We start from the raw sequence: 124251 nt of genomic DNA on the forward strand, positions 1-124251 counted from the left end.
TCATCTGAATTCACCCTTTTCTATCAGACAGACTTTTTACAACCTTGGTCACTTTCTAGTAATCATCTCATGACTTCTATTTTGTCCAACAAAGATAAAGACTCAGGGATCCAAAGAGATTCTGCACAGGAAAGCTTCAACATGCCAGGAAAAAAAACTTATGGTATTACCATTTCAACTTTGAATCAACAGAACAAAATTCCAGGCCAGCAGACAGTCAGAATAGGAAGCAGTAAGAGAGGAAGCACCATAAGTCATTCAGTGTCCTGCATGAAGCAGGTCCCAACTCAATTTCTGGCTTTTCCTGGTAATGTCCTTCCTCTTAAAAAAAACAAAACCAAAACCCTTCTTTTAGTCAACCTAGACTAACTCTCCTGACTTGGTTCTATTCATACATGTTAGGATTATAATTCCCAGATCGTGCAGGCTTCAGACTGCATTGCAAAACATTAGAGATGTGCAGATTACTAGAACATTCCAGAATGTTAGAACATTCCAGAAAAGTCTAGATCATTCTTTATCTGTCAACCATTCCTGGTAAACCAGATAGGAAATGTGACAAGATGAGCTAAATCTATTTTACTGTATCTGGTCAAAATATTGGGTACCATGACCATTCCCCACCACCACCCAGTCTCAACTGTCCCTACCTATCCTTCATCCTTCCACAGACACACCCCAGCACAACTGATGAAGTTTCTTGGATGAGAAATGAAACATTTTATTTTTCTTCCTCAAGGATAAAAACACCCCAGTTGCCTTTCGAAAAAGCACTTTTGAGACTACTTGATAGTAAGGTTAAATGATAGTATGGTTACATTAACAAGATCTTGCAAAACTTGAAGGTACAAACTTCCCACTGCCACTTTTAACCATCTGATTAATTAGGGCGGATCCTTCTTACATTTCTTTCTCTGACTGTTGAGCGACTCCTCCATCTCTTGTTTGATAATTCCCTTGGCAGGGAATCTCCTTCCTTCCTCCCTCAAGGTCATGCATACATTTCATTACAGTATCCCTCTGGAATATGCTTGCAGTTATTGTACTCTTTCCCTGTTCATGTCCGTGTTTATATTTATATCTGTTATCTAATACATGTTGGACAAATTAAATAAATAAATACATTCTGGGAGAGTGGTTTTCAGAAGTAAATCCTCCTAACTAGAAGCAGGTTGAGGTGCTTCCCACATGATGCTATAAAGGAAACAAACTTATTTCAGAACTGGCGCACCCAGAAAAGTTGTGAACCGCTTCCAGTTTGAAGGATTTACCTTTGCAAATTCCCGAAGAGCAAAGTGTGGGAGGAAACTCAGCCCAGTGCAGAGAGAAATGGGATTCTGAAGTTTTCCAGAATGTTCTGTTCCCAAGTCAATGAATTTGGATGCATCACTACGTAGGACCTTGTACTAGAAAACTCGCCAGCCACATTTTAGCTTTGCCGTATTGCGTGGACTCAGTTCAGCTAATTAATATGGGATTCTATATATCATACACACCAACATTGAGTTAATTGAGTAGACTGAAGCTAAGTTAACTATAAGTAACCATGCCGTCTAGCGCCACTATTATCTCAAGAAGTCTGGTGGATGCTAGATTGGGAAAGGCTGAGGAAGATGTACAAAGCGGTTTCTTATAAGCCAAAAGAGAGCCAATCAGTGAAAAATCAGTTTCCCTTCACATCCATCCTGCTTGCATAACCAGTTGTTTTGCCTCTTAATCCTCCTTGGAAGGGAGGGGGTCCTCTCCTTGACATCTCCCCCTGCCCTCCCAGCCTGTTCTCATCAGATATCCTCCCTTCTGAACTGCCCAATGTACACAACAGCCTTCAGTTTAGCAATATTTAGCTATATTTTCTCCATATGGCCAGGTCGCAGAGGAAAATAAATTACTTTCACTGCATCAAAACCCTCAGGAATGTATTCTTGACTTTCTCTTTCTCCAACTCCTCTCCCCCTTTCCATCTTTTTTGCTCCTGCTCCTCATCCCTAAGCATCTGAAGTCATTTCTTCTGGCCCAAGCCTTCATCTCCTTTACTTCAACTAATACCTTCCATCCAGTAGTGAAATCCAATTTTTTTTACTACCAGTTCTGTGGGCATGGCTTGGTGGGCATTGTGTGGCTTGGTGGGCATGGCAGGGGAAGCATACTGCAAAATCTCCATTCCCTCCCCACTTTTGGGGCCAGCCAGAGGTGGTTTTTGCCGGTTCTCTGAACTACTCAAAATTTCTGCTACTGGTTCCCCGGAACCTGTCAGAACCTGCTGGATTTCACCCCTGCTTCCATCCGCTCTATAACCCAGGACTTGTGTGCTTTTCATTGAGCTGCCCCATGAAGAGTCCTTTTAATTGAGAATTTCTTGAGCAACAATATTAACGCAATCTGCCATGCCCTTCTTCCCAAAGATCCTCCCAAACTGTCCCAAGCTAGCCTGCAACCCTGTGATCTCCCCATGGTTTCAGATCCATGGAGTGACCTTGCTTATGTTTAGCTTTTGGGGGATCGATCAAAGTTGGCTAGATGCTGCTGCTTCCAGTATTGCTATATGAACCTTCCATCATTTGATCCCCCTTAAGATCAAAAATATCCTGGCATTCTGGATAATTTGTATGTACGCTATTGACTTGCCAACCAAACCACATGACAAGTCGCAAAATTCTGTCTGGCAGTCTGGCAGATACAGGACTGTTGCATGGAGCAACAGGAAGTGAAGGAAGGGAGAAATTAAGATGGTATATTAAGGTACTGTACTTCGGGGGTTTTTGTGATTTCACGAAACTTGTATATCTCTTGTCTTATTTATCATTTGAAGCAAAGAAATTACTCTTTGATCCTGATCTGAGGTTGTAATTAAGTTGATTGGCAGGAGAAAGTTAGCAATTGGGAAGATGCCTGCTTCAAACCTCAATTGTAATTTTTCGTATACAAAATCCAATCTTCTTTTCAAAAAAAAAACAAGCAAAATTAAATGTCTAATTCTTAGTTAGCCTTAGAGATAAGAGGTAGGCGGTTCCTGAGAATCCAAGCCAGCACAAAACATCTTTTTGTTCGAGGCAAACACCCTCATAATCCCACCGTCCTTACATTGGATGCTTAGGTCACAGCTGTCTGAACACTGGTCGTATTTCCATTGCCTCCTTCCTAAACAGTTGCAAAAAGCTCTGGAAGCAAGAAAAAAAACTCTTTTCCTTTAGGTTTGGATTCCCGTGATATCTCTGTAACATTCCTCCTTTGAGGGTACTTGCATTCCCCCCCTTTTTTTAAATTATTCTGTTATCAAAACAAAATTATTTTGTTATCCCATTCTGAAAAGATGGGCAGGAGGGCAATTACTGCAGACATCAGCAGGGCAGGGGAAGCTCCAAACAGGCACTTTAGAGGAGAGCCAGATGGGATCCCAGCATGTCCAGGATAAGCTCCAGTCTTGTCCTCTACAGGCTCCAGCTATAGGATCAAGCCAGCTGGATCACTGGAGAATGGTAGGGAGGGATAGTTGCCAGAAAGGAAGCTGAACCAGCTAAGAGTCAGCCATAGAACGCATGACAACACAGAAGGGAAAAGTCAGCTGTTGTGTGCATCCAAGTATCTAACCTAAAGACCAGGAACATTTTTAAACCACAGGCTCCCTCTAGCACAATATTCCTCCATCAAATATTTTCCAAAGGTAGCAGAAGCCCCCTTCTTCTACCTACAGCCAGAAGTCCCATTGGTTGCATTGATCAGAGGAGATGGGAGGTCTAAGACAACTCGCTGGATGACAAAGGGCTGGGGAAGTTTACTTGGGTAGTGCTGCCATCCTGGCAGATCTTTCCTCTATAGCTCCTCCACATCAGAAGTAACAATAACGATAATGACAATAACAGATCTCCTGACTGGAAGCAGAAGCTGGCTGTGGCAGGCACAAGTTCAAAGGCAGTTTTGCAGCAGATGTTAATATAGTGTATTCAGTGTGTATGGGTATGAAAATGACAATGTATTTGCATCAACTTTGACTTGACAGTAGTTTTAGTTTGTTCTATACTTGTGCTTACTTTTGAAGAAGGGGCAAGCTATCTGAAGCAGAGGTGGAAAGGTTAATTTGTTTCTTTGGTTAACAAAGCTATGTGGAAGATAGAGTTATCACCCCCTCATATATAGAGAGCGGGAAATGGAGATATTTTGTGGTATTTTTCCTACCTTATAGTCTCTGAATTTTCATTATGCCCACAAAGAAAGGTTTTTGTAAAGGAGAAATATTACAACTTGGGAAGGCCAAATTATTCTAAATGGAACGTAGTCATCCTAGAGCTAGAGCAATTTGTCTGGTTGTAGTTAAAATCCAAGTTGGTTATTAAAATCAAAGAGGATTGTGCATTAATAGTAATGAAAAATTAAATAATAAGAGTGAAATCAATATGATATTTACAATGAAACCTGAGACAGAGAATTAATAATAGATATGATCCAGATCAAAATACATAGCAAAAACTGCACTGCTCTGTTGTTTAAGAGAAATGTCTCCAGTTATAAAATGTAAATGTGTAGTTTAGTGTACAGTACAATGGCCATTTTTAACCAATTGATAATGAAGAACTGATTACAAGGAAGGAGGCTTTTGCCATAATAGAAAAACATAATAAGAAAATTTGAATTTCTTCACTATGAAAACTATTTCTGTGCTCCTGAAGAAGGTGGAAATGAAATGAAATGAAAGAAGAGTAGAGCAGAGTAGAGTAGAGTAGAGTAGAGTAGAGTAGAGTAGAGTAGAGTAGAGTAGAGTAGAACAGAACAGAACAGAACAGAACAGAACAGAACAGAACAGAACAGATTTATTGGCCAAGTGTGATTAGATACATAAGGAATTTGTCTCTGGTGCAGAAGTTCTCAATGTACACACAAAGCAACATGGTAATTATAATCATAATAATGATACCAATAAGAAAGGGTAATAGAGAAGATGAACAGAACCGAACTGAACTGAACCGAACAGAACCAAACAGTTTTATTGGCCAAGCATGTTTAAACTCACAAGAAATTTGTGTAGCAGTATAATTTTTTTTAAATTTGAATTTATATCTCACCCTTCTCCGAACACTCAGGGCGGCTTACAATGTGTTAAGCAATAGTCTTCATTCATTTGTATATTATATACAAAGTCAACTTTATTGCCCCCAACAATCTGGGTCCTCATTTTACCTACCTTATAAAGGATGGAAGGCTGAGTCAACCTTGGGCCTGGTGGGACTTGAACTTGCAGTAATTGCAAGCAGCTGTGTTAATAATAGACAGACTTAGTCCGTTGAGCCACCAGAGGCCCAATAATAATATACTGTATAATAATACTACATTGTATGAGTGAATATACTTAGACATAAGACAGTACTGTGAGAATTAGGTGTTCAACTGAATGATGGCACAAGGGAAAAAAACTGTCTCTGTGTCTAGTCTAGTTGTTTTGGCATATAATGCCCTATAGTGGCATCCTGAGGGGAGGAGTTGAAACAGTTTATGTCCAGGATGTGAGGAGTCTGTAGTTATTTTCTCAGCTCTCCTTCTGACCGGTGCAATATATAGGTCTTCTATGGAAGGCAGATTGGTAGCAATTGTTCTTTCTGCAGTCCTAACTATCCATTGGAATCTGTACCTGTCCAGTTTAGTTGCTGTACCAAATGAGACAGTTATAGAAGTACAAATGACAGATACATAATTCCTCAGTAGAACAGTATCAACAGCTCCTGGGACAGAATTTAACTTTAACTTTGAACTTAAGTTGATGCAGAAAGAACAATCTTTGTTGTGTCTTTTTAATGATGGTTCTAATGTTAGGTATCCATTTCAAATCCTGGGAGATTCTAGAACCCCAAAAACTTGAAAGATTCTACTACTGATACTGTGCTGTCAAATATAATAAGACATGGTAGAATAGGAGGGCTCCTCCTAAAATCCACTCTCATCTCTATACAGTTTTAAGCATGTTCAGCTCCAGATTGTTCTGGTTGCACCAGAGGGCCAGTTGCTCAACCTCTCATCTATATGTGTCTTGGAACTTTATAAGAACTTACTGCAAGCACATAAGCAGTCCCCTGCTGGATTGAACCCTTGGGCTATCTAGTTCAGCAGGCTGTCACCAGAGTAGCAACCAATGGAACAAGGAAGTCCATCATCAGAGGCACTCCCATGCCATAAAACCTAAGAACCATTGATCCCCATGACTTCCATTAACTGGCCCAACTTTTTTTTTGAAGCCAGGCAAACTGATAAGTAGTACCACACCTTGTGGTTATGTTTTGCTATTTTATAAAATGTAGTCTGGTTTGGTTCTACAACCCAACAAGACAGACACAGACTTCAGAGGATAATTAGAACTGCAGAAAAAACAATTGCTACCAACCTGCCTTCCATCGAGGACCTGTACACTGCACGAGTCAAAAAGAGGGCTATGAAAATATTTACATACCCTTCACATCCTGGACATAAACTGTTTCAACTCCTACCCTCAAAACGAAGCTATAGAGCACTGCACACCAGAACAACTAGACACAAGAACACTTTTTTCCCCCAACGCCATCACTTTGCTAAACAAATAATTCCCTCAACACTGTCAAACTAGTTACTAAGTCTGCACTATTATTAATCTTGTCATCATTCCTATTACACATCTCCTTCCACTTATGACTATATGACTGTGATCTTGTTGCTGGTATCCTTAAGATTTATATTGACTGTTTCCCTATGACTATCATTAAGTGTTGTACCTTATGATTCTTGATGAAGGTATATTTTCTTTTATGTACGCTGAGAGCATATGCACCAAGACAAATTCCTTGTGTGTCCAATCACATTTGGCCAATAAAGAATTCTATTCTATTCTATTCTATTCTATTCTATTCTATTCTATTCTATTCTATTCTATTCTATTCTATTCTATTCTATTCTAGTGTTTCAATACTGTTTTGAAGAGTTGCAGGATGTATAACTGGGCGCACAGAGTATGTATATAGGTAGCTCTCGATTTATAACCATAATGGAGTGGAATTACAACTCTTTTTTTTATTTATTTGAATTTATATCCCACCCTTCTCCGAAGACTCAGGGCGGCTTACACTGTGTTAAGCAATAGTCTTCATCCATTTGTATATTATATACAAAGTCAACTTTTATTGCCCCCAACAATCTGGGTCCTCAATCTGGGTCCACAACTCTGTGTTGTGATGGCCCAGATTGCACCTGTGGATATTTTTGAGGTTACACAGATCAACATTAATAAAAATATAGATTGATACAATTAATGTGCCTCAGTTTTTACCTGAGGAAAAGTGATCATTCCAGCCCATTCTCATTTCTTAGAGCAGCTGCTTCAGAGGTGGGTTTCAGCAGGTTCTGACCAGTTCTGGAGAACTGGTAGTGGAAATTTTGAGTAGTTCGGAGAGTCAGTAGTAAAAATTCTGATTGGCCCCACCCCCATCTATTCTCTGCCTCCCAAGTCCCAGCTGATTGGGAGGAAATGGGGATTTTGCAGTATCTTTCCCCTGGAATGGGGTGGGAATGGAGATTTTATAGTATCCTCCCCCTGCCATGCCCACCAAGCCACGCCCACCAAGCCATGCCATACCCATCAAGCCACACCCACAGAATCGGTAGTAAAATAATTTGAAACCCACCACTGAGCTGCTCCCGATCTTTTGGGCATCAAGGACCAGTTTCATGGACAGAGGTTTTTCCATGGACCAGAGGATGCATACTGACTGCATCCCACGGATGGGGCTTTGCTTGTTTGTGTGGGCCGATTTCTGGCATGCCACAGTGTGGTGCCAGTCCACAGACCGGGGTTTGAGGACCCCTGCCTCAGAGGTTGGTGGCAGGGGAAATGATTACAGCCTCTTTCAAATTGCTTTTGAGGGATTTGGGAGTCAAAACACCAGTATGGAAGTGCCCCCAGTGTCTTGCATCTAAACTCTTTGCACAATGTCCTTAAATAACTTTGCAATACCAAAAATGTAAAGTTATTCCATCTGCAGCAGCAGATGGAAGAATAGACTTCCGATTAAGACCATGAGGGGGGTTTCTTTTCAGAGAGAAGTGTACTATAGGAAATTATTTTGCAGTTCATCACTAAAACTATGCACGCGTACCATCACTTTCACACACAGAAAGAGTTGCATTAATTCTCCCAGTGCAGACTCCATAGAAATAAAATAAAAACAATTACTCGGTAATAGGAAGTGGAAGGAGTTTCGTGAGAAACATATGAAATACGTGCCGTTGTAAAAGTGAAATCCACGTAATATTCCTTTTGGACAGGGAATAGGCTGCAACTGAGAGAAACACTGCATTTTCCAAAATCATGTCCTTCGAATGCTCCAGAAATAAAGAGCTATCTGCGGAAGAATTGCACTTTCCCAGAGAGATCTTGTGAACCTGGTGCCATAAACAGAATGTGATTTTATAGCACAAAAGCCCTGATGAGGCAAGACATTTTCTCCCCTCCTTGTGCCTCTACACTTCAGGCTTCTATTGTTTCACTATTTAGCTCTGCTCCAAAAGAGCCTGACTTTGTTGAGGGGGACTTCACACAGAGAAAGATGCATCCATTAGTTTTGTTTTCTCTCAGGAATTTTCTTTGACGTTTCCACTGAGCTGCGTATGCCCATTTCTTCTTGCCTGCAATCTAGAACAATTTGAACAGTTTTGCTAGCAATTCCCCTTAGAATCAGTGGTGGGATTCAAATAATTTAACAACCGGTTCTCTGCCCTAATGATTTCTTCCAACAACCAGTTCACCAAACTACTCAGAAAGTTAACAACAAGTTCTCCCAAAGTGGTACAAACTGGCTGAATCCCACCACTGGTTAGAATGTGTTTGTGTGCAATCTTTTCATTACAATGGGCACTCTGTGTAGAATATCCATCCATCCATCCATCTATCCATCCTCTGAAATTCATGCATCACCAAATACTTAGAGATATACACCAATATATATACCAATATAATTGGTATATTATTTTAAGAAGATGTTTTTAAAACAGGTAGTCCTTGACTTACTACCACAATTGAGCCCAATGTTTCTGTTGCTAAGCAAGACAGTTGTTAAGTGAGTTTTGTCCCATTTTCTTGCCACAGTTAAGTGAATCACTGCGGTTGTTAAGTTGGTAACATGGTTCTTAAGTGAGTGACTTCCCCATTGACTTTGCTTGTCAGAAGGTCGCAAAAGGGGACCGCATGGCCCCAGGACACAGCAACGGTCATAAATATGAGCCCCTTGCCAAGGGTTTGATCATGTGACCATGGAGATGCTGCAACAGTTGTTAAGTCTGAAAAATGGTCATAAGTCACTTTTTTCAGTGCTGTTGTAACTTTGAACGGTCATTAAATGAACTGTCGTAAGTGGAGGACGACCTGTAATTTCTCTCATCCCTGCCTTGTCGTGTTTTCTTGAAAGCTGATAGTTGAAAGTTGAAAGTTGCTCCCTGAATGTAGCTTAGTAAAATTCATTTATTTATCTATATTTCATATTTCTAAACGGCCTCAAATGATCTACACCAGCACCAAGTCACACAATCAGAAATGGGGGAGGGGGGGAAGCTTCATTTTCTTTGCTTGACATTCACTCACACATATTCCTGCATGATCAGCCCAAGCAGCTCCTCCTTACCCCCACCCCTCACTGTTTCAACACCCTCAGTTTCAGAAAATGAGTCACCATTCAGATATCACAGCCTTCTCCAACTCAGAGTCCCTCGGCTGCATTGAGATGTCTAGCCTAGCAATTATCTGGAGGGTACTACTAGACCATCTCTCCAAAATATTTCTCACTACCACCACCCCTCTCTCTCTGTTGCTCCCAGCTGAATTTTGTGTTCAAAACTCCTGGCCCTAACTCCCCAATTTGACACATGCCTGACATGGGCAAGCAACCGTTCTTATTCCCTGGTGTCCATGCAGCTGCTTAGAAGAATGTAAAAGGAGAAGGCAAAAATCCACAGCTCACTTGAGAGGTTGCTTCTCAACACAATCCCTTCCATGATGATTGGTATATTAACCTAATATTATACAGAGTGTAGAGATTTTAGACAAAGGGAGGAAAAAAATCGGTATCATCATACAAACATCTCAACAGGTGAATCCTTCGTCTAAGGAGATGCTATTAATGAGGTTAAGTGTATAAGTGCAAAAAAAAAAGCTTTATTTTTTGAACTGGGTGATTCTTGAGGTTATAATGAAAGCTTTCCTTCACGGCAGTTTACGATGAAGATTACAAATGTTCAAATATGCATGATGTAAATGTATTCATAAAATGAATGAAATGAAATGTATGCAGATGGACCATCAAGAACCCAAAAAATTGAAAGGAAGGGGGGGAAAGGAAAGGATCTCCTCAAATAGCCTTGTGCAAAGTATCAAATGTTCTTTTTTAAGAAGGTTTAAGACCACTGGTGGTTACATTATTTTTATGGTTACTATATTTTCATTTTCTCCCTCCCTTATGTGATGGTTGCTTTGCAGCTGTTATTAAAATGGTTAGGCTATTGTTTTAATTGAGGCTTTTAGCCATCTTGGGCAAACTGAGTGCAAGGAAAGATCAGATCATCAGAAAGGGTGAGAGAATGCTCTTCCGTGCCTCAGTTTAGACCCTAGCACAAGCTTTTCTTAAAATGGCTCTCAGAGTCTTCACTTTCCCTCTAGCTTTAAGCTTTGTCTTTACTCCAGGAAGTAAGTTGTGGAGAGGAGATGAGGCGTATTAGGCAGGGAGCCATAAACTTTGCATTATTATGACCACCCCCAGAATAATAAAGGGGATTGTAGACATACCCATGAATAAAACCAAAGATTTGGTTGGGAAAGAAATAAATATATCCAGTAGTCTGATGGGGGGGTCGAGCAATATGAAAAATAAGTAAATGCATTTTAAAATGAAATTTTAACCTGTATAGCACATGGAGACCAAAAGCAAAAAAATAAGGGTCAGCTATCCCAAAGGTGCTTTTTCAAGAGGCTACTGGACTTTTTGGTTTTTCTTTGAAGACGTTTTGCTTCTCATCCAAGATGCTTCTTCAGCTCATGTTGGCTATCTTTAAGCTTTGCCTAGGCAAGCCTGATCATGTTTAAATGATCTCTCCTGCCCTCTCCCTCCCTCCCTCCCTCTCTCTCTCTCTCTCTCACACACACCACCTCCTTCACATCCTGCAAATAGAAAATCCAGGACAGTTGGGAGATATGGCTATGACAGGAACCCCCATGGCATGGTGTTCTTCAAGGCGCCATGCATGTATCTGGATCCATCAAGCCCCCACCAGAACTGCCAATACAAAGCCGGTCCTATCACTGGACAAAGTGAAGCCACAGGGTGGAAAAAAATTGGTTTCCTGTAGTAACTGTCATCACATTATCATCATACCCAATGGATTGGTGTGACGATAATGTGGCCAATGGGAAAGAATAAATAAGGGAGAAAATGAATAGTACAACATTTCAGCTGATGCTTGCAGTTGAATAAATGTTGAGCAGGTTAGACTCAGCAAATGTTTAAAAAACCTCCCTCATCATTGCAAATGCTGAAAACCACCCTGGCCGACAACTCAATGTATTTATTCACTTTAATAATGTTTTAATTTATTTTAAATAACCATATTTTTAAAAAAATATATATATAAACATTTATATTATATTTTCCCTTAAAAAGAGAACTGTCCAGTAAACCCAGGATGAACAGAAAAACCTCACCTGGTTGTGATGGGTAACTGGTCTTGCACAACAATGAGTTTTTAGTCACCAAAACATGGTCACATCACCCCTCCTCAAAAGGTAAAGAAACCATCCCTAGTGAGTGAATAAAGCAAGGTTAGATGTATTATGAGCTGAGTGCAGAAACTACAGAAGAATTTTGGGATGTAAAAGGAAAGTAAGTTTTAGATTTATTGTGGCAGTTTTACTCTTGGGGGAAAATGCTTTGGGATTTATCACTGCCTGCAATGTCAGGAGAACCTGATCAGCAGCTCCATTTTCAATAGCCAGAAGCCCTGAACTGGATCAGTTCCCCTCACAGTTCCTAGGGTCCCCTTAGGAAAGCTTATCATACAGTGAGATCTCCAGCACAAGGGAATTATTATTTTTTTCCAGCTCAGGAAATGCAATTAAACCTAGCAAAATTGGCCAACTGTATTGTTTTCACATGGTTTGCACTCTCTAAAGAGGAACCAATGGCAGAAAACCAATTTTTGGCAAAGAAAATGTAGGCATCCAGGAGTTACAGCTTCTATCATGATCAAATTCTACCTGAACTTCTGGCTTGTTTGCTATGGTCTAGGACCGTGATGGCATACCTATGGCACGCGTGCCAGAGGTGGCACGCAGCACCCTTTCTGATGGCACACGAGCTGTTGCCCCAGTTCAGCTGTGCTGTGCATGCGCGCATGTCTCCCATTGGCCAGCTGGTCTTCAGGTCTCTGCCATGCATGTGCAGGGGTTGGGGCATGTGGGGGGGGTGCACGTGCATGCGTGGGAGGTGGAGTTTCTGGGGGGCACACACACACATGTGTAGGTGGGTGGGGCGCATACGCAGGGCCCACACATTGCATTTGGAGGGTTTGGGCACGCTTTTGTGCATTCTTGCCCACGTGCACGCGCTTTGGGCACTCGGTCCAGAAAAGGTTAGCCATCACTGGCCTAGGAGATCAGGGCAAAAATAGTCAGGTGCTTCGAGACAAACTATAAGTGAATTTGATGCACTGTGAGTTTTGCTGGATTGTTGGAGTGTCAGTTTTTGAACAAAGCCTTATTCACACATAGTTTTTGATTTATTTATACTGTATATTACTTTGACTTGTACACAGCTACATTTCCCCCCCCAAAAAAGTAGTGGAGTAGACCATAAGTGCTTCTAAAGGAAGAATTTTTGTATATCCTCATTTTAAACAGAAAACCTTTCCTGGGCATGCATCTGTCCATGATTTTAAAAGAAATATCTAGGGGGGAAAGAGCACTGTTTAATTTTTAATCTGTCTCAGAATACCAAATCTTAGCAAGTGCTGGAATGAGACTTGAACCCAGTTCCATTCTATGTTTGCCTTCTTTTGTTTGTAGGCTGTAGCCACCCCAAGATCACAAAAAGACAGCAAGCCGTCATGGAGTCTACTAACTTCCCTCTGTTTTGGTTCTGGTCACTGTGGGCCTTAGGATCTGGCCCAGGCCGGGTACATAGCCAAGCAGCCACCCAGCCACATTCAATCAAGATAGAAGGAGACATCACTCTCGGAGGCCTGTTCCCTGTGCATTCCCGTGGCCCAGCTGGAGTACCTTGTGGGGAGGTGAAGAAGGAAAAGGGGATCCATCGGATGGAAGCCATGCTTTACGCTCTGGATCAGATCAACAGTGACCCTGATCTGCTTCCCAACATAACTTTGGGGGCCCGTATCCTGGATACCTGCTCTCGTGACACCTATGCCTTGGAACAATCATTGACTTTTGTCCAGGCACTGATTCAGAAGGACACTTCCGATGTGCGCTGCTCCAATGGGGAGCCACCCATCATTGCCAAACCAGAGCGTGTGGTGGCTGTCATTGGGGCCTCCGCCAGCTCTGTCTCTATTATGGTGGCCAACGTCCTTCGCCTCTTTGCTGTAAGTAGAAGACAGGACTTTTGCATGACATCACTTGGGGGAAGGAGGTTGAACAGCAAAGAGGTGATAGCAGCTATACCTTCCTAGGGAACATGTGGATTCCTGTCTCAGGAGATGGTGTTTAAGATGGCGCCCCTCCTTAAAGGGTGCATTTGCAAAGTCAGTGCCTATTTGGGAGGATACTGCAGGACACTCATTTGTGGTTCTACAGGGGAAAAAATGAAGTGTAAAATTCAAAGCACAGAAAAAATATCTGTAGGAAAAATAAATATTTTCATCAACAAAAGCGGAAAGAGCTGGGTAAGCCGAGCCTGGAGAACAGAAAACACATGGAGGATATGATAGCATCATCAAGTACTAGAAAGGACCACATAGAATAGTATTTCTCCATTGTGGAAACATCCAGATGGGTTGGATGCAGAGGTGGGTGTCAGCAAGTTCTGACCAGTTCTGGAGAACCGGTAGCAGAAATTTTGAGTAGTTCGGAGAACCAGTAGTAAAAATTCTGACTGGCCCCGCCCCCATCTATTCTCTGTCTCCCAAGTTCCATCTGATTGGGAGGAAATGGGGATTTTGCAGTAACCTTCCCCTGGATTGGGGAGGGAATGGAGATTTTACAGTATCCTTCCCCTGGAGTGGGGTGGGATTGGAGATTTTACAATATCCTTCCCATGCCATGCCCACCAAGCCATATCCCCAGAACCGGTAGTAAAAAAATTTGAAACCCACCAATGGTTGGATGTTGTGACTTCCAAAATTCCCCAGTCAGCATAACCACTTCTGAAAATTCTGGATCTACACAAGACAGATTCCATTGGAATTATAGAGGCAAAAAAACCCCGCCTCCCTAAGAACAGCTCAGCAGTAAAGACAGCTACCCAAAGACCTGCTGGTTTCCCTTTGAGTTCAAACAGAAGCTATGAGTTCTGTTTGATGAGTTCATACAGAAGCTAAATAGCCATCTATATCTGGGATGTTTTAATTTGGATTCCTGCAGGGAGCAAAGAGTTAACCCAGTCAATTCAAAGAATTCTTCCAAACTCAGAAGGGCAACAACTTTATAACTAACAAGAAGTTTATTAAAATGATTTTAATAGCTAGCAATTGCTAACTATTAGCAATATTTGACGCCAACTTTTTTAAATGATTGGATAGCGTCTACTATTCATTTACATTCTAATTTGGTATGATGCATTTAAAAAAGCGTCCTGAGCATAAGAGAAAGTCTTAGGAACCCAGCAACGGCCCAATAATTCATAGCATCCTAAACTACAGTGTGGTTTCATTTGAGCCCCATTGTTTGCAGCAAGGAAGCTCTGCACATACACAAAAGCTTCCAAAGGAGATAAAACCTTGAGGAACCTTCATGTGCAAGACTTTTCCCCACTGGGGAGCATCACATTGTATCCATAGAGACCTGATCTCTACTGAAGTTATGGAAGGGTAGGAGCTGCTCAAGCCAGCATATTGCTGAATAGAGCTACTGTTAAAGATTGTGCTCAAACCAGTTGGGCAGGAAGAACGTCATCTTTTCTTGTGCTCTTGTGCACTTTTTAAATGCATCCTGCTGACACTGAGGCTAACTCTGATGTCCCCACCAAATGAGGTAAGGGAATGTTTACCAGAGAAGGGGACATTTTTATTTATTTATTTATTTTATTTTATTTTATTTTGTCACAACAGTATATATAAGCATAAGCATGAAACAACTATACAACATATAAGTGTATATATAATAAAAGGAAACAATAGGACAGGAACGGTAGGCACTTTTGTGCACTTATGCACACCCCTTATAGTCCTTTTAGGAATAGGATGAGGTCAATGGTAGACAGTTTTTGGTTAAAGCTTTTGGGAGTTTGAGAAGAGACCACAGAGTCAGGTAGTGAGTTCCAAGCGTTAACAACTCTGTTACAAAAGTACATCCTGTACAGTACATCCTGGAATTATTTCTTTCTGGAGATATGTTGCATGCTATGACTATAGGCTAGCAAAGCTTTTTTTTAAAAAAAAATCTAATATTTTAAAAACGATAGTATTTTTCAATATTTTTCAGCCTTTAACATTTTGCGATTTCACTTTTGAATCCACTGCTTCCTTTTCCTATTGTGAAACTATATGTATGTGTTTTTCTTTCTTTCTTTTTTTTCTGTTAATGTAGAAAAATGTTTTGTCCAGTTTTGTTTTGTCTGTGTGATCATTATTTTTTTTGAAGTTTGTATTTTAACTTTTTGAAATAAAATAAAATCTAAGCAACAGAGGGGGAAAAAGAAAGAAAAAGAAAATAAGACATTGTGAAAATGGATCTAAGATTTTTATACAGGACAAATTTTGTCACACAGTTATGGTAATTATTACTTTGTGTTTGTAGCTATTAATGGGAGCCATACTATATGCCATAAATCAGTCGACAAAGAAGCTTAAGCCCATATCAGTCATTACTCCCCATCTCTTAAGAGCATTTTTGCTTTGTAACAAAAAAGCTACCATTTAGCCTTAATGTTGTGTCAGTACTGGGAGGATTCGATAAAACACAATGGATTAAAATAAAAATAGGGAGGAGGACAAGATGTGAGCTCGGTGAGCCTTTGATGGTGCAGTACAGAAATATTTTTACAAATGAAATAGGACTACATGGATAAGGAAGGGCTGGAGAGGAAGATCTCTGGCATAACTCAAGGATGGAGGCTAAGGATAACACACACCACTTCTAACCCATGATTTTCTTCCACTTCTACAGATTCCCCAGATAAGCTACGCGTCCACAGCACCAGAGCTCAGTGACAATAACCGCTACGATTATTTCTCCCGCGTGGTGCCTCCTGACTCTTACCAAGCTCAAGCTATGGTAGACATTGTTAAAGCACTAGGCTGGAATTATGTCTCCACCTTGGCCTCTGAGGGCAACTATGGCGAGAGTGGGGTCGATGCCTTTGTGCAGATCTCCCGGGAAGCCGGTAAGAGGTGCTGTACAATGTCTGAAGCTGATGGATGGGGATCAGTAAAGCTGGAAAAAACAGCCCATGATCTTCTCAGACACATGAAAGCTGCTTGCGGTTGTTCCATATGCAGGGAAAGGCACTCTGCATGGGATCGGAGATTGGCTCTTATTTTTGCAGCCTGCAAAGGCTATGGAAAAAAAAAAGTCCCACACCTGAATCCTAGGCCAGGTCCTCACTGAAACAAATGAGCCTTTGATTCTGGAGTCGCTCTGCTCTGGATTGCTGCCAATGGAGGAGGCGAGGGTATAGAGGGACATGGCATGAGATTATGGCAGCTCAACAGAGCAAATCTCATGCAACATAAACCTTTTCTTCTATATCTATTGTTCAATAGCTGGGTCACCCTCATCACATTTTAACCTAAAGTAAAACGGAGCTGGGGATTTGGGGTGCAGTATGTCTTCTGCTATCTTAGCCTCAAGGTCATTACATGACTCAAAAATATGGTTATCAGACGAGTTATGGAAATATGGGCAGTTGAGTTTGGTTACCATGGGCTGAGATTTTGTATTTGTGTGAACCTGACAAGTCTGTAAGATTTTGCTTTTTTCAACTTGTGACTGATCTCTACTGACTGATATCAGTAACAACCCACTTCTGTATTGTTACCAAAATATCTACAAGGACATACAATATTAGTCATAAAGAGTCAAGGTTAATTCAAAAAAGATTCTATCTTTACCTCTTACATACACAAGTCACTAATTTCTGTGAATTCCTCCTTTTCCCAAATTATTTTTAGGAATAAACTAGTGGTTTTCACACTTTCTGTTGGCAGCAAGTACTTTGTAGGCTTATTTGGTTTCCAGGATCCTTTCCCTCCCTCCCCCACAGTGAGCATATAGAAGATTTCAAAGATAAAAGCAAATACAGTAGGACCTTGGTACTCAACTGCTTTGAAACTCATCAAATTTGGTACTCAACATGTTTTGACGTGAATATTTTGCCCTGGTACTCATTGTTTGTTTGGTACTCAACTCACAAGGGAGAATCTGTCAGTGTTGGCTTCCTTGTGACTTGCTACATTATTCCTTATGGGAAAAATTTGTTTGGTACTCATAATTTTTGATACTCACCACGCTTCCCAGAACCAATTAACGATGAGTACCAAAGTACCACTGTACAGCCTTCATGCGTCAGGTCTGTAATTTCCAAATTCCTAGCCAGCAAGGCTGTGCTGCAAGAGTACTCAGGAAATAGTAGTATAGTAGTCATTCATGGGTAGCTTTCTCTTTGGTAATATATGCACTCTGAAATTCATGAGGTATGTACTCATATATCTTTCAGCTGCCTATTGAAGATATATCTTTTCACCCAGGCATTCCCTATATGAATGTTGTCCCAAAGATGAGGGGTGTTGAAAAGAGCTTTATAGTAAGCAACCAAAACTGGAACTGAGGAAGAATTTCCTGACTGTGAGAGCTAAGCAATGGAGCAGCTCGCCTCCTGGAGCTGTTAATGCTCCCTCATTGAACATTTTCAAGAAAAGACAGGACAGCCATTTCTCCAAAATAGCATGAGATTCATCTGCCCTGCCTGGCTGCAAGTGTCTTTCAGTGATGGCAGGTTGGAGAGAGTATTAATCCTCTTCCAATCAACACCTTCCTCACTTTAAATCCCTCCCTCTCCTCCCAGAACCGTCGCTGTATCTCTGAATTAAGACAAGCATGGGGGATATGTCAGACCCCAATTGGAATACTGTGTCCAGTTCTAGAGACCTCACTTTAAAAAATATATTGATAAGATTGAGCAAGTTCAGAAATAGGCAATCAAAATGGTGCATTGGAGAAATGGCATATGTACAACCTGGAAGACAGAAGGAAATTGGAGGACATGACTGAAAACTTTAAATATATTAAAGATGTGAATAAGGTTCTAGAAGGCAGTATTTTCAATATGAAGCAAAAATCAAGAACACAGAACACTGTAGAATAGAATAAGAGAGTTGGAAGAGACCTTGGAGGTTTTCAAGTCCAACCCCCTGCTTAGGCAGGAAACTTATACCATTCCAGACAAATAGTTGTCTAATCTCTTCTTAAAAACTTCTGGTGTTGGAGCATTTACAACTTCTGGAGGCAAGTCGTTCCACTGATTAATTGTTCTGTCAGGAAATTTCTCCTTAGTTCTAAGTTGCTTCTCTCCTTGATTAGGTTCCACTCATTGCTTCTTGTCCTGCCCTCAAGTGCTTTGGAGAATAGATTGACCCCTTCTTCTTTGTGGCAGCCCCTGAGATAATGGAACACTGCTATCATGTCACCCCTAGTCCTTCTTTTCATTAAACTACTTACCCAGTTCCAGCAACCATTCTTTATATGTTTTAGCCATGATAGGGCATAACCACAAACTGACAGGAGGGAAGTTCAAAAGTAATATTACAAAGCATTACTTCACAGAAAGAGTAGTAGAACTTTTGAACCAACTTCCAGCAGAGGTAGTAGGTCAATTATCGGTTGCTGAATTTAAACATGCTTGGGATAAACACATGTCCAAATAATAAATAATAATAATTAAAAAGAAAACAAAAATAATAAGAAAAATAATCAAAGGGCAGATTCAATGGACCACTAGGCCTTTTTCTGTAGTCAGTTTTCTCTGTTTCTATATATGGCGCATCTAATGTAGTTTTGACCAGGGGTCTCTAACCGTGACAACTTTAAGACTTGTGGACTCCTGTTCTCAGAATTCCTCAGCCAGCAAAGCTCACTTTAAAGTGAGGAATTCTGAGAGCTGAAGTCCACAAGTCTTAAAGTTGCCACAGTTGGAGACCCCTGGTTTAGATCACGAGAAGTTCTGAAAAGCTTCTAGTGAATATGAAGCTTTCTTGAACTCATTTTAGGAACCAGAATAACTTTGGGCTGTGCGCAGGAATATGAAACAACAGCAAAGTATCAGGCCAGAAGGACTGAGAGGTAGTTCAGAATAATCTTCTTTGGGACTAAAGTACAGAATAGGAACACAAGAAAGTCATCTGATTCCAGATCAGATGACTTGCCAATGTAGACCAGGTTTCTTTGTTACTCAAAGCAACAGTCAGCCTTCGGGATGTCAGGCACCATGAGACTTCACCATGACCTGCAACCAACTTCTCTTTAAATAAAAGATGTTGCACCTTCTGTGTATAAGGCAGATGCTCAACCACTAAGCCAAGTTTTCCCAATCGTTTCCTAAAGCTTTTTCTACCTGGCAGGTGGAGTGTGCATTGCCCAGTCCATCAAGATCCCACGAGAACCCAAGCCAGGAGAGTTTAACAAAATGATCAAGAGACTGATGGAGACCCCCAATGCCCGCGGCATCATCATTTTTGCCAATGAGGACGACATCAAGTAAATGCACCGTCTGCTTTTTTCCCCTTTCTTTTGTACATTTGTGTTCTGCCTTCCTCCATAGAGTTCCTCTGTTTCATCCTGACAACACCTAGTACAGTGGGTTAATCTGGTCCAAAATTATCAAGGGAACAGGATGGCTAAATCTGAGGGGGTTTTTCAGCTTAGTATGATATGCAAATGGAAACTATTCAGGGAATGATTACATTAAATTACATTGAAAGTATGGCGTGTTTTTAGCTTGCCTAGTTCAACTGATGTGCAAGTATGTGGTTTGTTTCTGGTTCCTAGTTAGATCTGGTTGGTCCAATCTCTTATCAATCCAGAGGGTTACACAATAGGAGCAGTAAAAAGGAATAAACTCGAACCAAGAATTGACTAAACTGTGATTAATTCATTCATGAGTTTTACGCTAGATCAAAAAATTATGATCAAAACATATCATGCAGGGAGTAGGCAATTTCAAATCCACATTTGGCCTGCCAGCTCCTATTTTCTAGCTCCCAGATCACAGCAGATCATCCTGCTGAAATCTGTCAACAAAATCACTCATTTGCAGTTGCATAATTTTCAGCAACTTTTCATAAAATATTAGATGTCTTTAACCTCTAATGTTAAAGGAATAACCTTTAATGTATTCCCACAACCCTCTACACACCACCATCTCCCAATGTCTTTCCATCGTTAGAGATCTCGTTTCCCCAGTAAATGTATATGCTTATGTAAATTGTAAATGTATATGTATGTAAATGTATATGTAAATTGCTGCCCACCTCCCAAGTTAGGAAAAAAAGGTGTCTATTCCTGGCTCAGTACAGCATGTAATAGTATTTAGTCCTAGCCTAGCATTAATTACATGGTGGCTTATAGCTGCAGTTCTGAATTCACTAGTTACATTTTCCCTGTGGTTGAGGTGCAGCAGTCTCCACTCCGTCTTGAGTTGGCAGAAAACTATTTCAGTGTGAAATTTGTGGTCTCCACTGAAAACCCCCTACTCTGCCTTTAGTGTTTTGGTTCCCAGTCACTGTTAGTCCCTTGACTTTTCTATGTAATGTGAGACAGAGCTAACAGATCATACAGATCTTGAGGCCTTCCTGACACCAGCTGAATAAGGAGCAAAACGCTGGTATGGCCAAAGTAGATTCAAGTTTATCTCACGCAAGAGCTGGGGATAAGATGTCCATGCAACACTGGGTCATTGGGACTCAGCAAAAATAGGTGATTGACAAGGCATGTTTTATCATGCTTAAGGGGTTACTTGTGAACACCTCTCGTTTTTCCATTGCATCTCTGCAGACGAGTGCTGGAAGCTGCCCGCTTCGCCAATCTGACAGGGCAGTTCCTCTGGGTAGGTTCGGACAGCTGGGGCTCCAAGATCTCCCCCATTCTGATGCAAGAGGAAGTGGCTGAAGGAGCAGTGACCATCTTACCCAAAAGAGCCTCGATTGAAGGTAACAAAAGCTTAAACGGAGCAGAGGATAGCAACAGCGTTTGGTTTGGGAGAGCGGAGAGAAACACAAACTGGCTGAGGTCACATGACACAGCTGGTCCACTCCGCCATAACTCCAAGATTCACTTTTCTTCCTGAGACTTAGTAGAAAATAATCAGCATTGCCCTGGGAAAACTGTTGGCAGATATCCCCCAGAATGAATGTCACTTCTGCATTTGTTATTTTTCCTGAAAAGACAGGGTTGTTTTTTCTACCTACCTTCATCTTTTTTTGTCTGTTTCATTAACTCCACACTATTGAATGGATAAAGAGTAAAATAATGGTGGGGGAGCAGTGGTGAAATCTGAACCGGTTTGCTACTGGTTCGTTGGCTGTGCATGCGCACTGCGCGCCAAGCATGCACTGTTTGCACATGCACAGTGCGCACCAAATGCATCAGAAGGAGGCTTGGGAAGGTAAGTAGAACAGCGAGGTGGGAATCAGTTGTGCTGGACAATTTAGCTTCGCTAGAAAGCAGAATTTTCTGCTTTCTAGCAAAGCTAAACCGTGTGGCACAGCTGATCATCAGAAATACCAATTCAGAGGAACTGGTAGCTTTTTTTTTTACTATCAGTTCGCCTGAACCGGTAGTTTTTATTACTGCCACTTCTCACGAACCAGAACGAACCGGTAGCATTTCACCCCGGGGGAGAAGGAACTTCTATTAACATTCATTTTGCAGGGCATCTATATTGACCACTAAAGCAGGGGTCTCCAACCTTGAGAACTTTAAGCCTGGCGGACTTCAACTCTCAGAATTCCCCAGCCAGCAAAGAATTCTGGGAGTTGAAGTCTTTCAGGCTTAAAGTTGCCACGGTTGAAGACCCCTGCTCTATACTTCCGCCATACGTCATTACCCAAACTTAACAATACACCGTCCAGCATTGTCGCCTTTTCCTATCCGTGGCTGTGAGTTGCGTCCCCGCCCAATCCAGTCGATAGGCGCTGCCGCGGAACTTTGTGACGACTCAGATGACAACGGCAAAAAACGACAGCAGTCCACGTAGATCGTTAACCCCTCGTCAGCAAGTGGCCAAATTAGATGCCTCTGAGAGGTTTGAATGGCATTCATCTCCTCTGCCGCACCCCCCTCCCCCGATACAGATGGTATCAGACCTGGTTTGCAAAACCCGGATTTCCTCTGAATAATCTGCTTTCCACACTTTTTGTGGGTGACCATTTGATTGATTGCCACCTAGATTGGACAACCCAAATTTCCTGGTGTTCCCCTCTCACGCCACTGGGGGTTACATTATGACAACATACCCGAGTGAGACCATGACGTCAAAGGGAATACCTCTCTATTGGGATGCTTGGGTATTCTGTGACAGCAATACCCGATTACCGTTTCCCTGGCTTCGGCTTTATTTTATTTTATTTTTATTTATTTATTTGGATTTGTCAAAACAAAAATGAGAACAAGAATAAAAATACAATGATAAACACCCCCCAGCTATTGACCACTCAAGTTATGATGTAAGCTCCACGGAAGTCAATTTGGGACTGAAATTGAACATTTGTAGCTGAAGCAACTGAATCAGGGGGAGCATTCCAGACTTTGACAACTCTATTACAGGAATCGTATTTTTTTTACAGTCCAGTTTAGAACGATTTACATTGAAAGCGTTTAAAGCGGTTGTTAGTGTGCGTCTTATTTCGTTGTTCGGGCCGCTTATTTCCCTCTGAGTCGGAAGCTTGTGTGTGTCTGTATTTTAAAAGACCCCTGATTGTCATTGTCCCCGCCCTTTGTTCTAGCTTCCAAAGCGGGGTCTCCAGCCTTGGCAACTTTAAGCCTGGCGGACTTCAACTCCCAGATTTCCCCAGCCAGCTTTGCTGGCTGGGGAAATCTGGGAGTTGAAGTCCGCCAGGCTTAAAGTTGCCAAGGTTGGGGACCCCTGTTCTATAACTCCCAGCTGGTTCAGTTTAACAAGGACACCTATGTCCCAGTTGCATATGCCAAGCCAACAAAATAAATATTTGGAAAATGTATCCTTAAGTAATCATGTTGCCTATTCCCTTCATTTCCTATTGAGCACAACTGCTTATGAATTCATTTTAAAAAGGCATTTCATTCTTAAGCACTCTTCTCTAAGAGCCTGGGTTGTGAATGCGGGAGGGTGTTAAAACGCATTATTGGCAACTAATCCATTTTAAGGTGACAGAGAAGCCATGATTCAATAGACATAAAGCAACTCCTCAGAGCTGGGAAGACCAATGAGTAAGAAGAGGCACGTCTCTCTTCCGTTCTGCCCCAGACAGATACTTGTGCTTAGGGATTTCAATCTGCTAATGACTGACACTCAAAAGACTTTGTTAATGTCTCTAAAATAAAAGGATAAATTATAGTGAAAAAATGTAACTGAGAATAGCGCTCTCTCAAGGGAATGAATTCTGAAAGATAACGTTTGTCTGGCGGGAGTGAGTAATGTTGTATTCTACTGAAGTTTCTACTTAATAGATTAAAAACCACCATCTGTATAGCCAAGTACTCGATGCTGACACGCATTTACACACATCTGGCATGAGAATGAACCGGCACAGCCTACTCCTTTGCTCTTAAAAGTGATCCACCCTGAAAAGCCAAGAAGGAAAACTTTTTCCACATGGAGATAACTGCTAAAATTGAGGAATTAAATGGCTGATCATGATTCAACTGTCTCAAAAAAAAGTTGATGGTTCTTTGGGGGGAAAAAAAAGCCTGCAAAGTCATGACCTCGTTCTCTTTCCAGGTTTTGACCAATACTTCACTACCCGTTCCTTGGAGAACAATCGGCGCAACATCTGGTTTGCTGAATTCTGGGAGGAAGACTTCAGATGTAAACTAACTCGCCCAGGGTTCCAATATGATGAAGGGAACCGCAAATGTACTGGTAGGGCTACTCCTGATGTGTGGAGCTAGGGAGGGAGGGAGGAGTAAAGCAAGGAGAGTTAATACAGAGAATAACTGCTCCAATGAATGACTCCGCAATTGCATCCCAATCCCTGTTTTTGAGGTGATTGTGGTAGAAAATATCATAGAGCTTCAAGGCCTAGACTGTTGTTCACCTCCACAGGGAATAGAGATTAGACTTCAAGTGTCTCTCTCTCTCTCCCCACTCCCCACCAATGACAGAAAGAAAGCAAGGAGTCCTGATTTCTTCTTCGGTGCCTGAAGAAATCGGGCATTTCCTGGAAAATGTCCAATTCAGTCTCCTTTTCTATGCTTTTTTTCGCATGGAGATGGGCTGAAGAAGGTATTCAGCAGTCATTATGCGAACATCCAGCTTAGCTTTGGTCAACAGGAATGGGACAGTGAGTTAAAATTCAGGATTGCCCTGCCTTGATTTTCCTTAGTACAGGTAGTCCTCGACTTATGACAACAATTGAGCCCAAAATTTTTGTTGCTAAGCAAAATAGTTGTTCTGTGAGTTTTGCCCCACTTTTTGATCTTGCTTGCTACAGTTGTTAAGAGAAACACAGCAGGTATATCAGTTAGTAACACAGGTATTAAGTGAATTGGGCTTCCTCATTGAATTTTCTTGTCAGAAAGTCACAAAAAGGGATCACATGACCTTGGGACACTGCAACCGTCATAAGTAGGAGTCAGTTGCCAAGCGTCCAAATTTCGATCACATGACCATGAGGATGCTGCAATGGTCATAGGTGTGAAAATCAGTCAATGTCACTTTTTTCAGTGCAGTTGTAACTTTGAACAGTCACTAAATGAATTGTTGTTATTCGAGGACTACCTGTATAAAAGAAGAGAAAGAGAGAGAATCTCTGTCACTTTTTCAAGATTCAGGTCAACCCTTTGAAATAGAACAGGTCAGGAAAATAAACATCACCAGAACTACTGGAACTCTGTTATTACAATATAAGATATGATAATAGAACATTGAAAGCCTAACAGATTTTTCTTTCTTCCCTTTTATACCAAAGAGAATCAGGATAAGGCAATCTTGAGTTTTTTCCTCACCCCACTCGTATCTATCTGACTCAAACAGATGTTGAAATAAGAACTGTTGAACCCCTTTTTAAGCCGATCTCCATAAACTTCCATACTGGTTGTGCTTCAGTGTTTTAGCCTCGTACTTTTCAATTTGTTTTATCTCTTTAACATGGGAGGATATTGACAGTGGTGCCCTAAAATCAGCCATCTAGCCTAATTTCTTATTCTGGGCTGGGTCTACATTCATTTGCATAATATAAAGAATAGAAAACTTGACTATCATGATAAGTTATGTTCTACTTCAGAATGGAGAAATGCACAGAATGTTTTGCTTGTAGTGAAATGAAATAGCATTAAACTCCCCCCCTCCTTCTAAGTAGCATTGTTAATACATCTGAGAACAGGAGATGCAATATAATTTATGAAAGGAAATTACTATGTTGCCCAGATATGAATCATTATTTGGGTAGCTATTTTTCTGGGAAAACAAAAATCGGCATGTTCGAGATAAGGTATAGAATGGCTCTGATGAGGCAGGTAACCGAATTATCACAGCCAGCAAAAAAAAAAAAACTTCTTAAAGGCCTGGGAAATTAAAAAAAGAATCTTGCATCTCAAGAAGAAAAAAAGCAGAGCAAGAGATAGCTGACTCTCTTGCTCTGGGAAAGAAATAACAATAGCACTTAGACTTATATATTGCTTCATAGTGCTTTATATCCCTCTCTAAATGGCTTACAGAGTCAGCATATTGCCCCCAACAATCTGGGTCCTCATTTTACCAACCTTGGAAGGATGGAAGGCTGAGTCAACTTCGGCCTGTCAGAATCAAACTCCAGACTGTGAGCAGAGTTGGCCTGCAACACTGCATTCTAACCACTGCGCCACCACGGCTGAATTCTGGAAGGAATCAAAAGGAAAGCTTTCACAGCACCAGAGAGTATTTTAATATGAGTGGGTATTGACTTATTTTTCCCCCCATTCTTCAGGAGATGAACGAATTGGGCGAGAATCTACTTACGAGCAGGAGGGGAAGGTGCAGTTTGTGATTGACGCTGTCTATGCCATGGCCCATGCATTGCACAACATGCATATGGAGCTCTGTTCAGGCCAAATCGGAGTGTGTGACAAGATGGATCCCATTGACGGGCGGACTCTGCTGCACTACATTCTGGGGGTCAACTTCAATGGTGAGATTGACAGAGAACCCCCCTTTCAACCAAGACGCTGGATTTATTTATTTATTTATTTATTTATTAAATTTTTATACCGCCCTTCTCCCGAAGGACTCAGGGCGGTGTACAGCCAAAGATAAAACACAATACATATACAATTAAAACCAACAATTAAAACCTAGCAAATTACAAAAGGCTGATAATTAAAAGTTTAAATTTAAAATTATAAAAGAATTTTAAAAACCCAATAAAAACCCCAGTTTAAGATTAAAACTATTAAAACCATTATGCCAGTCCCGCTTGAATAAATAAATATGTTTTTAGCTCACGACGAAAGAACTCACGACGAAAGAAAGGTTGTATTGCTATGTGTCATGTGTGGCATTCTACATTTGAGCACATGGAGAACTGAGCAAAGTTTGAGAGCAAGGAAGGGCTGTGATCATGAATTGCCAGGCAAGTACAAGTTGGCAGGAAGGAGCAAGAAAACTTTCCCCAGATTCTACAGCTTGAGGTTATAAACAAGGAGAAGCTGCATGTTAAGAGGCAAAACACCGGCTCCAGGTCAGCATTTTTGTCATGCGCATTTTGCAGGCATGTCATATTCAATGTCCTATCTTTGCCAATATAGGACATGTCCATCTTCTAGAGAAACAGAGAGAGAGAAAAAACTCATCTGTGGTTTTCTCTATCCATCAGTGCTTGCAGCAGGAAACAGTCTTAAAAAAAGTTTCACAGGCTTAGACCCTAAGCCTCTTGTGTCTCACATCACAATAGCAAACCCAGGTTTTCACAACAGCAAACCAAACACCTCTGAGACCCTCCAAGTTGATGGCCTATCACATATGACCTTGGAGGCTGCCTACAACTCTTCTTCCCACTAGCCTCTCTTGGCCAATGTCCCTCAGCACAAAGTTGCCTCCTCCTCTTTTAGAGCATCTTAAAAGACGTCCGTAACCTTTAACCTTTAACTCTGTAACCTTTTCCTTCCTGCAGGCAGTGCTGGGACACCAGTAATGTTCAACGAAAATGGAGATGCTCCTGGGCGCTATGATATTTTCCAGTATCAGCTGACAAATACTACGGCCCCAGGATACAAGGCCATTGGCCAGTGGACAGAATACCTTCGACTGAATGTGAGTGACGTAGCATAGAATCAATCAATCATCATCATCTTTAAATGCAAAGGCTCCCTATGAATCCCCAAGGTTGCTGGTAGAACTATCCCAAAGGCGCTTTTTTCAAGAGTCAACTGGACTTTCTTTGAAGAAGAGCTGAAGAAGCTTCTTGGATGACAAGCAAAACATCTTCAAAGAATAACTAGAAAGTCCAGTAGACTCTTGAAAAAAGCACCTTTGGAGCAAACTTGACCTGGATGACTGAGAATCTCCATAGACATTTAACTGGAAGAACTATATTTTCAGAGCCTTACAAAAGGCTAACAGGGATGAAGTTAACCTCATCTCAGCGGTGGATGATATTCCAGAAGTAGGAGCCACAGCAGAAAACCAGGCACATGGTTTGGGTCCCATCAGATGAAGCTCTGTAGCAGATGGAACCGTAACATGACCTTCGTGATGGATCTGAATGGTGAATGGGACATATTATGTTGAATGGGACATTGTTGTACATTATTTTAAGGTACCAAATTGTGATAGCAAATTGGGAAAAATGCCAAAGAAACAAAAACATATTTTATTTCTATTAAAAGAGCCCATTTCAATATGTTTTCTCTATTAGAAGCTTCTCCAAGGATAGATCAACATATCACCCAAATGTCACCCTAATTCAAAAGAAATCATCTCAGCCTTTAATTCCAGTGTTCAATTCAACCTGTACCTCCACTTCTCTGAATTTATTCTTTTCAGACCACAAAATTAGACCATTTTCATTGTACTCTTTTATGTCCTTTCCCTTGCCTTAGGTTTTCAAATGCACAGCATATTTATTCTTCTTTCATTTCATTTATTAATCCATGCTTTTCCCTTCTTAATCTTCTTGTATTCCAGCTGGCAATTTTCCATGTGACATCTATGTCACCAAATGGCTCTGTAAATATTCTCTTCGCTGCCGATCATGGCTTTGGTCATTCAAAGCTTTCACATAACACTATTCAGTAAGCTAGAGAAGTTCTAGACAGGTTGTCTACCCTCGTGGTTCCACATGCTGTGTTCCTGGTAATGGTGAGGATGGTACTAGTGAGTTTTGACCAGTTTTGTCACTAGACAGTCAAACCCCTGTTTACCCCAATCATGTTCATGGTAAGTTAATCAAGAGACTGCCTTACAAGTACATTGCTGTCATATCCCATCAACTAAGAAAAACCTGCAGAGTATTGAAACACAGGTGTGATTCCCTGAGATAAATGGCAGTCACTGTTCTTTGGTTTCTCTGATTCTCTCACAGATTGAGGACATGCAGTGGTCAGGTGGACAGAAGGAGATCCCCACCTCAGTATGCAGCCTCCCCTGTAACCCAGGAGAGAGGAAGAAGATGGTGAAAGGTGTTCCTTGCTGCTGGCACTGTGAACTATGTGATGGCTACCAGTACCAACTGGATGAGTTCAACTGTGAAATGTGTCCCTTTGATATGCGGCCCAATCTCAATCGTACAGCCTGCCGCCCAACACCCATTGTCAAGCTGGAGTGGAGCTCCTCTTGGGCCATTCTGCCCATCTTCCTGGCCATTCTGGGTATCCTTGGCACTGTCTTCATCGTTATCACTTTCATCCGTTTCAACGACACCCCCATTGTCCGAGCCTCCGGTCGTGAGCTGAGCTATGTCCTGCTCACTGGGATTTTCCTCATCTATACCATCACTTTTCTGATGATTGCTGAACCAGGTGTTACCATCTGTGCCTTCCGGCGCCTCTTTCTTGGCTTGGGCATGGCCATCAGCTATTCAGCATTGCTGACCAAAACCAACCGCATCTATCGCATCTTTGAACAAGGCAAGAAGTCAGTGACTCCACCCAAATTCATCAGCCCCACCTCCCAACTGGTAATCACCTTCAGCCTCACATCTGTGCAAGTTGTGGCTGTGGTCATCTGGCTGGGGGTACAGCCACCCCATAGCATCATTGACTATGAAGAACAACATACACCCAACCCAGAATTCGCCCGGGGTGTCCTCAAATGTGACATGTCAGACCTCTCTATCATCTCCTGCCTCAGCTACAGTATTGTTTTGATGGTTACCTGCACCGTCTATGCCATCAAGGCCCGCGGCGTGCCCGAGACCTTCAATGAGGCTAAACCCATTGGCTTCACCATGTACACAACCTGCATCGTCTGGCTGGCCTTTGTGCCCATCTTCTTTGGCACAGCTCAGTCAGCGGAGAAGGTGGGAGTAATCAGGACAAGGAGTGGGATGGTACAAGAGACAACGGGATATAAGTACAAGTAGTCCTCGGCTTACAGCCATTTGTTTAGCCATCTAAACAAGTTACAACAGCACTGAAAAAGTGACTTATAACTAGTCCTCATCCCTACAATGGTTGGGTCACACATTGCCACAGTAAACTCAGTTTGAGACCAGAATGAGACCTAAGTAAGGCAGTCGTTACCGTACATGAGTTGTGCTCAGTTTTATGACCTTTTTCCAAAAGTTGTTAAGTGAATTGTGTGGGCATTAAGTGAATCCAGTTTCCCCCGTAGACTTTGCTTGTTGGAAGCTGGCTGGGAAGGCTCACAAATGGCAATCACAACCAGTGGTGTGATTTTTTTACTACCGGTTCTATGGGTGTGGCTTGATGGGCATGGCATGGCTTGTAGGCATGGCAGGGGAAGGATACTGTAAAATCTCCATTCCCTCCCCACTCCAGGGGAAGGTTACTGCAAAATCCCCATTTCCTCCCGATCAGCTGGGACTCAGGAGGCAGAGAATAGATGGGGGCGGGGCCAGTCAGAGGTGGTATTTACCAATTCTCTGAACTACTCAAAATTTCTGCTACCGGTTCTCCAGAACTGGTCAGAACCTGCTGAAACCCACCTCTGATTGCAACCACTATAAATACATGCTACTTGCCAAGCACTGAATTTTGATCATATGACTGTGAGGATGCTGCAACAGTTGTATGTTTGGGGACTGGCTGTAAGTTACTTTTTTTCACTGGAACTTGGAATGGTTGCTAAACAAATAATTGTAAGTCGAAGGCTACTCATTAAGCTATGATGTCACTGTAACAGGCTAAGGACGAAGTCAGACCTGTTCTGTTTTTTCATTCTGTCTGTTTAGGGAATGTTAAGGAGCTGAATTAGGTGCTTGCAGGAGCTTATGGCACCCTTTTCAAATCATTAAACCCATTCCCCAAAGGGGAAAAATCATCCAGGTTTTGAGGGGTGTTTGCAGTTCACAGGAATGCTGGATGTGCCTTGAACTTCTGCAAGGCTTAAGAAATCTGTTTTGCTTCTTAGCTTTTTCTCAGATTGCAAGAAGAGAGTCATGGGGTTGTAAAAAAGCTATATTAAACCAGCCATGTTCTAACTACAAGACATTTTACACATTATAAAAATAAGCCTAGGGGATTCCTCATCTGTTTTATGTTTTAGTGACGTTTACATGTTCACTTTCTTCTGGAAACTCAAGACAACAAAATAGAGATTCCCTAATTTTTATCCTCTCAAAAATAACTAGATAAGGTTGATTGATTGAAAAAAAGAAAGAAAGAAACAATTGGCCCCAAAATCTCCCAATGAACTCGAGCAGGGATTTATTTCCAGGATGCAATTTTAACTTCCCACACTCATCCACCCTGCCTGTCCCCTCCCAGGAGTCTCCACGTGGCCCGTTTTGGATGCCAGGTAAGGGCAGGGCACGCACGAAAGCTCTGGATGGGCAAAAAAACGGGCCTACCAGAAATCCAGAAACGGGCCTGTTTCTGGCCTCCAGTGGGCCTCCAGTGCCAGAGGGAGGCTGTTTTCACCCTCCTGGAAGCTCCAGAAAAGCCTCTCGAGCCTGGGGAGGGCAAAAACATCCCCCCCACTGTGGTGCAGGAGGCCAAGCAGGCCACACCCCCATGGCCACGCCCACCCAGCAACTGGGCAGCAAGCCAGTTGCTGAAATTTTTCAATTCCACCCCTGATTTCAATCAAACACCCAGATAGAATTTGCTTCCCTCCACCCCTAAAATCTCAACCCTCACTGACCTTGGGATTATGGCTTCTATTTGTTCGTTTATATCTTACCTTTCTTATTTTTACGAAGAACTCAACATGGTGAACATATGAACAATGAACACTTTCATCCTCCCGTGTTCCCCACAATAACAACCTTATATGGTGGGTTGGACTGAAAGAGAGTGACTGGCCCAAAGTCACCCAGCTGCTTTTCATGCCTAGCTGAGCAGGGTGGGGATTCTTTATAGAATGGTCTGATTTATAGCTGCTGCAATTACATAGGTTTTGAGTAGTTTACACTGTGAGAGGAGAGCCGTGTTAATTTTTGACAGCAAAAAATCAGAATAACTGGTAGTAGATGCTGCTAGATTCCTCCTGGTTTTTCAACAGCTTACATTGAGCAAGAGCAAAAACAAAAGTATTCAATGTTTATGCATCCACGATAAGACTAAAACAACATGAATCAAATTATGAAAGCATAAAATAAAATGGAATAAAATCATCCTATCACTTGCTGTAAAAGTCCAACATATCTAGAAAATTTCAGATGGAGGAAGCCAGGCATTAAAAGTAGAACTCAAATTTGAAAGAGCCATGAGCTGTATGCCTTTTCTTGGTGTTCTGTGCTTTTTGTTTGTCTGTTTGTGTTTTTTTGGGTAATGTGACATACCTTTTTATATATGAGATTAAGATCACATGATATCATTGCATGACCTCCTAACTGAACATCAAGGAAAAGATTAAAAGCATGATAGCATGAGAAAGTCATGCCCTGGCTCAGGGATGAAATTCACTTCCCTTCGCTACCAGTTCACAAATGTGAGTGTGTGCGCCTCCGCCGTGCATGCGCAGACCCTTCTGTGCAAGCGCGGAGGGTAAAAAACGGGATGTGATGTCTGGATGGGTAGGCGGAGCCTCCCGCCATTGGTGCTATCAGTTCCCCCGAGCTGGATAGAACCGGTTGAATTTCACTCCTGCTCTGGCTCTGTTACAGGATCTGCTAACAGTTATATTTGCATTAAATTTAGTTTTACCCTCTTTTTTTATGGCTTGGCAAATCCTAATGATTTGGGTAGTTTATTTGCTCAGTGTTCCACAAACTTCAAAATTGGGTTAACACAATTACCAGGTGAAGCATTTTCTACCAATCCAACCTATAACAGCCTAAAAAATCATACTTCGCAAACCACTGTGACTGGTTCACCACATGACTAAATTAAAGCCACGGTATCAGGACTGAAAACTGTAGATGACTTCTAGATGGCAAATGAATGGTTAGAGCTTATTAATAATGCTTCATGCTGCCATTTGATAGTCTTCCGTTATTCTTTCCACCCAGATATTGGATCCCTGCAAAACTAAATGAAACATTATTGCTTAATAGAATGTGTGATTTCAGTGATTGTGTCTTATAAGACGTTATATTATCCAGAACAAAAAAGAGATAGAACAGCTCAATTTTCTCTTGTAACATTTATTTCTGTTATAAAAGAAAATATTTTATATTCTCTTTTAAATATATTTGTTTATGCATCACATTAAGCTGTAATGTGGTTTGGCCAACGTGACTTAGTGTGTGGTGAAAATCCTGCCACTGTCTTTATAAATCATGATTTAGCATGCTGTTTTAAATCATAATATTACTTACATAGTACTACTTGATTCACTGATGAAACAAATTATGGCTCATACTGGATGGAGTGCTTAATAAGGAGACTTAGACTCCAATCCATTCAACCAAGAGGCTGAAGAACATCTAGATGTTATCATAAACATCCATCACATTACATAGCAAATCACGAAGACATCCCACGCATTCCATGACAACATCATGCAAATGCCATGAATTATGTCATTGCCATCAGTCAAAAAACTCTCAGCTAACACTCATTCCATAATTCATCTCATTCTGCATGCAACTGATTTAAATTATGAAATTCATGCCATTTGCTCAATGGCACCCTTCCCAAATATCATGAATGCTACAATTGCTTGTAACATGCTACTTCTCTTTGTGTTTGTTCCTGTACAAATGGATCTCTGGGAGGGAGGAATTTTGAACTGGATTGTGGTTTAGGGCTGAAGGAAGGGAAAGATTTCTGTTTCCCTGTTGATCTGTGGCTTTGTCTGCTCACCCAACTGCTTTTCTTCTTACAAATGGGTGTGCTGGTGCTACAGCTTCTAAGTGGGCAATTTTTAAAGGGAGAATGGCCTTCCAGGAAAGAAGTAAACCTCCCTTCCTTTTGGGGCTGAAAATTATGTGTGGCAATATGCTGATGTTGTAAACCACTCAGAGAGTGCTTTACAGCAGGGGGTCTCCAACCTTGGCAACTTTAAGACTTGTGGACTTCAACTCCCAGAATTCCTCAGCCAGCAAAGCTGCTGTAAAGCACTGTGGAGTGGTAGATAAATCTAAGTGCTATTGCTATTCAACTCCTATTCATTTATTTTTTTAAAATGCCAAAGATTTGTTACATCCCTATGCAGAGTAAAGATTCCTTTCCCCTGAAGTCTTCCCAGGGGTTTATTTATTTATTATCCCACCTTTTATTTATTATCCCACCTTTATTATTTTTATAAATAACACAAGGTAGCAAAGATATAAGACTCCTTCCTCCTCTCATTTTCCCCACAACAACAATCCTATGAACGAAGAATCATAGGGCTGAGGTTGGTTGGGCTGAGAGAAAGCAACTGACCCAGTCACCCAGCTGGCTTTCATGCTTATGAAAGATCTAGAACTCACGATCTCCTAGTTTCCAAGCCAGCACCTGAAATTCTAGACCAAACTGCAAACCACGAGACCAAACACTAGATCATTTTTATAGCTATCCTGAGCTCTTCCCAAAAAAGGCTGGACACAGGAGTTTAAACAGGCACTCCAACCAAGGATTCCTTGCTCTCATTTAAATGTCATCATTCTTCTCAATTAATTCATCATGGAATGCTCAAAAGCTGTCTGTGTCTTTGCTACCTTACATCCATTAATAAAGGAAAGAGTACTTTTGTACTTAGAGCACCTGTGAGGTGCATCTTTGCACGATTAGCTCCTCCGGCCTGCTTCCTCCTTTCCAATAAATGCAGGAGCCACAATTTGAGGGATGACAGTTCTTGCTCATTCATAGTTTTAAAAGAAACTTTTGTGTGTTTGGGGGGGTGTAAAAGTAATATATGTCTTCTATTCCGTTCAGGAGGTAGCGGAAGGCAGCATCCATTAGCAACTTAGGCTTGAGGAATACTGAACTAAGTAGAAACTCCCTAGAAGGTGACACCAGGCAGACTGGGAAGTTGGTCCTATAAACCAGAAGTGGAGGAACAGATCTCTCCAGGTGTTATTGACACAGAACTCCCAGCATTCTTCACCATTGCTCTTGGAAGAGACAGAAATTCAGTTCAGAAAAACAATGGAAGGTCATTGGATGCTTACTTCTGATAAGCAAATCCATGAAAACCAAAAGACTTCAGTGTGTTGAGTGGGTATAGGAGTTTTAGAATTGCTATAGAAATAAGTGAGCATTTGTATGTCAGGTAAGTGATCAAATGACAAGGATTACAATAATTTTACTAAGGGTACTTACAAGCCTCTCATTTCTGAGCCAATGACAGCCCCTTTGGACAACTGTAAGACCACATAGGGTAGCTCTTCTTGGACTGCATCGTTTTAGATCTCTAGTTTTAACATTTAAAGTTGAACAATTTCATGTCACTTCTGACTCTTCATCACCCAATAAACCTAAAATGATGTCGGCCAGAATAGTTTATAGTTTGACGCCATGCCCATCTAGGAAGCTGATTTAGAGCTCTCGTTAGTTATTGGGAAATTATGTCAGAGAAAGGTAATGGGAAACTCTGTGTTTCATGCCAAGAAAACTCTGTAAGGCACTAGAAGTCAAATTTGACTCAGGAGTGACTTGACTTGAACTTACATGATCCTGGTGATTGCATGCCACAGTCCGGATCTTCTGGACTAAAATGCAGTCCTGTGTGTTTCTCCCTCCCAGATGTACATTCAGACAACAACCCTCACCATCTCCATGAGCCTGAGCGCCTTTGTTTCTCTCGGGATGCTCTATGTACCCAAAGTCTACGTCATCATCTTCCACCCAGAACAGAACGTGCAGAAACGCAAGCGCAGCTTCAAGGCAGCGGCCACAGCTGTCAATGCCTCCACGAGGCTCTCACAGAAAGGCGCTCAGAATGGTGAAAGCAAAGATGAGAAACCGGACAGTAAGTAACCCAAAAGTAGGTATCACTCTTATTTGCTCTTTGGTGACCCCACCTGACGTGCCTCCAGTTGACCTCTACTTGCCCTGTAAGTACCATTCCTTTCTTTCCTTCTGCTTCACCTATCAAGTATCATGCCTCCCCTTTCTCCCACCACCACAGTGCCTTGGAGAAATGAAATCTTAACAATTTGCATTCTAACCAATTACCTTGGTGAAACGAAATCTCAGTATTAGTGAGAGATACTCCTACAGGGTCCTTCAGCAAAGTACACAAAAGCTGCTGCTCATCAGTGGAAGATATTTTTTAAATGTTTTTTCCATTCCTTAGTTTAGCAATGTAAAAGGTACAATGTGGAGACCGCTTTTGGTCCCTCGGTATCTCTTCTAAACCCCCTCAGCAAATCTGGTCAAGAATGCTGACTCATTTTCTACATCTTAATGGTGTTTCAAATGGGTGCCTTAAGCGTCATTGGATGTTCAAAATAAAAGGTGGAAGAAAAAAATAGAAGAATGTATTCTCAGGGAAGGTGACAATTATCTAGCAAATACCAAAGAAAAGATAGATTTGCTCAGCCCATTTTGGCTTCATCAGGCAAAAGTCTACCCAGATCAGGTTTGATAGAAAGGTAGGACATTTGCTTGGGGCCACCCACCAGTTGTGTTTGTTAGTGATAGATGAGAGATTAGATAGATAGATAGATAGATAGATAGATAGATAGATAGATAGATAGATAGATAGATAGATAGATAGATAGATAGAAAGAATTTTAGTTACAGTTATGAAAACTAATAGAAACAAAACTCAGAAGAAAATTAAAAAGAGAGAGTAAAAATGCAAAGAAAGAAAAAAGTAAAAAGGAATCAGTGAAATAAAGAAAAAAATTCTCCAAGTTATGTTCATTCTATGATATTATGAAATAGATATTAATAAATACATACATACATACATAATACATACATACATACATAATGAGCAAGAAGACAAAGGCATCACAAATAGCTAAGACCAAGAACCATCACGGCCATGGTGTTTGAATGTTGACCACACAGTCAAAAGTCCCAGCTATAAAAATCAGATTTCCCAATCTGGTATCCTTCAAGTTGCTTGTAAATAATGGGAACTGAAGTCCAGTACCTTGAAAAGACATAAGCTTGAAGAAAGAGATTGTAAATTATTCCAAAGCCCCCAAGTGAACAGAAATATGTTGATGATAGGCACAAAAGTGAACAGAATTCATAATTCTATACAATTATGTTGGTTTCAGAGCTTCCAACTCCTCCCTCCCTCCTATACACATATACACAATCATGTTCAGAAATAGTAAAAAAAACAAAACAGGAATCATCCAAATGAGAAACTGTTTGTGGGGTTATACATCTAATTTTGATGATCACATGTGACCCAAAATACAGATAACAGATCGATGGGAGAGAAAGTGAGTGGAGCAGCACAGGGCTGTCCCTAGTTCACACAAAGCTGCGCAATCTTGGTTGTAGCAGGAGTCACACCCTTGCCAGGGCCATTGTGTACAAGCCTTGGTAGTTTGGCTGAATCTTTACTTCAGATAAGAATCGCCCCTCCCCCAAATTCCTTCCTCTCAAAGGAGGAGATGGCCCCCTCTGACTCTTCTTTTTGTATCCCCCCCACAGGTTTCCCTAAGGTGATGTACATCAGCTACACAGAACTGACCATGGTGCCCACATGACCGAAAGGGAGAAAGGGCTTAACTTGGGGGTGGGGTGGGAAAGTGAGGAGGGTTGGAAAGAGCAGGTGAGCTGGATGGGGAAAGCTTTTGGGGAATGGAGTTCATGTTAAGGGATTCATGGGTGGGCATGTTAGGAAATAAACCTGTATTTTTACACTACTTGTCTTTTATATATATATATATATTTAAAAATCCAGTTTCAATCTGCAGAATCTGAAAGCTCAGATGCATTCAAGACCCCAAAACCAGGATCTATGATGATAATCTTGCAGAACATTGGTCACTTAATAAACCATTTGTTACTAGGATAAACTATCGCTCTGTCAAATTACAGAAGTTTATTTCAGCAGTGGCTTCAGAGCAATTTATCCTGAAGGCCCAAATGCTGGAAGAAAAAACTCGCCCTCTTTTCCTGCTTTCTTATTGCAAAGATGAAAATAGGACTACAGATAGTGGCCTATTACACCTGCTAATAGTTATTTTAAGATTTATTTATAAGAGGAAAACAAAATATAGTTGGATCAAATCATTTAATCCTACCGTTTGATACCTGTGTCCAAGAAGATGTGGATTTGATTCTGTGCTATGACATTCTGTGAATGAATGAATGAATGAATGAATGAATCAATCAATCAATCAATCAATCAATCAATCAATCTGCAATCACAAAACAACAAACCAAAAGAAATGCTATAAAAGCACTGTTTTTTTGCTTCTTGGTTATTTTATTATATTTTAAATTTCACCTTTCTGATAAGAACCTTGACATAAAACATATTGTCCTTCCTCTCTGTGGGTGTTTAGGTTCATAACATTCTTTTATGGTAACGTAAGTTAACACAATGTGACTGAAATGATGGCTGAATAAAATTTCTCCAGACATTTCACAAAACATGATCATTTTAGTCTTGTTGTAGTCTGGAATAAACACTGGCCCCATCTTGGCTGATTTTGAAAAGTTAAGAAAAGTTGAAATAGTATGCTATACACCGTCTATATATACATGCTCTTTTTTTTGTACACTCACACACATAATGGTACATAAGAGAGAGAGAGGGAGGGAGGGTAGGTGGGAGAGAAGCGGGAGAGAGAGAGAGAATACAGTATGTACCAGTATATACCACACTTGGAATAATGTGTCTAGTTTTGATCACCACAATACGAAAAAGATGTTCAGTCTCTAGAAATAGTGCAGAGAAGAGCAACAAAAATGATTAGGGGATTGGAGGCTAAACCATACATTGGAATGTCTAGTCTAACAAAAAGAAGGACTAGGGCTGATACGATAGAAGTCTTCCAATAATTGAGGGACTGTCATAGAGAAGAGGGGGTCAACCTATTCTCCAAAACACCTGAAGACAGAACAAGAAGATATGGATGAAAGCTTAACAAGAGAAATCCAACCTAGAATTAAGAAGAAATTTCCTATCAGTGAAAACAATTAATCAGTGGAATGGCTTGCCTCTAGAAGTTGTGGGTGCTCCATCACTAGAGGTTTTTAAGGAGATTGGACTGGTACTTGACCAGAATTGTATAGGTCTCCTGATTGACAGGGGCTTGGACTAGAAGACCTCCACGGTCACTTCCAATACTGTTACTCTGAATAAAAATGGGAACCCATAAAGAATTACCAGGGTGGTGGTTAAGCTGAAAAACTTCTTGCAAGGTGATCACGGCAAGCCCCTTCCCAACCTATTGCAAATAATTTTACATGGGGTACCAAGGAAAACCCAGGAGTTGAGTTCTATCTAGATGTAGGACAGGATAACTGAGATTAAACAGTGGAATAAACAGTGACCTTCTAGGTAAATGTATTTTAAAACCATAATGCAGACTTGAAACTCTTCAGTGCGGATGGCATTTTTGTATATGCCAACAGCATCACAAAGAAAAGATTTGGACTTGCCACATCATTCCTTAGTTACTTTTCCTTTTACTCGTTAGCCTCTTCTGAGGTACTGCCCAAAGACCACTTCTAACTTGATTGCTGATGCTCTCTCCACAGCTAAGTCTCACATCACTCAGCTAAGATTTGCAGGTGCAGAATCTCATGAGCACAGGCAAAGGTGTAGCCCATATTCCTGCAGATCAAGGCATGGCTTCTCCTTTGATGAGATCTGCAGAGTCTCAAAGGTCAACAGACCAAATATTGAAGGAATCCTGGAGAAACCTCCCGTGGATTGGAAGAATCACTAAGGTGTGGAATTTCCAGTAGTTCCTGGATCAATATGGCCTCTGTCACCTTGTGAATATCCAAGAGACTTATAAAAAAAATGCATTCCAACTCTTGCAATTAATTGTGAGGGGGGAAATAAAAATTTAGGACTGAAAACCAGTTCAATCATTTGTTTTATTTATTGTTCTAATCACCCCCGTTTTATCTGATTAATGATTCAGTTCTAGTTCTAAAAGTTGCACATTATCAAAATCTCATTAGAGCACCTCTGAAGTATTTATAATTCAGCATCCATTACTATTTTATCATTCGAAAGGAAGGTCATGAGGAATATTTTCTTTGTAGTCAGAGGGATGGAGAAAAACAAGAAAACAAATGGCACTCTTGTCAACTCGAATCTCCACAAATAAAATGATTACTTACTGGATTGGATTTATATCCCATCTGTTCCAGGAGTTTAAGGTGATATACACAGTTCTCCCTCCTCCAATTTTCCCCCCACAATAACAACGTGAGGTAAGTTGACAAGAAAAAGCATAAAATTCTATTTATGTCACTAGTAAGATTGAGCCTCTAGTCTAACATTGTCTGTGAGAGGCAAATGGCTGAAGGACATTTTTCCTCAAAGAACTTAAGATGATGTAAACCAAAAATGTCTTGGGGAGGAGCACGGAAGATGTCTCTGCCAGAAGTAGATCCAGGTGTTCTCCCCTGAAAGTCAATAGGAACCATCAATCTCAATTGCAAATGGACAGGGTGCAAAATGATAACACAGGGTTTATTCCCATGTTACAACTTCACCATGATCTTTGTCCAGGGTTCCCCATCACCCTCATATGATCCTCATGCCCTGGCCAAGCCATACATCACCCAGAAATTCCAGGCAGTCTCCACAATGTAAATGGTAGTCACTTGCCGGTTTAGTTCTTGAGCAGATCAATTGCCTTAACTTGATGGCTTAAAAGATTCACCAAAACATGTGTCTGGTGAGCAAGCAGATGCTTCTGTGTATGAAAACAATCTGCAAATGCAAGATTGCAGATGCATTTGGGTTTTGGATTCTAAATCCCATCCATCTCATGTGAATAATAGTCAAGAGAGCCAACTCTGTGGCTTTTTAGGCAGACATGAAGCTATAGTGCCATAATCCATGGAAGTTTCTTCTGGCCGTCTTGGGTGATATCCTTCTTGGGCATTAAAAAAAAAAAAATTTAATGGTGAGAAACTAGAACACACAGGTGTTCTTTCCGATGAATGCAAACTTGATTTTTAAGTACTCCCACTCCACACACATTGTAAAATTAATTACATTTCTGTTCTATCTCAGGGACTGGGGAACATATAAAAGGCATAAGGATTCCTCAAGCGCCTTCCAATGTCCTTTTAACGCTAAAATTAGTTCTAAAATACGCAAGCACGTTCTAAAATAAAAGGCTTTGGCCATGATGAGGAAGCATAAAACAATGAGTGGAAGAACAATCTGTAGCAACCCTGAGGACATGAAGGCTGCTCTGGAGAATGTCCTTTTGTTATGACAGAAAAGACTCAAAGGTTAGTAGCCTGGGCATGTTCTAGAAGGCTGTTAACAGGAGCTGAAAGAACCACAAAACGGAGACTCGGTGCTGGCCTTCAGGAAACAATGAAACAGCAAGAACCATGGATCGAAAAGAGACAGAAGATGGAGGGGACAGAAAAGCTGCAGAAAGTTAGTTAAAATAGGCAACTCAATGTCTGATCTGGTATCAGTTAACAGTGGTGTTCCTCAGGGCAGTGTCCTAGGACCTACACTTTTCCTGATTTAGATAAATGAGTTATATGATCAGCTTAAAAGTGCCTGTGTTCTCTTTGCTTGATTGAGGTAAAATTCTTTAATGCTACTGAAAATTCACTTGCTTTGCAAAATGACATCAGCCACGTTTTTGAATGGTCATCCATTTGGCAACTTCAAATTTCGGTTAAGAAAAGTTGTTTTACACACTGGAAAACCAAACTGGAATATAAAGTGTAAGTTAGATGGTATTGATCTAGGTTCTAGGACAGTGATGGCTAACTTTTTCTGGACCGAGTGCCCAAAGCATGTGCCTGCGTGCGCCCAAACCCCCAAAATGCAATGTATGTGCAGGGCCCGCACATGTGGTGCCCCCCCACATGTGCACACGGCCCCTGCACGCACTTCCCCACACATGGCCCCCACATGTGCCCTGCCCCCTGTATGCGCAGGAGAGACTTGAAGACCAGCTGGTTGGTGGGAGGGGTGTGCGCATGCGCGGCGGAGCTGAAATGGGACGACTGCTCGCGTGCCATCAGAGAGGGCGCTGCATGCCACCTCTGTCAGGCGTGCCATAGCTTCGCCATCACAGTTCTAGGAGATGACCCTCATTTTGTTAAGGACTTGGGTGTACTCATCTCTAACGATTCATGTTCTAAAGTTCACTGTAACAGCACTGCTAAAAGAGCAAGAGTTTTTTTCACCTGGAAATACTGTATGGCTTACTAGAGCTTAAAAATGAAAAGAAATTAAAATGTGACAGGGACACTAGTGCACGTATGCCAGATATTTTTGGACACACCTCCAATTACACTCAGTTCTCTTTTACTACTCTTATCAATCACCCCATTCCTAAGAGGTCTGTAAGGGGCGTGCATAAGAGCACAAACGTACCTACCGTTCCTGTCCTATTGTTTTCCTTCATTATATCCAGTTAATATAGTTATTACATACTCATACTCATATATATGCTTATATATTGTATAATTATTTCATGCTTATGCTTATATATACTGTGTGACAAAAATAAATAAATAAATAAAAATCAATCATTCCCATGGTCCTTCCCTTAGTCATCCAAGTGAGGATCCTGAAGGTTTTTATGGCATACTTGAATATTTCATCATGTGATCCAAGCAGAAACTGCTCGCTTAGACTTTCTGAAACTCCTAGTGCAGCTAATAATTGTTGTGAGGCTAACAACCCCCCAAACATCATTTTTTAACTTTAAAAAAGGAAAGGTGAAAATAAAAGCTTAACTGCAGTCAGGTAGAAGACTAGCTGCTCTCAGGTGTAACTGGATGAACATTCGAGTCTGCTAAATCATTATTTATTTATTTATTTATTTTATTATTTTGATTTATATACCGCCCTTCTCCTGAAGGACTCAGGGCAGTTTACAGCCGAATAAAAAACAAAAATACAAAAATTAAAACATTATTAAAAAACTGATTCAATTTGGCTAGAAATGATTAAAACTCTAATAAAACTCTAATAAAAGCCCCCATTAAAACTATTAGGCCAGCCCTGCGCGATGAAACAGAAATGTCTTGAGCTTGCGATGAAAGGTCCAGAGGTCAGGGAGTCTACGTATCCCTAGAGGTAGCTCGTTCCAGAGGGCAGGAGCCCCCACAGAGAAGGCCCTCTCCCTGGGGGTCGCCAGTCGACATTGTCTGACCGACGGCACCCTGAGGAGACCCTCCCTATGGGAGCGCACTGGTTGATGGGAGGCAATCGGTGGCAGCAGGCGGTCCCGTAAATAACCCGGTCCTATGCCATGGAGCGCTTTAAAGGTAGTAACCAGCACCTTGAATTGCACCCGGGAGACCACCGGCAACCAGTGCAGCTTGAGCAGGAGAGGTGTTACATGGGAGCCTCGAGTTGCTCCCTCTATTACCCGCACAGCCGCATTCTGGACCAGTTGGAACCTCCGGGTGCTCTTCAAGGGGAGCCCCATGTAGAGAGCATTGCAGTAGTCCAGGCAGGAAGTGACGAGGGCATGAGTGACCGTGCATAAGGAATCCCAGTCTAGGAAAGGATGCAACTGGCGTATCAGGCGAACCTGATAAAAAGCTCCCCTGTTGACAGCCGTCATATGCTCTTCTAAAGACAGCCATACATCCAGGAGGACGCCTAGATTGCGGACCCTTTCCATGGGGGCCAATGACTCGCCCCCTACAGTCAGCGATGGAGTCAGTTGACTGTACCGGGAAGCCGGCATCCACAGCCACTCAATCTTGGAAGGGTTGCGTCAAAGCCTGTTTTTCCCCATCCAAACCCACACTGCCTCCAGACACTGGGACATCACTTCAACGGCTTCGTTGGAGTGGTTAGGGGTGGAAATGTACAGCTGTGTATCATCAGCGTACAGATGACATCGCACCCCAAAACCACGGATGATCTCACCTAGCGGCTTCAAATAGATGTTGAACAGGAGAGGCGAGAGAACCGACCCCTGTGGCACCCCACACATGAGGCGCCTCGCGGTCGAACTCTGCCCCCCTGCCAACACTGTCTGCGAACGGTCAGAGAGGTAGGAGGAGAACCACCGAAAAACGGTGCCCCCCACTCCCAACCCCTCCAGCCGTCGCAGCAGGATACCATGGTCGATGGTATCAAAAGCCGCAGAGAGATCTAATAGGACCAGGGCAGAGGAACAACCCCTGTCCCGGGTCCTCCAGAGATCATCTACCAACGCGACCAATGCCGTCTCCGTGCTGTACCCAGGCTGAAAGCTGGACTGGAACGGGTCCAGATAGACAGTTTCATCCAGGTACTGGTGGAGCTGTTGCTCCATCACACTCTCAACAACCTTTGCCACAAAACGAAGGTTGGAGACAGGACGATAATTCTCTAAGGCAGCTGGATCCAGGGAGGGCTTCTTGAGGAGGGGCCTCACCACCGCCTCTTTTAAGGCGGTGGGGAAGATACCCTCCATCAAAGACGCATTGACAATTCCCTGAAGCCAGCCTCGTGTAACCTCCCGGGCAGCCAGTACTAACCAGGAGGGACACGGGTCCAATAAACATGTGGTTGCGTTAAGCCTCCCTAATATCCTGTCCATGTCCTCAGGAGCCACCACGTCAAACTCTTCCCAGATAACATCATCAAGACCTACCTTCGTCGTCCCGCCCGAATCTACCCAATCCGCGTCCAGACCATCCTGGATCTGAGCGATTTTATCATGCAGATATTGTCCAAAATCCTCAGCCCGTCCTTGCAAGGAGTCCTCCTATGCTCCCTGCAGGAGGCAGAGGTCACCCTAAACAGGGCGGCTGGGCAATTATCTGCCGATGCAATAAGAGCGGAAAAATACTCCCGTTTTGCCGTTCTTATCGTGACTAGGTAAGTCTGAATATGAGACCTTACTAGTGTTCGGTCCGATTCAGAACGGCTGGCCCTCCAATCACTCTCTAGGCGTCTTTTCCAGCGCTTCATCTCTCTCAGCTCCTCAGAATACCAAGGAGCCAGTCGAGATTGGCCCCGGGTCAGAGGCCGCAAAGGCACGACGCGATCCAAAGCCCCAGCTGCCGCCCTTTCCCAGGCGGCGACTAGTTCTTCTTCTTATTTACTTTATCTGCATCCTGTCTTTCAGTTCAACCGCCAATCATGTTGGAAGTATAATTGGGAAACAGGCATAATTTGGAAGAGGAGAAAATCTGTCACCTGACTGATTAACAATGAGGGAAATATTGGTAGCCATTAGTCTCGTGCCCAGTGCCAGACTTCAAATGCAGCATTTGTGATGGGAATCTACTTAAAAATAACAGATGTGAAACCTCCAATGTGACTCAAATAAATCTAGGACAGAGGTGGAGAACTATGGCCCCTTTATGACTTGTGGACTTCAACTCCCAAAATTCTTGAGCCAGTCATGCATGACTGGCTCAGGAATTCTGGGAGTTGAAGTCCACAGGTCATAAAACCTCTGATCCAGAAGTCACCTACAACAAACATTTTTCTAGAGTACCAAAGGAAAAGCAAGCATCTGTCTTCCCTCCTTGTACTCAAGACTGCAGTTAACTCGAGGAACAAGAATCTAAAAGCTCTGCTTAATATTACATTCTTGGGAAAAGGACCATTACGACTACCAAACATTCTTTCAACTGAAGCACCTACATGTAGGTATTTTAGGACCACCAAATTTTATTTAAGGGGACGCGGTGGCTCAGGGGCTAGGACGTTGAGTTTGTCAATCGAAAGGTCGGCAGCTCAGAGGTTCGAATCCCTAGTGCTGCCGTGTAACGGGCTGAGCTCCCCTTACTTGTCCCAGCTTCTGCCAACCTAGCAGTTTCGAAAGCACCTAAAAATGCAAGTAGAAAAAATAGGGACCACCTTGGTGAGAAGGTAATATCATTCCGTTCGCCTTTGGCGTTGAGTCATGCCGGCCACATGACCACGGAGACGTCTTCGGACAGTGCTGGCTCTTCGGCTTTGAAACGAAGATGAGCACCACCCCCTAGAGTCGGCAACGACTAGCATGTATGTGCGAGGGGAACCTTTACCTAACCTTAAACTTTATCCATTTCCACTTGCTTTTTCTGACACAAGGAGCAGGTAACTTGCCTGTTTTGTGAAGCTGGGCAGTCTGCCTTCGCTTCCTGCTTCGATAACTGTCAGCGCTTTTATCAAGGAAGAAATGTAACCCTCAGCTAAGTTTGAAAAGATGAGAAGACTTCATTGGATGACAAAAGTCAGTCAGCCTTCTAATCAGAAGAAAGGTGGTTACTTATGCAACTCTACTGCCTATTGAGTGATTCTTGAGGTAACTTACAGTAAGGTAAAGATTCCCCTCGCGCATATGTGCTAGTCATTCCCGACTCTAGGGGGCGGTGCTCATCTCCCTTTCAAAGCCGAAGAGCCAGCACTGTCTGAAGACATCTCCGTGGTCATGTGGCTGGCATACTAAACGCCAAAGGCACACAGAATGCTGTTACCTTCCCACCAAAGGTTGTCCCTATTTTTCTACTTGCATTTTTTATGTGCTTTCGAACTGCTAGGTTGGCAGAAGCTGGGATAAGTAACCGGAGCTCACCCCATGACACGGCACTAGGGATTCGGACCGCTAAACTGCCGACCTTTCAATCGACAAGCTCAGCGTCCTAGCCACTAAGCCACTGTGTCCCTTAACTTACAGTACACAATCCAAAATTAACCATAGAATTACCATAAAAACAGTTGCCATCTAACTGAAGACTTTCCTCTGACTCAAGTCTCTTAAGGGAGCTGTCTTCTCATTTTCCAAATGCCAAGCAAGTGGGAGGGAAACCTAATCTTAAGGGGCGCACTGTTCCAACCACATCATTCCCTGGGTTCCCATCCCCCAATCACTTGAGATAGATACCCTTTCCTGTTCGTTCAGCCTTCCAATGACAGAGCAGGAAAAGAAACAAAGTAAAACCCAGCTCTGCAGCAGCAGCAGCACTCACAGAGCCCAAGAGGATGAATTTTATGAAGTGTGGTACAATACTGCCACCACATGGCAAGAGGCTGAACTTTGCTTCCAACAGGTTGCTCTGGTAGAAAGACCAAGTGTTTAACCTACAGCAGGGGTCGGCAAACTTAAAACACTCAGAGCCACAAAGGTCCTAAAAGGAAGCCTACCATTCAATTCTGAAGCCAACCAGAAGTCCAGTTCCCCCACCAGAGTCTCCTCCTAGCGTGGCGTCCTTTTTCCTCTACCTGTCCTAACCGAAAGTCCAATCAATTGTGGAGCCGACCAGCAACAAGGGGCTGCAGCAGAGGGCTGAAAGAGCCACATACGGCTCCAGAGCTGCGGGTTGCTGACTCCTGAACAACAGTTATCTGAATGAAGCAATAACCTAGTGTTATTATTTAAAAAAAGATAGTATGAATATTTACATTTGTCAAATTAGGTATTCATATTTACACAACTATAAAGCTTTCCTATTTTATGTTTGAGCATTTATATTTATCAAATGTCGTCAACTTCAGAATTTCGGGGAATATTGGCAATTCCAGACAACTGTTTTTAATGTGCTGAAATCTGAGTATTTATTAGAAATCTAGCAATGAGAATTGAAGTTATAGCTTACACTGGTCTACAAGGAGAAAGCCTCGGAAATGAAAGTAGCTCGATTTTACCAGAACTGAGTCACTAAATAAAGGAAAATTAAGTCATTAACAGGCTCGTTTCCAAGATGCACCTTCAGGTCAAAATTGCATCAAAATAATTTAACAGATTAACAGAGTTGGAAGGAAAGTTATAGGTCATCTAGTGCAACCCCCACTCTAGCAGGAGACCCTACACCTTTGGCAGTCCAATCTTTTCTTGAAAGCTTCCAGTGATGAAGCTCCCACAACTTCTGAAGGCAAGCTGTTCCATTGGTTGACTGTTCTCTGATTGTCAGAAAGTTCCTCCTCATTTCTAGGTTGAATCTCTTAATTCAAAATTATGAGGGGGATGTGCGATTATGCTCTATACCTTTTCTGCAAGATGTGATAAAGCAATGAGAATGGTGCCACACCAATCATTATAAATTTATTTTTTTATTGGTACTAATGACATTACTTTCCATTCATTTATTGGTTTCTCATGTAACATTTTCATGCTTTTTGCATGCAAAACTGACAAACTCTAACATCAGATTAAACAACAAGTTTCCATCTTTATTCGGTATCTAAACTGTACTTTTTGGGTTTTCTCTTGTGAACTGCAGTAGGATCCTCCCTGGGGAGATCCCAGCAGTAATTTGTATATCATAAGGGATCAGATATGCATAAAAACCTCATTTGGGTTAGTTTACATTCCCCTAGCTTGTAATGTGCTCCACATAAACATGGGTAAAAAAAATATTTATTATCAGTAACTGTCTGAAAAGAGACAGGAATTACAAGATAATGAAACAAACCTTGTCTTACAATTAAGTTCATCAGATAAATGAGAGCTAGAAACCTCCAATAAAACCACCAATTTTATTTATCAAGATGTTTTAAAAGTTCAACAATGTGGAGATGCAAAGTACTGGACATAGACCAGGAGTCTCCAATCTTAGTAACTTTAAGGTTTCTGAACTTCAACTCCCAGAGTTCCTTAGCCAGCAAAGCTGTCTGAGGAACTCTGGGAGTTGAAGTCCACAAGCCTTAAAGTTACTAGGGTTGGAGACCCCTGACATAGACTATGGATGAGTAACACTCAACCAGCCATAAAACTGTGTAAGAGTAGCAGGAAAGCAGGAGGACTCAAAAAGGAGAACTGGAAGCTCAATTCACAGCAAGCAAGAGTAAAAGGGGAGGGAAGTAGAGGCTGAAGTGGCCCAAAATACAACATACAAACAAACAAACATAAACATATATTTGCACACAAAAAACCTTGTCCCAGTTAAATTCAATTTCCTTCTTTTTCCAAAAGTATCAAGAGGCCTAAACTATAGATGTTGGCCTTGATCCTCATCACATTACACAGACACAGGCAGGAGGAGCTTTTCAGGTTGGGAAAGGAGTATTGAAGTCCATAGCGCTCAGGTACATCAGCCAATTTTGTAGTGAAGGTTTTTCCTGTGGGGGCTGCAAGAAAGAAGAGATTCAGAAGTTAGGGTGAAGGCTTAAAGAACATAGGAAATCCTAAACCTGAAGTTTTATATCTGGGCACGTGAATGAATATGTTTTCTTTCCTGCAGGGTTGACGATTAACATGTTGTTACTGCCTGAATAGAAAATATGAAGCCCTTCTTGAGCTCTTATATAGCCATATCTCACAGCTCTGTGTTCCGGGGCCTCCTTCTAAAAGTGTGAAGGCAAGGTTTAGAAACAAAACCAGAAAATAGAAATGGAATTGCCTGAAGTAGGAGTGGGAAATTGGTGCTCCTTCAGATGTTGGGAAATACAATGACGAACAGACACAGAGTGCGGCCAAAGGTTGCTATGGTTTTTTTAAGTTCAGCAAGACCGAGAGTGTTATGGGTTCTTCATCCCTGCCACAGTGAATTATCCCTGTCTTTAAAAATCTCAGCATCTTAATGACAATAATAGCTACTATTTCAATCCCCTCCTGGGCTTCTGGGCTTGATTTGTTTCTTTAGAATGACTGGCAAACTAAGAGGCAATTCCTGGCAGATAGATGGGGAAGAAATGGAGGTAGTGACAGATTTTATTTTCCTGGGCTCCAAGATCACCGCAGATGGGGACTGCAGCCAAGAAATTAAAAGACGCTTGCTCCTGGGGAGGAAAGCTATGGCAAATCTAGATAGCATACTAAAAAGCAGAGACATCGCCCTGCCAACAAAAGTGCCTATAGTTAAGGCTATGGTTTTCCCAGTTGCAATGTATGGCTGTGAAAGTTGGGCCATAAGAAAGGCTGAGCATCAAAGAATTGAGGCCTTTGAACTATGGTGCTGGAGAAGACTCCTGTGAGTCCCTTGGACTGCAAGGCAATCAAACCAATCAGTCCTAGAGGAGATCAACCCTGACTGCTCTTTAGAAGGCCAGATCCTGAAGATGAAACTGAAATACTTTGGCTACCTAATGAGAAGGAAGGACTCACTGGAGAAGTTTGAGGGCAAAAGAAGAAAGGGGCGACAGAGAATGAGGTGGATGGATGAAGTCTCTGAAGCAGTAGGCGTGAGCTTGGATGGACTCCAGAGGATGGTGGAGGATAGGAGGGCCTGGAGGAACGTTGTCCATGGGGTCGCGGTGGGTCGGACAGGACTTTGCAACTAACAACAAAAGCAGGGATAGCTGTGTACCAACCTTGTAGGAAGTCACATCAACTGTGCCTTGTTGAGTCTTTATTGAGAAAAGCCGAATCTGCCCACTGGCTGGATATCCCGATTCCACGTAGAGGCTGCAAGTTGATGAAGGCTTCAAGTAACTGAGCAGTCTTTTCTCCGGCTGCCAATCAATTGCAAAACTGGGAAGAGAGAAGAGCGAAAAGGTTAAAATATCAGAGAGAATGAGGAACAGGGTCTCTGCTTCGCATAGCATGCCTCATGAGAATGACATGACAGCAGACATACATGACTGCAATTCTCAAAGTATGGGGAGTCCTCGGCTTACAAACATAACTGAGCCCAAAATTTTTGTTGCTAAGCAAGACAATTAAGTGACGACCTTTCTTGCCAGAGTGGTTAAGTGACTCACCGCAGTTGTTAAGTTAGCAACACCATTGCAAAGTGAATCTGACTTCCCCCATTGACTTTGCTTGCCAGAAGGTCAAAAAAGGAGATCACATGATCCTGTTGTGATCCACCAGCAGCCTGCGGAGCTGGCAGCGGAGTCAGACAGCAATGAGGCTGAGGAAGAACATGGGCCAGTCCTGGAGGCTTGGGAAGACCCGGATGAGGGCTCTGCATCGGAGGCAGAGGTGGGGCCAGGGCCATCAGGGAGTGATATGCAGACTCCGGAGCCTCCAGAGGCTGACAGTAGTGAGGCAGAGGAACAGGAGGACCCTGTTCCTAGAGCATGCATGAGAAGAGCTGCCAGAAGGCAAGAGCAGCTCAAGCAAAGAGGACAACTCGGGAGTAGGGCCAAGAGATGATTGGCCCCCTCCCATAAGACCTAAAAGAGAAGCAAACGGGATGTGAGCTTTTGCAGGAAACAATTAGTTCATCTAACTGATTCAAGATTTGACAATTCTGTTTGTGACTCTGTGCCAAGCTTGGCCTTGCCCTGCGTCTGGAAACTAGCTCTCCGGCAGCGTTCCACATGAGATAGGTGGGTGTTGATAATCTTTCTCTGAAAGACTGTTTATCAAGCCTTGCAGACTGTAAATGAAAGTAATTGACAGTCATATAAATAAAACAGGTTTTGCAGGACTAAGGTTGTGCTTTATACTTTCTAAGGAAGCCTAAGTCAGAACAGTAGCATAGAACAAAGTTCAGGCTCAAATCTGCCTTGTCCTCTTTTTCGAGCTCCTCTTTTTCTTATTCTTTGTGATTCTCCGGGCCCCTGTGGCAGCTATTGTGCAGCCTCATGTTTTCAGATGAGTTTAAAAGATTTGGGAGAGCCAGTCTGGTCCAGCTGTTAAGGTACTGGGTTAGAAACCAGGAGAGTATGATTCTAGCCCTGCCTTGGGTGGGCACAGAGCCAGCTAGGTGGCTTGGGTCAGTCCCAACATGAGTTTCTTGGTTCATAAAGATGATTTTGGAGTCCAGCACTTGGTAATGTGCCGACCTCCTATTTAAAAAACAAAACAAAACACAGAAGGCATTTTTAAGCCTAGTGAAAATCAAGAGGGGATCCATGAGAACTCTGGCACCAGTTCTCTTTTACAGGAAGGTATACTGGGGGAAATAAAGTACTGTATTTTTTGGAGTATAAGATGTACCTTTTCCCTCCAAAAAAGAGGGTGAAAATCTGGGTGCGTCTTATATTCCGAATGTAGCCCCACCCAGCTTCTCAAACGGAGGTTTCAGAGGCTGAAAGAAGCTTCAGAAAAGAAGCTCCCAAACAGAGCTTCAGAGGCTTTTTTTCTAAAGTTTTGTTTTGGAGGCTTTCAGAGGCAGAAAAAAGTTTTTTCTGAAACAGAGTTTCAGAGGGAAAAAAAAAAGCCAAAAAAAAGCAAGGCACAGAGCTCACAACCAAGGAACCTGTTGCTAAAATTCACCTCTGGGAACAGCTGATTGGGGGTATTCTGGGAGGCCAATCCACCTGCCAATCAGCTTTTTTCTTATTTTCCTCCCCAAAAACTAAGGTGCATCTTATACTCCGAAAAATACGTGGCTTCAGCCACTTTCTCTTTTCCTTCCTCCCTCTTCCTATTGCAAGAATCAGGATTCTGGAGAAATTCAGTCTCCATTTCCTCAGAATCAACCATATTTTTCGGACTATAAGACGCACCGGAGTATAAGAAGCACCAAGATTCCAAAGAGGAAAACAAGAAAAAAATAGTTTTTGGCCTCCGCATGTCTGTTTTTTGCCCTCCCCTACCCCCAGGAGCATTCTGAAGGCCTCCCAAACTCTCTATGTGTCCCGTTATTGGCCTCCCAAACCCCCACGCATCACACTTTTGCCCTCCCCAGTCCCCAGGAGCACTCTGCAGGCCTCCCAAACCCTCTATGTGTCCGTTATTGGCCTCCCAAACTCTCTATGTGTCCCGTTATTGGCCTCCCAAACCCTCTGCGCATTTTTCAGGAAACCAAAAATGGTTGTATTCGGTTTATAAGATGCACCAACATTTCCACCCTCTTTGGGGGGTGGCTGCATCTTATACTTCGAAAAGTACACTAAGCCCTTTTTAGGCAAGCTGTAGAATGGATGAAAAGTTCTGTATCCTTGATTTGAAACCAGTCACGTTCTTCCGTATTTCGTTTTTAGGCACAGCGAAGATATTAACCTGTCACTTGAACTGTGTGTGTGTGTTTTATGAGAGGTAGAGTCAGTGAGTTTCTCTGGGGCCATTTTGGGGGGGGGGGGCCAAGAGCAGGATATCCACTTTTAGGTATTGCAGAGCATTTGCCAAAGCCAATTTGATAAGGTATTGGCCTAGAAATCAGGAGACTGTGAGTTCTAATCCTGCCATAGGCATGAAACCCAGCTGGGTGACTTGACCCAGTCACATACTCTCAGTCCAATTTACCTCACAAGGTTGTTGTGGGGAAAATGGGAGGTAGGAGTATTATATATGTTCAATGCCTTATTTATTAAAAAATAATAATAAAGACGGGGTAAAAATCTAATAAATAAATAAATAATAAACCACATTTCTGGAAGGAGGCAGAGATTCTCTCTCAACCTTGTACCCGGCACTTTGTAAGTAGGGAACCCCTGGGGATGAAGCTAAAACCCGCTACAAGCCAAGCTGGGAATGAAGCTGGAATTTATTTTATTTATTTTTTATTTTAGAAAATTTATATTGCTGCTTATTCGCCTATGGCGACTCAAGGCAGCTTACATGGATTAAAAAAACATCATATAAAAAGAAAAGGAAAAGAATATAATAATAAATAATAATAGCCCCACCCACACCCACGCGACAACACATATTTATACAAGTCATTTAATGGGCTCCATCCTACTCTGGGCTCCCCAGGCCCACTGGCAGAACCAGGTCTTCAGCGCCTTCCAGAAGAGTGTTATAGTGGGGGCCATTCTAATCTCTGGGCGAATGGTTCCAGAAAGAGGGAGTCACCACGGAGAAGGCCCTACTTCTGGGTCCCACCAGGTATATCTTCCTCGGGTATGAGACCCGCAACATTCCTTGCCTTCCCGCTCTAGTAGATCGGGTAGATGTGACTAGCAAGTGATGGTCCCTCAGATAACCTGGTCCCAAGCCATGAAGGGCTTTAAAAGTGACAACCACCACCTTGAATTGCCCGGAAACAAATTGGCAACCAGTGCAATTCCCGCAGGAGAGGTGAAACATGGACACACTGAAGTCTGCACAAAACCATGTGGGACGCTGAATTTTGCACCAACTGAAGCTTCCAAATGCTCTTCAGGGGGAGCCCCATGGTAGAATTCATTACAAGCCAGGTAAATTTCCAAGGGCTGAGGTATCTCTTACCCCTTTCCCAACATGCAATGCTCAAACTCTTCCCCAGATCACCTTAGGCCTTATGGAGCAACACAGCAACACAAATGAAGGTGCTCACCAGTTCTGCAGGAACTCGATCTCAGCCAAAAGCTGTGCTTGTTGGGAATAGCTGTGCTGCAACTCCAAGAGGACTCCTTTGATGGTGCTGCAAGTTCCCAGGGGAAGTTCACCAGGGAGAAGGAAAGAAGGGCTGCCACTCTATACGGAGAAGAGAGAAATATCAGGCTGGTGTTCTCAGCATCCTAAATCCAGTGGAACTCACTTCCTGCTTTTCTTACCTCCAAAGTGACATTGCCATCCTCCCCCCAGTGTAAATGCAGCTTCAGACCATGAGGAGCAGAAATCTCAGGCTGGGGCTGAGACGTCAGCTCCACCTCCATGTCATTCTCTGAGACGCAGATCACCTTCACCCCTTGCAAACTCTCCAAAAGGCATCGGAAATCAGAGACTCTGGGTATAATAAATAATAAAAATAATGAAAACATAAAAGTCCACAATAAGCAAAGGAGAAAAAGAAAAATACTCACAGCTAATTCTCAAGATTATTCACGGTGGAGGGCTTCGGTCACGGGTGTCAAACTCAAGGCCTATGGGCCAGGTCTGCCCCACAGGGTGCTTAAATTTGGCCCATAGGGCCAGCCTAGAAATAGCAAAGGACTGGCTTGCACCCAAAATGGAGTGCGGGGGGGCTTCCGGGTGGCGCCGCTGCGCTAAATGGCGGACAATCTTAGTCCGCCCGTTCTTTGTGATTCTGTGAGAGCTGTTTAGACAGCGTTAATCTGCTGTCAACAGCTCATAAATCTCTGCCCTCGGGCAAGGAGGGGGAGATGAGCATTTGAACTGAAGTAGAGCCCCCAAGAAAAGCCCCAGAATGATTTCTGGTGGTTTGATGGGAACGCTCCTTCTATAGTTCAAAAAAAGCTCCAGAATCCAGAACGCCTCTGCAAAAGCAGAGCAAAACGCAGCGTCCATCTCCGTGACTGAAGAGGATTACTGATAAATTGTCAACACGGAAAGAATTGAAAGCAGGAGGGCTGGCATTTGTTTGTAAGATGATTTTAACTCCCTGACAGAGAAGTTATTTGAAGAGTGGAGATGAAGAAAGATGGCGTTTTGTGTTTTGAAAGTGAAAGCTAAGGAAATGCTGATTACAATTGCTGGCGTGGAACCTCTAAGAAGAAAATAACAAGATTTTTTTTTTCTAAATGGAATTCTTTTTTTAAAAAATCTATTCTTTTTTTTATTATCTTTTTCTTACAGTGTTTAAGAAGAAAAATTTATTGGGTGTTTTTTTTTTATTCCCCCCCCCCTTTTTTTTCTTCTTCTTGATATTATTTAGTTTAAAAATGGGTTTTAAGCAAAGAGATTTAACCACTTCTAAAATATTGGAAATATCTTCACTTCAGGTACGGAAATTGAGAGAGGATATTAAAGAAAGTCTAAGGAATTTTTTACAGGAGCTTATGGAGGCTCATCTTTCAGAAATAGATCAAAAATTTAATGAAATGGAGAAAGAAATACTGGATTTTAAAGATTTGGTGGAAGAGCAGAGTAAGGAGATGAAAAAATTAAAGGAATCAATTACTCCATTATTGTTATCTAGTACACAGACAGAAGAAAGACTGAATGAATTTAACCAAATTAATTTAGATTTGCAAAGGAAAATAGATGAAGTTCAAATTAATTTGAATTTAGAAAATAAAATAGATGATATTCAGGTTAAGGCTGATAAGGCAGAGGAAGAAAGGGTTATATTACAATATAAATTAATGGAATATGCTATAAGGGTAAGGGGCTTAAGAGAATCTAAAGAGGAAAATTTGAAAGAGATTTTTATTCAGGCCTTTGCTCAGATAGAGGGAATGGAACCAGAAGATTTTGAAGTTAATATTGAAGAATTTATCGTGTTAATTCCTGGTGGGCAAGGCAGAAGTGTTTACCGAGAGATGTGGTTATTTATTTTACAAATAAGAGGATTAGGTATGGAATTTTGAGCATTTTATAAAAATAAATTTCAAATATTAGGACAAGATATAATAATGATGAAGGAAATTCCTCCTAAAATGTTAAGAAAGAGAAAAGAATTTGCCTTTCTGGTGGATGAGCTTAAGAAACATCAGATATATTTTAGATGGGAGGTTCCAGTAGGTTTAACACTGAATTATAAAGGAAGAAAGTATTTTCTCAACACAATTTGTAAAGCACGAGATTTTTATACTAATGTATTAAAGATTGGGAATTCTTTGTTAACAGATGTTAAGTTGAATGGTGAATAGATGGTGAAAATGTGTAAGATAGAAGAAGGAGGAGAATGTTTAACTTTATTATATATGATTATGGTTAATTTTGTAAATGATTTATTGTGTATATAATTGTGTAATTTTAGGGGTACTATATGATATATTAAAGGTATAAAGGAATAGGAAGATGGAATATTGTTTAATTTTGGAGGATAGATAGTAAAATTTAGGAATTTGGATTAAATATTATATTTAAGAGATGGATGTAATGTTAATTAGAATGTAATTGTTATAATAGATATATTTTGGATAAGTTATAGGTGTAATTTTAATAACGTTATTTGATATAAGTAAGGTAAAGTGAAGATTTTAATTACTACAATTGATACTTTGGATATTTGTAATAATATTTGTTGTATATATAAATGTTAAAGATGTGAAAAGATGGAGTATTGCTTACCCTGAAGGTTGGACAGAAAAATTAAAGAAACTAAGTTGGAAATATGAACTATTTTGAGAGACTGCTAAGGAAGAAAGACATTTTAGAAGAACCCTTGGTGAATATTGGAAGATGGAACGTTGTTTTGATATTGATTGATGAAGGTTGGATATTAAAACTATGTACTTTATTCAAGAATAAACACTAACTCAATCGGAAACTTCTGAGAACTCTAGGAGTGGAATGGTCTGATATATAATGGAGCGGAAGAAAAGTATCTTCTTTGTCTTTGGAAGGGGAGTGGAGGTTTTAAGGAATGACTATCGATTATGATTTGTGCTAGATTTTAATTTTTGTTGTTAGTTTTATACCCTGTACTCGGTTCTCGGAAGTCCTGGGGGTGGGGAGGAAGGGAAGGGAGGGAGGGGCAGAAAATGGATTGATAGTTAATGTACAAAGATGATTGAAGATGTATAATTAATGTAAGATCGGACCTGCCTGGCTACTACTTTAGAATGAAGGAAAGAAGGAGTAGAAGAGAAGGAGGAAAGGGAAGAGGAGGAGGAGGAAAGGAAGGAAGAGGGGAAGAGGGAGAAGAAAGGAGTAGGGAGGAAAGAGGAGAGGATGTAGATAAGAGAGGGGGAGGATGGTTATGGAAAGTAGAAGAAGGTAGAGAAGGAGAGTAAAAGGAAAAGGAAGGGGGTGGTGACCGGGCAGACCCGATTAATTGTATATGATGGTACATTAAATATGTTATTGGATATGTTATTGGATAAGAATGTCAAAATAAAACTTTTTTGAAAAAAAAAAAAATGGAGTGCGGGGTGGGGGGAGCAGGTGTGCACCCCACGCAGCCCCTTTTTTGGCCTGGATGGTGTCCTGCAGCTGTCAGGGTTCCAAGGAACACCCCCAACGAAATAAAGCTCTGAGGCTTGAGGTTCCTCAAAGTTCCAATTTATTAGAGATGTCCTGTTGGCACAGCTGGGAAAACCCGAAACTGAAAGCTTCCAGGTTTTCCACACCCAGTTGACAGTTCACAGCCCTGCCCCACACCCACAAGTTCATCACACTGTCCAATCAACTCGTCACACTCAATTGGATACAGTCTTCAGGCAGTCTACATCAGATGCAGGCAAAAGTCCTTGAATACGGAATGTTGTTATGACTAACTTTCTACAGCTCCAACAACAACCCCCTCCCAACTTCCCCAGCGAAAATATGTGGCAGTTAAGAAGCAAAAAAGAAAATTGCCTTCCAAAATTGACAGCAGCACTTTGCTGGACGAAAACAGGGCATGGGGGGATGTGCCCACCTGTTTTGGCTGGCAAAGTGCTACAGGAGGTGTCTGTCATGTTCTCCCACCTCCCCCCAGCCCACAGAGAACTACAGTGCTGATTCGGCCCTCAAAGAAATCCAGTTTGACACCTCTGGCTTAGGTGGATTGCCATCCCCCCCCACACACACACACTTTTAAACAAACAGAAATTTTAATCCAAGTTTTGCAATCTGTTACACCATTTTGTTCAACTGAGCAGTTACAAATAACTGCAAAAATAAAGCTCATAGCGAGTGGCAAAATGTAAAATTTGTTACTACTGGATCTGTGGGCGTGGCTTAGGGGGGTAATGTGACTGGGTGGGCGTGGCCAACTATTCTTTTTTAAACTTTTAAAAGCATTTTTTCTACAACCTCTTCGGCTGCAGAGGTTGTAAAAAAATGCTTTTAAAAGGTTCTGGCAACCCCAGCTGAGTTGCCTGATCGTCAGAACCTATTAAAAGCATTTTTTACAATCTCTTGCCGAAGAGGCAATCCGGTCCGAAGCGGGAGCATTTCAGCCCTGCTCATAGCCCTATTTAGTAACTTCTCTGGCTTCTGGAATAAAAGTAGATAACATCCCCACAATTTCAAGCCCTTAGAGCTTCTATCTGCATTCAGACTGTAAGCAGTAGGTTTTCCAAAATAGCTGTAAAGGCTATGAACAATGAAATAATGCATATATTTCCCTTTCTGCCAGGATTTCCATTTTTTCCCCCATTGCCTCACAATTCCCAAAAATCCCTCTTACACCTGCAATTACCGATGGCCTATTTGGTATTTTGTTCATGTGTAAGTGCACTAACGTGCCTATCATCCCTGTCACATTTTTAAAAAAATTATTTTGATTGTTCAAATTTGTGATTTTTGTTTGACAAATAAATATTAAACACTCTCATTTCTCTCCTCACCTCTGCATTTTCTCTTGCCAGATCTTGACTTGGGTCTCTTGTTCCCCAACCTCTCCCTGCAAGCATTCCAATTCCTTCTGCTGCTTCTGCAACCTGTCCTGCAATTCAGCAACCTGTTGCTCTAGTTGTTGGTGTCTCTCTCTCAAGAGCTCCTGTGGGGCGGGGTGGGGTACCAGCAACAGGAAGGAAAAAACAAGCCAATGAGTTCCACTGGCTGCTCTGAAAGAACTGAGATGCAATTAATTGATTTGAAGAATCCTACCTGTTCTTTCAGGTGCCTCTTCTGGGCATCCCTTGCTTTTTCCTCTACCTCTTCTTTCTATCAAGGAAATGCAAAATTAGAATTACGTTAAGTAGATCCCACAGAAGAGAATGTCTACTGCTCAGGGTTGGACTACGAAGTCCTTGATGCTCTCCAAGCATGGTCGTTTGCTTGCAGAGATTTCATTACCTAACTAGGTAACACTGTCAGTGCTACAACTGAGAATGTTTCCTAGTTGAATAACGAAGATGTCAGCACTGATGTTGTTACCTAGTTGGGTAATGAAGTGTCTGTAAGCAAACAACCAATCAGAGACCACCAAGGACCCCATGGAATGAGTAGAATAATAGATCGGCTGGGACAAGATAACCTTTGTTGTCATTTTTTACCATGGGCACACTGGCACATATTAAAAATGAAATTCTGTTGTCTGCTCTCAAAAGTGTACACATACATAACACACATATAGACATGCTACATGTCTATACATGTGTACACACATACACCTACACCCTTACATATAAATATTGACCACTATCCATCCTGAATACATAGCGGAAAGAGGAAGCTTGAGAGTTCACAAGACTGATACTGTATGGAACGAAACTGTGACTGAATCTGGATGTTCTGCTTCAGATATCATTATACCCCAGGCCACTACTGGGCCTTGAACCATTCGGAATTGGGCCGCAGAAGTGGCGGGCGAGGGCGCATGAGCATCTCCACAGGCAAGTGCATGCATGCACACATTTTCATGTGAGCATGTGCGTGCTTACCCGCTGCTTGTGCAAATAAATGGAGCTGCACCACGCGCAGACACTTGCCCACCGCTCACTTGGAACCATCCTCTCTCCCTCCCCCCCCCCACCGGTCCACAAAGCCGGAAAGGACGGGGAACTCTGCATTATGCTGATTGTACTGCAGATATAGAAAGATCCATCATTCATCCCATCCTACTGAACTTGCCTATAACCTAACGTGCTCACACAATTTTATTTCTGCTTCTGGCAGGAAAGACAGATGACTTATTCACCTTCTTTCCCTGACTATTCAAACCTCGTCTCTAACTGCATAAAATATAAGCTAGTATTTTTTTGTGAAAGCTAGCCTATTGATAATAAGCAAAACGTTTCCATTGCAGGTTGGGACTCTGCAACCCAGTCCAAGATAGGCTTCTCCAGAAGGATGCTCCATGGAATTCAGTTGGGTGTCGGCTCAAGTTAATGGACCTAACAGGCTGCAATGGAAATAAATTGTCACGTTCAGCTCTGCTCTGGGTTGTAAAGATTGCTGTTTTAAATTAACATAGTTCTTTGAAACTTAAATGTAAGTATTCACTGAAACCAGTGTTTCTCAGTCCTCAGCATCCTGGCTGGGAACTTCTGGGAATTGAAGTTCACACATCTTAAAGTGGCTGAAATTGAAAAACACGGATCTAAACTTAACAGCAGGTTATATACTGTATATTTTAATAAAGCTATGCAAAACTTAAATATTCTCGATATCTTGGGTGCTGGCAAATATTTGACCACCACTCTGAACCTCAACTATCCCCCCTCCCCAATATCACTCCCAAGTCAGAAAAGAACCTTTGCCCGGTAGCGCTGCAGAGCCTCCTCCAAAAGCTGAGCCCGGCCCTGTACCTCCTCCTGTTTGGCCAGTATCTGAGGCACGGTCCCCTTGATAGCCTCCACCTGTTGCTGGTAATCTGCTTTGAGCACCTTCCATTGCTTTTTGGCTTCTTCCATCTCTTTCCCTGCAAGAGACCACAATCTGTTTTTGAGCCTGAAATAGCTCAGGAGGATCCAGATGTCAGCTGGGGTTTTCAAACTACCCATAACCAAGAAAATACATTGGTGTAAAATAACATTCTTAATAAGATGGGGCTATTGAGGCCTGTCATGGGAGTTCCATATTATTTCTAGTAACCGAAGCAGTACATTTCTCAGTTTGCTGTGTGGGATGCTACTGCTCTCTTGACTGCTTGGGACATCACAAAAGGATTTGACTGGCCAGCAAAGAAACAAAGTGTTGAACAAGACAGGCCTGTGGTCTGATCCAGAATGGATCATCTCATGGACATGCTTCCAGGAAGGATGGATGTTCATTTGGTCAGGGTTAAATCAGCATGTACAATATGCGAACCCATAGCAGTTGAATAAAAGTGCACACAACTTGCTCAAAACCTTGCCTAGTCCTCCTAAATTGCCTCTGAAAATAGTTCTCAGATGTTACATGGCACTGAAGACAGTCAGAGGTTACTGCAAGAGAAAGCCCCACGGAAAACAGACCTTGTCGTTGGTCCTAGACAGGAATTCCAGAAGATGGAACAAGGATTGAATAATCCATTCTGTAGAATGGCTTTATTTTTAAAATATTATTGTTAAAATAGAAACACTTTTACCCAGACCGCATTTGCATCACACTACTGCATGCAATCTGCGGAGCCCTGATACTCACGAACAGCAGAGTCAGAGGCATCCTGGATGCGAGGGGCAGAGTCAAGAAAATCCAGAAGGAATTTAAGAACTTGTAGTTGGGTGTACATCAACTTCTGAGTCTTCCTAGTATTCTGGAAAACATGTTCCAAAAGCGGGAATGGAACTAGCTCTTAAGAAATCCAGAACTGAAGACAACAACTTAAAAGAAAATGAGGCCGTCACTCACCACTGCATGCTCAGCCAAGACCTGGGCTGGTAATCCCAATTTCGTTTCACTTGTGGTTTGATCCTCATATGTTAAAATATCATTGATCTGAGATAGAAGCCTGAAGAGGACATAAACAACCATGATATAAAGAAAATAGTCACTTCCAAATTTTTAAATCTCTTAAAAACACTTTTACATGACTTATCTGCTATGGCAGTGGTAGTCAACCTGGTCCCTACTGCCCACTAGTGGGCGTTCCTGCTTTCATGGTGGGTGGTAGGGGTTTTGTCCGATACTGAAGCACTTTCCTTTTTTTTTAATTTAATTGACTTTAAAAAAAAATCATAGCATTATTTAAAAACTTTTTCATTAGGTTTTCATAAAATTCCCCGTGACAATTTACATTTCTGAAAATATACTATTTGTATCGCCCGCGCATAAGTTTAGTTCACGTTATGTAAGTGAAACTAAATGGTGCTATAGTGCGACCGCAAACAAAAGAGCCTCGTTCCAGAATAGCTCGCGCATCTCCCCCCACACAACCCAACTGTAACAGACAAGCAGAGCTGGTAGCCGGTGCCCCCCCCAAACCCGGGCCGGGGTGTGGCTCAGGCTGTAAGAAGCCTGTTATTAAACACAGCTGCCTGCAATTACTGCAGGTTCTAATCCCACCAGGCCCAAGGTTGACTCAGCCTTCCATCCTTTATAAGGTAGGTAAAATGAGGACCCAGATTGTTGGGGGGGCAATAAGTTGACTTTGTATATAAATATACAAATAGAATGAGACTATTGCCCTACACAATGTAAGCCGCCCTGAGTCTTCGGAGAAGGGCGGGATATAAATGTAAAAAAAAACACAAAAAACCAATCCACAATGCGCGAGAGGCATGAACAGACAATGATACATGGCACATTACTGTGGAACCGGTGGGCAGTTAGAAAATTTTACTAACAGAGATACAAAAGTGGGCGGTAGGTATAAAAAGGTTGACTACCCCTGTGCTATAGGATTGTCCATATTGATTATAGTTTACTGGCCAATCACTATCCTTAACATACGGAGACAAAGCCCATATAGCGTATAGAGCAGCGGTTCTCAACCTGTGAGTCGCGACCCCATTGGGGGTCGAATGACGATTTGCCAGGGGTCGCCTAAGACCATTGGAAATATGGGAAGTATACTTGCGAGTCGAAGAATCGCGAATTCGGCTTCAGGCGCGATGAATTAAAAAAGAGAAATCTTTGCTCTGATGTCTCCCTCTCAAGCCAGCTGCAATAACTCCCAATCGCTAGCCTAATCTGGCGTCAGGCGCGATAAACTTAATAGGGGAGGAGTCTCCGCTTTAATGCCTCCGTCCTCAAGGCAATCGCAAGCAGTTCAGATCGCTAGCCAATATGGCTTCAGGCGCGATAAATTCAAAAAAAGTTTGCCACTTTTTTCCCCCTTCTGTGGCTGCTGAGGTGTGCTGAGATTGCTGCCTAAAAAATAATAATTTTACGGTTGGGGTCGCCACATCGTGGGGAATTGTATTAAAGGGGTCACAGCACTATAAAGGTTGAGAACCACTGATATAGAGCCTCATCACATATGTGGGAGAGGAAGGATTTCTGTGACTTATCTACTTGAGAACTTAAAACTGTAGTGTGTTCTCATACATTTCCACCTTAATATCGCAGGAAAATGTGCTGTTAGTTTGCAGTAATTATGGCCAGAGGAACCTCTGAGGAAGTCAAAAAGAGAGCTGGGGAAAACCATGCAGTTCATCTGCTACTTATTCTCATGCATTAGATGTCACTCTTGCCACATTCTAACTGAAGGCAAAATCCAGAATATAACTAAAAGTGACTGCACAATTTATATATACAAGGAGAGTTGTCTGTCCTTATCCCCAATGTCACCGTGAAACTCCCAACTTCTGAGGCAGACTCACTCTATTAAAAAATTGGATTAACGTATTTTATAAAAAATGCAGTTGTCTTTTACATACAAGTGGAAAAATGCAGAATATCAGAATTGAAAGGGACCTTGAAGGTCTTCTAGTCCAATCCCCTACACAAGCAGGAGATTCTGGACAAATGGCAGTCCAATCTCTTCTTAAAAACCCCCAGGACCGGAGCACCCACAATTTCTGGAGGCAAGCTATCCCACTGATTAATTTATCTCATTGCATTGCCAGGAAATTTCTGTTTAGTTCTAGGTTCAATCTTTCCTTGATAAATTTCCATCTGTTGATTCTTGTCCTGCCTTCAGGTGCTTGTGAGAATTCTTGACCCCCTCTTCTCGGTGACAGCCCCTCAAATATTGGAAGACTGCTGATTGGAAGAATCAAAAAGATCTTTTCCTTTATAATGGTGGAGTTTCTCATTTTTACAAAATGCTACACATATCTCATTGTGAAAATACATGGAAAAGACAGTTTTGAGGCCACTTAACAATCTCAAAGCTATTGTAAGAATACCAAAATATTAAAGCTGCGGTTTTAAGAGGATGAGGAAGGGAAGGACCATTATACTAACTTAATTAGATGAATGTAATAAAGCAAAATAAGCCTAACATGACTGTAGATTCTTGATCAAAAAAACAATAGTTTCTGCAAGAGATTTTGTAATGATTTTAATGGAGGTCTTGGTTGTGTGGCTATTTTGCTTCTGCAATGGGATTATCTTAAAGCATCAAATATTAAAGAAGACTTCCTGCTAAAAATAGAAAGTGTTATTCACAAGACCCCGAAGAATTTTATTTTTCTACAGGAAGCGCTTTTTTAAAAAAAAGTTCCATCGAGTAACAAAGTTATAAAAATCCATCTCTGTATTCTAGTGCTAGGAGTTTCAATATCTCCTTATCTAAGGGAGGTGATCCCAACTATATTTCGGTGCCAGATTCCATAATCTTACTAAGCCAGGCTCCTAAATGCAGTATGGAAACCAGCTATTGGAGAATGGAAGTCCTCTAAGCCCACAACCTATAGTTGCCTAACTCCTTCGGCCTCTCTTCTGTTCTGCAGCTTACCAATGTTTCTCAATTTTGGGAACTTCAAGATGTAGGGATTTTCAAACTCTCAGAATTGCTAACCGGGAATTCCCGGCTGAGAATTCTGGGAGCCGAAATTCACACATCTTGAAGTTGCCATGGCTGCAAAAGGATTGCTCTAGGCACCTTTTGATATATTTTTTTCTACTTCGGCTAAAATGCATTCCTGCGGGCCAGGAAAATAGGGGACCGTCATTCGATCTCCACGCGAAAGAGATACTACGTGCACTTACTCCACCGCTGTCGCTTCCGCCTCCATCGTTTCTCCAACCGCGGCATCCACGGACGATCGAATCATTCTTTAGAACTTCCCGCCTTTCTTTCAGTGACGCTTCTTCTCAAGGGCGTCCCGCCGAACTCACCAATCCGAGCTCGAAAGGTTTAATAGGCCCACCCCAGAAGGTCTGAGCTGCGCTGTGATTGGATGGAAGGAGTGACTCGGTCGAAATAAGCTCCGAGTGCGCGAGGCAGACTGACGGCGCCTCCATCTTGAGGAGGTCGGAAAGAGGCGGGTGATTCGTATTTCTCCAAAACGCTTCCGGAACCTGCAGAAAGGGATTGCGTAATTAGGGCTTTAGGCGCCACGGTATGGGATAGCCTGCATTATACGTTCAGCCGGAAATAGAAACCAACCAATATTGCGAAGAAGCATGATCCTATTTGTACCTCCGGAGGGGAAAGAAGCCGGCTTGGGAACAAAAATTCAGAATAAAAGTTGCAACAAATGTGAGAGCCCAATGAAAGGAGCAGCGTTTGCAAGTGTGGGATGTCCAGACAAGATTTTTCACATAGCTTGGACCTACTATAGGCAAGACTCAACCACTTTTATTCTGATCCTCTGCAGAAAAATCTACAGGTGGTACAGATAGTCCTCAAACTTTCAACAGTTCATTTAGTGACCGTTCAAAGTGATGTCACTGAAAAAATGGCTTATGACTATTTTTCACACCTACGACCATTGCTGCATCTCCATGGTCATGTGAGCAAAATTCAGCCGCTCTTATTTATGACGGCTGCAGTATCCCAAGGTCATGTGATCCTCTTTTGTGACTTTCTGACAAGCAAAATGAATGGGGAAGCCGGATTCATTTAACCATATTGCTAACTTCTCAATTGCGGTGATTCACATAACAACCGAGGTAAGAAAGTTTGTAAAATGAGACAAAACCCACTTAACAAATGTCTCCCTCAACAAAGAAATTTTGGGCTCAATTGTGGTCGTAAGTCAAGGACTGCCTGTAATGGCAAAGCACTTTTGTAAGTGACCATGACAACACCGTAGACCAAGGGAAATTTCAATGGATATCTAAACATTTTACATACAACTCAGTTGTACAGATATTTTTAAAGTCCCAGACTGTATAATCAAAGGATACTTTAATTTTTAGACTTTCTCAATCAGCTGTTCTCTATATCAGGAGTCTCCAACCTTCGTCCCTGTAAGACTTGTGGACTTCAACTCCCAGAGTTCCTCAGCCAGCAAAGCTGGGAGTTAAAGTCCACAAGTCTTAAAGGGACCAAGGTTGGAGATCCCTGCTCTATATAGTGTGGATTAGAACTCCCACTGAGGTTGGGTGGGAGTGATTAGCACTAGTTGACTCTCTCTAGTCTAGAGGACACAGGTTTTGAAGAATCTGTCTTACTCCCAGTGAAAAGGGCATGGAATTACTGGTTCTCCATTTCTTTTCTTGCTGAAAAATAAGCACTGAACTCCGATTTTGTCTCTAAGACATAATTAATGTATAAACTTTAGTTATACCCTTTGCCTTTCTGAGGATCTGTGATGCTGACAGATCCGGTAAATGCTGAAAATCAATGAGGCTGTTTTTTTGAAGAAGTGGGAATAGGTGTGGTTCACTAGAGAAGCAGGATGGGTGGAGCTGTAGGTTAATAGAGCTAGTCAGGTACTCTAGTTGAGATAGAAGATACATCAGGAATGAAGTTGGGCCTCTTTTATTGTCGGATTTTGAAAACAACTCCACCCTCTCTGTAAAGGCCCAGATTGCAAGCTAGCCGGGAGAGTGGTTTTCCCTGGAATCTGAACCAGCCATGGCTGGGACACTGGAAAGGCAGAAGAGTAACCTGAGTGGCAGTAGCTGTGACATTCGAGGCTGGAGGAAATTCCAGTAAGTTCCTTTTGAGATCATGCGGTCTCAAGTGCGTAATTTGCCAAGTTTTGCGGAAGTAGCTTGACACGGTTGGCTTCCCTGATATACATATCTTTGTTGTTTGCATGTAAAGCCTGGCATTTCTCAGGGCAGAAGGTTTTTTAGACCACTGTGACTGCTCCACTTCGTCGATAGGCAAAGAATAGTGTGTAGTAAATAGATCGTAGATCGTTGTAAAGTAGATCGTATATATATATATTTGTAAATATACAAATAGAATGAGACTATTGCCTTATACACTGTAAGCCGCCCTGAGTCTTCGGAGAAGGGCGGGATATAAATGTAATCAAAAAAAAAAAAAAAAGATAGTGCTTCCTTCTTGTTTTCCTCCGGAGGGCGGCCATTCACCCAAAGGTGAAAATAACTTTTAAGAGGAATATACATAACTTGTAGCCTTGTGAATCACTCCAGTTTCTCTCGGGATCTGTTCCTTGGCTTATCTGCAGTCACTATTTCGAGGAGGAGCGCAGCCGCGATCGTAGTTGCTACTCCCAATTTCCATCTTGCTAGCACACTCCGTCCTCCGCTCTTCCTTGGCGCGCCCACAGGGAGGGAATGGAGACGCCCGCATGCGCCGGGGCCGCCGCCGCCGCCGCCGGGCTGAAGCCATCTGGACTCCGCCTCCCTCCCTCTTTTTTTCCTTCCGACGTTCTTGCTGCTGCTGCTGCCGCCGCCGGCACCCCCGCCAGGTTTGCGAAACCGGGAGCCTCTTCAGGTACGATCCTGATCCAACTTCCCCGAAACCTTTCCGATTGCAGCTCTTCTCTGGCTGCTGCTTTTTCCGCAGGCACCCCATAATAGACAGCCCCGGGGCCTGTCGCCATGGAAACGAGACAGTCTTGATGCTTCTCCATCGTCTTTTGGCCTCTCCTTTCTAATGTTGTGGTCACCATGGAGACCTGGTGGTTTTGGCCTCCCTTGGAAGGTGTGTTCCCTCCCGATCCTCTTCCCTTCTCTCCGGCGGTGCGGGGGGGGACGGGACCCTGACTCCATTCTGCCATGGAAAGCATCGCTCCTTTCTTCCCTCTTCCATCTTCTAAATCAATGGGATTGCCATGATTGTCCCCCCCCCCCGTAGCATTCCTTGAGCATGATTCCATTTTTCTTCTGCTCCCCCCCCATAGACCACTTATCTGTCATTGGGCAGAATAATAACATATGATAGAGGATCGGCCCTTTTGCCAGCCTCTGTCATTTGGGCTGTAATTTAGGCAATCATTCTGACAAAAATTGGATGCTGTTTGGAGAGAGGCGAAGAAATGGTAGAGCTCATACAAGGCCCTGTGAAGGCCTGGATTTGGCTAATTTAGATATGCTGTTGTAAGCATGGCTAAATTCCTAATTAAAAAACAAACCTCCCTTTTGCCCAACTGCGGTGTGGGTGTGAAGATCACTGGAGTGCGGATTCTTTAATGCAGTCTTCCAAACCTGAGTCCTCCAGATGTGTTAGATCAACATTCATAAATGCAGAAGAGGTAGGGCAGGCCTGAATCAGTTTTGTTACTGCTGTTCTGGAATCATGGAAAAAAAATATATCAGGCCTTCATTTACTCCTATGCTGTAGTTGCCAGTATGTGGAAAAAGACATCCCTGCCCCTCAATTTAAAATCTAACATACATATGTATATATAACCAGATTTTCTGCTGAATGCCAATTGTAAATCACAGACTTATTAGTGTACATTTTCACCCTCATCTCCACCCAGAGGGAAGAAATGTTAAGATTTATATATATAAATTTACAAATCTATATATATATATATAAATCTAAAAATTGCCATTAATAGTAGTGACTTGTCATTTGTTGAAATTTGTTAGTCAGCCTGCTTCAGGACTCTTACAATGCATTTGAATCTACATTTTCTGTTGTCTTGAATTGTTGTCTTAAATTTATCAGCCTTGTTATATCAGCCTATCAGATGTGGCAGAGTAGGCATGCTGCATAGGGACCATTGGCTATGAACCTATATTTGGTGGGTCTCAGGAGATGTACTTTCTCTGCTGTTTATATTTTATATTTGATGGTTTTACATCTGTTGTTTTTATCGAATTGTTTGTATGTTGCCCAGAATTGATTTGGTGAAGTGGGTTACTATATAAATTTGATAAATCTATAACAAAATTTAAAGATGGTCATCCTGAATACATGGATTTGATCCAAGCAATTGATCCTAGAGCTGAAACCCTGCATATTGAAAAATGGAATTGTATTACACTGTTTCCCATTGTAAACCCTTCTCTGACCTTTAAGTTCTTTGTACTCTTTGCAGGCACCCAGTTACCAGTTCCCCTGAGCGGCCAGTGGCGGTGTGGGGCATGGCAGCAGTGTGGCAACAAGTGTTGGCTGTAGATGCACGGTGAGGCTCCTAGGTTGGATGCATAGGTCGCTTGAGCAACAAGGAAAAGGAAGTATGCCATTATGGTCTAGTGGTTAAATGCTAGATTGGCATCAAGTGGGACCCAGGCTCATGTACATTGAGCCATGAAACCTTCTATCAGACTCAGATGTTGTCTCTCAGCCTACCCTGCCTCACAGGATTGTTATTATGGAGTGAATTGGGAGAACTATCCATATTATCTTGAACTTCTGAACAAAAAATGCAAGATATAATTCTAGCATACATGCTTACAAACAAGTGAAGAGTATGGGACAGGTTGTTCTTAGTTGCTCTTCAGGGACGTACATTATTGAGAGCACAGCTTCATAAATCTTGAGATTTTATTCCTATGAACAGATTATAGTTTAGCACATTATGGGTTTAGGAATTAACATTGAGGACATGACCTGAGAAATGGGGAAAAAGCTCTCTGCCATCTTGATTTTTGAGAACAAAGTATTATCGTTTGAGAGAGGGAAGATTTATCTGATGCGGAAGGAATAATGAAAGAACTTTATTCTAAATCAGTGTTTTTCATTTAGTGGACTTAAATGCATACTGACATGTGATTACAGCACAGTACTGAGATGACCATAGGACTTTGTGCTGCAGAGAATTTTATACTCTCTCAGTTAGGGGAAACTCAGAATGATGCTAAGCAAAAGAGAAAGTTAAATTGAACAAGGATACTATTGGCTGAGGTTTCAGGCAGCTAATGCATCAACTTGTCTTGCAGATACAACGCATACCGCACCCCAAACTTCCCTCAGTTCCGTACACAATATATCCGCAGACGAAGTCAGTTGCTGCGGGACAACGCTAAAGCAGGCTTCGATCCCTTGCTTCGTAAACAATACCTGCGACTACGCAGTCAGCTTCTGGCCCAGCGCTACGGCCCACTCTCAGAACAGAGCAGTTTTCGAGCCTACAGCAACAGCATCGTCCGAAGCAGTCGCACTACACTTGATCGCATGGAGGTACTCGGGTTTTTGCATGTTATAAATCAGGGGTGTCAAACTGGCGGCCCACGGGCCAGATGTGCCACACGCAGGCCTTGCCCACCCCAGCTCTGCGAATGGGAAAAAACGTCGCGAAACATCACGTGACAACAACGCGACACAGTGAGTTTGACATCTGTGTTATAAATCAGGGGTCTCCAATCTTGGCAACTTTAAGCCTGGCAGACTTCAACTCCCAGAATTCCCCAGCCAGGTTTGCTTTGCTGGTTGGGAAATTCTGGGAGTTGAAGTCCACCAGGCTTAAAGTTGCTAAGGTTGGAGACCCCTGTTATAAATAGTCTAATGATAAACAGTTCACTACATCTGATAGAGATAATGAAGGTTTTTTTTTTTAAATAAAAGCTTAGAAAACTTAATTGCATCTAATCAGTCTTGCATAATTCTGATTCTGTGTTTCAAAGAGGTTTGGTATAACAAGAAAAAAAGAGTAACCCTAGACCATTTGAAAGAATTAAGAAAGTAGCACCTTCTTTCTTAGAAATTATTTATACTTTTCACATTTGCCACACAAGAAATTGGGGAGACAGAATTTGTCAATGCCATTTTACCTAATATAGCAATGAAGTTTCATTGCTATTGTTTCCAATCCAGAATCCCTAGGGAAAAGCTTTGCCATTTCTTCCCTTCATATACAGTTCCTCTGCATTGCGTCCGTCAAGAACTTTGTCTTAAAATGTAAAAATTACATGTTGTAACAATAGGATTTTGATGACGACCCAAGAGCACTGGGTGCCCGAGGCCACCGCCGCTCTGTCAGCCGAGGTTCCTATCAGCTGCAAGCACAAATGAACCGAGCTGTCTACGATGAAAGGTATAATGCCAACTAGAGAAAAAGGTCCGTGTTTCTGTCAGTCTGCGTGCTTGCTGCGTGTTACTTTTTTTTTTTTTGCAAGTTTTACTCAGAAAAGGCTGGTGATAGCCAATGTTGTGACTCCGGTACATTTAATCAAAGAATAAAGGTTCTTTAGTTTTGTCTTGTCTCTGCCCCATTTCTATTGAAAATTAAATCCATGATCTGTCAGTTTATATTATTCTCTCTCTTAGATCACCAGGGAGTGTTGTCCCTACTTCAGTGGCAGAAGCTAGTCGTGCTATGGCTGGGGATACTACACTAAGTGAGAACTATGCCTTTGCTGGCATGTATCATATCTTTGACCAGCACGTGGATGAAGCTGGTGAGTAGAGGAAGAATGTAGCAATCAACCACATAAAGGCACTGCTAAGCCTCTTCCTTCTTTTGCTAACACAATAAGGGCATGTATATTATTATTTGCAAAAGAAAGATGTATACTAAGTATTGATCAAGCCCCTTATCCAAAAAAGAGGTTATTACGATTCTTGCCTTTATGGGGGATAAGAGTAAGAACTATGGGAAATGGAATATTGAGAAAGACTTTGTAACAGCTGTCCCCAAATTTCCATTCTTCTTCTTGTGCCATATCCATCATCGGACATTGGTGATCATTTTGGCGATCCTATTTTTATCAACAGCCGCACAAAAAAGTGCTGCCGAGTTTTGTCCAAACCAGTCCCTTAGATTTTGAAGCCATGATGTTCTTCTTTTGCCTGGACCTTGTTTGCCTTCAATCTTTCCCTGGAGAATTAAGTGAAGTATGCTGTATTTTTCTGGGTATTGCATTACATGTTCATTGCTGTCCAGAATCTTCAGCAGTGGCCACGTTAGTTGACGAAGGTTAAGATCAAGATTAAGATCAATGCTGCTAAGTACATGCTTAAGATATTGAAGTCTGGCAACTTAACAGAGTATCCTTTGTCCTACCACACTACTCAAAATATTCCTCAATTTGATAATTGTGTTGATGCAAGAAAGAATAGCATAAGAAAAATCCAGAATAATATACAAGACTCTGGATAGTCCAATATCAATCTAATGAGTTTTCTTTTCCCCTTCTCCTTCTCCTCAGTGCCTAAAGTTCAGTTTGCCAATGATGACAAACACCTACTAGCCTGCTGCTCTCTAGATGGCACCATTTCGGTGTGTCAGTTAGTACCCACTCCCCCTGTGGTGCTTCGAGTGCTGAAAGGACACAGCCGTGGTGTATCGGACTTTGCTTGGTCTCTCTCCAATGACATTATTGTTTCCACTTCACTTGATGCCACAATGCGCATTTGGGCTACAGAGGATGGCAAGTGTATCCGGGAAATCCCAGATCCAGATGCCTCTGAACTACTTTGCTGTACTTTTCAACCTATGAATAATAATCTCACAGTGGTGAGTGAAGTAACAGTGATATACTTTCCTTTTCTCCCATGTATTGTGAGAAATTAGGCTTTTGTCATTCCAGAAACGCTAGTTTACATTCGGCTGGAGTTTATTACTCAACTTTATTCCCATGGTGCAAGTAAGGAATGCACTAAATGATTTAAAAACATTTATATTCTTATTCTTTTCTAATGTGAGGGAGGGGACAGAAGAGAAAAGAGGTCTAGTCATAAAAAGTTAAACATTAAATTACCCCTTCCCCCAACTTAATCTACCTCTCTTATGAAGATAGGGGTGGGGTGTTATAAGGGTTAGAGTTTCAATTCTAATTCCATTTAGAAGAGTTACCATTCTAATTCTATTTAGACGAGCCTGGCCCATCACAATCATAACTTATGACAATTGTAATCAGGTGACGAACCTGATTTTACAACCTTTTTTGTGGTGATCATTAAGAGAATCATCATGATCATTAAGTGAATCACAGTTGTTAAGCCAATGAAGCAGTCATTAAGTGAACTAGTGGTTCATTATGATTGTGGTTTTGCCGGAAATGAAGTAAATGCTGGTTTGGGGCAAAAAGTTTGTAAAATGTGATCACGACTGGATTCTGCAGAGCACCCAAAGTTCAGTCACGTAAATGGGGGGTGGGGGAGGCTGATCATTGGAACTTCAACTTCGAATCGTAAGTATCTCCCAGGTAGGTCTTTTGGAACTTCAATCGCTAAGCAACCAGTTGTTAGGACTACCTATAGGTTGCTAGTTTGTCCTATTTTGCTTAATGCAGGCTACAAAAGATAATTTCATCTATCCATCAGGTAGGAAATGGAAAACACAACCTTCATGTGATGAACATCTCAACAGGGAAAAAGGTGAAGGGTGGCTCAAGCAAACTAACAGGCCGAGTCCTCTCTCTCTCTTTTGATTCTCCTGGGCGTATCCTCTGGGCAGGAGATGACAAAGGCAGCATATTCTCATTCCTCTTTGACATGGCAACAGGTGAGTTTCCAAGATGATCTTGCAGAGATAAGCTGCAGCCCAGTTTGGATCGGACAGTTTCTGCTTCATTTCATTTTTGCAGGAAAACTGACCAAAGCCAAGCGCCTCATAGTTAATGAAGGAAGTTCTATCACCAGTATCTCAGCCCGTTCCTGGATCAGCAGAGAAGCACGTGATCCCTCTCTCCTCATTAATGCATGTATTAACAAGCTATTGTTATATAGGTATGATGCTATTGTGCCAAAAGACGTGCTTTATTTGTATATGCAGAATATTAATAAATCCCATTTAAGGGTGATAATATGCATATATATACATGCTTACACCATTCTTTACTTTTCCTGACAGGGTAGTGGATAATGAAGGAACATTGCAGCTTAAGAGAAGTTTCCAAATACAACAGAGCTCACATCCTGTCCACAGCATTTTCTGCCCCCTCATGTCTTTTCGTCAAGGCGCTTGCGTTGGTATGATGCTTGTATGACCATTCTGTAATTGGAAAAAGAATGTAGCAGAGCCAGTTCTCTGCAGCTTCTTATAGTTCCATGCTTTTGATGCACATGACTTCCTCTAACTAATACAGAGTTAAAAGGAATTGAAGACCCCTCTTTTATTAAGGGCCTATATTTAATGAGGGTTTTATTCTAATCATTTATTTTTGTGCCTTTCAGTGACTGGAAGTGAAGATATGTGTGTGTATTTCTTTGATGTGGAACGGGCCACCAAAGCTATCGTTAACAAGCTTCAAGGACATAGCGCAGCAGTCTTGGATGTCAGCTTTAACTGTGATGAGAGTCTCTTGGCATCCAGTGATGCCAAAGGCATGGTGATTGTTTGGAAAAGAGAACAGAAATAGCATATTTTTCTGATACGTGAAAAGAAAAATACATAGGAGATGCAGCTATGAGGACAACGGACAAAGAGGATTAAAAGATCCAATCTTTCCTCCTACTGTTGGTTTATGTCTTCTTCATCCTGAAACATACTGATGAGCATACTTCCATAATACAGTGAGACCACTGCTTTTGTCCTTTTCAGTTGGTGAGATTTTGTACAGCGTACAAAGGATTCCACTTACCCTGTGAAATGTGGCTTAATGGATTTCACCATCCAGATTACTGTTCTTTTGCTGAAAGAGAATATGATCAATTGTGCTACAGGAACTGCTTATGAATGGGCATAATAAAGTTTAGGACTTCAAGGATTCTTTTCTAATTCAAGAATGTGAAAACTAATTTAGTTTCAGTCCCGTCTTTTCCTAGATAGCATGAAACTACTTTTCAATATGAAGAGTGCTCCATTTCTTCCTGGAAATATATTTTGCACAGCATGGGTTAAAGTACCACACTCACTACAGTGTAACACAAAAGATATCAAAGTTGAAGAAAATCAACCTGTGTCAATTGAATTTATGGATTTCTGCAGCATTAAATTTGTGCATAGACTGCTCTTCAATATAGTGGAATTTATGTAGTAGGATATTTGCTTTAGCATGTGTCTCAAGAGCAAGTTGACTTAGTACTTTCTTAATATAACCTTTGTGTATGAAAGCCACAGATATGAACAGAGTATTTAATGTCTAGTAAGCCATCTGAAATCTACCAAAATAATTAGCATATTCCTGATACCACAGAAATGAGCTTTCTTAGAAATGAAGTTCTGAAACGGGACTACTTAAATTGCAAAATACATTTTGTTACATCTTTCACAGCATGCATGAAACTGGGTTATAAGAGGGAGGGTTGTTGTTTTAAACTTTCTGTATTGTGGCTGTTACAATTTTTCTTTGGCTTTGTTCTCTGCATACGAAGAAACTCTGTAAATTAACTGTCACTGGAAAAAATAGTAGTGGTATTTAATCATAGGCTTTTCAGGCAGGTACCTGGCAGAAAGGAATAGATTGAGAGATACAGTAGTACAATTAGGTAATTTTATCAAGACGCATCGATTGAGCTAAGGGGATCTTATCTATGGACATGCAAGCCAGTCACATTTTTGTAGCAAGGAAATTGCATGGCATTAGGCAGAGTTGACAGATTTTTGAGTACAGTTGAGAGGATTAAGAGATTATTACATGGTAATGGTGTCTGAAATGCATAAATCAGTTTAGCTCTGAAGGAAAGTTACGTTAGGTGGAAAAAATATAAAGTTAATAGAATGTAAAGTAGCATGAGACTTTCAAACAGAAACTGTAAGTATGTTTAGGTAAAGGTATGTTTTTCTAACATAATGCAGCTGTATTTCTAATAAATTGTTAACTGCAGTCTACCATTTAAACTGCTCTTACTTAAGTTAAAACTGGTTCTTTTTCACGGGATTGTAAGGGGGCGGAAGTCATCAATGCTGTACTGCTTCAGAAGTATTGAATTGAGTAGGAGAATGTTCACCCCATGACAGTCGCTGTATAGTCTTCATTTAATCTGTCTCAATGGAACAGACTGTTACAACATTCTATGTACATAATATATATCAGGAAAACAAGCGCAAGAAGAAATGAGTGGTGCCCTTAGTTGCTGGAGAGGATGTATTCAGAAGAACTATGTCATAAGGTCTGCTGATAGCATATAACCAAAGGTGATTTATCTTTGACAACAGCACAATTTCTTTTCAAGGTAATGATAGCTCTTACACATCTTGTGGAAGCAAATTCTACAACACAGTGTATTAAAAATCTAATGATTGCATTCACACATGCTAAGGTTGGTTATGGTTAGCCTTGGTTAATGTTGCCATGACTTAACTGAACCAGGCTATTTGATTAATTTATATTTCAGTATATTGCACAATTCTAGAATAAAGAGAATTATATAAACACAGTCATCAGCCCTAAATATCCTGCCTCTCCGGATTTTAGTTCTGAGATGGGGCTATCTCTATTCAAGTTACTTTATTCCATAAAGAATGTTATTAATTCTGATTACAGGTGTGTAAAATGTTTGAGATTTTAAACAAGTAATCCTAACCTTACAGTCTTTAGCGATATTCCAGAAACCTGGAAGTTTCAAAATTGGAACTTTTGCAGAATGATCAGAATAGTATCGAATAGCTATTTCAAGTATGAAAACATTTCAAATTCAAAATTTGCATAGCATTAGTTTTGCATTTTTTTGCAGATTTAAAGCCTTCTATATATTTCATTCCTTTAACATCTCTTTAATAGACATGCCCAACTCCATAATTATCTTTTTGTGCATCAACTGTTAATATACTGCTTCAAGATAACAGAATTCAGTATTTGTTTTAAATACTGCCAAATCGTTTTTGAAAAGGATTATTTTCTGTGAACTTGGATATACTAAAGAAGTATGTTAATGATTATGCAGATGTATAATGCTGCTTTAACCAAGGCAAACAGGTATATGCCTGCCCTGACTTAATTCTTATAGTCTCCAAATTCTAAAACTATTTTTGAATTTTAGCAGTACGAAAATCAGTTTTTTTCTGAGCATTTCTCCTTTTAATGAATTAAAGCTGTAAAATATATTGAACAACTTATAGATATAATGCATCTATTTGAAACATTTCCCAGTTTAAAATTCTGCATTACTATCATCCCCAAAGGTATATTTTTTTAAAGTAAGTATGGTCCCCAATAAGGAAAATGTGATTACCTACTAAAATGATTGTATTCCCATACAAATAATAAAATACATCCAAATATTTAGTATTTCTAAAAATTATTAACATGTACTCACATTTTGCTGTTCTTTTGGAATGCAGTTGGTGAGATGCTTAAACAGCTAAATCCAGGCCCTCATTTGAAAAGAGGTCATCCCTGAAATGTTTTTCTTTGTATATCTTTTACTTTGATATAATGAACACTGAGACCTAGTATCCTTATTTTTCCCTAACTTCTACAGGGGAAAAGAACAGTTTTCAGCATCCCATTTTATTTGTTCATTATTTTCTTCCTAACAGGTTCAAGCAGGAAGTTTTATTACTCACTGGGCTTCAAAACAAAAACAGCATTTTAAATGTTAATGTAATCAGCAGAAGCCTGAATAGATTTTTCAAGAAATCTTGCCAGACTAAGTTTATTTTGGGTTGGGGTGTTTGTTTTTTTAAATCCAGTTTTAATTTAGGGGAATGGAGAACATTTCATGTATCTTGATTTCAGTAAAACGTTTAAACTATCACATAACATTCTTATTATTAAGCTAGATAAATATGAACTAGGTATAATATTTAAGGAGGCTAACAGTGGGTCCTTAAAATTAATCCAGAAGTGAAGTACAAAGTGAGGGCTGCAGGGTTAAGTCCTAAGCCAGTACATCAACTGTTTTGACAATTATTTTGAACAAAGAGATAGACTGAACAGTCACCAAATTTACAAATGATATTAAATTGGGTGGGAGAGCTAATATTCGATAATACAGAAACACCCTTTATTTAAGAAAACTCAAATTTGCCAGAGCAGGATGAGGAGTTCTTGGTATAGCATTAGTATATGCAAAAATTGTCTTAAAAGTGGAATTGATCTCAATCAGTAATGTAATTGCAAAAAGGAAACATTTCAAATTGTTTCAGTAGAATATAATTTTCAGATCTCACAAATAATAGTGCAGATCTGTATCCTTTTCTGTGCACAACACTTAAAGGGTTTAGATACACTGGAACAAGTGCAAAAAGATATAAAAATCAGGGCAGTAGAAATGGATCTGCATGGCGATAATAAACAATGAATAAATGTTTCATTTTCAAAAAGTGACAGAAGGTTATAATTGTTACCCTTTAAGATATTTGGACTGTGCTAATAAGTGGTCATAATCTGTTCTTGGTTGTCCCAGAAAAAAAGGACCTGAAATAATTGGTCTAAAATTACCAGAATACATTTTCCAGTTGAAGTGTCAGAAAAAATTCCTAAAGGTAAGGGCATTCAAAAATGAAAACTTTTATCTTAAGAGATGGGGGACTCCCCTTGATTGGATATATGCAAGCAAATATTGGATAGATATTTGTCAGGGATGCTTTCATTTTGATTTGGGACTGAGCAGGGGCTTGGACTCAATGGTTTAAATATTCATTTCCAATTATATTATTCTAATTTATTATTAAAACAAAATAACTTAAACCCTCACTTTCTTGTGCCAAACATAAATGTTCCTACTCCACAATATTATCTTTTGTGTTTATAAAAACCAAAGCCCAAAAGCAAGTGATTTGATTTTGCAATTCTGATTACATGTTTCTCCCATTTCTGTTAGACTAAAGCTGCTTCTAAAGCCTATTCTCTTTACATTTATTACTGCAGTGAATTTTTTTTAAAGGAACAGTAAATTATAAAACACAAAATAAAGAATCCAGACAACTAATTCAGTTCAGCAGTCATAATTCAAGAACTTCGTAACATTTTCCAAAATACAGCTATCTCCAGAAGCTAGTTTGTGCCCCAACCCATTAAAAAAAATTAAAACATTTTCTTTAAAAATAAATGCATTAATTAAAAAAGACGACGTTGCTTTACAAATTGCATAGAGCTTCACTCCATGATGGGTTTTAAGTGCGACTTCAAGTAGCAATTATGTAAAGATGGACAGCAGTCATGGCACACTGAGGTAATACAAAATCTGTGCACAGGGAGAAGAAAACGGCTTTGATTTCCCACCTATCAGTAAGGTGGCTAGGAAGTGCTTCTTACAGAAAATTAAGATTTTTGTCCTTCGGAAAAACCCTGAAAAATTAGCTCCTTCCTTGTCTTTGTATTTAAGGTTTTAAACAGTAAGCTGTACTTGAGGTTCAAATAAGATAAGCACAGATTTATGAAAGGAGTTCTGTTCTATGCTGTAGTTTTTTCAGCAAGCATCTCGGCAGCAAGATGAAGTCAAGCAACCTGTCCACCTACTGAGGAGACTGCCCCACACCCATGTTTCCATAAGAATACTCTGATCAGGCAATCAGAAGTAGCCACGTTAGTGCTATATAGCACAAGAAATGTGGGTTACTGCCCTCTTGCATTTCTAAGCTTTTATCATTTGTTCTTCAAGCAGGTAAGTTCCTGACTCTTAGCCTCTGTCTGCAATCTTTCAACAGCCAGCTTGGACTTCCAATCCAGGCTTTACAAGGCATTTTCCAAGAAAAACTAGCAAAGAACTAGAAAAGATATTTTCGACAAGATTCTGTGCCACATTTACACTCAATTCGCATCCGCTTCTTCGGTGAGCCAGCAAGACTTCCCACAAGGCCAAAATTAGAGTCCATCCTTGTGCTTTCTGCATTTACTGGATCCACTGTGGAAGACATTATCTAGCATCAAACTTCATAAAAAATGTCTCTACATTTGATAACAAAGCTTATTCGCTCATTGACTAAAATTGAAATTATGTTCCTTTAACTCTTAACATATTACTTTAAGAGACAAAATCAGAAGCAAATTGTACATAACATAGAAACAGTATTTTAGAGCAGTGTTCCTTAATCTTTTCTTCTCCAAAAAGCCCCTTTAAATACCTTTTGTGGCCATGGACCCCTAAACTAAAAATTTAAATTATAAATTTTTTCATGTCTTCGCAGACCTCCAGGGATCTGTGGACCACAGGTTAAGAACCACTGTTTGAGCAAACAATAAGTCCAACCAGAATTTAGAATACTTGAAAATAGGAACTTCTTTCCTAAATCCTATCTTCCAAGTACACTACTTCAAATTGCAAGTTATCTCAAATTCTCCCCAAATTTCTCCTTTCTTACCTTGCATATTATAGTCAAAGGTGAGCTCTTCCCCAACTCTGATAGCTCGAGTAGCAAAGAAAGCAATACGTGGCAGTCGCTCATCCAAATTTTCAATGAAAACATTATACACCTGTAGATTGGGGTTGCACTGGAAGCACAGAATGCCAGGTTGAGTGAAAAGTGAAACAAATCTTGCCCTGAATATTATTGAGGTCAAAGCTCCCTCATTAATTATTGCACTTACACTGTGATTAACAAAATGTGAAATGTTGCCGTAATAGGCAGCATCTACTGTGTATACATCTTCTACGTAGTCCAAGTCAAACAGATAAGTGGCACCCTGTCGGTCATAGATCTGACCCCGTCTCTCAGCTTCCTCTGATGTGATAATCTGGAAATTATGTGGAAGAAATAAAAATCTAAAGTCTATAAAATAAAAAGTCTACTTTTGCTTATGATTCTTATCTTATACTACCGGTATCCCTCTGCATTTTTGGATTTCTTAGGGTGGGGGGTGTTTTCAGTTGCTGAATATATCCTAACGCATTCTAAATGTGTTTGTGTTCAGTTACCATTTTGACTAATGCAAAGACGTGAAAATATTCCCAAATTCCTATAGAACATAAATTCTTTATTTTGATCATCAAACTTTTACAGTTTAAATGAAACGAACATGTTGGACAGGTCTGTTGTGCTACTTTCATCCATTCAAGCTCCTATATGCCACAAATTCAGCAGGAGGCTCCAAAATATTTCCAACTACCACTGAAGTGCTCACCATGATCAGAAGTGTTTTCCACTGCTAACGTATCTGAGATAATTAGTTAACAAGATCTGTGTATTAACTTTTCTTTTCTTTCCAATTAGTTAAACGATATAAATTACGAGATTAAACATCTTTTCCCAGATGCATGGGAAATTGAAATTAAAAGATTACTCTTATATATGCCTCATGTCACTATAGCTTGTTAAACCATGATTTAGCACAGTATGGATTCAGTATGCTCTGAATAAAGAATTATAATTATACAGCTATTACCGTACCTACTTTTACCGTGTTTCCCCAGAAATAAAACCCTGTCTTATATTTTTTGAACCCTGAAATAAGCGCTTGGCTTCATTTTTAGGGAGGTCTTATTATTTTGGAGCGTGTGGAGCAAGATGGGGCTCCTCTTGCCATCTTATCTGATTTCCAGCTCTGTGTTTAAATGTTTTCAGGGAGGGCTTATTTTTAAAGGGAGACTTATTTTAGCCATGTGCTCAAACGCCCGGTTGGGCTTATTATCAGGAAATGTCTTATTTTCGGGGAAACAGGGTATCTGGTATGATTTGGAGTAAATTTCATCTGAATCAATAAAATTTATGTATCATACTGGCTCAGCCTTACCTCTCCAACATATTCCATGACAAAGCTGTGCTTGCGAATCTTCTCCAATGTACGTACACCCCAGCCACGTCCATTATCTGTCCGGAAAATGCAAAGGTCATAACGAATGCCCCTCTGTACTACACGGTTTGGGCAATCAATACCACAGCTGCAGCGAGAATTGCACTCATAGATGGGCATGCCAGCCTTGATCTTTACTTGGCCCAATTCATTATAGGCAAATTTATGGTGTGAAGCACCAGGACAGCATCCTCCTGCTGCTTCTGACAGACAGTCTGAACATTCACAGCCTACAGCCACCTGGTTGAGAGTGATACCATCCCCAACTTTATATTCACTGATGTAGACAAAGTCCCGGGGAGGCCCATCCAAATCCACTTCATTTTCTACCACAATTCGTCCCTTGTGGTTGCGCTTGGCATTAAGCTCATATTCCCAATGCTGCAAAGCTCGCCTCTGTTTGGCCTTCTGAACCAAATAATTGGAAATTCCTTGATCAAGTAAACGCATATTCTTTTTGAGCTTGCTACCACGACGGATCAATGCCTGTTCTAGGTCCCTGTGGAATTGCTTGAGTATACTGAAACATCGCAAATTCTTTCGGGGCTCCCAGGTATTCTCTGAATCAGAATAGCCCCGCCACTTCACCAGGTAGAATTCCTCATCCTGAGTAAAATAACAGAGCAAACTGTAAGTCTACCATTTTACAATTTTCTTCCTAGAAAAAAGCCCAGAAAATGACATTTCTTAGAATTTTTTCACTAAAACAAAAATCCAAGGATATAATCCAGGTATATACTACATAGCATTTCCATCATCCCATCCTATCATTCCCAATTTCTTAAGCAAAAGAACACTGGTTAAAAGGAGAACAGAAAGAAGGAAAGGATAAATTATAAAAATGTCAATACAGGTACTCTGTCAACAGAGACCTGGTGAAAATTAGGTCGTATAAAAGGAAAGATTAAAACTATAGGCAAAGCCAAGAAACTCACCCGGATTTTCTTATAATCACATAGATATTCTACTTCAAAATCACTGAGGTTTTTTTTAGTAATGCCCAAGGAAGGGCAACACACCTTCTCCAATCGACAAAGATCCTGGAGATTGGACCAAGTTGACTTGCAGCAAACAGTACACTCTATGGAGGATAAGAGTAGACATTCACTGTTAAAATATAGTTTACTTTCAAAAAATATTAAGAGTTATCTGAATTGCCCTGCAAAACATACTAACCAAAATAATTACAGGAAAGATTCCTTCTTTATATTTAGCCTGACACATATTGCACAGATAGAGAGAATAGCAGAAAGAATATTTCAAAACAGCCATGTGACAATAATTTTCAGTACCCTACAGTTATTAAAATAAAAATGGGTTAAGAAACATCTGGACTTATTGGTAAATTCATTCATGTAATGATGATATGCAGTAAATTGGCTGTTTAGGGTAACAAAAAAATGACTTCCAAAATGACGTAGACTGAAATAAAAGCATTATGAGCTGTGTTCAATTCTAATGTAAGAATTGAAGAAAGGTTCTTCTGCGCATGCTCGAATGGCAGCATTTTGAGTTTCATGGAGATGGTAGGCAGGGCTTTCCCTGGCCGAAGGGGCCGAAATACCGACCGCCGGGCTGTCTGGTTCCTCCGCTTCGTTAGATGATCATGCTAGCAACCGAGGGGGAGGTCTTCGGGCCTCGTTGGTCCCCCGGTTGCCGAGAACGGAGCCGAGTTCTGGGATGGGCAGCGGATGGCAGCGGCCATTTTTAGGGCCTGGGTTGGCGTTTTTTTTCTGGCTGGTCTGGCCTGCTACATACCACTGAGAAACATCGGAGCATCGGCGGCTGGGATTTTTGGCCGCGGCTGATGCTGGCAGCATTGGTGGCAGTAGCAGGCGGAATTTTAGCCGCCGGAATTTATCGGCTTGACTATCGGCCGTCTCCCGGCCTGGCTCCTGGCTCCCGGCCTGGCACTGGGTTTTTAAGCCGCGATATCCACCGGCGGCGCACCAGTGGCCTGGTCTCCGTTCACCGCGTTTTCCATCAGCAACTTCCACCAGCGGCATTTCTACCAGCCGCGTTTCTTACTAGCCGCGCTTCCACCAGCGGCATATTAAATGGTGGTATGGATGGCGGCGGAGCGACGCACCAGCGGCCTGACTTTTCGACCGCGCTTTCTGTGTTTTCCACCAGCGGTATTTTTCCATCAGCCATGTTTTCCACCAGCGGCTTATTAATGGCGGTATGGACGGTATTGGTGACACTGGTAGGCTATGTGAGTTCCCCCCCTCTAAGATATTGGACCGTTGGATCTTCGATTTCTTGAGTCCCTCTGGCCTTTGATCGGTCCTGTGGTGGCCATGTCGTGGTTTGGGTCGGCACCCTGGCCTGGTCCGGCCCGATTCCCTGGCCGTGTTTGGCATCTGCGGCATCAGTGGCGGGCCTTGTCTTGTGGCCGTGATATTCCATCGGCTGTTTCCCGACCTGATGTGGCCATGACCTGGCTTCTGGTCGCTTTTTCATCTGCGGCATTTGACATCAACGTGTCGTGTCCCACTCCTCCGCTGACAGCCGGGTCAAGGAAATCCGAATCAGGCGTGCCTCTGCAGTTCTGCCAAAGTCCTAGCAAAGTCCTCAGGGCAGGCAGGAGACCAGAAAGTGACTTCAGCAAGATATGTTTAGACTTTGCCTGACTCAGAGAATGCCAGAAAGCAGATCCTTTATATAGGCCATGGGGTGTGGCTCCATGACTCAGCACTTATCCAGGCCTGCCCCTCCCTTCCTTCTGTTGCCTCCGCCTATCAAGTCTTCTGACACGAGGGTCACTCCAGTCGGCAGCTGTTGGCAATAGACCTCCCTCAGGCTCACATGCTGTGGAGGAGGGGGAGGGGTCTAGTTGCTCCGTTTGCCTGGGCATGGAGCCAGAGCTGGGGGCTGGAGATATTTCCTCCTCTTCAGCCTGTCTGGGCATGGAGCCAGGGCTGGGGCCGGGAGGCATACTAGAACATTCCTCCGTGTTCGGAAGCAGATAAGAAGGCCCCGGCTGTGGTGAGATTGGGCGAGACACAACACAACGGAGGGACGGTATTATTGGTCCTAAGGACGTCGTTGTGGCCCATGTTGGGCCTTGATAAGTTAACAATAATACCAACGACATTGATAACAACTAATAACAACAATAACATCGCTGAGGATAGGGATGAAGCAGACATTGGTGCTGGTTTAAGATCTGAGTCTTGATACTGTGTGGCATTTTACCCGGCGACTTTATTCTGATATTTACTGTCCGACGGAGAATGAACTGCCCGAATTTTTACCATCTTATATCGGGTCCTGTTTTGGATATATTTATGCCGGCTAGGGATGGCCCCCCTCCCCCTTTTTCTGCCGTTTTTACATTTCCCATGAAATATTCGTCTAGTTAGCTCTTACGACTGCGGGGTTCCCCCGCCTCGCAGGAATGGCCCTCTACATTATCGAGGGCCTGCCTTAATGAAGGGTCTTGGAATCCAGAGAGGTGGCATGTGTCGAAGAAGAACCTTTGGGGGTTTTTAAATAGGTTTTTAAAGAAGGGTTTTTTAAGGGGTGGGAGGGAGGAGACGGGTGGGGGGAGAAACCCGTCGGGGAGGGGTCCAGCCCGTGTTCGCTCGCGGCACCATTTTATCTGGTCCGAAGGCAGGGGGGAAGGGTATGTTCCAGTTTCAGAGGATCGGTCCATCTATACGGTAAGTGGGAGAGGCAGATATGGCGGAAGCAAGGGGCCGTATCATTTTCTGGGAGCACGTGCTCACTATATTAAAGCGATCACGTGCTCCGGCCCCTTAGTCTTTACCCGTTCCCCGGACGGCCAAGATTCTCAGAGCTTGGGCCTTCGGTTGATGTTGTGCAATGCTCGGTCCGTGGTTAATAAAGCCCCCCTGATTTGTGACCTTATTCAGGGGGAGTCTGTGGACCTCATGGGCATTATGGAAACCTGGTTGAGCACGGAAGGGGGTGTTCCCCTTGTCGAGTTGTGCCCTCCGGGTTTCCGAGCATTTCATCAACCGAGAGCCCAAAGTAAGGGTGGTGGGGTGGCGGTTGTTATTAGGGAAGGTCTAGAACCGAGGGAGTCCACTGTACCTTAGATAGCCGGTTGTGAATCCCTCTTTGTGAGGTGGGGTCATAGGAATCAGATGGGCTTGTTGATCACGTACCTGGCTCCTTGCTGCGTGACTACAGCCCTGCCCGAATTGTTGGAGGTGCTTGCCGGAGTGGCAGTTGAGACCCCCAGACTTATGGTCATGGGGGATTTCAACCTGCCATTGACCGGCTTGTCATCGACGGCAGCCCGGAAGTTCCAGGCTTCCATGACGGCCTTGGACCTGATTCAAGTAATTGATGGCCCCACGCACATGGGGGGAGGCACACTGGACTTGATTTATATCTCTAGTCAGTGGCTAAATGATCTGGAATTAAGAGATTTAGTAACAGAACCTGTGTCATGGTCAGATCATTTTCTCCTTCGTCTGGACTTTCGGACCGCCACCCACCACCGCAGGGAGACGGAACCAATGTGTTGGTTCCGTCCCAGGCGCCTGATGGACCCTGAGCGGTTCCTGACGGAGCTTGGGACATTTCCTGAGGATCTGGCCCACGGCACAGCTGAAGAAGTAGTCGTGGCCTGGGAGCAGGCCGCGGCTGGGGCTTTGGACCGTGTCGCGCCTTTGCGGCCTCTGACCCGGCGTAGGTCTCAACCGGCCCCTTGGTTCACCAAGGGGCTGAGGGAGATGAAACGCCGGCGAAGATGCCTAGAGAGTGCCTGGAGGTCCAGCCGTTCCGAAGCTGACCGGACACTAGTTAGGTCTTATTCTAAGACCTATCTAGTGGCAATGAGGGAGGCGAGGCGTTCTTACGTTTCCACCCTCATTGCGTCGGCAGATAACCGCCCGGCCGTCCTGTTTCGGGTGACCCGCTCCCTCCTTCATCAGGAGGTGCGGGATGATCCCTTACAGGGACGTGCCGAGGAGTTTAGTGGTTATCTATACGATAAAATCGTTCAGCTCCGGGATGGTTTGGACCAAAATTGGAATGATCCAGGTGAGAGGGCGGAGATGCGTCTTGTCGAGATTGTTTGGGATGAGTTTGACCTTGTGGCTCTCGAGGACGTGGACAGTTGTTGGGGAGGCTGTACGCCACCACGTGTTTATTGGACCCGTGTCCTTCCTGGTTGGTGCTGGCCACACAGGAGGTGACACGAGGCTGGCTCCGGGGGATCATTAATGCCTCTTTGCAGGAAGGGGTCTTTCCTGCCGCCTTGAAAGAGGCGGTGGTGAGACCCCTCCTCAAGAAGCCTTCCCTGGACCCAGCTATTTTGGGAAATTATCGTCCAGTCTCCAACCTTCGCTTTGTTGCGAAGGTTGTAGAGAGTGTAGTGGCACGGCAGCTTCCCCGATACCTGGATGAAACTGTCTATCTAGACCCGTTCCAGTCCGGCTTCCGGCCCAGATATAGTACGGAGACAGCTTTGGTCATGTTGGTGGATGATCTCTGGAGGGCCAGAGACAGGGGTTGTTCCTCTGCCCTGATCCTATTAGATCTCTCAGTGGCTTTTGATACCATCGACCATGGTATCCTGCTGCACCGGTTGGAGGGGTTGGGAGTGGGAGGCACCGTTTATCGGTGGTTCTCCTCCTATCTCTCTGACCGGTCGCAGACGGTGTTGACAGGGAGGCAGAGATCGACCGCGAGGCACTTCACCTGTGAGGTGCCGCAGGGTCGATTCTCTCGCCTCTCCTGTTCAACATCTATATGAAGCCGTTGGGCGAGATCATCAGTGGCTTTGGGGTGAGATACCAACTGTACGCTGATGATACGCAGCTGTACTTTTCCACCCCAGGCCACCCCAATGAAGCTGTTGAAGTACTGTCCCGGTGCTTGGAAGCCGTACGGGTCTGGATGGGGAGGAACAGGCTCAAGCTCAATCCCTCCAAGACGGAGTGGCTGTGGATATCGGCATCCCGGTACAGTCAGCTGCAGTTGCAGCTGACTGTTGGGGGCGAGTCATTGGCCCCAGTGGAAAGGGTGCGCAACTTGGGTGTTCTCCTGGATGGACGGCTGTCGTTTGAAGATCATTTGATGGCCGTCTCCAGGAGAGCTTTTCACCAGGTTCGCCTGGTGCGCCCCTTCCTCGACCGGGATGCCTTATGCACGGTCACTCATGCTCTTGTTACCTCTCGCTTGGATTATTGCAATGCTCTCTACATGGGGCTCCCCTTGAAGTGCACTCGGAGGCTTCAGTTAGTCCAGAATGCAGCTGCGTGGGTTATAGAGGGAGCCACACGTGGCGCCCTTGTAACACCACTCCTGCGCAGACTGCACTGGCTGCCTGTGGCCTTTCGGGTGCACTTTAAGGTGCTGGTCACTACCTTTAAAGCGCTCCATGGCTTAGGGCCTGGGTACTTATGGGACCGCCTGCTGTTACCACATGCCTCCCACCGACCCGTACGCTCACAGAGAGGGACTTCTTAGGGTGCCGTCCGCCAAGCAATGTCGGCTGGCGGCGCCCAGGGGAAGAGCCTTCTCTGTGGGGGCTCCTACTCTCTGGAACGAACTTCCCCCTGGCTTGCGCCAATTGCCTGACCTTCGGACCTTTCGCCGCGAGCTGAAGACGTATTTATTTACTCGCGCGGGGTTGGCTTAAATTTGAAATTCTAAATTTTAATTTTTTGGTTGTATTTTAATGGGTTTTAAATTTTTAATATGTTTTAAATTTTTGCCCAATTTTATAATAAGTTTTTTAACTGTTTATTTTAAATTGTATTTGTTACTGTTTTTATTTCTGGCTGTACACCGCCCTGAGTCCTTCGGGAGAAGGGCAGTATAAAAATCTAATAAATAATAATAATAAGAAGAAGAAGAATTAAATAATTCGAATCTAAGAATTTAAATTCATCTAGATTTTGTATTGTTCAACTTCCAAATCTTAAAGAGTTTTATTAAAGTAAATTTTGCTAGGCTTATGTTTGCAGATTGCTGCATTCGATTATTCACCTTTGAATTCACAGGGAAAGTTGTATTTACTTGTCTCAAAGGTGCTTTTTCAAGAGGCAACTGGACTTTCTTGTTTTTCTTTGAAGACATTTTGTTTCTAATCCAAGAAGCTTTTTCAGCTATGACTGGAGGGAAGGGAATGGAAAGATTTATACTACCTGCAGACAGGTAGTCATTTGCATTCTTTTAGAGAGGTGTTGAGGTCACCTGGAGGTTTATCTGTGTCATCAGGGTCACCTGAATATTGCAAATGAGTATTGAGCTTTCTTGGAACTGTTGAAAGAACCATGTTGTATATTGGTGATAAATGACTGTGGTATCCCTCCCCCTCTGTTGACAATGACATAATACATCATCTACCAGTATCTCCAGTCTACAATATGGTTCTTTCAACAATTCCAAAAAGGCTCAACACCCATTTGCAATACTCAGGGGACCCTAACAGCAGATAAACCTCCAGGCAGCTTCAATGCCTCTCTAAAAGAATGCAAATGACCAGCTGTCTGCAAGGAGGATAAATCCTTCCATTCCCCTCCCTCCAGTCAGAACTGAAGAAGCTTCTTGGATGAGAAGTGAAACGTCTTCAAAGAAAAACAAGAAAGTCCTGATGAATAATAACTTAATTTTAGATGTCCAAGTCATTTTTTGTACAGAGCCTAGCATATTTAAAAACTAGAAAAAGAATTACTTCTCATTTTATAAAGAAAGAACCTAAAATAAAAGCATATACTTTCAGGGAACCTCTTTCAGAGAATTATTCTTTATATTGTATGTAACATTTTCACAATCCACTGGAATTTCCAAAATGGGCTAATATCCTAGAAAGTCTGTCAAATAAAATAAGACAAACATATATAATTTTTGTGAAATTTCTTTTCAGCACTGTAGTTCAAATTCAGCATTCTAGAACTAGAATAACCAAATCCTACATTTATCAAGATGGAAGAAATTTACAAAACCATCAAGCTGCTTTATTCAAATGCTTTGTTTTTCATTTACAGAATCCTAATTCTTTTTACAAAGATAATATCACTAGATGAAGGGCTAGGACAACTTCAGGTGGATAAATGTGTTGTAAATGTTGTACCTTGATGAACGTATCTTTTCTTTTATGTACACTGAGAGCATATGCACCAAGACAAATTCCTTGTGTGTCCAATCACACTTGGCCAATAAAATTCTATTCTATTCTATTCTATATTGGTGAGATCTGATTATAATTACCTGTAACACATTGTTATCTACTCCAAACTCTTGGGCAAGCTATAAAATGCAACATATCTAACTTTGGTAGTGACAACTGCATTTTAAACCACCTCGTGCCAGTGGCATGAATATACATATGTTGAAACATAAGCAAGATGAGGATCATTTCTCTCAACCATATGTACTAAGAGATGTCTCATTAGAATTTAATTTACATTTAATACACACACACACACTGTATGTTACATTTATATTATACATTTACATTTATATTTTAAATGTCTCTGCCACTCATTCCCCAAGACTTGAGAAGTTATCAGAAACAGCCTAAGGAAAAATACTTCAATAAAAATAAACTCACTAAACAAAATAATTTTAAAAAGCTCAACAGCATCATAAAGGATTTTTTAAAAATACTAAGTTATGTATCCGCCAATTCATCCCAGCAGTGAAAGCCTGTCTTCATCCTGGGCAGGATAGAAAAGCCAAGTCTTTTAAGTGCTGTTTTGAAACCCAGGAGGGAAAAGAGAAGACTAAATTTCCATTGAGAGGGAATTCCAAAACATGAGGGTGATTTTAAAAAACAAAAATCTCCTAGTTACTGTAAGATGGCATTCTCAGAATTGCGATACTAAAATGATAAACCAAATATATGTTTATCAAGAAAAGCATACTATCACTTTTGCTATTTCTACTAAAATATGAATATAAATTGAATAAAAAGGTGTAAGAAAAATAAAATAATTATCATAAATTACTTAAAATCTCCATGTGGTTTCAGTTCTAAGTGTATTCAACAGATGTTGAGATTTGTGGCTCTTCAACCAACACATCTACAAGTCTAATCTAAAGTAGAGTTGTTTATGCAGCACTGCCTAAACTAGTGTATTAATTTCTAAAGCCTGAGTTTCATACAAAAATCAGATTTTTCGATGACAGGTCTGTCTTGTTCATTACGGATCTGAAAGTCATTCTGGAAAGCCTTTCCAGCAGAAAAAGAGGCAAAATATGCTTTAGGGAAAAAAGCATTAAGTCTGGCAGGGCAGAAGTTTGAAAATTAGTATTGCCTTCAGTCACTTCGTTCTGTGAGGAAAAAATTATTCCAGAATAAATTTTATTTCCTCCCGCAAAGTGAGTTGCTGCTGCTCTTCCCCTGGAAGGGAGCACTACGCGCAACAAGGTTGTTCTTAAGGAACGGGAAGCACAAGGATGTACAAAAGGTGAGGAAAAACGAAGGAGGCAAACCAGGCGAAAAGGGTTGTTGTGGTTTTTTTGAAAACGAAGTAAGGAAATATTGCCGGGGATACAAGCAGAGGAATCAGAGCGTAGAAAGTCAACGTGCTGGAGTGACTTTCGCGGCGCGAGTCCGTGGGATCCACGCTTCTCTCTCGTGATCCTTTTCTCTCTTCAGCTCACCGCGCGATCATTTACCTTAGCTCGCTCGCAGCGCGAGCCAAACCGAATGGCCGCGCCACATACGCCGACTCGCGCGCTCTTCCTCTTCTTCCTCCTCCTCCTCCTCCCCCTTCCCCCCCATAACGGTCGCTGCCGAACGCCGCCTCAGCCACGCGGCCGCCAGAACACAGCGGAGGCGGCCACGGGCTGCTGCTTCCTTCGCGGCAACTCCCGCTTCCCGCTCGATTCAATTCTCGCCGCCTCGCTCCGCGACGCCCGGCGCGCTCTTGCTAGTTTCGCTCACCTTTTAAATTTTCCGCCATCTTGAGCATTTTTTTTTATTTCCCTCCACCCACTGAGGCTGCCAGAAAGTTTTCATCTCACAAGAAGGGGAGCTGGAGGCGGATCCAGGCAACCTTCGAAGCTTCGCTTTTTGAAGAACGGGCTCTCGGGCCAATGGGGAGCGCGGTGGGCCGCTTAGGTCCCACCCTACTTGGGCTTTCACGGGTTTCTTGGCTGACTCGCTTCGTTTCCTCCCGCCGGGCATGAGGTTCTGGTTGCAAGCTCGGCGCCAACGAAAAGTAAAACTTTGGCACCGCCTCCCGGCGCTGTTCAAAGCTGAAGCATGTGGTAATTTAGCCTTTTCGAAACGTGGGTCTCTGACTCGTTCTCCTTTCTTTTTCTTGCTCGTACAGGAGAAGGAGATATGAAATGGAAATGGGGTGCGAAAACGAATTATTCCAATGGACAGCTTATTTTGTCTCCTGAGAAAGTTGCACTTGAGTACGAGGGTATCTAAAAAAGATGTAGAACAAGCATGCATTTATGCTATAATAAGGAAATTGGGGGAGACGGACGGATTATGTTCGCGTTTTTGATCCTAATCGTTTATGAGACAGTTTCTGGATGTGTTTAAAATGCCAACCCTTGTTTCCTGACTGCATTTCTTTTCTGCCATACAGCCATGGAAAAACCATGAATTTAGAAGACTTAACAATTGGGGCCGGAATAACGGAACCTCTTGCAGCTACAGATCCCACTTAATTTAATTAAGCATTGTCTGTACTGCTGAATTTCATTGGGGACTGTTAGGTAATAAATGTTATATAGTTGGTTGTGGTTGCCTACTTTTTTCCCCCTTCTTTACAATCATTAAATCTTTTCTAACATCCATTCTTAAAAGTTACCATTTTTTCTATAGTACTTTTCTCACTTTCAGCCCAGCTAATGAAAGGGACACATTGCTGATGAATACAATTTTCCCTAATATAAACAGAGATCTAATCAAATTATGTTTTGTTACTAAAGATAATACTTGTATTTACCAAAAGTTGTTTGGTAGCAACTTGTTTCCAGAAAGATTTCTCAGCTAGCAAAATAATATTGTAGGCAGAAAGCAGCAAATAAAATATTCTATGTAGAATAGAGAAATTTAAGCTATGCAGGTAGTCTTCAACATATGGCCACGATTCCAAAATTTCTGTTGCTAAGCGAGAAAGTTGTTAAGTGAATTTTGCCCTGTTTTATAACCTTCCTTGCCACATTTGTTAAGTGAATGACTAGTTGTTAAATTAGTGTAACAGTTGTTTAGTGAATCTGACTTTCCCATTGACTTTGATTGTCAGAAGGTTGCAAAAGGTGATCACATGATCCTGGAACACTGCAAAGGTCATACATATGAACCAGTTGCCCGGCTTCTGAATTTTGATCATGTGACCATGGGGAAACTGCAACAGTCGTAAGTGTGAAAAAGTCATAGGTCACTTTCAGTGCCTTTGTAACAGAATGGTCACTAAATGAAGTGCTGTAAATCGAGGACTATCTGTAACGTTCACGTTCACACAGGGCTTCGCTAAATCTTCTATTTTATAACCCAAATCTGTTCGATTTTGAGCAGTTATTTTTTTCATAGAATATTGTTACAATTTCAAAGACAATGGCAGAGTATATCTAACTTCTTGGGCAATTTTTGATCAGGAAAATGTGTATCCTAACTCTTGGTATAGCACATTTATTATATTAGTATTCGGTACATCGTTGTTTAGCCCACCATAGCATGCTGTTGCATTTCCATGCACTTGTGTATTCAGATGGGCTGCATGTACTACACTAGTCTGAATATTTCTTAATGAACTATATAAGAAACAGCTTTCCAAGAAAGGCTTTGGGGACAAACAAGATTATGCTATTGTTAATGGTAGTGCATCAAACTGATTATAGATACATGAAATGATTTTTGTTTTTATCTTATTAATTCTGGAATCTGCTCAGAATCTCTGGAAATATGTAAATTGCAGTTAATAAATAAACTTAAAGAGAACTGCTCAAGCCATTACCCATTTGTACCATTACTATTGCCTCTTTTGCCCTCAGATCAAAAATAAAGTTGTCTAAAGTAGTTTTATTCCATTTGAAGCCATCAGACAGTATTTGCATGAAACTTGTATTGTTTCCTCAAATTACAATTAACTATTCTAATGGACTGGTAAAAATATAATCCAATATATACAGAGGGCATCATACTGGGGAAGTCTGCCCTGGAGAAATGCTGCTTCCCATTTTGTGTTTTTTAAAATCTTATGCAAGAAATCTAGCCAGTTGGTTTATTTACCAGCTTTGGGGGCAGATGGTAGTGATAGAATCCTATGCATATACAGTGGGGTAAAAAAGTATTTAGTCAGCCACCAGTTGTGCAAGTTCTCCCACTGAAAAAGATGAGAGAGGCCTGTAATTGTCATCATAGGTATACCTCAACTAGGAGAGACAACATGAGAAAACACATCCAGAAAATCACATTGTCTGATTTGTAACGAATTTATTTGCAAATTATGGTGGAAAATAAGTATTTGGTCACCAACAAACAAGCAAGATTTCTGGCTCTCACAGACCTGTAACTTCTACTTTAAGAGGCTCCTCTGTTCTCCACTCATTACCTGTATTAATGGTACCTGTTTGAACTTGTTATCAGTATAAAAGACACCTGTCCACAACCTCAAACAGTCACACTCCAAACTCCACTATGGTGAAGACCAAAGAGCTGTCGAAGGACACCAGAAACAAAATTGTAGACCTGCACCAGGCTGGGAAGACTGAATCTGCAATAGGCAAGCAGCTTGGTGTGAAGAAATCAACTGTGGGAGGAATAATTAGAAAATGGAAGACATACAAGACCACTGATAATCTCCCTCAATCTGGGGCTCCATGCAAGATCTCACCCCGTGGGGTCAAAATGATCACAAGAACGGTGAGCAAATATCCCAGAACCACACGGGGGGACCTAGTGAATGACCTACAGAGAGCTGGGACCAACGTAACAAAGGCTACCATCAGTAACACACTATACCGCCAGGGACTCAGATCCTGCAGTGCCAGACATGTCCCCCTGCTTAAGCCAGTACATGTCCGGGCCCGTCTGAAATTTGCTAGAGAGCATTTGGATGATGCAGAAGAGGATTGGGAGAATGTCATATGGTCAGATGAAACCAAAGTAGAACTGTTTGGTAGAAACTCAACTCGTCGTGTTTGGAGGAGAGAGAATGCTGAGTTGCATCCAAAGAACACCATACCTACTGTGAAGCATGGGAGTGGCAACATCATGCTGTGGGGCTGTTTCTCTGCAAAGGGACCAGGACGACTGATCCGTGTAGAGCAGGGGTGTCCAAACTACGGCCCGCGGGCCAACTGCGGCCCGCGGGTCAGTTTTTATTGGCCCGCAGCAAATTCTGAAAGTATAACTGAATATGGCCCTTTTCGGCCGCCTCCCGGTGCTTGCCTGGTGGTTCGCTGCGAGGCTCACGGCTCCTCCCCATGGGCGGGGAATAATGAAGGGAGGGGGCGGAGGAGGCGGCGAGCGGGAAAGAGGCTGCTGGCCGTGCCCGACCCCAGCAGTTCTACCCTTGCCTTCCTCGGGCCACCTGGCGAGGCTCCTCGTGCCTCCACCCCTTGGGCAGGGAATAATGAAGGGAGGGGGCGGAGGAGGCGGCGGCGAGCGGGAAAGAGGCTGCTGGCCATGCCCGACCCCAGCAGTTCTACCTTCGCCTTCCTCGGGCCGCCTGGCGAGGCTCCTCGCGCCTCCACCCCTTGGGCAGGGAATAACGAAGGGAGGGAGCGGAGGAGGCGGCGGCAAGCAGGAAAGAGGCTGCTGGCCGTGCCCGACCCCAGCAGTTCTACCCTCGCCTTCCTCGGGCCGCCTGGCGAGGCTCCTCGCGCCTCCACCCCTTGGGCAGGGAATAACGAAGGGAGGGGGCGGAGGAGGGGGCGGCGAGCGGGAAAGAGGCTGCTGGCCGTGCCCGACCCCAGCAGTTCTACTCGCCTTCCTCGGGCCGCTTGGCGAGGCTCCTCGCCTCCACCCCTTGGGCAGGGAATAATGAAGGAGGGGCGGAGGAGGCGGCGGCGAGCAGGAAAGAGGCTGCTGGCGTGCCCGACCCCAGCAGTTCTACCTCGCCTTCCTCGGGCCGCCTGGTGAGGCTCCTCGCGCCTCCACCCCTTGGGCAGGGAATAACGAAGGGAGGGGGCGGAGGAGGCGGCGGCAAGCGGGAAAGAGGCTGCTGGCCGTGGCCGACCCCAGGAGTTGTACCCTTGCCTTCCCGGGCCGCCTGGCGAGGCTCCTCGCGCCTCCACCCCTTGGACAGGGAATAACGAAGGGAGTTTCAAGTTCATACCAAATAGCTTTGCTGGCTGAGGGACTCTGGGAGTTGAAGTCCACAAGTCTTAAAGAGATCAAGTTTGGACACCCCTGGTGTAGAGGAAAGAATGAATGGGGCCATGTATCGTGAGATTTTGAGCGCAAACCTTCCATCAGCAAGGGCATTGAAGATGAAACGTGGCTGGGTCTTTCAGCATGACAATGATCCCAAACACACCGCCCGGGCAACAAAGGATATATAACAAAGTATTGAGATGAACTTTTGATATTGACCAAATACTTATTTTCCACCATAATTTGCAAATAAATTCGTTACAAATCAGACAATGTGATTTTCTGGATGTGTTTTCTCATGTTGTCTCTCCTAGTTGAGGTATACCTATGATAACAATTACAGGCCCCTCTCATCTTTTTCAGTGGGAGAACTTGCACAACTGGTGGCTGACTAAATACTTTTTTACCCCACTGTATATAAGGATTCAGATAATCAAATCACCACCACGATTATCTTTTTGCATCACAATCCATGTTTGTTACTAAAGGTTTGTGAAATAGTACAGTCTGATTTCCCCATCTCTTCAAATAATTATGAAATCTTAATTTGTCCCACCCAGCTTGGTCTCATGAGTGCCAAGATTGATTTTTAAAATGTCTTAACTGGCACTGAGCTGGTAGTGAAATATTTGCTGGTATCTCATTTTCAAATGGTCAGGACAATCTTGCTCCAGTCATCTATTACCATTTGATTTTTGGGTTATTAATTCTAAACCCTTGTGTTTCTTTATCTCCCTGATCTGACTACACACTGCAAAACCGGATAGATACCTTTACCATTCAGTGTTCGAACTGCATGATCTTCTCAATTGTAAAAAATTATGAATAAATTGCTATAATCTCAGCAGCTGTCTGGAAAAATTCAGCACTCTAAGACTAATGCCGTGTGACAGATAGAAAAAAATGGAATCCTGTTGTAAATCAGTCTTCAAAGACTTATATAATAATAATAATAACAACAACAACAACAACAGAGTTGGAAGGGACCTTGGAGGTCTTCTAGTCCAACCCCCTGCCCAGGCAGGAAACCCTACACCATTTCAGACAAATGGTTATCCAACATTTTCTTTAAAATTTACGGTGTTGGAGCATTCACAACTTCTGCAGGCGAGTTGTTCCACTGATTAATTGTTCTCACTGTCAGGAAATTTCTCCTTAGTTCTAAGTTGCTTCTGTCCTTGATTAGTTTCCATCCATTGCTTCTTGTCCTACCCTCAGGTGCTTTGGAGAACAGCCTGACTCCCTCTTCTTTGTGGCAGCCCCTGAGATATTGGAACACTGCAAAGGTCATACATATGAATCAGTTGCCCAGCTTCTGAATTTTGATCATGTGACCATGGGAAAGCTGCAACAGTCAAGTGTGAAAAAGTCATAGGTCACTTTCAGTGTCTTTGTAACTGAATGGTCACTAAATGAAGTGCTGTAAATCAAGGACTATCTGTAACGTTCACGTTCACACAGGGCTTCACTAAATCTTCTATTTTATAACCCAAATGTGTTCGATTTTGAGCAGTTATTTTTTTCATAGAATATTGTTTCAATTTCAAAAACAATGGGCAGAGTATATCTAACTTCTTGGGCAATTTTTGATCAGGAAAATGTGTATCCTAACTCTTGGTATAGTACATTTATTATATTAGTATTTGGTACCTCGTTGTTTAGCCCATCATAGCATGCTGTTGCATTTCCATGCACTTGTGTATTCAGATGGGCTGCATGTACTACACTAGTCTGAATATTTCTTAATGAACTATATAAGAAACAGCTTTCCAAGAAAGGCTTTGGGGACAAACAAGATTATGCTATTGTTAATGGTAGTGCATGAAACTGATTATAGATACATGAAATTATTTTTGTTTTTATCTTATTAATTCTGGAATCTGCTCAGAATCTCTGGAAATATATAAATTGCAGTTAATAAATAATCTTAAAGAGCACTGCTCAAGCCATTACCCATTTGTACCACTACTATTGCCTCTTTTGCCCTCAAATCAAAAATAAAGTTGTCTAAAGTAGTTTTATTCCATTTGAAGCCATCAGACAGTATTAGCATGAAACTTGTATTGTTTCCTCAAATTACAATTAACTATTCTAATGGACTGGTAAAAATATAATCCAATATATACAGAGGACATCATACTGGGGAAATCTGCCCTGGAGAAATGCTGCTTCCCATTTTGTGTTTTTTAAAATCTTATGCAAGAAATCTAGCCAGTTGGTTTATTTACCAGCTTTGGGGGCAGATGGTAGTGATAGAATCCTATGCATATATATAAGGATTCAGATAATCAAATCACCACCACTATTATCTTTTTGCATCACAATCCGTGTTTGTTACTAAAGATTTGTGAAATAGTACAATCTGATTTCCCCATCTCTTCAAATAATTATGAAATCTTAATTTGTCCCACCCAGCTTGGTCTCATGAGTGCCAAGATTCATTTTTAAAATGTCTTAACTGGCACTGAGCTGGTAGTGAAATATTTGCTGGTATCTCATTTTCAAATGGTCAGGACAATCTTGCTCCAGTCCTCTATTACCATTTGGGTTATCTTTGGGTTATTAATTCTAAACCCTTGTGTTTCTTTATCTCCCTGATCTGACTACACACTGCAAAATTGGATAGATACCTTTACCATTCAGTGTTCGAACTGCATGATCTTCTCAATTGTAAAAAAATATGAATAAATTGCTATATTCTCAGCAGTTGTCTGGAAAAATTCAGCACTCTGAGACTAATGCCGTGTGACAGAAAAAAATGGAATCCTGTTGTAAATCAGTCTTCAAAGACTCATATAATGATAACAACAACAACAACAACAACAACAGAGTTGGAAGGGACCTTGGAGGCCTTCTAGTCCAACCCCCTGCCCAGGCAGGAAACCCTACACCATTTCAGACAAATGGTTATCCAACATTTTCTTAAAAATTTACAGTGTTGGAGCATTCACAACTTCTGCAGGCAAGTTGTTCCACTGATTAATTGTTCTGTCAGGAAATTTCTCCATAGTTCTAAGCTGCTTCTGTCCTTGATTAGTTTCCACCCATTGCTTCTTGTCCTACCCTCAGGTGCTTTGGAGAATATTTTGACTCCTTCTTCTTTGTGGCAACCCCTGAGATATTGGAACACTGCTATCATGTCTCCCCTAGTCCTTCTTTTCATTAAACTAGACATACCCAGTTCCTGCAACCGTTCTTCATATGTTTTAGCCTCCAGGTCCCTAATCGCCTTTCTTCTCTGCACTCTTTCTAGAGTCTCAACATCTTTTTTACCTTTTCTGTTATATTAGGTTGATATAAGAGGCATTTCTTTACAACTTAAAAACTGAGGTATACGGTAATTCTAAAGATATAAATAATGATGTATTTGAATTGAAAAAAATGGATCTTGTGATGGTTGTTTACATTGTCTAAATCAGTGGTTCCCAACCTTTTTTTGGCCATGCCCCACTTAAGCATCTCTAAAATCCTGATGCCCTCCCCCATATAATTCTTTATTCAAAAAGTGAACTCTACTCACATGGAGGAAGCCTAAAAGGCCATTAACTTGATTTAAACAAGGTTCAAATTGCCCCCATTAAAAATCAAATTGCCCCCCTGTGGGGCATTGAGAACCACTGGTCTAAATAGTCTCCACCATGCCAAAATTTTAAAAATTGAACCTGAATTTACTGTGAGGAACTAGACAAAGGGTCAGCAACAGAGCACCCCAATGCCTTAAATAATATCCAAACTCTTCTACAATTAAACTATTTTTAAATGGCCAAAATCTTATATCAGAAAGAGAATAATATGAAATTTGATAATTTAATTTCAGCCAATATTTTAAAAAGTAGTTGACTCAAATTAAGTTTATAATGATTTTTTATTTTTAATCTAATAAACACATTCATATAAATGTACATTTCCTCTTCCTGAAATGAAATGAGATTTTTCCATCTTCTCTTATTCTCAGTCAATAGTCCCCATTCCAAACCTGCTGCCATTCAGAAAACAGTTTCTATAACCTCAGGTAGTACAGCAAAATTCTTCTGTGTGTGCTAATTTGAATCCAGTGGCTGGAAAACCACAGACTAATACGACCTAGGAATGCTGGTTTAAGGAGAGAAATGACAAATCACTCCCTCTTTTGGGAATAAAAGAATTCCATTGAAAATAGTATAATTTCCAGTACACATGTGACATGTATGTGTGTGTGTGTATATATTTATGCATATATGTATATTTCAGTTCATGCTGGTAAAATGTAAATAAGCATATGTTTGTTGTAAAGAATAGAAGCCAGTTCCCCCTTCTAGTGCCAATGCATTCTTTTGAAATATGTGCAAATAATTTAAATAAAGTTTCAGTATGAGTTAACAGCATATAAGGGATTTTATTTCAAAAAATAAAAGAGAACTTGTTTACATTCTTGCATTTGGGCTTCAAAACTTGGGGGGGGTGGAGAAACACAATTAGGTAAGCAAAAGAAAGGTTCAGGAAAGGGTTGGCTGAAAGATGATACAACTCTTAGAAAAATAAATGCGGGAGATTATGAATGGTCAAAATTGGAGGGCTCAAAGAGATAGAATTACAATCTTACTTTCTAAAACTGTCAAAGGCATCCAGGTGCACAGGTGAGGGAGGAGAATATGCTTAGGCCTAAGTGATTTTGAAAAGGAGGATGGGAAAATAACCCCTTTGCTGCCCTCGTTGAAGCAGACTGCCTCTGCCTTACTGGGATTCCAGAAGTATCTGCAGAGATGGGGAGGGAAGAATTATGGCAGAGTCATCATCCGATTAAATGCCTCTGGTAACAGGCTGAAAGAAGGATCAAACTTGGTGTCAGGTGTATTTCTAAGTTCAGTCATCCCATTCATCATCGTCATCTTCATCTCCATTGTCTTCATCTTCATCTATGAATGCAGAACAGGAAAATACAGTAGAACAGGGACCCAAAGTTGATCAGCATTTCAAGCTGATCAGCATTTGAAGCACAACAGCTGCTCAGAGCTATATATGGATGTGCACATACAGATCTCCCGCTCCAACTCATTTCAGTTGTCTTATTCCCCATGTCTTTTGATCCAACACCAGGGCAACACAGCCTAACTTGAAGTTGAACTTCTTACAAAATGGCATTGGATCTTCCTCAAAGTTTTGCTTTGTTTTTATAGTTCCAAATAATCACAAAGCTCTGAACTTTCGGAAACTTGAGAAATTATATGTAAGTGTATGAGCCTGAAAGTAAGAAATACCATATGGATGTACACAAGACTCACCTGAAGAGTGGATGACTTTGCTCCTCTTTTGCATCACATGCATAAGAGCCCCTACCAGGCCCTCAGAACTCTGCGTGGAAGGTGAAGAGTCCACAACGTCGGGTGTCTAAGATGCATGAAACATACATATGTTTATTTATGTATTTATTTATTACTTTTATCCTGCATTTATTATTGTTTGCAAATAACTCAAGGCAATGAACATAACTAATATACCTTCCTCCTATTTTTCCTACAAGAACCGTTCTGTGAGGTGGGTTGAAATGAGAGAGAGTAATTGGCCCAACGTCTCCCGGTGCTTTAGTGATATTAAATAGGGCTTCCTATGCTGAAGCTCTCTAGAACCCTTACTAAGAATTTGTAGTTCCTTTTGTGCTTCTTCAAAACTGAATTAGTATTAATTGATATTACATAAGTGGATATAAGTGGTAATCTCAGTATTTTTTAAGATATATACTAAACTTGTGTCAACTCAGATTAAAAACAACAGAGAAACTACCATAATTAAATACAATTCCATATATAAATATTCCTTCTATCTAGAACGCTAGGTATTAGGTGAAGAAGATTAGACCAGTTTTTCCTTTGATTTGCTAGTTTCCCGAAGATATACAACAATCAACCTTTAGACATACTTTTAATGCTGCTTTAGTTTTATTGTATTTATATTATTGTTTTCTATTCTGTAATTTTACCTTGTTTGTAAGATGCCTCAAGGGTCAAAATAACTAGAAAACTGTGCTATAAATTAATATAATAATAAAAGTAATAAATAAATAAAATTTAAAACAAGACCATCTCACCTTGTTGAGCTGTATTCCTTGGCGTATCTGGTCCAGCAGTGCACCACGCCCTGAAGAGATAGCAGGCGGCTGGGTCCCCAGTGATCCAAGCCCTCCAGAAGGAGGAGGAGGAGGGGGACATGGTGCAGAATCCTGGAATGAAGGAGGGGGTGGGGGTGGTGGAGGGGGTGGGGGTGGAGGTGGTCCTGATGCAAATGGGGGTGGTGGAGGAGGATGTGATCCAGAACGTGAAGTGGGTGGAGGTGGTCCCCACTGGGGGCAGGGAGGTCGCCTAGAAGATTGTGGTGGGGAGGGGACATCTCCCCTATTTGACATCATAGGAGCACCTGGAAGAGGTGGTAAGGGACCACTGCGGCCTTGCCCACTAGTTGGGGGATGAGGGCTTGCACGATGTGGGGGTGGGGGTGGCGGATGACTTGGACCTGGGGGAAAAAAATGAACATTCAAACTCATGATACTGGAGTGCTAAATCACACAATAATCAGTAAGAACAACAATGTAGGCATGGTTGCACCATGCTTACATTGGGTACAAACTTCATCAGATGTGTGTAACAGGCTTTCTTAAGGTAATTCTAGACAAATTAAAAAAATGATAAATTCCAAATGCTAAGGAAATACAACAAAGTACAGATTGTGAACATTCTATATACATAGGTATTTCTGCACTGTTCTAAGAAATCTGCATGGTTGCATTCATCTGGATGCCAATATCAATCTCAAAAGCATCTTTACCTTTAAACTACCACTCACAGGTGGATCATTGGTCTGACTTCTATGAAGTGAATTCAAATATAAATATAAATTTAAAATAACATGCATAAACATGCAAAAAATATCATGTATAAAGAATTTGGTTCTATTCCATATGTCATTACTATTTTTAACTGTGGGAACTGCCCAGATTAAGAGATGGGTGGCTATATCAATTGAAAACAAATAAATAAATTGCTCTCTAAAGTATCACAAGATTCCTTTTTATTTTTACTGTAGAGATTAATATAATTATTCCTCCTTAAATCAATCAATGCATCCAAACCAGACCAGTTACTCAGATATGCACATCTTTCAGTAGGTGGCGTAACTGTAAAAAATACCAGGGTATGGAACCACCAATTGGGTCAAATCAAATAAAAGGGATCAAAGTCACCTGGGAGTCAGATAGATTTTTTTTCTCCTCCAGAGACTCACCTTGTCGTCTCAGTTCTTCCTTGACAGCTTCCAACCCTCCTTGACCTTCAATGAAATCATAGATAATCTTTGAAGTCTTAGCATCAGTCAATTGAGCATCACTGATTCCCGCCTTAGAGAAGAATGTCTTCAAATCAGGGTCCAAATTGTTCAACTGAAATAAAAATATGCCAACATATATTCGTGGGGCTGATAGTTTAATAACAGCCTTTATAAGCTAGTAAAAGTGATGATCCAGGACAGGCATATATATCATGACGGTTTTGTGTATGGAATTACATTGACAGAAGGGAGAAGGCAATCCAAATCCAAACTGGAGCCCCAGTTATTACCTCAAACGGTTGTGACCAAATGGTTCTAAAACCCGAGCCATATTTAGCACATACATACATACATACTTTGCAACAGTGCTTCCCCCTACATCACCACTCCCAATTATACACAAACAAACTGCCATGCAGAGTTTATGGCAGTTGGTTTTTTTGTTGGGGGGCGGGCACAGGTGAAAGATAACTCCTGCAAGAAAAACAATAAATGGCTCATAGACGGGAAAAAGCAACATGGAAGGTAGCTGAAGGAAGAGAAATGAATTATTTCCCTTCTTTCTTCCCTTGTTCCAGCTTTTGTTCCAGTATCCAAATGACGCCAAAGAAATGAAGACCACCAGCTGTACTAAAGACTATTTAACAGACCTAAACAGACCGAGGGAAATTCCTTAGTATTAAAGAAACCTCTGGTTCACACTTGCCCTACTGAACTGAGTATTTGGGAGAGCAGTTCCTCCTGTTAAGTTGTAAACCAGTTTTACTTTGTCTTCTTTTTCGCATCAATCTACCATGGTTGCACAGCAATTGGATGCAAGGAAACCTTCAAACTAAATGTTCATGCAAAAACTAAGAGAGAGTGCTTCATGACTGTCACTCATGCGGGAGAAAATGGGCAACTCACACATGAAACAATTGGGCTGCAATAACTCAAAAGTTTAATTTCACATCCAAGAGATCTCACAAAACTATATCTTTTCCAATTGAACTGCCAAGGCTACGTACATCAAACCCACTGCTGGGATCCCATCCGATGTGCTGGATGTGCCTGAAAAGGAATCACAGAAGACATCCAGTTAGGTGAAGACCATGACTCTTGTTCCATCACAGAGCTGGATTTGACCGATGTCATGGCCAGTGAAATGATTGGCAGAAAAGATTCACTTAGTTGGCCATCTAAACTTGGAAATAGAGAGAAATGCAGAGTTTTTAGGTGCTCCATGTTCACTGAATATGGGCAGCTGGCTTTTTGTCAGTCTGGAACCCCACCAAAGGGACTGAGTACTGAGAAATCTACATAGCTCTAGAAAGACTCACTTAAATCCACAAGGAGCACCAATGTCAGCCTTAGAAATCTTCTTTTTCCCCTTCTTCTTATCTACTGCAGTTGGGACTGGAAGACCACGATAGCGGGAAAAAGTGATGTCAGGATTCTGTATATCAACTGTTGCCAGAGACAGTGGAGTGGAAGGGGAATTTGGCTGTGAGCAAGGTCCTTTGGGAAACACAAGATAAGGATGAGATAATGATCAGTTTCCTTGCAACTGCCATCACAACACCTGACAACTCACTACAATCTTCCTTCCTTCCTCCCTCCCTCCCTCCCTCCCTCGCTTCCTTCCTCAACCTGACTATGTTATTGGCTGTGGAATTTAAGCAAATCTAGGAGGTATTATGGAGAAACAGCTTTAAGGAAAAATGGAATCGCATACATGTTTGTAACCAATAGCATTCAGAACATGCTGAACCCTCAATCCCTTCGCCCATCGCCATTGTTCCTAAGGGTGCTGGAACTCCAATAATATCTGGAGATTCTTGGGTTGCCTATGCCTATTGTATCTCTTCGGATATTTTCAAAGAGCTAAAAAGCTCTTTTACTAGAAATTTTTAAATGATTGTTTTTCTTATTGTATGTTTTTGAGTTTATTTTCACATTCTATATCAACTTTTCCCATCCTGATATCTTCCAGCTATCCTAAATTCAACTCTCATAGTCCCAATACATTTTAAGAACACAAACCTAAATAAAATTGTTTCACGTTTTTATGCCCAATCGATACAAATTCTGTGGCAAAAAGTGTACCTGTCCTTAGAAGTCTGCAGCCAAACTTTTACCAGGATGCTTACCATTCATATCAACTCCAGAAAGTGGGGACCGTGAGAAAGTTGCTTTTCTATCTAATAAAAGCAAAAAAGACTGATGGTCAGTAAATAGTTCAGTGTCAACTCTTTCCAGCCAATTATTTGCATTGACATAGTCTTTTCTAAAACTGGACTGGCTAAGAACTTCTCATAACTTAGATATATATTTACATAGACTTATATATTGATATTATATATATTTACGTAGATATATTATTTACATAGACTTATATATTAGATATATATATTTACATAGACTTCGGTAAAGCTTTTGACTCAGTGGTACATGATAAACTTCTCCTAAAACTAAAATTCTACGGCATCTCAGGACCCCTCCACAATTAGATAATAGCTTTCCTGTCAAACAGACAAGTGGTCAAAATTGGCAATGCTCTATCACAGTAGTTCTCAACCTTTATAGTGCTGTGACCCCTTTAATACAATTCCCCACGATGTGGCGACCACAACCATAAAATTATTTTCGTTTTCAATTTATCGCGCCTGAAGCCGTATTGGCTAGCAATCTGAACTGCTTGCAATTGCCTTGAGGACGGAGGCATTAAAGTGGAGACTCCTCCCCTATTAAGTTTATCGTGCCTGAAGCCAGATTAGGCTACCGATTGGGAGTGATTGCAGCTGGCTTGAGAGGGAGACATCAGAGCAAAGTTTTCTTTTTTAATTCATCGCGCCTGAAGCCGAATTCGGCTAGCGATTTGAAGAGCCTGCAGCTGGCTTGTGGAGTCAGCCATTGGAGCGCGATTCTTCGACTCGTAAATATACTTCCCATATTTCCAATGGTCTTAGGCGACCCCTGGCAAATCGTCATTCGACTCCCAACGGGGTCCCGACCCACAGGTTGAGAAATGCTGCTCTATCAAATCCTGTTCCTGTCAAAAGTGGCGTTCCCCAAGGCAGCGTTCTTGGACCAACGCTCTTCATATTATAAATTAATGATCTCTGTGACCAAATTATAAGTAATTGTGTTCTCTTTGCTAATGATGTCAAACTATTTAACACCACCAACAATACAACTACCCTTCAAAAAGACCTTGACTTTGTGTCTGAATGGTCTGAAACTTGGCAACTCCAAATCTCAACCAACAAATGCTCAGTCTTACACATTGGAAAAAAGAACCTAAACACTACGTATAAGCTTGATGGACATTACCTTGTAGATGACCCCCACCCTGTTAAAGACCTTGGAGTTTTCATATCAAATGATCTAAGTGCAAAGCCCACTGCAACTACATCGCAAAAAAGGCTTTAAGACTTGTAAACCTAATCTTGCGTAACTTCTTCTCCAAAAACACTACACTACTAACCAGAGCTTATAAAACATTTGCTAGATCAGTTCTTGAATACAGCTTGACTGTCTGGAACCCATACCACATTTCTGATATCAATACAATTGACCGTGTCCAGAAATATTTTACAAGAAGAGTTCTCCACTCCTCTGAATACAACAAAATACCTTATGCCACCAGACTTGAAATCCTGGATTTAGAAAATTTAGAACTCCGCCACCTTTGACATGACCTGAGTTTAACTCATAGAATCATCTATTAAAATATCCTTCCTGTTGAAGACTATTTCAGCTTCAATTGCAACAATACACGAGCGCACAATAGATTTAAACTTAATGTTAATGTTACCACCTTTAAAGCGCTCCATGGCTTAGGACCCGGGTACTTACGGGACCGCCTGCTGTTACCTTTCGCCTCCCACCGACCCGTACGCTCTCACAGAGAGGGCCTTCTCAGGGTGCCGTCCGCCAAACAATGTTGGCTGGCGGCCCCCAGGGGTAGGGCTTTCTCTGTGGGAGCTCCCACGCTCTGGAACGAGCTTCCCCCTGGTTTACGTCAAGTGCCTGATCTTCGGACCTTTCGCCGTGAGCTGAAAACGCACCTATTTATTCAAGCGGGACTGGCCTAAAATTTTATTGGGGTTATTTATATCTTAATATTTTAAATGTTTTAAATTCGGCCACTTTATAATATGTTTGTTTTAATTTCTTTTAATATTTATACTGTTATTTTTTACTTGGCTGTACACCGCCCTGAGTCCTTCCGGAGAAGGGCGGTATAAAAATTGAATAAAATAAATAAAATAAATAAATAAATAAATAACCACTCCAATCTTGATTGCAGAAAATATGACTTCAGTAACAGAGTTATTAATACTTGGAATACTCTACCTGACTCTGTGGTCTCTTCCTAAAATCCCCAAAGCTTCAACCAAAAACTGTCTACTATTGACTTCACCCCTTTCCTAAGAGGTCTGTAAGGGGCGTGCATAAGAGCACAAACGTGCCTACCGTTCCTGTCCTATTGTTTCCTTTCATAATATCCAATTAATGTAGTTATTACATACTTATGCTTATATATTGTATAGTTATTTCATGCTTATGCTTATATATACTGTATGACAAAATAAATAAATAAAATAAAAATAACTACCACTGCTGTCCATATGCTCTAAATCAATCTTTCTAGGATCCCACTGTAATTACAGCAATGATTTTCCACTCTCTCTGCCAATGAGAGCAAATCAGAGTAAGTATAATTTACAGCTAAATTGCTATTATCAGAAATTCTGTCCAACCTTCCTACTAATGTTAAGGACTACTCTGCTGCCAGCATTTCTAGCTGATGCACTATCAGGAAGGAGCTTGATTGTGAAAAGCAAATAATGAACAGATTGTGAGAAAATACAAGGGATACATACCGCCATTCACTGGAGGGGGTGGCGGTGGCAATTGTCTGTTATCTGTAAAACAGAAAAAAATATAGAACATTAATAGTAAAATGTTTCATGCTCTTTCTCTCAAGTGTCTAGAATGATTTGGCTGTCTGAATCAAGATACGGTACAGGGTTTGTTCCATTTAGTTTGGGCACAGTTGGATTTCTTTTTTTTTATTATTTGCATTTATATCCCGCCCTTCTCCGAAGACTCAGGGCGGCTTACACTATGTTAGCAATAGTCTTTATTCTATTTGTATATTTATATACAAAGTCAACTTTTTGCCGCCAACAATCTGGGTCCTCATTTTACCTACCTTATAAAGGATGGAAGGCTGAGTCAACCTTGGGCCTGGTGGGACTAGAACCTGCAGTAATTGCAGGCAGCTGCTGTTAATAACAGACTGCATTAGCAGTCTGAGCCACAGAGGCTCCTTGAAAAAGAAAACCAGAATTTTGTCACAAGTCATTATCAAGGTCCTTGCTGCAAACCTGCCTAAGAGCCTGAACATTACATAGTAATTTTGAGACAATATAAATATAATTTTATATTGAGCTGCAATGGCGCAGTGGTTGGAATGCAGTGCTGCAGGCTACTTCTACTGACTGCCGTCTGACTGCAATTTGGCAGTTCAAGTCTCACCTGCTCAAGGTTAACTCAGCCCTTCATCCTTCGGAGGTCAGTAAAATGAAGTCCCAGATTGTTGAGGGCAAGATGCTGACTCTGTAAACTGCTTAGAGAGGGCTGTAAAGCTCTGTGAAGTGGTATATAAAAGTCTAAGAACTATTGCTATTGCTATTTTCAATTATATCTGTCTGTCCTGGAAAGTCGGAAACATCTTTAGACTGAGGGAGGCCTTCACACTATCTAGCTCAGTAAAAAGTTCCCAACAGCATCATCTTATTAATAAGGGGCTCAATTCATTTGTTTGTCCAGGTTGGAAGCCAGGCTCTATCCCCTCATCCCACATCCTAAAAAAGGTATCAGTGAAAGAGGACAATGATCTTAAATTTGCCAAGAGTATCAACAATAGAAGCTGGTGAGAAGTTTTTTCTTCCTTCTTAATCTGAATGATTTGGATAATCTGAAGGTTAAGAAGAAATCATTATAGGATTAAATATGTTATAAATCCTAACATTATGAAATAACCATGTGGGGTAAAGAGTCCAAACGTATATTTTTCTGGGGGCAAAATAAGTATATTTCTCTACAGATATTACCCTAAATTTCAGAATAATTCTGCAGAAAAAAGTGAGGCTATGAACAGTCTGCATTGTATTTGCATTCCCAATAAAGGGAAGCATTTTTTTCATTGTAATTACTTTCCACTTTCTCTTTTTAACCATGTATTTGGAATGTCCAGGACCAAAAGCAGCTAAGCTTTCATTTTTTTTAATGGAATAGTATCTAATAATCAATTTCTCGTCTGTAATTCCAGGTTGTGAAAAGACCCATACCCAAAGCAATATTTTTCCAGAAACACAACTCCTTACATGCATTAATTTCTAAGGTACAACTGGGTCTCTCACCAAAGTAATCTTTTGAAGGGGACAAATATTTCCTGAAAAAATGGGATTCAGACAAAAAACATCCCCCGGAGCTACATCTCCTGGTAGGGACCTCCCACCTACCCCTCTGGTTCCTCTTCTTGATCTTCTCTTCCACCATTTGTTGAAAAGATTGTGCCTCTTGCTGATCAGCAAAGTTTAGTCCCACACTGCACTCCTGCAAAAATATGCAGCACAACATCTATGTGATAAGGTATCACACTGAATCACAATTCTGCAAATCCTCACTGAGACATTTCTAGATAGGGATTTAGATATACGTTTTTTAAAAAAGTATGGGGGGAAAAATCTGTTTAAAGCAAGCATTAAAAATATTTAATTTTAAAACAGCTGTATAGATCTATCTTCTTTTTGCTAAGAAACTAATCTTTCAATATCGGAAAAGACAAATGCATGGCTCCGATTATTCAGTGGATTGAAGACCTGATGTTATGAGTGAGTTGCTTATAGATATAAATTATATATGGATGATTAAAACGAAATGTGGTCATCTTTTATTGAAACTCTTAGCTAATATTTCATTTAGATATGAAACTACACACCCACACAAATATTCTTCCTAGAAGACGATAAAACCTTTATGTTTAATTATTCATTACTGTTTTTCATTGCTTTCTTTTTGTCTTTGTTCTGTTTTAACCAATCTATAAAGTTTTAACAAAACACTCTACTCAGATAATATCTTTTTAAAGTATTGCCTTTGGGACTGCAAAAGCAGACTTTGTTTTCTAAAAGCATGAATTCTTCTGTTCTAGATTTTTCTCTTTCACAGAGTCATATGTCAGTCTGACCACATATGTCCATAGTGATTCACCCACCCAAATTCAAGTACTCACATCTCCTAAAAAAGTGTGGAAAAAGGTGGTGGGAGCAATATAGACCATCTGGTTGTATAACTCTTGCTCCCAGGTCATCTTCTGCTGCTGCATCAAAACAAAATAATAGGCAAAGATGCTTATTAATTCACAAACTGCTTTTCACTACTTAAGACCATGTCAAAAAGATGAAGTATCCTTCAAGTCAATGTAAACTCCAGTTCACAACCAACATGGACTCATGTTCAACCCTCATTTTTTTAGCAATAATATGGAAGTGATTTGTCATGTTTTTTCACTTGGATTCCCCCACCCCCACCCCACCATCCCACTTAGACTACAGTTCTGGAATTCCCTGGTGATTTCCCATTCAAGTATAATTAGCACTGAGTACAAAGATTTTAAATCTGGATGTATTTGTGTGAGACGTTAGTGAATGCAAGCATAATTTGCAACCAACAATGATGGTTCTCTGTTGCTCTACTACTGAATGTGAAATAAGACACAAGGATGATAATTCCATTTGGTCTTCAGATGTTTAGAAGACAAAAAATTATTAGATAAGGAGAACTCAGTTTCTTTGTCTCCCAATTTTGTAGCCTGTATCTGGAAGAATGTTTCTTGCAATCCACCTCTGATGCCTGATTGATGCTATTGGGAATGGTGCTGGATGCTTTCAGTTTCAACACTATTAATTTGTACATCAAAATATGTATATCTCCTTACCCAAATATATATTTTAATGTACAAATTAATAAACACATCTGAGATATTATGAGTAAGCCAGATGCATGGTTCTTGTGGGTATTACTCCAAAGGATGCTACTCTAAAGAGATGCTCATACAGTAAATAACATTTAAAATTTCTTTGTAATTCATGAGGTTTCAGCATTCTCAGGCAAGATATTGAGATCTGCAAGATTTCAGTGATCTGATCCTACTGAATCTCAGGAGATTTGATAACATAGGGGGTGGGTGCTGTATGTCTGTGGTACACCAGACACAGGTCTAGATCTAGGTATGTGTGGAAGGATGTTCCATTCAAATCTCTTAAGAGAATGAGTCAAAGGAACTGAGAACAGTTGTTTTGTTTTTTCCCAATAGATAATAATGGACCAGAAAGCATGGTAGACAGCAGGCACATAAATTAGATTATCTAGTCTTTCCCCACTATGGAGAGATGTGTTGTGTTGTGTTGCGTTGCGTTGCATTGCATTAATTATTTCTAACTGCACACCTATACACATTGTTTATGTTTATGTTTATGTTTATTTAGATTTTTATACCACCCTTCTCCCGAAGGACTCAGGGAGGTGTACAGCCAAGATTAAAGCAATTAAATATACAAAATTAAAATAGCAATTAAAATACATATTCAATAAATGGCCGAATTAAAACCGTCAAATTGACCGATACTAAAATACCCCAATAAAATTATTAAAAATTCAAAAATTTAAAAATTTAAAAATCAAGCCAGTCCCGCTTGGGTAAACAAATAAGTTTTCAATTCACGGCGAAAGGTCCGAAGGTCAGGTAGTTGGCGCAAACCGGGGGGAAGTTCGTTTCAGAGGGTAGGTGCTCCAACAGAGAAGGCCCTTCCCCTGGGGGCCGCCAGCCGACATTGCTTGGCGGACGGCACCCTGAGAAGACCCTCTCTGTGAGAGCGTACGGGTCGGTGGGAGGCATAAGGTAACAGCAGACGGTCCCGTAAGTACCTGGGCCTTAAGCCATGGAGCGCTTTAAAGGTGGTAACCAGCACCTTGAAGCGCACCCGAAAGACCACAGGTAGCCAGTGCAAACTGCGCAAACATTCATTAGCATATAAAAATAAATATTCAATGAGGTGTTCTCCTTTAATTAAATATTCTCAGAATAATTTGTCAACTGGCAAGCTGAATGAAATGCATCATCCAAGTATGATGGCTTGTCAAGAGGTTGTTTTTGTTTCCTGCTCAGATTGGCAGAGGAAAATGCATTCTGTTGCCTGACTTAGAAACAGCAGGTTGTTTCAATCACTTTCTAATAATTCCTACTAGATATTACTTAATTCAGTATAAATCTGAGAACTAGCAGAAAATAGCAAGTAAACAATGCGAATTAAACCATGGCTTTTGGTTTTCTCTTGTCTGAACAAGAATATGCTGGTTGAGAATTCTAGTAAGAAAACATCTGGAGAATAGATGTTGGGGAACATCATTCCAATGAATGAACAATAGATATATATCTTTGATCAGAATGAGGTGCAGGAAAGTACAGAGCGAGTCCAGAGGTATTTCACGAGAAGAGTCCTCCATTCCTCTGCCCGCAATAAAATACCTTACGCCATCAGGCTTGAAATTTTGGGCTTGGACAACCTAGAACTACACTGCCTACAGTCCGACCTAAACGTAGTACACAAAATTATCTGTTACAATTTACTACCTGTAAAGACAACTTCAACTTCAACTGTAATAATACACAAGCACACAATAGATACAAACTCAAGATAAACCTCTCCAAACTCGATTGCAGAAAATATGACTTCAGCAACAGAGTGCTCAATGCCTGGAATGCACTACCTGAATCTGTTGTTATATCCCCAAACCCCCATAACTTTAACCTTAGACTGTCTACTGTTGACCTCACCCCTTTCATAAGAGGTCTATAAGGGGAGGTGCATAAGCACACCAGCGTGCCTACCATCCCTGTCCTACTGTTTCCATTTATTCGTACACATTTACTATGTTCATATTTATGTTTATACTTATACCTGTTATCATGTACATGTTAGACAAAATAAATAAATGAAAATGAAACTTTCACAATAGAGTAAAAAAGTTGATACCTTAAGATCAAATAAGCGGATGAAGTAAGAACGTTTAGGGACATCCTTTACAAAACACAACACCCCAGAACCCTGCTTGGACCAGTTTCTGCTGCTCTGAGGCAAAGCCAGAAAGAGTTGGACCACCGTTGTGATCATGGTCTATCAGAAGAGGGAAAGTTACAAATTAATCATCCGATTGGATAAAAAAATGACATGTACCTGGGGATTTGGTCTTTTCAAACAGATATAATTGTCAAGGAAACGTTAATGGGAGAAGATTATTCAGTCACAAATATGATGAATTTCACATAACAGAAGCTCTACAAGGTACAGCAACATATATTACAAGGGAATAACACATGGGGAAGTTTAAGTAAATTTCAGAAAATATTTGCTCTTTACCAGTATTTCTTAACTGTGGCAACTTTAAGATATGTTAATTTCAACTTCCAGAATTCCATAGCCAGCATGCTGATGGAGGAATGCTGGGCATTGAAACTGACGCATCTTAAACTTATCAAGGATGAGAAAAATTGTTCTACATCAATGGCAAGATAAGAAACACTGGTTGATTTGGATACAAAATCCAATACATCACACATTAAGTCTTTTTTGCTTACAGCAGGATACAGATTGAATGAATGAATGAATGAATGAATGAATGAATGAATGAATGAATGAATGAATGAATGAATGAATGAATTCGGATGTTAAGAATAGTTTCTGGAAGTGAGTGGAATCATCCAAAATATAGTTTTGGAGAAATGCTTCTTTCTTCCAGTACCCAATCCCCATTCTTTCCATTTTGCAATGTTTGGAGAGACCCTCATTCTCCAAAAGAGCATGTATGAGCATTAAGAAGCAAGCTTATCTACCTGGAAATAAGCCAGGCTGAACTAAATGAGGCATCGTTTGAGCACTTTAGGCAAAAAGTAACTCTACACCTTCTCTTAGGATCCAAGTTATATTTATTTTTTTGATAGTTTGGAATCAAACAATATTTCAGAATATTTTAGAAGTTAAAAGAAACAATGCTTTGAATCAGAAAGTAGGCTAATGGAATGATTTCATTTTGATTTAAAATGTGAGTTGAATTGTTCTTATTCCTGGCTATGGTTCTTAATCCTGGTTATCTGTGTGGGTGGGGATGAGAGCGAGGGGTAGGGGATGGAGGGAGGAGAGGTGCGTGCTTGTATGTGCAATGCTATTTATTTATTCCTTAATATTGTTTAATATTTTGATACCCAGTTCGGATACTTCAAATTATAAAGCCGACAGAATAGCCAACTGAGAATTCTCAACGTACCCACAAAACTACCATTCCCAAAATACACTGCGAGGACATTGCAGCAATTAAACTGATTTTGTCATGCAGTCATGGGGCCTGATGTGGTAAATAATTCAAAATAAAGGAAATATTATTTGACAAGTTCGTCGAGGACCAAGGCTATTTCCTCTTTTGTTGTCTGGCCCATTGTTTTGAACTAGTCTTTTTTTTTTTTTTCTCAGCAAGACACAGGGACGGGCAGGGGAGATATGACTTCCACCTCCACACACCCCCACCTGAGGACTGGCAGTGTGTCATTAACTGGCCAGAGCTTTTTGCTAGGCCTTTTGAGGAAGTGGTTTTCTCTCCCCACTTCCTGCCTTGAGGCGGCATGTGTCTCTTCATACACTAAGCTGTTGTTTTCAGCATTAAAAAAAAATAAAAAACTCCACTTGCTTCTGCATGGAAGTTGGGGGAGATTTAAAAAATAAAGAGAAAAGTTCCCAAAGGTTCTACAATCTGTATCAAAAGTGTTGTCAGCTATTTTGATTGAGGCAATAGTTATTTTTACTGATTGAAAGACCAGAATGTAAATATTCAGACTGATTAACACACTGAAATATATAATGAGCAGGAATTGACTTTTAGGAAACGTGCTTACTGGAATTCTGTAAATGCCACAAGGGCTGTAAGACAAATCCCTCTATACTCTAAGCCCACCCAATCCGATCTACATCAACTTCAAATTATTAATGATCCTGCTAATGCTGCTAATTGTCTATCACGTTCTCATTTACCCATTGAGCAACTTTCTAGGAGGAAGATAATGCTGAAAATCAGACACTGGTTCACCTATAGAGTCTCTGACTTCCAAGTTATTTTTCATCCTAATTCATCAATGAAATTCCAGCATATAATCACCCATTTTCCCAGATACAAGCTCCTCCCTCTATCCCATTCACGGAATAGTCTACATTCTTCCATGATCTTTCCACCCTTGAATAATAACAAGAATTACCGTGCATTTCCTGCCTAAAAGTTCGAATACTTGTTGGTTTTCAAGATCCTCAAGGAGGCAGGAAGGTACATTTTCCTGCGTCGGTCGGCTTTCAGGCTTGGTTCTTCGGCTCATCTCAGCCCTGTCAGGTTGTAAAGGCTCTCACAAAGTGAACTTCCGTGTTGTAAAGGCTTTCTTGAACAGGAAGCTAACAAACCACCAGAATCACCCAGAGATAGATGGCTTCTCTGTCTTGTTTCAAAGGCCCGGCAACCCTGGAAGCTGAGACAAACTGACGTACAAAGAGAAGCCAGAGCAGATTAGGTAGGTGAAGGATTCGGAAAATGCCCATCTCTCTAAGAAACAAAAGTTTTTGGTCCACAAAAATGCCCATACTACTCTTAAAAAATAAAGATTGCTCAGACACTCATTCTATAGTTTTTCAATGTATAAAGTATTTATGTCCCATAAATAGAATATCATTTGTTCCTCTGCCCTGGTCCTATTAGACCTCTCAGCGGCTTTTGATACCATCGACCATGGTATCCTGCTGCGACAGCTGGAGGGGTTAGGAGTGGGGGGGCACCATTTTTCGGTGGTTCTCCTCCTCCCTCTCTGACCGGATGCAGACGGTGTTGATGGGGGGGCAGAGATCGACCACGAGGCACCTCCTGTGTGGGGTGCTGCAGGGGTCGGTGCTCTCGCTTCTCCTGTGCAACATCTATATGAAGCCGCTGGGTGAGATCATCCGTGGTTTTGGGGTGAGTTGTCATCTGTACGCTGATGATATGCAGCTGTACATCTCCACCCCTAACCACCCCAACGAAGCCATTGAAGTGATGTCCCAGTGCCTGGAGGCCGTGCGGGTCTGGTTGGGGAGAAACAGGCTCTAGCTGAACCCGTCCAAGACTGAGTGGCTGTGGATGCCGGCGTCCCGGTATTGTCGTGTCCCACTCCTCCGCTGACGGCCGGGTCAGGGAAATCCGAATCAGGCTTGCCTCTGCAGCTCTGCCCAAAGTCCTAGCAAAGTCCTCAGAGCAGGCAGGAGACCAGTAAGTGACTTCAGCAAGATAAGTTCGACTTTTGCCTGACTCAGAGACTGCCAGAAAGCAGATCCTTTATATAGGCCATGGGGTGTGGCTCCATGACTCAGCACTCATTAAGGCCTGCCCCTCCCTTCCTTCTGTTGCCTCCGCCTATCCAATCTTCTGATGCGAGGGTTACTCCAATCAGCTGTTGGTAATAAACCCTCCTCAGGCTCACATGCTGTGGAGGAGGGGGAGGGGTCTAGCTGCTCCGTTTGCCTGGGCATGGAGTCAGGGCTGGGGCCGAGAGGTGCTCCTTCTTCTGCAGTTTGTCTGGGCATGGAGCCAGGACTGGGGCCGGGAGGCATACATTCCTCCGTGTTCGGGAGCAGATAAGAAGGCCCCGGCTGCTCTGAGGGCGGGCAAGACACAACAGGTATAATCAGTTGATTCCATCGCTGACCATGGGGGACGAGTTGTTGGCCCCCACGGGGAAGGTCTGCAATGTTGGCGTCCTTCTGGATGCACGGCTATTGTTAGAAGACCATATGACGGCCGTCGCCAGAGGGGCTTTTTATCAGGTTCGCCTGATACTCTAGTTGCGTCCCTTCCTGGACCGGGATGCCCTGTGCATGGTCACTCATGCCCTCGTTACTTCCCGTCTGGACTACTGCAATGCTCTCTACATGGGGCTCCCCTTGAAGGGTATCCGGAGGTACCAACTGGTTCAGAATGCGGCCGCACGGGTGATAGTGGGAGCGGCTCGAGGCTCCCATATAACACCTATCCTGCGCGGGCTGCACTGGCTTCCGGTTGTCTTCCGGGTGCAATTTAAGGTGTTAGTGACCGTCTGTAAAGCGTTCCATGGCTCAGGACCGGGATACTTACGGGACCGCCTGCTGCCACCAGTAGCCTCCCATCGACCAGTGCGCTCCCATAGAGAGGGTCTCCTCAGGGTGCCGTCGGCCAGACAATGTCGGCTGGCGACCCCCAGGGGGAGGGCCTTCTCTGTGGGGGCCCCAGCCCTCTGGAACGAACTACCTCCAACGTTGCGCCAACTCTCTGACCTCCGAGCCTTCCGCGTGAGCTGAAGACTCTTTTATTTCATCGAGCAGGACTAGCCTAATAGTTTTTAATAGTTTTAATTAGTTTTTAATGGGTTTTAGCAAATTTTTACATTTCGGCCAATTTAAAATTAGTTTTTTAAAATTGTTCTTAACTTTTGTATTATTGCTTTTACTTGGCTGTAAACCACCCTGAGTCCTTCGGGAGAAGGGCGGTATAAAAGTTGAAATAATAAATAAATAAATGCTGTGATTTATTTTTCTGATTAGAATTTAATAGGGGTGTGGAGCCTGAAGGGTCAAAGAAGCCATCTGTGTCAAAATTGAGCAGCCCTCTTTCAGAAGGGTGGGGGGAGGGATATAACATCATCTTTCTCCAGTCTACAACATAGTGTTGTGGTCCACCAGCAGCCTGCGGAGCTGGCAATGGAGTCAGACAGCGATGAGGCTGGGGAGGGCCCGCATGAGGGCTCTGTGTCAGAGGCTGAGGTGGGGCCAGGGCCATTGGGGAATGAGGTGCGGACTCCAGGGCCTCCAGAGATTGATAGTAGTGAGGCAGAGGAACAGGAGGAGACTGTTCCTAATGCATGCTTGAGAAAAGCTGCCAGAAGGCAAGAGCAGCTCAAGCAAAGAGGACAACTCGGAAGTAGGGCCAAAAGATGATTGGCCCCTCCCATAAGGCTTAAAACAGACCAGCAACAGTGTTTGGGCTTTGCCGGAAAACAATGTTGGTAGCTTCGTCTTCTTGCATTTATTTTTGTATCAGTGTCTTCAGAACCTTTGCCAAGAAAGGCCTTTGGCAGTTTGCCTAATTGGACCAAGGTTTGTGATAGGACTGAGGAATTTGTGTTGGAAGGAATTTGATTTAATTTAGTTGAACTACGCTGAGAATGAAGTAATTCTCAGCTGTTCAAATAATGTTTGTTTGTTTGTTTTTTCACTGATTGAGTTTTCTACTACCTACTTAGGCCTGGGTCACAACACACAATCTTTTCAACAGTTCCAAGAAGGCTTCACGCCCATTTGCACCACTCAGGTGACCCTGATGACACAGATAAACCTTCAGGTGGCCTTGACAACTCACTACAAGAATGCAAATGACCAGGTGTCTGCAGGGAGTATACATCCTTCTATTCCTCATCATCCAGTCAGAGCTGAAGAAGCTTCTTAGATGAGAAGCCAAACATCTTCAGAGAATATGCAAAAAGTCCAGTTCCCTCTTGAAAAAGCACCTTTGGGACAACTTGGAATAGGTTAAAACCAGGGGTAGTATTCACTTACTTTCGCTACTGGTTCGCAAATGTGAGCGTGCATGCAGATATTCTGTGATATCTTATAATAATATCTTGTATTGCTCATATTATGTAGGGAATTCATTGGTAAACCAGTGACTATTGTTAAGTATAGAATGTAAGATAGATTTTCTTTTTCTTCTTAATTTGTATTTTTATTGAATTATACTTTCCTTTTTTTTAAATCAAGTTTAAAGATTGTTTTCGTACAAAATATATTTTTAAAATGTATTTTTTGTTTATATCACACCCTTATTATTTTTAAAAATAACTTTAAATTATTTATTAAATCTCTGAAGGTGGCAAACATATTTAATACTCCTTCCTATTTTCCCCATAACAACAGCAATCCTGTGAGGTAGGTTGGACTGCATGAGACTGACTGGCCCAAAGTCACCCAGCTAGCTTCCATGCCTAAGGCAGGACTAAAACTAGTTTTAGTTGGTGCCTTCACTACTAGACCAATGTGACTGAATAGTAACCTAAGCAAAAGAATTATGAAATCATATTCAGTTCCGCATACTGTGGGGGATGGGGAGTGGGTGAGGTCATAAAACTGTCCAGAAAAGAATATATAGTACATATATTTTGTGAAATACATCCCTATGATTTCTCAATATTTATTTGAATTTAAGGGAAGATTGCTCTCAGGGGCAGACATTGCTTGAACTCCATTTCTCAATGTCTAATAATAATAGAGGAGATGTGGTTGAGGGAGATAAAATGCATGGAAAAGAAGAGTGCATGCATGGTTGACTAAATGGACACTAATTGAAAGGTGTATGAAAGAAGAAACTTCATTTATTTATTAATTGTTTTGATTTATTAACCGGCACACCCTCATATAACAGAATACTGGCAGTTGAGAAATAAGAATGCTTCCCCATTCTCTGTAGAACTTTCAGAACCAAGACTTGTGGTATCACCTTTAAGCTTCTTTCTCATTGTTTCTAGCCGAGTGGATATGCTTCCAAACTATTTTTTTTAAAACAATGCTTTTTGGAACCCATCTGCACATAAAGATGATGCTAGAAAGTTGGTGCTATGTATCATGCAATCTCATCATCATCATCAATGAACAATAAACATCAATGTCTCAAAGGTGCTTTTCCAAAAAAAAGTAAGTGGATTATGATTTTTCATTGAGGAAGAGGTTTCGCTTCTCATCCAAGAAGCTTCTTCAGTTCTGACTAGATGGTGGTGGAGGAAGGAATAAAAGGATTATATTTCTTTTTAGTCATCTCATCATTAGCACTCTCTCTGAGTGCAGCTGAGGCCACTTGGGAGTTTACCTGTGTCCTCAGGGCAGTAGTGGGTTTCAATTTCATTTGCTACCGGTTTGCTTGCGGGTGCAGGTGCACTCATGCGCAACGCTTCTGCGCATGCGCAGAGATGTCCATGTGGGTGGGCGGAGCCTCCTGCCACTGCCGCTACTGGTTCACCCGATCTGGGGCAAATCAATAGCAACCCACCACTGCCTCAGGGTCACCTGAATCAGAGTGCAACTGATTGTGGGATCTTCTTGGAATTGCAGAAAGGACTGTGTTGTAAACAGAAGATAGTTGGTGTCGTATTCCTCCCCCTCTGCTGGGAAGGGGGCTGTTCAATTGAATAGATACGAGAACCACTGGTTGCAGCTGTTAAAATCTTACCCAGGTCCTCAAGGTGTACGATCTTCTACACTACGATCAAATTTGAGGGAAGAGGCAAATTGAGTCTTTTCCCCCACTGATTCAGTTCTCTATCTGGGTTGCTTGGTGGGGGCATGAAATAATTCAAGATAGTCATGCCACGACTATCTTATTAACTTTTTTGGTCAGTCTCTGATTTCAAGATAAAATTAGCTTTTATAATGTTAAACTGATAAATGATTTTGTTTATATTCATTCCAACTGAATGCTACTTTTAAGAAAATAGTTGCCTGTCTTTTTTTCATTTTATTTGAATATCTTACATGATGTTTATATTTTGTACATTCTCAATATATTCCTTCTTTTTGATTCTTTTCTTACAATAGATTTTTTCTTTAAAAAAGATAAATTATAAATAACTGGTATTTACATTGTATGATCATTTCTACTGCCTACAGAGTGAGGATTGCTAAATTTTGACCATTTAACAGAATTTTACTCAAGAGTAAAGAAGTCATCTAGTGCCCAAATGAAAGCTTTTTCCTGCTTCTATGAAAGTGATGATTGGCTACTGTGCTGTCCCACTCACTCACATGCACACATAATGGTGGTTTAGTGGGTTTATTAATATTTCCCAGCAGATCCCTTCACCAAAAATCCAGAACTGTCCTAATTAAGTCCAGCCAAAAGCAGACCAATGCTAGTCCACAGAGCAATGGCCAATGAGTCCACAAGGCATTTGAAAGTTTCCCAAACAGGATTAATCCACCAGGCAAAGTTAAAACCACAACCCAAGAGAGTTCATGAGGCAAGAAAAGTTAAGAGTTCACAAAGCACAATCCAAAGTCAAGGCACAGTGTCAAATTCAAAGCAAGGCAGGAATCACCACGACTAGGAAACATCCATTATTCCCAGCATCATTTCCATCTGTCTGCTGTGCTAAATAGCCAGCTTCTGGTGCAGCCCATCAAGAGGGACGAGGCTGCCTCCTCTACCCTTCATGTTCTCCGATCAGGTGCAGAAGGCAGTTCCTGTTCCCCATCACTGACTTGACTGCAGCTGTGTGCTTTCCCCACCTGAAGCCTCAGAGCTATCCTACTGCAGCTATGCTTCAGCCAAATCATTCTCAGCCGGCTGCTCGTCCAGTTTCTCTCCCATCAACCACTACCTCTCACTTGGACTTGAAATCCCTGCCTTGGAGCCATTGGGCAACCCTTCCTGGTGTGCCTGAGACTGTTTCATCTTCCTCCAAACTGACATCCAGAGAGGCATCTGGGGAAGTGACTGGGGAGTCATCACAGCTATCAGGAAAGGTGAGTGGATTGGATGCTTTCTTTCCTCCCAGGCTTACCTCTCAATAGCAATTGTTGATGCGCTCCTTGCCTGCTGCAGTGACATCATTCTTACCTCAAAATGCCCAGGGTTAATGTAGGAACAGGAATAAACACTTTTCAGTGATCCAGGCTTTCCTGATCACTCTTTACTGGATGCTCAAGTAGTTAGCAGATGGGATCAGTTTTCCCAATCCTTCTCATCGCATCGTGTCTAAAGTCACAAATTCCCAACTTCTTTTTATTGGATGCGCTCGTATCTTTAGTTCTTTATTCAATGGAGTTTTATGTGTACTTCCAAAGCTGTTTTTCCAAGTTTTTTTTATACAGAAATAGGTTTTTAATTCTGTTTCCAGTGACGTGCAACCAAGACCCTTGAACCCTTTACGCACGGCAGGAGAGAAAGTTGAACACCTTTCATATGCGCTGTCTCTGACGTATTTTTGGCATCACCTGGCAGGACAAAATTCCAAATAGCACAGTTTTGGAATGTGCTGGAATTTCTAGCATGTATACACTACTGAAACAGCGACGTCTACACTGGCTTGGGCATGTTGTGAGAATGGCTGATGGTTGGATTCCAAAAGATCTCCTGTATGGAGAATTAGTGCAGGGAAAGCACCTCAGAGGGAGACAACAACTGCGATATAAGAATATCTCTAAGAGGGACCTAAAGGCCCTGGGAATGGACATTAACAACTGGGAAACCTTGACTGCCGATCATTCAGCTTGGAGGCTAAAGACACAGCATGACCTTCTCCAATTCGAACAGACATTTGTTCAGCAGGCTGAGGCAAAGAGGCAGTCCCGGAACCAGTGAAATCTGGGGGCTAGGCAGGAGACAGAATGTATCTGCCCTCATTGTGGAAGGGATTGCCATTCTTGAATTGGCCTTTTTAGTCACACCAGATGCTGTTTTAGGATCTCTTTCCAGAGCAGGATACCATAGTCCTTTGAGACTGAAGGATGCCAATGCCAATGATGATGTGCAACCTGAGACAACTAATAGTTATCACAGAAGAGAGGAGTAAACTTTTTAAATAAATAACTACAGAATGACTGGATGAGGAACAGAGTAACAGGAAGACTTCCAGACAGAACAATAGAACCAGCTCTAGGAGCCCTCAAAATCTTATCGACGTCTTCAGGGTGAATGACCTTCTACAGTACGATCAAATTTGGGGAAGACACAAAATGGCCTGTATTGGATTCAGAGAGAAACTGAGGGAGAAGGGGAGGGCTGGGGGTAATTGTTCAGGTGTCCTACAGAGTCAGACTTCAGGATGGGCACATTCGAGTGGAGACCTTGAATAATGGAAAAAGTAAACGTCTTGAAGCTCTACCATTCTCTCCCAATTTCTAGACTCAGTCCTGGTTTTCCTTACAGGATTCCTGCCTGGTATATTGAAATTCTAAATGCAAATAACAACTGGGTAAGTATATCCAGTTGCTTCTTTTTATGTGTGCCTTACAGACGAAGTAGAACAGTGGTACGTTCAGTTGGCTGAGTGGCAGCCATTTCCACTTGAACTCAGCCAGCCTTTGTCCACGAAGCCCTAATAACATTAACATCAGGTAAAATAGGAAAGAACTAAGAAATAATTTCTGAGAAAAGTACTATTTGGTCTCAGGACTCCTTTCTTTCTCTTCTCGAAAATAACAACAATCCTAGTGACATGAAATGCCCAGAGTGATGTCACAATTAACAAAAGGAAATTTTCAAGACTGAACAATTAATGGCACCAAGGATGGGCTTTGTTGTTAATCACAACAAACCAAAAGCAAAACATCAGTAAGATTTTATTTATTTATTAAATTTAAGCACCACCCATCTCACTAAAAGATACAAGCACAGGAACAGTACAGTGGGCTGAAGGTGAAACAGTTCTTAAATATTTCACTAAGAATATAAGAAATGAGACCTGTGCTGAACTGGACAGTGATGTGGAATATGTAAAGAACATAAAATCCAGAAGATACAACTGAATCTGAGTCTTCCCTTCTTTTTTAAACATTTCTATACAGATATTTGAGATATCATACTCAAATCGTCATAACAATAGTATCCCCATCTACAACTTCAAAAAAGCCAACTACGACCTTATAAACAACGATCTTTCATTTCTGGACTGGCAAAACCTGTTTGCAAACTGCATAACTGCTGAAGACCACTATAGAGTTTTTCTACTTGAAATCAATAGAGTCATTAAACTATATGTACCACAAATGACTACAATGACCAAGAAAAACAAACTACCCATATCA

The 124251-nt window shown here is 41.7% G+C and overlaps 5 protein-coding genes across 12 annotated transcripts; 2 read left to right on the plus strand and 3 right to left on the minus strand.

Moving 5' to 3' along the window:
• Window positions 1-13098: 13098 nt before the first annotated feature.
• On the plus strand, window positions 13099-37557 carry LOC131191274 (metabotropic glutamate receptor 6-like). Its single transcript, XM_058169266.1, has 10 exons — window positions 13099-13593; window positions 16334-16550; window positions 19783-19918; window positions 21215-21369; window positions 24138-24278; window positions 26323-26523; window positions 27505-27644; window positions 28915-29850; window positions 35627-35852; window positions 37502-37557. The coding sequence occupies exons 1-10, from the start codon at window positions 13099-13101 to the stop codon at window positions 37555-37557; spliced, it is 2703 nt and encodes a 900-aa protein (XP_058025249.1).
• Window positions 37558-48001: 10444 nt separating this feature from the next.
• LOC131191630 (ZW10 interactor-like) lies at window positions 48002-66733 on the minus strand. Its single transcript, XM_058169976.1, has 11 exons — window positions 66600-66733; window positions 65074-65385; window positions 61828-61927; window positions 61621-61732; window positions 60750-60916; window positions 59161-59217; window positions 58899-59050; window positions 54273-54444; window positions 54053-54192; window positions 50211-50370; window positions 48002-49028 (listed from the first exon to the last, which is right to left on the minus strand). Exons 2-11 carry the CDS (start codon window positions 65136-65138, stop codon window positions 48948-48950), a joined length of 1206 nt encoding a protein of 401 aa, XP_058025959.1. The 5' UTR covers window positions 65139-65385; window positions 66600-66733; the 3' UTR covers window positions 48002-48947.
• Window positions 65446-75919, plus strand: WDR13 (WD repeat domain 13). 4 transcript variants are annotated; one of them, XM_058169969.1, is made up of 10 exons: window positions 65446-65979; window positions 69279-69365; window positions 70123-70363; window positions 71107-71216; window positions 71450-71580; window positions 72331-72638; window positions 73448-73628; window positions 73711-73852; window positions 73977-74095; window positions 74300-75919. In XM_058169969.1, exons 2-10 carry the CDS (start codon window positions 69325-69327, stop codon window positions 74482-74484), a joined length of 1458 nt encoding a protein of 485 aa, XP_058025952.1. In that variant the 5' UTR covers window positions 65446-65979; window positions 69279-69324; the 3' UTR covers window positions 74485-75919. The 4 variants fall into 4 exon arrangements, with proteins under 4 accessions (XP_058025952.1, XP_058025950.1, XP_058025949.1 ...); XM_058169967.1 differs by lacking the exon at window positions 65446-65979 and adding an exon at window positions 66767-66966; XM_058169966.1 differs by lacking the exon at window positions 65446-65979 and adding an exon at window positions 67519-67723.
• Window positions 75920-76051: 132 nt separating this feature from the next.
• SUV39H1 (SUV39H1 histone lysine methyltransferase) lies at window positions 76052-91855 on the minus strand. 5 transcript variants are annotated; one of them, XM_058169971.1, is made up of 6 exons: window positions 91616-91851; window positions 82677-82822; window positions 81682-82347; window positions 80539-80685; window positions 80313-80442; window positions 76052-79855 (listed from the first exon to the last, which is right to left on the minus strand). In XM_058169971.1, exons 1-6 carry the CDS (start codon window positions 91641-91643, stop codon window positions 79719-79721), a joined length of 1254 nt encoding a protein of 417 aa, XP_058025954.1. In that variant the 5' UTR covers window positions 91644-91851; the 3' UTR covers window positions 76052-79718. The 5 variants fall into 5 exon arrangements, with proteins under 5 accessions (XP_058025954.1, XP_058025956.1, XP_058025953.1 ...); XM_058169973.1 differs by having other exon boundaries at window positions 80313-80685; window positions 81682-82399; window positions 91616-91855; XM_058169970.1 differs by having other exon boundaries at window positions 80313-80685; window positions 91616-91853.
• An 8027-nt stretch (window positions 91856-99882) lies between these two features.
• WAS (WASP actin nucleation promoting factor) lies at window positions 99883-116109 on the minus strand. Its single transcript, XM_058173283.1, has 12 exons — window positions 115665-116109; window positions 113398-113538; window positions 110595-110681; window positions 109822-109915; window positions 108175-108216; window positions 105436-105486; window positions 104626-104803; window positions 104314-104356; window positions 103265-103418; window positions 102075-102496; window positions 101272-101377; window positions 99883-100905 (listed from the first exon to the last, which is right to left on the minus strand). The coding sequence occupies exons 1-12, from the start codon at window positions 115776-115778 to the stop codon at window positions 100853-100855; spliced, it is 1485 nt and encodes a 494-aa protein (XP_058029266.1). The 5' UTR covers window positions 115779-116109; the 3' UTR covers window positions 99883-100852.
• Window positions 116110-124251: the final 8142 nt, after the last annotated feature.

Source organism: Ahaetulla prasina, chromosome 2, assembly GCF_028640845.1.
Source record: "Ahaetulla prasina isolate Xishuangbanna chromosome 2, ASM2864084v1, whole genome shotgun sequence".
Classification (NCBI taxonomy): domain Eukaryota; kingdom Metazoa; phylum Chordata; class Lepidosauria; order Squamata; family Colubridae; genus Ahaetulla; species Ahaetulla prasina.

What these genes read in the sequence shown, in the direction of transcription:
- LOC131191274 (XM_058169266.1), top strand. Translation starts at nt 13,099, where the DNA reads ATGGAGTCTACTAACTTCCCTCTGTTTTGGTTCTGGTCACTGTGGGCC. An exon ending in GCCAATGAGGACGACATCAA is followed by an intron (nt 19,919 to 21,214) that starts GTAAATGCACCG and finishes GCATCTCTGCAG; the next exon opens with ACGAGTGCTGGAAGCTGCCC. An exon ending in CAAAGATGAGAAACCGGACA is followed by an intron (nt 35,853 to 37,501) that starts GTAAGTAACCCA and finishes TCCCCCCCACAG; the next exon opens with GTTTCCCTAAGGTGATGTAC.
- LOC131191630 (XM_058169976.1), bottom strand. Translation starts at nt 65,138, where the DNA reads ATGATTCGATCGTCCGTGGATGCCGCGGTTGGAGAAACGATGGAGGCG. An exon ending in GCGGAAGCGACAGCGGTGGA is followed by an intron (nt 61,928 to 65,073) that starts GTAAGTGCACGT and finishes TGTCCTCTTCAG; the next exon opens with GCTTCTATCTCAGATCAATG. An exon ending in TCTTGGCTGAGCATGCAGTG is followed by an intron (nt 61,733 to 61,827) that starts GTGAGTGACGGC and finishes CATGTTTTCCAG; the next exon opens with AATACTAGGAAGACTCAGAA.
- WDR13 (XM_058169966.1), top strand. Translation starts at nt 67,578, where the DNA reads ATGCGCCGGGGCCGCCGCCGCCGCCGCCGGGCTGAAGCCATCTGGACT. An exon ending in CCAGCACGTGGATGAAGCTG is followed by an intron (nt 71,581 to 72,330) that starts GTGAGTAGAGGA and finishes CCTTCTCCTCAG; the next exon opens with TGCCTAAAGTTCAGTTTGCC. An exon ending in TCGTCAAGGCGCTTGCGTTG is followed by an intron (nt 74,096 to 74,299) that starts GTATGATGCTTG and finishes TGTGCCTTTCAG; the next exon opens with TGACTGGAAGTGAAGATATG.
- SUV39H1 (XM_058169970.1), bottom strand. Translation starts at nt 91,643, where the DNA reads ATGCTCAAGATGGCGGAAAATTTAAAAG. An exon ending in GATGGCGGAAAATTTAAAAG is followed by an intron (nt 82,823 to 91,615) that starts GTGAGCGAAACT and finishes TATCCTCCATAG; the next exon opens with AGTGTACTGTTTGCTGCAAG. An exon ending in TCATGGAATATGTTGGAGAG is followed by an intron (nt 80,686 to 81,681) that starts GTAAGGCTGAGC and finishes CATAATTTCCAG; the next exon opens with ATTATCACATCAGAGGAAGC.
- WAS (XM_058173283.1), bottom strand. Translation starts at nt 115,778, where the DNA reads ATGAGCCGAAGAACCAAGCCTGAAAGCCGACCGACGCAGGAAAATGTA. An exon ending in TCCACACTTTTTTAGGAGAT is followed by an intron (nt 109,916 to 110,594) that starts GTGAGTACTTGA and finishes ATATTTTTGCAG; the next exon opens with GAGTGCAGTGTGGGACTAAA. An exon ending in AAGGAATACAGCTCAACAAG is followed by an intron (nt 101,378 to 102,074) that starts GTGAGATGGTCT and finishes CATGCATCTTAG; the next exon opens with ACACCCGACGTTGTGGACTC.